The 144,179-nt window shown below is 40.8% G+C and overlaps 1 protein-coding gene across 1 annotated transcript; it reads left to right on the forward strand.

Moving 5' to 3' along the window:
• Positions 1-4,111: 4,111 nt before the first annotated feature.
• Positions 4,112-102,932, forward strand: KIAA1549L (KIAA1549 like; the record flags this gene model as incomplete). The annotated part of the gene is made up of 21 exons (XM_079537844.1): positions 4,112-4,262; positions 44,013-44,360; positions 47,155-47,769; positions 49,133-49,245; positions 50,720-50,939; positions 51,575-51,708; positions 52,082-52,244; positions 55,049-55,108; positions 56,654-56,805; positions 58,190-58,361; positions 60,975-61,138; positions 66,345-66,535; positions 69,397-69,533; positions 79,809-79,987; positions 81,650-81,867; positions 85,440-85,569; positions 90,053-90,400; positions 95,507-95,604; positions 96,634-96,779; positions 99,644-99,795; positions 102,651-102,932. 21 exons carry the CDS (start codon positions 4,112-4,114, stop codon positions 102,930-102,932), a joined length of 4,173 nt encoding a protein of 1,390 aa, XP_079393970.1.
• Positions 102,933-144,179: the final 41,247 nt, after the last annotated feature.

A 144,179-nucleotide genomic window follows, 5' to 3' on the forward strand; every position in this document is an offset into this window, starting at 1 on the left:
CAAGTAATAAATTGTATCATTTATCTTGAATGTATCATAGATAAGCTGCTATATAATGATTGCCACTTCAGATAGCTGTGAAATTAGGTGATTAACTAGTTCTTTCTTAGCCTTCTAATTTCTGTACAAGTCTAATTACATGAAATAGGAGCCGGGTTTTGGGTTGTTCTTTTTTTTTTTTTTTTTTTTAATTCTTTTTTTCATGTTTGAAGTGTCGTAACTACTATACTGTAAATGAGGAAAGATGATTGCATATGTTTTTTTGGGGTGTGTTATTTGCATCAGTATTTTATCTCCATTAACTTTGAGCTCATCACTGCATATAAATGGATGTATTGATGTAACTTAATTTTTTTTTTATGTTTTCATATTGGCATTGTGTAGACACTTAAGAAGCTGCATCTTGCAGGCTTGACTTAACTTTTTTTTAAAACAAAATCTGGAATACAATCCTTGCGATGTTGACTGGAATAAGAGTGCAAAGCATTTGAGTTTAACTCTGTCAATAAGCTAATAACTGGTAAACTTTTTCTTTACTCCACTAACACAAGCAGTGTTTTATTTAACGAATGTCTGAATGAAATAAATGTGCCTACATTTGATTTATTTTTTAAGTAATAACTAAAATACAACAGTATTAGATCATAAAAAATAAAATACCAGCAGTACATTTTTAATCACACTGAAAATTAAGAAACCTAACTTTTCCCAAAAGTTTCAGTGTTTTTAGTAATCAACTCTATGCATTTTGTACAAGTATAAATGTATATATAAAGTACTCATTAGAAACTAGGAGCATCCTGATTAATTTGAAATCTCACCAACCTATCTGTGGAGCCTAAATACACCGAGTCGAGAGCATGCTCTGATTGGATCCCCACCTTGCCACTTCCAACCTGTGCTACACGGTCCAGCAGATTGCTTTTTGTTAGCTCCCTCACGTTGGGAATTGACACTTTTCTGGTGCTTACTCCATTGCAGGCAATGGACACACCACCAATCACCAATGCAAACGGAGTCGATGAATTTTGTATTGTGATAACAAAAAAAAAAAGAAAATAATAATAAAAAATACCGCATTGTTTTTTTCCGGGGCCATGGGGATGTCATTGGTCTGATGTACTTACTGTGCTTTCTTTTTAACGTGCTTAAGGTCTGAAGCTACTGTGCTTGTTAAATTGACACCATTACCTGTATGTCAACAGCACCCTGCCCTGCGCAGAGCTGCTGCGAACGATGCCCCACGTCAGGTCTGCTGCTCTTTCTACATACTGTAGCTTTAGGGATGTCTGCCTTTCAGTGGGCGGCGTAATTGGGATTCTGCCCCAGCTCAAATTCAGCCTGGTGGGTGACTTTTCCCCAGTTCCTGCAGTGCATCCCAAGAGCGTGGATCCTTGTGTCCAGGGCCCACCTGCAGGAAAAAAGCGTTAGGCAGAGGGCCGGTTCCTGGAGGAAAACAAAAGTCATCCTCTGAGAAGCGTTTGCACGTCTTACTGTTTTATTGCCTTTTTTAAATAAAACACTGCATGACTACAGAACTGCATATCTGCATATTACTTTAATTTGCAAGATTTTGTATGAATTTCTTGTGTTCGGTTTTTAACTTCAGGGTGTTTTATTGGTCAAATATGCTACTGTATTAACTTTTTTTTTTTTTTTTTTTGGGTTTTAATTTTTAAACTTTCTGTTTATACTGCTAATTAACTTGGTTTGTGTTAAGCAAAAGTTAAATCACGCTGCAAGCTGTAGGAAGACTTGTTCTAGAATTACCCAGTGATAAAGACTTGATTAATGAGTTTGAACTGTTACTGTTTAACAATTTGTAGACTCGTGGCTTTCTTTTTCTCCTTTTCCTTTTGTTCTTTTTTTGTTTGTTTGTTTGCTTTGGATTTCTATGCTACACTAGTTCGCCATGTAGCAATTGCACTGTGCAATATTACAATATGAGGACTGGGAAAATTTTTTATGGATGTAATGTCTCTTACAGTTTGCGATAGTAATTCTTTCTAGTTCTCAGTGATTTAAATGTGACCAAGCCTTCTGTACTTTGTCACAAAAAGCGGGTTTTCCAGGTGACTATTTTGGTGAGTGTCAAAATAAGAATTTATGGTGTATTACTGTCGAGATTCACTTTGAATTAAAATATATATTGCAGCAAATGCGTTTTGGTGACTTTGATTTCCTTGTTGTGTTACGTCAGGGCTGTGGGCTGAGGCAAAGGCAATGGAAATTCACGTGTGGGGCTCCAGCTCTTAAATTCCAGTATAATCATTCAGCCAAGCTTCTCCATTTCTGAACGCTGCAGGGCTGGCATCAGCCAGGGGTACCATGCTTGCCACGGAGCGTGCCCCTGGGTGTTGCTGTCAGTCATCTTCTGTACATGCCCTTTCTCCAGTGCCAAGTGGTCAGACCATCTGATAAAGCTCCTTCCTGCAACGCTGCTCCTTGGAACGACAGCTCTGCCCAAATAGTAGATGCGTGCTTTGCTTTGAAAGCTGCTCTCTTCTCATTCCTTGTGTTCAGGTGTGCATACTGTATAATTTTAAATACACACTGATGCTGGTTTTGTACCTTGCATTTCCCACAGAAAGTGAGGCCGTAGTCGTGGTGTATTTTTCATTCTTTGTTGTGGAAATAGCAAACAAGGCAGGGCTGCTTGTGAAATCCTTCCTGTTCTTGGTTTAACAGTAGTGTCCAGCTGTCCCTGTGGGGTGGAGGAACAGGGCTGTGGAAGGCAATTAGGAATAAGTAATCTTCCTCTCAACTGAGGATAACTCAACCACCACTGGTTCGAAGTGTGGAGAGCATTTTTCCTGTCACTAACTGCACAGAACAAATCCATACTGGTCTTGCAATAGCATTCATTCAGTGAAAATCTTTTTAGAGCCAATGAAAGTTGTCACACACTGCAGAAGTGTAGTGGGACAAGCTGGCTGAGGACGATGCTTTGTTTTATCAGTGAATTAGCTTTGGTTTTCAACTGGAGAGATGGTCAGTGTGTGGGAAGCAACAGAGGAGCTACTGTTCCCTATCACTCACAAAGCAGTAAGGCCTGTGTTGATGATGATGGCAAATCTGCATTAACCAGTGCAGCTCAGACATACAGCAATTTCCACTCCTGCAATGAATTAAGGCAGCACTGGGCAAAGTATGGACATGGTACTAGGCAGAGCTTGTGCTTCCCTACTGGCTGAATGTCTCACACACATTCTGCGTGGTTCAGAGCTCTGGGGATGCTGGAGAAACAGCGAGTGACACTGTGGGCTGCATGGGCAGCATGAGAGGAGTTAGATCCTGCACAGTACGTCGAGGTAAGGCTGGGTGGGGACCCACGTTCTCCCTGCCATTGGCAAGATGTGTTTTATCTCTCAGTAGCTCTGACTGATGGTTCTAAAAGCCTCAGTCTCGGAAACAGCATAGACTGTTCTTCAGTAGAGAGTAATGAGGCTGGGTTTTATTTGTCATTTCAGCTAGAATCGTTCACGTCAACCTACAGCTCAAAGAACGTGGAGTTCTTGGCCAACGAGGGGAGATCGTCACCGGCACAGGGATTTATCCACGGGGATTTTGTTACGGCAAAAGCTAGAAAGGATGTGAAGGAACGGGTTTTAGATGGGAGACGAGGCGAGGGGAGAGCTGCGGCCGCCAGGGGGCACCGAGGCGCCGGGCCGCCCGCTCTGCTCTCAGCCGTGGAACTGCCATCTTTTCTTTGTGATAATCGCTAGCGCTCATCACGTGCAAAGAGCGAGCGGAACGGCACAAACGGGCCGGATGGGCGCCGGGCACGGCGGGGAGGGCGGGCAGCCTTTCCTCGCGCCGGGCTCTCGAGCCGCAGCCCGTGATGCCGGTGTCCCGTGTCACCGTGTCGCGGTGCCGGGGTGTCCCGGCGGCGCCGCCCCACCGCGCGCTGCCCGCCCCTCGCGTTCGGCGGCGCCGTGCAGCGCCGTGTGGACGAAGCTCCTCGCCGCCCGCCCGCGGCCGGAGGGCTCGCGCCGCTGAGGGCAGCGCATCCTGCGGCGTTGGCCGCCGGCACCATGCGGAGCTCCCCGCTCCTCCTCCTCCTCCTCCTCCTCCCGGCGCAGCCCTTGCTCTAGAGCCCGGTGCGGCGGGGATGCTGCGGCGGGCGGCGGGCGGCGGGGCTCACCCCGCGGGGCCCCGCTCCGCTCCCGGCTCCCCGCGCCGGGCCCCGGCCGCCGTGCTGCTGCCTCCGCTGCTGCTGGTCGCCATCGTCGCGCTCGCACCCGGCGCCCGCGCGGAGCGGGGTAAGGAGCCGAGGCCGGGCGGGGGATGCCGGGCTGGCCGTCGCCGCGGGACCGTCGGGCTGAGGGGCGCGGGAGGGTTTGTGTGTGTGTGTATAATGTGTGTGTATAATGTGTGTGTATAATGTGTGTGTATGCGTGCCCATGTGTGTCCGTGTGTCCCCGTACCCCCGCTGACCTCCGTGCAGGCGCGGTTCCCTCGGGCACCGGCTGTGTGCGCCCGCAGGCGCCGAGCGCGGTGCTGGGCTGGGCTGGGCTGGAGCGTAGGAAGAGGCTGAGCCCGACCCGCGGCCGCGTTTAGGGAGAGAAATAGGAGCGTGGTCCGCGCTCGGAGGCTGTTAGCGTGGGGATGTGCGGCGGTGCCGGTTCTGCAGCCGGACCGAGGCGTTTCGTCTTTTACTGTGCTCGACAATTCGGTCTGCGTTTCGTATGAACTCTTTCTCCACGTCTGAATTACGAAACGTCCCCTGCTCAGAGCAGCCGATCCCTCATGGCTGCATTTTAAAGCCCAGCTATCGCTGGCAATGGGGCGCGATGCCTCCCCGCGCCTCGCCGGAGGAGCCGACACGAGAGTCGTGCCGTTGTTCCTTTGCCGTCTGCGTGCCCCGTGTGTAACACAATGCTGAGCCCTGTGCCGGTATCCATCGGTGGGAGATCCGAAGCTGTTTGAAAATATCACTGTGGGCATCGCATTGCCTGCAGCTTGGGAAGAAAAGGTGGGAAGCTAACGCTGGCAGTGATCACAGCCCACAGCGACAGCATGCATAACAGGCAGAGTGAGAAATCCCACCACCGGTGGCACTGCGTGGGGACTGTGGATGGTCGAGCAGCTGTGCTGAGGTGCTTGATCCAATGCAGTGAACGGGTTTTTGGGAGCCGCAGCTGAGATTGCATGCAGTGCACTGTTAGTCCTATCCAGCATTTATTGGTAACTGTTGTGGCGCATAATTTGGGCTCCAATCAGCGTGACGAGCTCTGTCCTCCAGAGAGGCAGAGCACATCGGTGCTGTCTCCTGTTGAAACTAGGGGCAAAGTGTATGGCTAGGATTCATCCAAGAACACTAATTTTGTCTAAGGTTGGCTTCTGTATGTTTGTGTAGGCCAGGCTCCGTGTCATTCTGGATTTCTGTTAAGAAAATGTGCTTGTACTGATTTCTGTGACTGTTACTGTGATGTAAATGGCTCCTGCAGCAGGTCTACTGGCGTGAGGTCTGAGTGGTGTTAAGTGGTGCCTTAAGCAATGGGAAAAACATTTGTCCCACAGTGTTTTTAAGACAGCTTTTTCCATGAGAGTATCCCTATATATGGGAAAATGACCTATGTGCAGCATGTGGCATCACTGTGAGCGAGGACAAAGCGGAGAACTCAGGGCATGTGGGGTGAAGCCTCACCTGCTGCCAGTGCTTCAGGAGGCAGATCACAGGTTGCACAGCTGTGGTAGCAATGCTTCCCTCAGCCTCGGGGAAAATCCAACACAAGGGAAGAGATCTCCCTGCCAGGAGCTCCCAGCAGGACGAGGTGTGGGGCTCTGCAGGTTGGCTTTCGCATATCTGTGACTCTGAGCCAGACCTCAGTGCTTTCACCATCAAATGTGGAGCGGCTGGATTTCCAGCTGTTGGTGAAAAGCATGATTTTTAATTTCAGAAATTTTTCACACTTCTTGACCTGAAGACTTACAGGGCTTCATTTTCCTCCATGCTTTTTGTTTGTTTGTTTGGCCTCTACAAATGATAAACTTGTCAGAGAAACCTCTCCTTCTTCTTGTGTGTCTGCTGAACACCAGCACAGTGAGATCTCATCTTAATTAACAGCAATTCCAAACCCAGTGACGCTGCCTCCAGCACAGCTCTCGCAGCTGGAGCTTTGGCTGAACAACTTGGAGAGCGCTTTGTGCCAAGTGCTAAATTGCCACTGCCAGCTCCTGTGGCCCATGGGGTCTCAGTGGATGGCAGTGACCTGAGCACACCGCCTGAACTGTGCTACAGGTGCTGCAGAAGTGAGGGCCAGGAGTGGATTTGGGCACAGGTTGGTCCCTGGATGTGCTTCTGTGTGGGGGAAAGAGAAGAGGGTGTATATAGAGGTAGGATTCTGTTACCCAGCACTGTGAGCCCAGGATTTGATGAAATCTGTAATTTCAGTTTGTTTTTTTAGTGTTCTGTCTGATTAGCTCAACAAGAGTAAAATACATGTGGACACTCTGTCGAAGAATGTGCAGATGAACAATGAGAAGTTCAATTTCTGACTCTTTATTCAAGATAATATGGGGATCAACAGCGTGGGTGGAAAGAATTTGGCCTCCAGCAGCACACAGAAGATGCTTCTTGTGGGTTTTATGGGTACACTGGATTTTGGCTGACCAGTCAGGAGTTACCTTGCTCCCACTACTTCCTTGGATCTGAGTTATTCTCCACGTTAGTTTACAAAAATAACCCTGGCTTTAGCACTCGCTTGGATACAAGATGCTTCAAATTCATGTGTGCTGAAACAACTGTGACAAAACTGTTCTTGTTAGATCACAGGAAGCAACCTGGATCTTTGATGAGGTTGTTGTCCCATGTTTTGTCTGTATAGAATGCTCACTGCTTGCTGTGGGGCGACGGTTAGTGAAGAACCTCTCAATCTTGTTGTGAACCACAGCCAGTCATCCAGAATCCCTGGTCTTCACTGCGCTGCTCTCTGAAATCTCAAACACCAGCTCCAGATCAGGTTGATGAACAAGGGGCAGGGGAGTGTGAGCAATTTTCTGTTTGTGACATTTTCTTAGTCATGTGGGAACGGTTGTTTCTGCTGAAATAAATACTGATGATATTTGCATATGAATTTAGGCTTCAACTTCCAAACGTATCAACATTTCATTAAAAATAATGAGCATTCCAGTGTTTATTTACTGTTTTAACTCCCTTCTGCAGAGTCTGAGGAAGGAGCTACTGTGCTTGCTGAACTAATATGCACTTTATGTGTAACCCAGAGGGCGGTGAATCCAAAGGGACACTGCCTTCCTACTGGCAAGCTGGGATGCCGCTGATAGGCTTTGGACACAGGTCCACCCAATGGAGATATCCAGTTATAGGAAATCAGTATCTTCTGTACATCTCACACAAGTGGTTTGTTGCTAAAGTGGCTACAGTGTTTGTGGGACAGGTGGTCTTTATGTCAGAGATTGCCATTCTAGTGCTAATGGTAAGGGTCAGGTTCATGAAGAACAGAAAAATATCACTAAAAATCCCATTCTGGGAGAGGGAGGAAGGAATTGAAAATGAAAGAGCATTCAAAGATGGAAAACACAAAAATTCAGACTTAAAAGGCAGTGTATTAATTTCCACATTTTCTCCCACCTTTGTTGCTGTACGCCAGAGACTTCCTACAATACCTCTTTGCTCATTTCATTGCCTGTTAGCAATAGAGCAGCACTGCTCTTGTAGGGGGAATGACACAGTTGATTCACAGCCTGAACCTGTGATTGAGCACCTGAGGCGAGCACCGAGTCAGCCCTGGGAGCACAGGTGAAGGCAGTTCAGCTGTGTGATCAGAAGGGGTGGAGCCTGGCTGCACCTTTCAGACCCCGTTTAAGGGCTCACTGCCACTAAGGAAGGATTTCTCTCTGGAGATCTCTTCTGTTGGACTTTTTCCTGCGAGCCTAGCACACAGGTAAGCTTTTTCCATTCATTTTCAATTATCTCTTTCTAATGTGATAACCTTTCCAGTTGTATGCTGTCTAAAGACCAGCCTAACTTCTCTGTATATTTGTCAGTTATACATCTGTATACTCATTGATTATGTGCAGTCTTAGGTGATTTTTCCTCTACTTTTTCCTATGGATTCTTCATATTTAAGCAATGTAGACTTTCTTGCCATACAGTGCAGCATTTGGGTATTACCTTCAGGTTTGGTGCATCAGTGGGTGAAATAGCAGTAGGTCGACTCCCGAAATAGCTCCTATTTTTCCTGCATATCTATGTGTTTTCTTTATAATGGCTGAAGGACTTAGAGTTTGTGATTCTGGCTGCTGTCTGGGATGCTCTGTTGTCATGACACACATCGCATGCGTTGTCATCCCATGCGCTCACACAATGGGGTGGTGACAAAAAATTCCTGTAGGAAGCCAATACAGATGAAGATCCATCTGTAGATCAGTTCATTAAAAAGCAGCAGGGCTATTTTGCATCACTGCAGTGATGCAGTGCGCTGTTTTCATTGCAGTGTCTTCTACATGCATATAAATAAAATGTCTTCAATTAATTTGTAAATGAGAAGTATGGATTTTGGAAACTCAAGCTTGTATATTCACCATATTGGGTAACACAACTGTAGTGTTTTTATAAATCTGTGTGATCTCACAGATGTTAAGATACAGATTATGTAAGTATGCAAGTCAGAGGAGAGGTGAAACATTTAAGTGCATGGAAATTAAAATGTCAAGAGACATGTGCCTAAGAAATGGCAAGCAAAGATTGTTGCATTAGTTTTCACTGATAGCTATGAAACAATGAAATAACTGAGGCTGATAAAATATGCTGGCAACCAACGTAGAGATGGCAAGAAAAGTGCTGGGAAACTGAAGTTGATCCTTGGGAACAGAATGCTACCAAACAGCTGTTTTGTGCTTTGAATGGTATAAAAATGGCTGAGATCGTGTTGTGTTGTTTGCAGCCAAAGTTCCGAGAAGCTGATAGAAAAGAAACCATTTTAGGCTTGCCTAGTTCCTTCTTGCTACAGCTTGCTTTTGATCAGATGAGCAGCTTAGGCTGATGAAGGTACTTGTGCTGCAAGCCTGATATTTGTAAGGGTCATGGCTGGTGAAGAAAGAGAATGCATTTTTACAGTTCCCTACCACAGTTGTGTCTTCAGTGAGTGGTCTTCAGGCACTGATCAGAATTTTGATCGGGTGCTTTTGTGGATCTACAGTTATAAAGGAAAGTGTTACTGTCTATCCTTACTTCTTATTTTCTGTGGCTATTGAAAAAAGCTCTTGGACTCCTGTTGCATAATTAATATGAAAATATCAAGTGCTTTTTTTTATTAGCACGTCACCTACCAATTGCTCAGAGACAGCTTTATACACCACTGAGAACCCCTATACAGAAATCCAGTTGGCCAGCTTGGGTTGTTCCTGAACACATACAGCATTTGCTCTGTCCTCTCACATGGACAAGAGTAGTGAAAGTTGGAGGTGGGCAGCGATCAGCCGTAACGAGGGACGTGGAACATGGGGAAAACTATTCATAACAGATTTGTGGGTAATGAGGGCAGAAAGCAGTCACTGACAGCCTTGGATTTGTTTCCTGCATATGGTGGAACTTAAGGTTTCTTATTTTTCAGTGACTGACAGCTCAGGGCAGCTTTTAATAATCTTTAGAGGACTATGCAATCCTAATTAACTTTTTCAGGGGCTGGTTAGTTCACCACAATTATCAGTGAAGGATATTGCTATCATGCTGGCAAATTTTTATCTTATTTCTATGGTGAATATGTCCAACTTCATTTGTTGGCCATCTTATCCACCAGATTGAAGAGCTCTGAAGTATCTTTGTCATGCTTAAGTACTCGCATGCTGGGATCAAGCCATGCCTTTCACTTCAAGTTCCCACATGGCTCAGTGGAAGGCATATTTCCCACGTCTTTCATCGTTCCCACAAGCCCTTCTTGAAGTGTTGCTATCTGACATCCCTGTGGATCTGCAGCCCCCAGAGCTGGACTGGAATTCCTCATCCAGCTGGTGCCAGGTGTAACACAGTGAAACAAGGCTGCTCCTGTGCCCATTGATCTGATTATTCCCGTCTGCTTGCAAGACATTGTTCTTAGAGAAGTCTACACTGCAGACTGTGGTGCCATCAAGAGAAGCAAGGGCCTGAAGCTGCAGTGCTTTTCCTACTTGTGGAAGCAGCAGTTTGCAAGTCACTATTCCCCTTCATAGGCGCTTATGCCATGAAATTGATCTGTATTTCCATAGATGTATCTGATATGTGGCTGTATCTGCCTGCCTGCTTCGTTACTCATCTCTTTCCCAGAATGTCATCTTTCATCAGAGAGAGTTTTTCCTTCCTCCAGATTACAGATAAAAATGTTGAAGGCTGAGAATTGATCCCCATGGGAGTCCATTAGAAGCGCTCCTGCTCAGTTTAATCGTTTTAAATCTATTGCATATGCACCATGTTAATTTTTTTTTTTTATTAATAAAAATTTGATATACAAAGTCAAACGTCTTATTGAAATCTCAGGCTATTAGATCAAACTTGCAGTCCGATTTGGAGTGATTTGTCATCTGTAAAAATGTGTTCCTGGACATTAATTATTCCATCCTTTTCTTTTCTTCTTTGTTAATCAAATCCTTTTCCCACTAATTCAGTCCATCAGCTAGCAGTAGTATCAAAATATCCACTGGATGGTACTCATTTGCCCTATTTAAATGTTACAATCTGATAGAACAAATATCAATACCAGTCTTTGTTTGCTTTGTCTCCTAGCATGAGAAATAATGGGCATTCAGCAGCGGGGAAAAAAAAGCCTAATTCAGGTGCTAACAGGCAGGGAGAGGTGTGTGAGGGTCCTTGAACATCATCTCTTGAGGAGGGGGAGATGAAGAGGGAGGCTCTGTCCAGAGCAAGTGCTAATGGCCTCCTTGCCACAGAGGTGCTGCAGGAGCTGCTCTGCTCTTCCTGGGGAGGCCTTTGTGAAAATCCTGTCTGTAACCCATGGAGAGGACAGCTTTCATGCTGCTCAACAGGCACGGCATGAAACAGCGGGAGGTAGAGACAGAAGCAACCATTTTGCATGGAGAGCAATTGGGGCTGAGCCTTGAGACCAATCTATCAACCCAAGTACTGAAAGCTGTGCCTACGAGTGAGTTTCATTGATTAGAGTGAGGGAGGAGGGGACTGGGGATTATGTGAGCAGGTGAGGACTAACTGGGTGGAGTAGTCTTTCTGGTTACAAGGCTGTCTAGTATCTTTGTAGATATTTCAGATAATGGGATGCTAGGTGAATGCTGTTAAGACTTGATACCTTGAGTGCACTTGAAGGAGAGTATTACAGATGTGTTACAGCTAGACTGCAGAGAGAAACATGTCAGGCTTTCAGCATGCTTAGTGAAACTGCATGATGATGGTGTTCTGCCTGGGGAAATGTCAGCTCATCGAGACACGCTGTGAGTTGGGACCCCTGCAATCAGTTCCCAGTGCTGCCAAATGGTTTATTATCATTATGTTTAAAATAACATACCTGTTATCTTAGAGTTATGCATGGTTCTGCATGGCCAGCCACCTTATGTTCCTGGGAGCATGCGGCGTGTTCATGGCAGAGGAGGTGAAGCTGAAGCACAGACAGCATTAAATAATCTGGGATTCTGAAAGCTGTCTGGACACTTCTTGCAGGAGTGTAACTGAGAGTTGGAGATCTGCTGGTTAAAAGCTCTGGTCAGTTGGGGCTAACGCTGCCATTTATGTTCATGAGGATAGAATTTTTGAATGACTTCTTTTGGCTCTCTTCTTTTTGCAGCGTAGGGCTCAGTGTCCTACGTAGGAGACTGTGTGTGGAATGTGTCTGTGCTTCCCTCTTTTTTGTCCTCTAAAAGCCCCTGAATGAGCTGCTGCAATTAATGAAACTCTGAATGCTCAAAGGGAAGTGCACATGATGCTTATCTGAAATTAGACTATGGTCCTCCAACACTGCAGATCTCTGGTCCCCATTAGATGGGCTGTCTGTGTCGTGTGTGTTTGGTTGAAAAGCCAATAGCTCATTTTAAAAATCGGTGATAAACTAAAAGATAATGGTAACAGGACCGAGATATTAATGTATAGAATATTCAAATCTATCAGATACATTAATACATCCAATATTGAAAATATAATGCAGATAATTAGGGTTACCCCAGAGAGATAATCTTACAGGAAGATATTCTGGGAATGCAGCTTGTTTTCAACAGTGTTCAGTGTAGCTGCTTTAATGTAGTGTATTGTGCAAAGCCTGAGTAGGATAAATTTCTGTAGCTATTTAACAAGCATACAAAAGAAAATCTAAAATTTGTCTTTGTAGGCAATCACTGCTAAATCTCTGCTATCTACTTGTTGATAAATCTCCTGTGTGCACATCTGTGAGATCTGTGGCTTGGACAGGTACACAGGTACACTCTTTGCTGGGTGAAGAACTGGCTGGGTGGCCAGGCCCAGAGAGTGGTGATGAGTGGAGTTAAATCCAGCTGGAGACAGGTCACGAGTGGTGACCAGGGGGCTGGTATTGGAGTCCATCCTGCTTAAAGTTGTTACTATTGATTTGGATGTAGGAATCGAGCGCACCTTCGGTAAGTTTTCAGACACCAAGCTGGGGTTGTGTCGATCTCCCCGAGGGCAGGAAGGCCCTACGGAGGGACCTGGGTAGGCTGGATCAATGGGCTGGATTGAGTGGGATGAAGTTCAAGCAAGACCAAGTGCTGCGTTCTGCACTTTGGCCACAACAACTCCAGGCAGCACTACAGGCTTGGGGCAGAGTGACTAGCAAGGTGCATGGAGAAGGACCTGGGGGCACTGGTCAACACTTGATGGAACGTGAGCCAGCAGTGTGCCCAGGTGGCCAAGAAGGCCAACAGCATCCTGGCTTGTATCAGAAATAGTACAGGCTGCCCAGAGAGGTGGTGCAGTCAGAGTCCCTAGAGATGTTTAATGAAAGGGCAGGTGTAGTACTTAGGGGCACTGTTTGGTAGGCAATATTAGTGGTAGGGGGATTTGATGATCTTAGACATCGTTTCCAACCTCAGTGATTCTGTGATCTGATCTGCCAGCTATGTCTGAAGCACTGGCTATTGCTCCTGTGGAATTCCCACTGAGTTCATAGGCACAGGTGGGAGAGGTATCTCTAGAAGCGGGATGAGTGTCACTTGAACTATGCTCACAGCCAAGGAGATGGGCTGAACTGTTGTGCAGGGTTGAAGAAACATGTACAGGATGACACTGGTGCTCTCCTGAAGTGCATGCATATGCAAATTTAGGTGCACAACAAATTGTACTGTTTTCCATTGTACGTTAAAAATCATTGTGACAGGCATGTTTGGGCTTACTGGTTAAGCTGGCCCTGCTGAGGAAAAAGCATTCTTCAAGGGAAGAGGTGGTAAAGTTGCTTAATGTTTGAAAGTGCTTTGATGATTTGCTCATGGATCCCCCCCATGCATAGGAATGCTCTCTTGGAGGAATCCAGGAAGGTCCACGAGCTTCTGGGAGGAACAGCAGACAGTCTGCTGACTTCAGTGAGTAGTCCATCATTATTTTGTAGCTATTCTATCAGTATTTTGGATCTAAATCAGCTTAAGCAAAACTTGCGAGGTAACAAGTTACAGCACATCACGCTCTCAAAATTTGATGAAGAGTGGGTGTACAACCAATGCTGAGTTTATTGAAATACTATATTAATTGAAATATTCCACCTTTTTATTTATTTACTGTGAAATAGTTATCACGTGTTAATTCTCTCCCTGTAAGTCCAGGGAGAGGGAGGGCACTCGCCTACCTGGCTGTGATCTATGGCATTTCCTATGTGTTTTTTTTTTTTTCTTGCTGACCTTAAAGATTCTGTGATATCAGTCATCTTGGCTACCATTAGTCATCTTGGCTCAGGCTAAATGGTGTTTTAAAGCTCACCAAGGCACATTTCAGGGGAATGTTGAGAGGTCAGCCAAAGCCTCAATCTGTTGGTGTAAGCCTTCTGCCTGTCACTGAAGGATGCCAATGCTTCATTATGCCTCAGGTCAGATATTAGGAGGAATTTCTTGTCAGAAGGAGTGGTGAGGCACTGGGACAGCCTGCCCAGGAATGTGGTTGGATTCTCCTGTCCCTGGAGGTGTTAAGAACTGTGGAGATGTGGCACCTGTTGACACATGCTTAGTGGGCAAGATAGGGATGGGTTGCGGTGGGACTTGGTGATCTTGGAGGTCTTTTCCAAGCGAAATGATTCAATAGTTCTTAGTTCAATGTTGGTGTGAAACAAATTTTTTTCATCTTTGTTTTGTATTAACTTTGGTCATCTTAGTTACTGAGTGAAGTCATTGGGGCTGGGAGTTTCCCACCAGGTTTGTCGTTGAACGCAAGCACCCCTGCAAGACCCAGAGCCACTGCTCCTTTCTTGGCACTGAGAGCCCCCATTTAGGCTTTGTGCTTTTATGGCTGCTCAGTCAGAGGCACGCTACACATCTCAAAGCTCTCCCAGTTAAGGTGTTTACCTAACTGCTTTTAGTATATATATATTTTTTTGTTCTCTTCTTTTTTTTTCAGGCCAGCTCAGTCATACACTTTCCTGAGCATTTAATTTGATTTCTGCATAAATTCTGTATCAGGGAGTAATGAGAATAGACAAAGAAAGGATAAGCAGGGCTTAAGTTATAAAAACAGAACTGCCACGTGAATTTATTGCCCGGGGTTCTGTGGGACCCAGTCATCAGCTGTAACTTCTTTTAATAGCGTGTTCTGACTTTAATGCGATCAGAACAAATGTGGCATTTTGTTCCTGAGTTACTGTGGGATCTCAGCCTCGTGGTTGGCACAGATCACACTTGAAGTCGGCTGGAGCTCTGAGCGCAAAGCATGGCATGCACAAACCGCTGGGGATGTACGGCAGAGCCTTCCTGCCCTGTTTCTCTGAGCTCTTCCTACTTCAAACAGCAATCCTGTCAGCACGTGGTTTTGTTTATATGAGCACTTATTTATGTGCAATCATCCTCCTCTATCTTGTGTGCATTGTCCTGCTGAGTCCTTATGTGCAGATCTCGCTCTTGTTTCAACTGCTGCCACAGTGATGAACTGTTCAGCTGTCTACCACTATGCTCTTGATGTTCAGTTAAAAAGGGGGGGGGGGGGGGGAACCACCAAAAAACCCCACGGTGCACACGTAAGACAGAATTTGTGTTTTCTCTAAACAAGTTATCTTGTAGAGCTGTCAAATGCTCAACGTCATTCTAAAACTAGCAACTCGGGCTGGTTGTTACATATAGCACTGAGGGTAATTTGATGAAATTAATGGAAGGAAACAACTGTAAGAGTTTGCCACAGAGCTGTGGCAGATATTTGAATGACGTGCCTGGTGCAGCGAGCTCATATCCAAGTGGAAAACCTTATGCAGTGTAGCAGTACTCATGACAGCTACTGCATCTTAAATGAGTTCATTTCTAAATACAGCTCAGAAGTCTCTTACTGACTTTTTGCAGTGTTGATTTTTCTCATCTTCAGTGCAGTTGCTGTGTTGTTAGCATCGTTTATGGTATGAGCTGTTTACAGTAAAGCCTCTAGGTGTGCCTTGGTTGTGCTACTATTTTTAATGTTTCTCTTTCATTATGGGATCTGACTCTGAAACGTGTGTCAATCTCAGGTGTAAATGCCTGGTTCCTGTGCTTGCTCTGTGTTCTCTGGAGCTGCTGGGCAGCTCAGTTCCCATGACAGCCCAAGGCTGGTGCCAGTGGCAGCTGCAGTGCCAGTAGTAGAGGGTTCCTGTGTTAGGAGCAGGATCAAGTTATTTTATCTTGTCTGGGCTTCCTACCAAACATGCTGTGTCTTTGGTGCTACAGATGAAATAAGCGTGCTGTAATGGTATTTAATTCACTTGCTGTTAATTTATTGAAAACTGTTGAAGAAGATGGAAGTAGGTTCGAACATTGCTGGACAGGACAAGCCTGTATACTCCTGTTTTATTGGATTGCTGGCAGCAGCTCTGCACTTTGCTCTCAATGCTTCAACAGTACATCGTGGTTTACTGTTGTCTTTGCATGTTTAGCAGGACTCCCTGTTATAGAAGTAAAATAGGTGAAGTATTATTGAGCTATTATGTTGATAATTAAGTATTGAGGTGACTGGACTTCAAGTTGCAAGCATAATCAGTACAATTTACAGCTCACAGTAAAGTGCACTAATTATAGCCAAAGCATTGAATTTTTAATAGTTGCATGGAAAACTTTTCTCTCATTTCATAGAATTATCAGGCAGCATGTCAAACTGTGAAGTCATTGTGAAATCATTTTCACTAGATATATCTTAGACTTCAATTTCTTGTCTCCTAGAAAACTGTATCATATGTAATGTGAAATTAGTATTTTATTTTATATACTATATATGGGAGTAAATAAGAATTGCTCTGTAGTTAGTTTAACATAGTCTTATGTTGTTTGTAAGTTGTTTATTATGTGTATTCCCTGTGAAATTTATACTGGCCTGACCAGTAGGGCAATACACTGTAAAATGTTGTTTGTTCATTACTGCTGTACTATTAATTTTTATCCTGCTGTGGTTCACCCACCCCTTAGTGGTCAAATGTTTGGACAGAACAAATGTCATATTTGACTGGGACAAATGGGCTGGCAGTCTGTGCTTGGACAGCTACACTCTTTGCTGTGTAATAAAAAAAGAAAAAACAGCTGGGTAGGGGGCTTGGGCCCAGGGGGTGGTGGTTGAATGGAGTTAAATCCAGCTGGCAACTGGTCATGAGTAATTCTCCCCGGGTATTGATATTTGAGTACGTCCTGTTTGATATTATTATTGATGATTTGGATGTGGGAATCGAGCGCACCTTCAGTAAGTTTTCAGACACCAAGCTGGGGTTGTGTCGATCTCCCCGAGGGCAGGAAGGCCCTACAGAGGAACCTGGGCAGGCTGGATTGAGTGGGATGAAGCTCAAGCAAGACTGAGTGCTGCGTTCTGCACTTTGGTCTCAACAACTCCAGGCAGCGCTACAGGCTTTGGGCAGAGTGGCTAGCAAGGTGCGTGGAGGAGAAGGATCTGGGGGCACTGGTCAACACTTGATGGAACATGAGCCAGCAGTGTGCCCAGGTGGCCAAGAAGGCCAACAGCATCCTGGCTTGTATCAGAAATAGTGCTGGCCAACAGGAGCAGGGAATTGATCATCCCCTCTACTCCACCCTGAGTTGTGGCTGTACCTTGTGTGCTGTGTTCAGTATTGGACCCCTCACTACAAGAAGGACATTGAGGTCCTGAAACATGTCCAGAGAAGGGCAGTGAAGCTGGTGAGGGGTCTGGAGCACAAGTCTTAAAGGGAACAGTGGCTGAAGGTACTGGGATTGTTTAGTCTGGAGAAGAGGAGGCTGACTCTCTACAACTGCATAAAAGGAGGTTGTGGTGAGGAGGGGATTGGCATCCTCTGAAAAACAGCCATAGGACAAGAGAGATTGGCCTCAAATTGTACCAGGGGAGGTTCAGGTTGGATATTAGGATTTTTTTTTTCAGAGTTGGTGGTGGTGTTTTGGAAGAGGTTGTCCAAGGAGATGGTGGAGTCACTGTCCCTGAAGGTTTTCAATTAAAGGACAGGTGTAGTAGTTAGGAGCATGGTTTAGTGGGCAAAGTGGCGGTAGATGAGCAGTTGGACTAGATGATCTTAGGGGTCTTTTACAACCTTAATGATTCTATGATTCGTTACCTTAATGCAAAAGGTTGAGACTTGAGAACCTCTTGTTGGTGGAATTTGGTGTTGCTGTTGTTTTGTTGCTGTAAAAATGGAATAACTGTACTGAAATAACACTGAAGCTGCGAAAAGGATGTGGAAGTCTGGAAGGAGGTGGACTATGCTTGCCTTTCAACCACAGTCCTGTCTGTAATGCTGTAATGTATACATTGAAGAATAATCTTCAGTTTCATGGTCTCTTTTTTGAATGTTTTTTAAGCTGTTGAAGGCTTTTACTTATTTTGATAAGACTGGATCAAGAACTAGGAATGCAGCAGGGCTATGAAATGAAGGAACTTGTTATCTGAGATGCTGCTGCCTCAGTTCTTGGAGAATTTGAAAGATGTTTTCTGCTTTGGGCAATGAATTGCAGAAAGGGAAAGGCCCCTTGGGACAGCTGAGATAGGCTTTGTGCTTTTGAATGCAAAGGGTCAGTGCAAGAGCTCCTTCATGATACTAATGCAAATAATTTAAACCAAATTTGGGGATTCCTCTCTTCCAAGTGTCTAGTTTGAGAAATCTAATATCTAATTTTCAGTATTTATTAAGGGTTTTGCCAACAGTGCTGAATTCTAACAGATCTCGAGTGAGTGAGCTGTGATTGCGTGTTTTTTTGTTTTGTTTTGTTTTTTTTTCTCAGATTTGTAATGAGTAGATTTGGCTGCATTTGTATAAGGATAGTAAAAGACATTTTGACAGTAAGACAGCTCCATTTCTGTATTTCACACCCCTACTCCAAAGCATCTGCATGCTTAGATTTTTTCAAAGAAAGAGCTGCAGTAATTTCTGAGAGGACAAAAAAGAAAATTCCTTCCTAATGTCATTAAAATTAAAAAAAAAAAAGGGGAAAAAAAAAGTTGTATTGAAATGTTGCATCTCAGTATCTCCAAATTTGATTCATAAGAATGATGGATTTATAAAAACTTCTCTTAAATATTCCAGTTCAGCAGCCATACAAGGAAGTGAAAATAGGGCATTGTGGATGGAATTGAGTAACCTCAGCTCCAGGAGTCACCACAAGCAATGCCCATGTTGTGCCATCTCCTTGACATTGGCTGTGTCTACAACAAAACTGATGACAAGATCTTAGTCTTGGGTTGGTTATGATTTATAATGCTTTATAAGAAGGGCTCTGGAGCATTTGCTCCCTTTTTAGAAGGGAATGTAAGCTGCCAAGGATGATAACTGTCAGGATATGATGTGGCAAAAAGATTTAAATATTGAAATGTTAATAAATATTTACAGCTTCTCCCCCAGAGTTCTTTAGCATTGTTAAAATGAACAACGCTAATTACAGAATATTTGTTGAGGCTGATGACTCAGCCACTGGTACAGTAAGCAGAGGAGCAGGAGCACTGTCCTTCCATGCTTGGAAATGCATCTCCTCTCGTTTGCAGTGTAAGTGACTTGAGCAGACACCATAAATGCAGCTGTGATTTTTGGTTGCCCCAACCAGTCGAGCTTCCTGATGCCTCAGAAGCTCATCAGCCGTTTATGAAAGTCTGTTAATGTGCAACAGAAAATAAGTACTTAACTTTATGCCTGTTTAGAAAAAGCCTACTTCATAGTTAACAATCCTGCAATGGCAATTTGCTGTGCTCAGGTTGGGGTTCTGTTGGGTTCAGTATTGAAACCAAAAATTGAATATTTCCTGCACCACTTGCAGCAGTAACACTAATGCTGATCGAGGGATCTGTTCCAGTGCAGAATGTGCTGAGGAGAAGTGTGGAATTTGCAGACATTATAAGGTAACTACTACAGTTAATTTTGAGGTTTAGGTTGAGTATTAAATGAACCTGGTTTCTTGACCTGGATTTCTGTGACAGTGAACCCCAGGAGAATTCCGCCATGACATTTTAGGAGGATGGAGTAATTAGACTTGTTTTAAAAACCCCTACAGCTCAGCAGAGCACTCTGCATATTCCTACAGGGTCATCCAAAAGTTTTGAGAGCAGATGATTTTCTGTAGAGAAGATCTGTAGAAAAGTGTGTCTCTTGCATTGTAACTCCTACATGTAGGATGGCACAGTTGATACTCCATTTGTGCATCACTTTGGAATGCCTTTCAAGACCCATTAAAAGCCCCTAATCTGAAAATGAGGAGTAATGGCATTATGCGGTTGCCTGGAAGAGAGCAGTAGTGAAGGAACAGCTTCACAAAGGGAATTCATAGGCAGCAGGACAGGTGGAAGAAGTAGTTGCATTAGTACACAGAAGCTTTTGTCCAAGACGGTGTCTTCTGCAGAAGGTTACATCTGCCAGCAAAAAGGAACAGAACTAAAGACTTTTCAGAAACATATGGAGCTCATACTCATGTTTAGTCCCATGGCAGGAGCCAGTTTGTGTGCTGCCCAAACGAATGCTTCATGCCTTCTCCCGTAGAGACATCAGCCACCATTGGCACTGCTCTAAAGCAAAAACCAAGGCCAGCATTCTTTTTGAGGAATGGAGATTTCCAAATACTACTTTTTTTTTTTTTTTTTTCTTTTCCTCCAAAGCATTTGGGCAGAGATGTAGGAATTTCCAGGAAGATATCTGGAAAGTAAAAAACAAGTTTTCCACAAACTGAGCTCAGCTGTGGGAATTAGGTTTTATAGATGTGGAAGCTTTTTTGTTTTTCTTAACAGCATTGTAAACTGTATTTTGCATTTAGATGTCTCTGTTGTACTTGAGAAATCAGGGTCCTCTTGCAGAGAGAAAGACCAAAGTCTAAATTGTTTCATTTAACTCTGCAGGCATCCTAATTAAGCAGGTCAGCTCATTTCAGACTTCAATTTATAACAACACACCTAAAAGGCTTTGCAGAATTGGAGGTCACCTGCATAACGTGATGACAGAGCATATGAAACATAATCTCAGAATCAATACAAAAGGCAGCAACTCCTCCTTAGCACTTTGTGAAATTATTAGCAATATTATTTTTAACATCTGCTATGGTATGCTCCATTCCCAGAAGACAATGTTCAAGTTCTAAGTCAGAGAATGTAAGAGTCTGCTGGCATGTTGATGATCTCTGTGCTTTTGAAATCCTCAGATGAGGAGGCTGCACACAAATCACTGTGATGAGGCCAGTCCCCCAGCTGACCTGGCAGCCCACTCTGCCACTCAAAGCTGTTGTTCTTGCACTGCCTGTGCCTGCAAATTACCTCAAATATGCAGCTGTTAGAAAATGAGTTTGTGCTAACCAGGGTGGTAATCTCTCTGAAACTGTGTGTAACAGGGTTCTCTCTGACTCTGCAGTCTGAAAGAATGCTTTGAGGCTGAACTGCGTCTGCAGTGTTGGTGAGATAGGGCACAGCCACTGGCAGGCGGATTTCATAATATTGCACATCTTGATCAGATGGTCTCTGTGCAGGATTGAAGCCTCTGGCAATCTTTGTGAGGTGAGATATATGAGAGAAAAGAAGTTTTGCTTGTAAATTACTCCAGAGGGATATTCACTTTTCTTCACTTGTGCAATACAGTAAGGAATAGTCACAATCTCCAGCATGTTAGCCCACTCTCTAGCCAGCAGTTCCATAGTGTGCCCCTCCTGTGGTGACTTTTGCTGGGAGGCATGGACAGCAGCCTGTGTCCAAATAAAGAGCTGCATCTCTGCAAAGCTTTATTCTGTTTCCATGACTCCTTTAGGACAGATTACTCCTTGAGGCCAAACAACTTGAGGCCAGCTGTCTTCTTCAGTGTAGAAGTTGGCATCTGCACTTTTAGTACTGAAATAGAGTGGGTAATGCAGGAATAGGTGTAGCGTTAGTGCACCAGGTTGGGCAGCCAGCTACAGCACCATTACTGATGGAGACTCTAAAGCCTCTCTGGGCAAACTGAGACCATCCTGACAATCAAAAAGCTTTTTCTTATGTTTAAGTGGAACTCCCTGTCTTTTGTTTATGCCCATTGCTTCTCAATCCTGCCTGTCCCTGCTCCGTTTTCTTCACTCACCAGGTGATTACACACACCAGAAACATTTCAGGTCTTCATGCTGAACAGCCCCAGCTCTCAGCCTCTCCTCACGTGACACATGCTCCAGGCCCTTTGTCACTCCATATGACCTTTACTAGACTCACTCCAGTGTGTCCCATGTCTCTTTTGTATTGAGGATCCCAGGATTGTACGCCAGACACAAAGAATGCCCAAAGAAAGATAGCTTTGTATGGAACAGCTCCAAAAATAATGAATGGGTCCATTCCAACTCGTCCCTTCAGCACTGCTCCTAGTGCTTTAAATCATAGAATCAAGTGCTTTCCATCTTTGCTGGTACTTGGAAGCACAGTTGGTCTTGCAGCTTCAGTCTCCCCATTTGTATACATGTCAGAATTATTCCACGCTATCTTAGCTCTGCTCCATTGAAGGGCAGTGGCCCACTTGGTCAAAACCTGTTATTTACTGATAGAATCCACTTGACCTGATTGAAGGCCTACGTTGTTATTGGCATTTTACCTGGTTGGCTTCTCTCTTTTTCTTCTGCTCTTGCCCTTAGGATGTTAGGTGATACCAAGGGTTTTGCACACTGCAGATATGTCTGCTCCAAGGGCACTGAAGTGATCTCCTAATGGTATCATCCAGTTTTGACTTTCTTCAACAGGCAAGAGCTCTTTGACAGTTAGACAGTGGAGAAAATGTGAGGTGTTGCTGACCATCCGTGCGCAATTCTGGAGCTTGATCAGGATGGCTTTGAGTTGCATCAAGGATTTCTCCAGCTGGACTTCCTTTGAAAGGACAGCGTAACAATGTGGACTCCATTAGTACTTCAGGTTCATCAAGAATTTTCACTGTGTGCATTTGAGAAGCTTGAAGTTCCCATTTGAAACAAAATACAGCTATCTGTTAGTGAGAGATGATGGTATTAGCACTGGGCAGAACCGAGTGTGCTGCAGTCAGGTACAGTGCAAAAATCTTGACATGGTCTTGTCACTTTCTATCTCTTGCAAACACATGCCTTCCCTGCTGTAGTCCTGCAGTGAATTTGACCTTACACTGTATTAGTCAACCTGCTGACTGTATAAGTATCTCTAAATCTCCAGGTTGAGACCATGACTGTAGCTTTACTTTCTTCCATATTTCCTCTCAATATGCCAATAGCAACTTCAGTGCTTCCATTTCACTTAACGCTAGAGTTGGCTGAGTCACACCTGTCACTTTTAATTTACTTGTTCCAAAGCTGTGTGCTCTTAGATGAACTGCTAGCGGCAGAAAAAATTGACACAGTTGCTGGAAGAACACTGAAACTTTCAATGCACAAAATAATCTCTGAAATGACTGATTGAATTTCTTAACTGTTCCAGTCAATCCGGTGTTATGTTTTTGCCACGTAATTTACTTTCCTGCAACATGTGCTGATTTTTTTCAGGTATTATTTCCAGGATCTGTTGGTAGAAATCTCCTGGTTAATTCCAGAATTTTCAGATTTCATTCAATTCTGTTTATAACTTCAGCTCTGTCCTTTGCTTCCACTCCTTAGGGACAGAGAAATGAGATCTGCATATTTTTCATCTCCCACTTTAGCAAAGTTTAAGTGGGGGAAAACAATAATCCTTAAAAGGAACTGACTTTAAAACACAACAAAAAAAACTGATTCCTTAAAAGGAGCAGCATATTCTTCATTTTGTATTATCCCAACTGCGACTGATCAGAAGCAGCAAATAATGAAATGTGGTGTAGCAGAAATGCCAAGTTATGGCTTGAAGCAGTGATGGAGCACCTGGAGGGAAGGCAGGGCCAACCCAGGGGAGCTCAGGTGTGTGCAATGCACTGAGTAACTAGAAAGGGTGGAGCCAGGATCTGCCAGACCTCATTTAAGCACTGGCAGTGGAGATATTGCTGGAGATTCCTGTGTACCTGAGGCCTTCTGAAAGTAAGCAGCTTCTTTCCTTTTTCTGTGCCCATAGCTGTTGCATTTTAAAAAATTCTCCCTTCCTGTAACATAGGACCTTGCTGCTCTGCTATCATTGCTGTGCTTTCCACTGTGTTACATTACACATGGAAAATGAGAAGAAATTCAGGTTAGAAGGCGATTTCTGCCCTTCCTGCAGTAACGTGGTGATTTAGGATGCCTCTATTTAGGCAGTATTTTCATGACAAAAATTGCCTGTATGGATACTAAGCAGTCCACTCAACCTGGTGATTGTGTTTCTGAAGGACTAGTTGATTTGTTTGTGTAATTTCTTCTAACCTATGTAATCTTGTTTGCTTCAGATGCTGTTATAGAGATTTTGTACTCAAGACTTTGTTGAGGTCTAGTTTCCAGGCTTTCATCATAGTCACGTTTTCAAGCTTTCTTGGAGCTTGAGAAATCCTTGATTGTATTCACCTGTGCTTCCTAAGTGATGTAAAACCTTTCTTATAGATGCGAGTTGTTGAGTCACTTCTTGTAGAAGCAAACACAGCACAGATCAAACTTTCTTCTTCAGTGTGTGCAAAAAGGGCTAATTGATTTGCTGCTTTTTTTTCTTCAAGTGTCCTGTGCCCTATAGACAGATTCAGTACTAGCTACCATCAGAGCGTTGTAGGGGACTTGGCAGATGCTCCTGGAAAGTGCTTACTGATGAAGGAAATATGAATGCTATCATTTGACGTGTTAATTTCACATTTTATTATAAATAAACTGCAAGAAAATCTGAGGCACCTCAGTGAGGAATGGTACAATATGCTACAATAAGTGCTGAAAGTATCAGCAGCACTGATAACTGTGAGGCTGTCCATTCAAAACACTTGCTGAGTCCTAAGCTTTGTGTAGGAAAAAATATTACTGTGTCCTAATCACTGCTTTTGGGGAATTAATTTTACTGAAACTCATTTTCTATGTTCTGATACTTTGTGAAGTGTACTGAGAGAAACAGTGCCCTTCGTGGTGTCTAAGCCAGGCGGTCCTCTGGCAGGCACAGCCCACGAAAGGAGTCCTGCTAACATCCACAGGCACAAAAGGAGCAGGGACGGTATGGAGGGAGAAAAGGATACATTTGATGAGAGTGGAAAAGAAGCTGAAGGAACTGGTGTCAGAAGGGTGGGACGTGAGAGAAGCATGGCCCTGCTGATACATTTGTGAAGAGTGGCCTGACAAGTTCACTCCTGTGGGCAGCTCTTCCTTCCACCAGTTTGTGGTGAGAAAGGGATGCTGCTATAGCACTGTAGAGGGTGTCAACCAATACCTTTCTGCATTTGTCACTTGCAATAGAATTTTTGTTTATGTGCTTTTGTAACTTACCAGGTAAATTTTTTCTAAGATGATGTATGCTAGCCTCCTTCTTGTTTTCTTAAGAAGGCAAGTAAGAGCATTTCCTCTTCTACTTGTCCCTGTTTATTCAAGAATTTCATTGAACTTCTGCAAGTGTTAAATTAATTCACATGAGACCTGATCACTTACACATCCTGCTAGTGGGGCACAAAAGCACGGGGTGATTAAAATGCCTTCCAGAGGAGCATGTAGTGAATTATTGTCAAAAGCCAAGCCCTGGAGTCCTGAATTCATTTTGGGTTTGCAGATGTACCCCACATTATCCCATCAAGTGACCCTGAATATACAGAACCCACAAACTGCAGGTATCTCTTACCTCTGATTTGACTATTGCATTCTTAATTGAAGGCTATTTGCTGTGCATAGGGAAGGCACATCAGTATTTTGATTTATGAGTCCCAGGTTTGCAGGAGCTGGTGTAACAGTGCAGCAAGGGCGTACGTGCAGAGGACACTGCAGTACAGAAGTGTTCTGTGACTGATGCAGGTAAGTTCTTAGAAACATATTTAAGAAAACACCTTTCTAAGCAGTACATAACTGCAAGACATACGTTTTTAGCAGGCAGCGTTCAGGTGAGTATCTGCATGCTCTGTCTAAATGCAAATCAAGTTTCAGCCCTGAAACCCCCCATCTTTACAGACTTGTTTTTGGAGGAGATGTTTCTTCACATTCTGATATAGCTGGTTGCTGATTTATTTATGTAATGAATATTTTAATAGTTACATTTTATATATGGTACGTCTATACATTTGGTGAAAAGACCAACTTTTCTCTGAGATAGCTTTGGAAAAGTATTGTGGTGTAGCTTGTCTTTCTCACCTGTTCTGTGCCAGCTGCCTTTTTTCAAATTGTGTTCATCTCAATTCATGAAGAGTGATGTCAGAGCTCTGTAGTTCTTTCTCAGCTTGGTCATCTGAGTTTAAAACCTTCCTCATATTTCACTGTTGTCCAGCCATTAGAACTGGTTTTAGGGCTGTACTGTCACACTGCATACATGCAGCATTACTTCAACTTGTACTTCAGAGAGGGGAAACACATTGTATAGAATGTGTGGCTGCATGATCTTCACTTCTTTGGTCCCACCCTGTCAGTTCTTTTCTTATACCCTTCCTGCTGGTGCACGCTGCCTACATCCCACGTGTCTCCTCCTGCCCTGCCTCTTGTACCCACTTACCCCCTCCTCCAGCCCACAAAATCTCCTTTCTGCAGTCTCTGTCTGCTTTCTGTGAAAGCTTTGGTTTTCCTTTCTGTGAGTAACAAGGGACCAAAATTACACAGGGCACATTGCTGCTGTTCCTTAAATACTGCAGTCAGCATTTATTCTGAGGGGATCTTAGGGCCTTTTTTTCTAAGCATTTAAATCTATACCAAAGAGAAATCACCTGTTCTCTTAAATGAGGATATTTTCCAAGCAAGATGATCACAGGTAACAAAATTGTTAAAATGCTGACTAATTGCAAGGGAACTTTATTCATTTGCTCCTGTTAAGAGTGTGTAGTTCTCTAAGAGTGGCCAGATCTTTCCTTACTGTGTGTGATGGTTAATTTATAACAGACAAAAATTCCTCTAGAGAAGCACAGCTCTCTCTGTAACAGGCCAGAAATACAGATAATCAACTGTGCATTCAAACTGCTTGTATTAATTCAGAGCATTTTTTAAAATGTCATTTGTCTTATTTCCTTCTGCAGAGGAATCTTCCATTAGCCATGTGGATTTCTGCTAAATGAGACGGTTGTGGCATTCAATGGCAACAAAGGAAAATTCTAATTCTAATGAGTTTTAATGACTTGTTTCAGCTATTTTTAACTCCTCGCAATCAATAGTTGACTTTTTTTCTAATTCAGCATAAATGATTATATCTCCCCATCCAGCACCAGGGGAAACTTATGAAGATTGTTTCCCATATTAACAGTTTTAAGACTTTTTTTTAGAAAGGAAAAGAGCAAAGATGAGGATTATTTACAATAGAATTTTGCCTTCTTGAAGTTTATAGATGCAGTCTGAAGAGGCTATACCTCTTATCTGTACAGTTTTGGATAAGTTATAATGATATTAAGTTATGAAGTGATAATTGTACATCTCAAAGCTAAATGCATGGATACAGTTGCTCAGAATAGAGTAAAAACATGGTGGTGGTGTTTTTTTTTTTTTTTTTTGCTTAGGGAATAGATGAGATAACTCAGTTCTGTTAGAGACAGTGTTCTTGGTGATAAAGCTCCAAACAAAACCTCATCACTAATACATACCAACTTTTGCAGATTTATGAAATATAAGGGCTGCTCCAAAAGTGATGTCTCCTATTTTATGGCATTGACCATGATGTCAGAGGTGGATTTTGGTGGTATGGCAGTAGAGGTGGAATCTTCCTGCCAGTAAACTGTGTTGTTGCTGTGTGACAGATGGCAGCAGAGGGGCACTCTGACATAATGGCATGTGACATGGAAGTGTGGATGAAGCAAAGGTGTGGAACTGAGTTCATCCGTGTGGAACAAATGGCACTCACTGTCGCTCATTGTCACTTGCTGAACGCTTATGGAGACCAACCAGTGGATGTGAGCACAGTGAGGGATGAGTGGTGCATTTCAGCAGGGCCAACAGCAACATCAAATGGTGAACCGTGTTCCAGATGGCTGCCTAGATTTTGATGAGCATAGCTCTCATTCATAGCTGGTGGCTGTGACTGTTGGGAAAAAAAGTGTTCTGCAGTTGAAAATTTGCTCTACCAAATGGTGTTCTTTTACTCTCTGTAACTGTTGTAGTTTCCACGGAGGAAAGTAGGAAGCATTACTTCCAGAGCACCTTGTTATTGGGTATGAAGAGGACAATTTAAAAAAAAAAAAATTCAACAGGCATCTTATTTCCTGATTTGTCTCCAATGCCCCAGCCGAATAAGGCAAGGAGTTGAAGGCAGGGGTGGTGTGTTACAGAATCACAGAATCACCCGGGTTGGAAGGGACCTCAAGGATCATGTAGTTCCAACCCCCCTGCCTAGCAGGGCCACCAAACATACACATTTAGATCAGGTTGCCCAGGACCCCGTCCAACCTGGCCTTGAACACGTCCAAGGACGGGGCATCCACAACCTCCCTGGGCAGCCCGTTCCAGGGCCTGACCACTCTCCTTGTAAAGAACTTCCCCCTAACGTCCAACCTAAATCTTCCCTCCTTCAAGTGTGTTGGTGTGTAATTAAAGCCTGTTGTAGAGGAGCACTTCTTAATTTCAGAATACTTGAGTAATAATATCAGGTTTCAGTTTTGCTTAAATGTGCCATTCAGCACTATTGTGCAGGGTTCCTGTGTTATGTCAATGAAAATAATTGAAAGAGAGAATAGGCGGATGAGTTTCTCGAACCCAGAACTCTGAGCAAAGACTTCTGGCTTTGGTGTTGATTGTCCTGACTTTCTGTGAGTCCTTTGGCAAGTGGCCACACCAGCTGCGCCTCAGCTTCCGTGAGGCCAATGTCTTTGAATATTGAATAACAGGATTTCTGTAATGGTAGCCTACATCTGAATATGACGTTTATGAAATGATCAACTTATCCAGTAGAGGATACTCTAGTCTTTAAGTGCTGGTTTATTTAATTATTGAATTTGCCATTTCTTGATTTTTCTTTGTGAAAGGGTATGTTAAGATAAAAAGAATACTTATGTGGAGCCATTTCTATCAGGGTATTGGAGTTTTGCTTTATGTGACCTTTACTTTAATCAAAGTATGTGATTGTTTGATTTATGCATTTCCCTAACAGAAGGCCATGCTCTCGATGAGCTGCTTGTTGTGTGGTCCAGAGCTTTGCTCAGGTGGCAGCCTCTTTGCTAGGGCTGACTGTTGTGTGCAGAAACGCTCAGAGGCAGCATCTTTTCAAGTTAAACTGGCTTTTGCATCAGCCTGTGAAAGTGTCAGGCAATTAAATGTGTGATAATCGAGGGAAATCTGTAAAGTCTGTTTTGTTTTGCCCTAATTGCTAATCCATTTATAAAACTGTTATCGCTTCATCCTTCTCCGTTTGTTCTCCGGTGCTGCACTGTCAGCCTTAACTCATGCTGATCTTCCTGATGGTGCAGCCATTCAAGTTAGCGAACAGTCATACTGTTAACAAAGATGGTGTACTGCACAATCTGTGTTTGCATGTCCGGTGGGGGTAAAAAGAAGTTCTTTATAACGATCCAGAAGTTGCTGTAGGTAAAGCATGTACTTGAAGGCTTCCACTTCTTTGGCATTTCTTTGCTGTATAGGTTTTACATTGGAGGAACTGTCAAGTGACCTCAAGCAAAATGGTGTTACAGAAGTGCTGAGGAATTTTGTGTGATGGGTGTTAACTATGAAAACTGTACGGCGCAGGGATTGTGTTTTCATAATGCTCCATTGTAGAGAGATGGCTGACGTGCACAGAGTGCAAGCCGGGGCATTGCCCATGGCAAGGCAGAAGCTCACCTCAGTTCACCTGAGGGGTGGGAGGGGGTGTGCAGCTGAAGTCAGCTTTGATTTTTAAAACAAAATCATCTTAAAGTCAATCCAGCCTTGGTTTGGTGGAGAAATGCAGCAAGCATTTATCAGCCTCACAGATTTTGAATTTCTTTGCCTTCTTCAGAAAATCTTTGTTCTTCTCTCTCCAACCATTACATAGAAGTATGAGATGCAGCTGCTGAGGGATGAGGCTCTGTTGGAGCTTTTGGAGCTGGTTGGAGCCCTTAAAAGAGCTGGTGAGATCTGCAGCACCCATGTGGCCCTTCTGTATGGAGAGCAATTGGAGTAGGTATAAAACAGGGTTTATATACTTAATTAAGCTTTCAGTGTATCATCTCCATACCAGTGCATTTACGGCCATGACAGAGAGCATCAAGTTGTCTCCCTGAAATATGGATTCAGATTTCTCATTATTTGTTCCAATAAATAATATTGTTTCCAGTGAAAACTATAGCTGGCACTGTAGTTTAAAAACAAACAAACAAAAAAAAAAAACAAACAACAAACAAAAACAAACAAGTGCCATGCTGCAGAGTTGCTCTGATGCAGCAGAAGGCAGACAGGATGACGTTGTGATGCTTGCAGCTCAGATGGTATAAATGCCTCACATCAGTTCTGTGGATTTGTCCTTGAACTTCTGCAGCTTTTAAGAACAGAAGAGTAAAATATTGTCAACATACATCTGTGCTTCACAGAGAATTGTGTTTCTGTCTTCACATGTGGACAGTAATCAGTGTCCAAAATGGAAGTATTTCTCTCTATTCTGAAGTATTTGCTACTATCTTATATTGTCTTGGCAATATAAATGGCAGGTGGTGTTTGAATCCCAATAATTTGCTAAGTGATAATGAGAAAACAACTCTACCTCTGCCTGATGAATCAGCATGTTACTATACTTGGTGAACTGGAAAGGAAGAAATCAAATTTTAATAATTTTATTTCTTTATTTTCTTTTTTATTGGATTCATAGCAACTGTATATGTAAGAGATATGTATTATATTTTCTTTTGAAGTAAGAATCAAAGAAATTATACTTTCTTTACAAAAAGTGTGTGGTAAGCCTATGTTTTGTCACTTATACATGGTGATGCATCGTATTCCCCATCTGACAGGTTGGGGTCCTGTTGTGCTGGACGCTTCACTAACAGAGATTGTTATTGCTCTGATAAACACACGACTCCAAAGAATGGGTTTGGGTTTTAAGCAAGTAAACAGATGATGGGAGAATATAAAAAGAAATGTTACTTGACCTTCTAAGTGCCTGGAGGGGCAGGGCTATTAATCAGGAGCAGAGGTGCTGTGATCTGCAGATGCTGCTGTCAAGGTTACAGTACCTCTGCCCAAGGATGCCCCCTCTTTGGGGCTGTTGCAGTAATGATCTGGAAAGAAGTGTGTCACCACGGTTACCTGGTATCAGATTCCTTACTTCTGTCCCCAGGAGAAAATACCTGTGTTTAGGAAATGCTAAATTTCCTGTTAGACTTGAGACAGCAGACTGCATAGTCCAGATCTGGAATAAAGGTAAGTTTTATGAGTGTGATGTGATTTTTTTTTTTTTTCTTTTTTTTTTTTTTTTTCCCTTCTATTTTACTTCAGGCTCCAGACTGATTAATGCCTACTGGGAGTGAGATCCATAGATTTTGGCCAATCTGGCAGGTCCCTGAAGGGCTCACACTGGTACTTTAGGAACATATGTAGCATTTCAGGCTGGAAAAATATCTGTCCTGGAGGAGAAATCGGTTTTGTAGCATGAACTACCAGGAGAAAAATGGTCATTGCAGCGTGATGCGGATGCTGTGAGGAGGAAGCTGTTATTTTGTGCAGGAGCCAGATTGCTTAGCTAGAGATGGAAGAAAGGAAAAGCACAGTGCTGTGCTCCAGAGCTATGCAAATCGCCTGGCTGTGATTTCACTCCCGGCACAGTATTGGTTTTCACACTAATCAAAATCTGCACTGGAGAACAGATGGGTAAGAACAGACCAAAGGAAAACAGCATCAATTCTGTTAAACTCTGGGCAAATTTAAAGAGAGCCAATTGCTAGAGGGATGCTCTTCTGTGTGAAAAAGCATCTGTGCTCTTTCGAGGGGGGGAGGTTTAGAGAGCTAGTGATACGTGCATGCATGCCTCTTGCCTTGTCCTGGTTTTATTTTTTTTCTCTCTCCTGGTTCTGGGTGAAATAATTATCTTCTTCAATTAGAGAAGTATGTGCTGGAGTAGACCTGCAGGGAAATTATCACACTTGTCCTGCTGCACAGTCAGCAGTTTTGCCCACTACTGCTTAATCCAGCTTGAGGTCTGCTGCAGTCACAGAATTCAAGCGAAAGAGTGGGGCTGATGCAATATGGAATGTGCTCTGCAATCTGAATGAAGCACATCCTGTTTGTGTTCCAGGTGTAGCTCTTTTGTCTTGAATGAAATCCTGAAAGGTATTTCTTTGTCTGGAATTTGAAGAAAGCAGGAAAATGTTTATTCCCCATCTTCAGTGCCGTGATATTTTAATACACAGCCACTGGGGATGAGTGCTGTGACATGAGCTTTGGATGATCTCTCTGTAAAATCTTGCCTCTCTGCACCAGGCAAAGGTTGCTCTCAGTCTCACTGGAAAAGCTGTGACTTTGTTCTGTGGTTGTCATAAGAAAATACTACTTTTCTCTCAGCCTTGCCCTTCTTGGAGAATAAACAGCTTTATTTATGCTGTGTGAATGCATCTGTTCAGATAGCTTGCCTTTTTATAACAAATAGTATCTGAACTGAATATCCAAGCCAGAGAGATTAGATGTGGAAATATGTAATGGGTCTTCTGTGCATCTGTGTAGGTGTAATCAAAGGTTGGGCTACTTCATGTTGTGTTGAATGAGGCCAGGCATGGTGATGCTCTGTTCATTAGACTGGCTCATTTCAGTGTGTTTGGAAGGATTATGCTCAAACCCTTTACATTTAATGACAAATTAGGGAGTTTACCTATCAGTGTGTTAACCCTCTCTTGCCCCATTAATGATATTTAGTATTTTTTTTTTTTTAATTAATTATCATGTTTAGCATCTGTCACTGTAGTTTAAACTTGAGGAACAGTTTGGTTGTGAATGCCAAGTGTTGCAAATGCAGGGCATTTGGGGAGTCTGGCTGCAGTTATGTCTGGTGCATGGCATGTTTATTCCGTGGCTGGGACTTGTGTTCCATGTTCTTGATACTGCAGGTGGAATCCTGCAGGAGTGACAATCCTATATTTGACCTTTTCAGTAAATACTATTTGCAGCAAAATACAGTTGTCTGCTCAGACGCTGGTGAGACTGCTGGCTTGCAAAATGTGATGTATTTTTCTATTTGTAAAGGCAATTAAGAAACCAGAGTGGTTTAGAAAAGCAATAGGTGGTCTTGTATTTACTCTGGTCATACCAGGAAAAAAGCATTTTGCTTCAGGTTGACTCAAAACAGAGGTGCTGAGTAAATTAATCAGCCTTCATGAGAGTGTTTCAAATTAACGTGAAAGAAGATATGTAACTGAACATTCATATTATTACCTTCACATTGTGGGATTTGTAAGGATATCTAAAGAAAAACTATGTGAAACTGCATGAACATCATCCCTGTGCTTCCTGAATCAATGAGTCAGATTTGAAGAACATCAAGATCAGCTTGAGTGAGTTGAGGTAATCTAAAACAATTTTTTGTGTGTGTTGATTTCAGATATTGAAGGAGAAGTCAGCTGTCCCCAGAGTGTGGTGGCACCTTCTTTGGGAGTTGGGTTGCTCTTTTTCTGAAGTATTAGTGGGCTTCAGCCCCCTCAGTAGTAACTGGGATTTGGCTTTTTGAGGCTGACAGGAGGGGAAAAAAACCACTCTCAAGGCCGCCAGAATCCTCAGATAAATCCTTGGCTCTGAGGGTAATGGGTTAATGCATTTGCGTACTTCAGAAACTGGAGGACAAGATAACAAATAAATCCTTAATGTTATGCATGCACTTAAAATTTTAAATTGCTATTTAGTGACCTTGTTGTAGAGAGGCAATCTCAGAGGAATATGATGGTCTTCCTTCTGGGCTCCTCCTCTGTTTGTATTTTTATTTTCATCAAAATTAATTTGTGTTCAACAACAAATACACTTTAGGCCAGATAGCTGAAATGCACTCATTTGGGGTCATGATTTTGGAGTGCAAATCCCACATTGGGTTATGTTTGTCGAAATGGCTTATCTTTCAGGTCCTGGCTGACCCCAGGCTGCTGTGTCATTGGTGGGTGTAGCTGAGGGTAAAGAGCTCTGAAAATCAGGTCGCTCCTGTTCCTGTGGCTGAATCTGGAAGTTACTCCACCGAGTAAATGTTGCCCTAAATAAATAAACCATAATATTGCTGGCGTGGAGGCTTTGGGCAGCTTTAGTTTAACATATCATACCGTGTTGTCATTCTGTTCTCCATGCTGGTTCCTACATGTGTTAGAAATTTGGAACAAATGCTGATGGAGCACAGAATTCACTCATAGAATCACAGAATAGCCATGGTTGGAAGTGATCTCAAGGATCACGAGTCTCCAGCCCGTCTGCCACATGCAGGGCCACCAATCTCCACGTTTCATACCAGCCCAGGCTGCTCACGGCCCCATCCAACCTGGCCTTGAACACCTCCAGGGATGGATGGGGCATCCACAGCCTCTTTGGGCAGCTGTTCCAGCACCTCACCACTCTCATGCTTTTGTCTAACCTTTTTCTTCCCACAGAGGGGATATGGAAAATACTGCACAGGACAGCTGTATGCATCTGTGCTCAGCATGTCCTTCTTAAGTGAGGGTGTTCATAAGCCAGGTCTGCTCCCTTGTCTGCTCCCCTTGCAGCCTGTGATCCTTGTGATGCAGCTGGCAGAGCTGGAGCTTGCTCCTGTAGGGAAGAGTCTTGGCTAAGGTGGGTTTGGTGGGGACAGGCTGCCTGTTGGACCCAGCCACCCCAGCAGGTGCTGCCTCTGAAAGCTTTGGCCTTAGCTGCAGCTTGTTTTGGAGGCATGGCTCCAAGGATGGTGGGAGATGCTTCTGAGACAGAACGTGGTAAAGTGGGGTATTTGGCGTGCCACAGGAGAGCAGCATTTGAGCAAGTGACTTAAACTTTGTAGTTCTTAAAAATAAGTGGTGTTTAGGGCAAGCATTCAGTGTTATAATTAGAAACTTTTTGATAGTGCTTTATGACTCATGTAGATGTTGAACGGTTGGACTGGATGATCTTTTAGGTCTTTTCCAACCTTGGTGATTCTATGATTCTATGAAGGTGGTGTTGTACTTCAGTTGTCCTCAGCAATTTGGGGGGTGTGTGTATAATACGTTCCAATACCCATCCTCTCAGCTGGCACAAAATTATCTGTCATGATAACCCAGGTATGCAGGGCTGGCTAAGCAGGCCTGAATGTCTGCTGCCAAGGCAGCACATCCGGAGCAGCAGTGGGAAGCTGGGTTAACTGAACAGCAGATCACTACTCCGGGGTTGTTGGTTGCAGAACAGATTCCTCCCTTGCCTTTGCTTCTTAGGGAGTGGTATTACCTTCAGGGTACTGTCAAAATGGCACGCATTTTTTAATGTTGGTTGGTTGTTTTTTCCGTTACATCTTGTAAATAGAGAGCAATGCTGTTCTTGGCTTTAGCGCAAAACTTATGTGAGAATTTGTGTTTGTTTTGAGACCCCATTTTCTTGGAAGGAGGCTGGTGAAGACTGAAGGCTGATGTGTAAGGAAAAGTGCAGCTAAGTTGCTAGCAACTTTTTGTCTGAATCCCCAGCAAATGCAAGTTGGTGTGGAGGTTGAATCAGCACAGCAGAGAACACATTACCTCTTAGGAAAGACTGGGTGTACTAATATTTGTAAGTCTTAGAGCTCTCTTCCACACTGAAGGGACCCACTGGACAGTATCAGTAGCCTCCCAAGTGTTGTTTTCACTTAGCTGGTTATGACATATTCCTCAAAGAAATGCGTTTCTCTAGGCAGTCTGTGTGAGATCAAGTGTGGTGTGACAGCATGACTAATGTGCATCTACAATTAAATAAAGTTCCTGGAGATTTCTTTTTTTCATGTGGCAGTGCCAAGAGATTTGCAAAGTCTGTGATGTTGACAGTTGCAATAATTACACTGCATCCATTATGCTGCTTTTTCTTGGTACAGTAGATTTCCTGAGCTGGGCTGAGCAGGAGTGCAGTGCCTCTCATTTTAACCTGTTGGTTGCAACCTGCTCAATGCTGTGTCTACACATTGCGTTTTCATTTGTTGCATACCAAGATTAAGTCATGGATTTATTTTTTTATTTTTTTATTTTTTTCAAACCAAGATTAGCTCATAAATACATCTAGTGGTATCCTTGTTCCTCTTTCCTTCACTTTTACACCTGATCTGACTGGGTGGTTTGTTGTGTCACCCCTAATGTCTTTAGACTTTTCTCTTTATATTCTAGGTTCTGTAAAATTTCAAGAGATTTCTGTCCAGTTCCTGGAAATTGGCCTCTATCATGGGCTGTTTAAAACCAGAGGGTCTCAAATTGAAGTTTGAAAATGTTGAACCTCCAGGTCCTACCACTGGCTGTCTGCTCTGAGATATAGGGCATTGCTGAAATGGGCACCAATCTGAGTCGCCCCTGCCTTTCTGCTCTTGCAGCTGTGCAGAGTAGGTTTGAAATGTTGTCAGGTCAGAAGGATAAGTATTTATGCATAAAGTAATCGAATTGACAGCTTGGATCAACTCATTTTCCCCTCACCTGCTGTGCAAAACCTTACTAGGATGACAAGAAAATAGTGCTTTCATTGCAGAACACAACTAATCACGCACAGGGAGGCAGGGTTTGAACATGTGCTAGCACAGACTCCCTTGTTAATTTGCTGCTGTTCTATAACTTTTTTCTTATTACTGGGGTAGGAGTATAGTATTAGTTTGTTCTCAAGTGCAAAGCTTAGCTTGAGGCTAAAAAAAAAAAAAATAATCATCTTTCATAACAGTGCAGCCTCATTGCAATATTTGGAAATTGAGATTCTGTGATTGATGCTATGATGTTATGTAACGTGCCACATTCTGTTGTCAAAACTTATTTTTGTTACTGTCAACACTTTAATATGTCTAGACAGAGGTATAAATAATTGCTGCAATAAGAGGAGCTTTCAGATAAGAAATATAATGCCTGTTGCTTTGCAGAAAGGAAATGTAACAGAGGCATATTTATCACTTTGAAATCACAAATCCTGCAATGATATTTGATTCGCGCAGAAAAGTTATCATCCAGATTTTTAATTGGAATACTAGATATGTCCTTTGTACTATTTTGAATCTCACCTGTTAATGGAAGGAGTTGTCAGTGAGGAATGAAATGAATTATTTGTCTTTTATTTAAGATTCAAATCAGTAAAACCATGGAAATGAGATTAATGTGGAAGTCAACAGCATGAGTCTTTAGACTGTACCCAGAATTTATAATCTAATTTGTGCCCTCTCTTGCAAGTAAAGCATTTGCCTTCATGTCAAGGGAACTCCAAGTGGCACCTGCCTGCAGCCAGGGACCGCTCTGGGGTCTCGGTGTGGGGCTGGAGGTGTGCTCCCACCATCTGCAGGGACTGTGCTGACTGTGCTGTAAAGGCAGCTGGGCCAGGCAGACACTGCCCTGTATGGAGCAGTGTTACTGAAAAAACTTCTTAAATGCTTGTGTTTGACAGATTGAATGTAGCAGTAATGCTCCTAAAATCCTCCTTAACCTGACAGCTTTAGAACGTGGGTATTCCGTTATACTTACATAAATGGAGAATGTTTGCACAGTGCGTGCACAAAAGAAAAGCCTTAGTAGTGCTTTCTCTCTTTGTCGCGTGTCTTTCAAGATTAACTGAGCAGTTGGAAAGGAATTAGGGTCTAGATTGGTTAGAGGCTGTTTTTGGGAGTAGCTTCCAGAAATTTTTACAGTAATAAAATCTTAGGAGATTTTAGCAAAAGGGCATTGATCAAATGGAAAGAAGCATCATGACTTTACACAAAGTGGGTCACGGAGCCAGACTCTTTCTGGTCTGAGCAAGGTTAGAAATTAGAAAGATGGATTTAAGCTGTGGACCCAAGGTGGAAATGTTTTTAGTTGTTTACCTGCCAGGCCCACTTTCACAGCCTTGTAAGGTCTGGTGCCCCTGTTCAGTGCAGAGGAGTGGGATTAGATGACATTTAAAGATCCCTTCCAACTCAAATGATTCTCTGTTCTTTATCTCTCCAGAGCAGCAGCAGGCAGCCAACCAAACCAAAACATGGAGAGGAGAAAATATATTTTATTTGGCTTTTTCAGAAAGAACGTTTTAATTATTTTCTATCATGATCCCTACGCACTTCTGTGTTCTTGTTCAATTGGGGGTTTGAATTAGGAAGCCTGCTAACTTGGGCAGCACTGTTCAAACACCATATAGAAGCAGCAGCATCTGCTCTTTCTAATAATGCTCTTTGTTCCAGGCAGTGCATCTTATTTTTTAAGAAACCAGCTGCTCATTTTTGGAACGGTTAACTATTTGCTGATTTTACAATTAAAAATGACTTCAGCTATTACTGAAAACCTATTGTGACTGTAGCAGTGATGCTCCTTTTTTTTTTTTTTTTTAAATGATTTTTTAGGATTGCTGCCAGCGTGCTCATTTCACAGCAAAGCTGCTGTTGCCTAATTAGTGACAGAAAATGCCAATGCTTTCATCTGAGGGAGAAGAATCAACTTTTTAATACCACATCACTGATTAAAACCAACCTTGTTGACGTTTAGGCAGTTGATTTGAGGCAGTGGTCAAAAGCAGAGCTGCAGCGTGTGAGTGCAGATACCTGTTGTAGCCCTGTGCTTTAGGACAGGTTTATTTAGGTCTAGTTAGATTGCTTTCCCAGCATTGCTCTTCAGCTTGCTACTGCTTTTACAATGCAAATGCTTGCTCTTTAGGGCTGACCTTACCATACAGACTGTGCTGTTGTTCAGGGAGCAGGAATATTCATTTGAATGAATGTGTGTTGCTGAAGCCTCGAGCAGGGCTGTGATCTGAGGGGTTTATCCAGCATTCTCAAGTTCCCTACCAATGCTACCATTTATTTTTCTGATGTAAAAGCAAATTTAATGCATTTGCATTCATGCAACTTTTCTTTTAGATTTGAATTCGTGCTGTGCAGTTAGCCTGGGCTTGACGTTATTTAACCTTCTTACCACCACTGACTGGATACCCCCTTTATGTGTTTATCTCATTTAGTCTGTTAGCATGGATGGCTGATTTTTATTTTTGACAGTAATGGTGTCATGCCAGGTAGTGTTTGCAGTGATTTCCAAGGGATGAGAGTGTGGAGGTGCTGACATATTGCTATAAACCTGAGCTATCGGTGCTTCCTTGCAGCAAAAAGCAGCAGCTCCTGGAAATAAAGGCAAATGAGCTGTGCAAAGCCCAGTGATTGTCATAAAAAATGGAAATAATCTTAGATATATACGTAGTGCTTTCTAGTGCAAGCACTCATTTTCTGTAAGGCAAGCATGTGGCTTAAAAATTAATAACCTCATTGATTGCATAGTTCATTAGAATATAATTTTTAATGGTAAAGTGTATTGTATTCTGCATTGAACAGCTGCTGTGGGTCACAGCAAAGCAACTGGTTGATGTGTTGGTCAGAACAGTTCAGGGTCTGCCCAGTGTGACCAAGGGAAGCTTTCTGACAGCTTCCTGCAGTCTGGAAGTTTCCTTCCCAGAAAAAATTTGCCTCTTATGGATAAGAGAAGCCCTTGCTGCATTTGTAAAAGGATAGGAATTGAAAGACAATATTGAATAGAAATTAAATATGACTTTTTGTTGTAAAGGATTGTGTATAACTTGATAATTTCTGAAAAGTCTGAGGAGGAGGAACAGATGGAAAGGATACATATAGGGCTGTCTGTCCTTTAAGAGGAGAAGGTGGGGATGGGTGGGAAATCCAAAGCCTTAGAAAGCAGCTGTCTGAACTGTTCCTTGCTTTCAAGCCAGCTCAGGAAAAGATTTTTTTTTCTAATCTAAGGAAAGAAACATACAGCTTACGTGGGCTATTTCTTCTCACGAGCTTGTATTTGTAGCCTCACTCATTCACGTAAAGGGGATTTTTCTCCAAAGAAACAAGTGTCACAGTTTGGCTCAGTGTTTGGCTATTAGATTATTTGTGGTAGTGGTTCTGATTTAACCCCCGTGTCTTCTGGGGCCAAGTAATTGATTTTTGCTTTCTTGGATTCAGAAATTGCACTGAATAGCAATATGGCTGAACACTGGTTATTTAGTATAAACTTTGAGCAGAGAGTAGAATTTGAAGCTTGACTGCTTGGTTGTTTGTTCCACTGTGAATAAGTAGTATAACCTGCTTTGGCAGGGGGGTTGGACTCGATGATCTCAGGAGGTCCCTTCCAACCCCTACAGTTCTGTGATTCTGTGATTCTGTGAATATTCTGCTGCGTTTTTTTTGTGAGGAGGAAGGTGTGATTTACCCTCCTTCAAAAGCTGGATGATCTTTACGCTTTGCTGAGAGTGAGTGGAAGTATTACTTAGTCCAAAGATCACTATGGTGGCAGTAGGGCCATTTATTTCCTGCCCTGCACTTCCTCATCCTTCATTACTGTCAAAGGCCGCGGGCAGCGTGAGCAGCTTGAGAGGAGCAGAAGACATTGTGGATACCTCTTTGCTTGTATTGATCCTCTATTTGCAGCATCTTAAATGCTCTTTCCTTAGAGAGCATTAGCTGCTCTGAGTTATGAAGTTACTGCAACTCCTGAGCTCTGAAATGGAAGAAATCAGTTGAAGTTGACCTGTTTTTGTGTCTTGAGGACCTGGCATCATGCACTTGGGTTGTACACTGCTGCATGTGGTCCAGAGGGTTCTGCTCTAAGCACTGGTTACAGCTTCACTTCTGATGTGCAAAAGAAGATTCCCTTGGAGGTGTGTCTGGTTTGGTGATGGAAAGCTTTTTGGCTGAATGGAGCATTCATAATTACCCAACCAGCCTGTCAAAGTGTATCGTATTATGTAATTTGGTGTACATTTCAACCATTTGAAAGCACTGTTGGTCTTTGAAAAAGGTCTGGAGGTGATTTTTTTTTTTTTTTTTTTTTTTTTTTTTTTTTCCTTTGCTTTGTTAAAAGAATGAAGTAGAGGGCTTTTAGCAGGGGTTCCTTTTGTATGTTTGGTTTTCTGTTGTATTTGATTTCTGAGGCAGGGTAAAGCTGTCCAAGCTTTGTTAAAGGCATACTTGCATAGTTGCTCCTCTTCACTGCTTCTAATGAGAGCAGTACCACTGGTGACTTGGAGCTACCAGTGGAATACAGTCTGCTTTTCCTGCACTCGGCTGTTTCTCTCCCAAGGGCTTGGAGCAGATCAGATTTGCTGCCTTGTTCATGAAATCGTTTATTATGCTGATGTTAGTGGTGTCTCTTAAACTTCCCCGAATAAATGCCTTTTCTTTCCAGAAGGTTGCATAAATGTGTATTTATGAATAAATAGAGAAGTAGTCTGGTGGGTGGCAGAATTGTTTCCTCGCCTACAGGGAGGTGCAGTTTAAGTACAGACAATTTATTGTCTCATCCTACTGTCTGTCCCTGTCCCTGCTGCTGGACAGGGCTGAAGGATGGCAGCAGAGCTGGCTGTCACAGCGGAGATGCGTTTTGCCCCTTGGCGAGGCTGGCACTTGGTACAAGTCGTGTCCGTCTGTCAGCTCCTGAGGCAAAATGGTGACAGCTGTGAAGTATTTGCAGGCTGGGCTCTGCCCTTCCAAGCACCAACCAACTTGTGCTTGGGCTGTGCGAGCAGGGAGGGCAGAAGTGCATTTTCAATGTAGTCTGTAGGTAAAAGGCAGCTGAGATGACTGAATAGTTTGTGTCCGAAGATTTGTTGTTTACTGTGAAGTCTAAAGTGTTGGGTTGTTTTTGGTTTTTTTTTTGTTTTCCTATATGGAGAACAGTGTGCAGCAAGGTGTCTCGTGAGCAGAAATTGGGTGATAATGGAGTTATCCAAAGGAGTGTAACTTCATTGCCTGTTTTTGCTGTCTCACATTAGTTTGCATGCATCATCTTCACTTTTGGACAGGCACATGGTGCCTATGTTAATGACCTTCCTCACTGCTGTCCCTGTTATTTTAGCAAAGGGGGCCTAAAGGGGGAATGTTGATCTTTTTTCCATCTCCGTGCTTTTTCTGGCCCCTGTTATTCTTTTAGGTATGTCCTAAGGGGCTTAGAGGTCATACTGCTGTGATGGTCTCTAAGCTGGATCAGTGTTTAACTTCCTGCTGTGGCATGTTATAGGAGCTTCTCATTGTTGTAAACGGAAATATCACTAATCAATGATAACTGTAATAAGGTTATTGCCAAATAGGCTTTGTTGGAGGCAGTGGTTAGTAGCCTGAAATGAAAGAGACAGAGCTAATCCTGAGATGTGAGAAGCAGCTGCTAGAATTGTGTATGCGATGGCTCAGTGTACAGAGCATGTGAAATCGTGTTACCATTGCAGCTTTCCTGTTGGTTTGTTTTCCCCTCATGAAGTGCTTTCAGTTGTTGGTAGATACGAAAGGGCAATACCATCCCTTCCCCACCTTTTCTCCATGACAGTCTTGGTTTATGCATTATTTGCTAAGAGTTTGTTGTTGATATCACCCTCTGATTCTGAAGATACGTGTATATATATCAGATTAAGCTGTGTAATGAGAAGATAATTTTAGCTTCTGAATGTCCTGTTGATCATGACCAAGATACTGAATGTGTGATAGTTTGGATAAAATATTGATTGTAATTTTCTATGAAGGCAGAATCAAGTGAAGTTTGTAGGAGGAAGAAGCCAGCATTTTATTTCACTGCAGAATGTTAAATATTTTTTAAATGTCCAGTTAATCAAAATCTTTAGTTCATTTCTGGGCATGAACAGAAAAACTGCCAGGTGGTATGGGGATGGAAGAAACAAGAACGGAAGGACTGGAATCAAATGGTGGTTGCAGGGCATTTCTATTTGGAGCTTTATTTTCTTTGCTATTTAAGCTTTCCTTTCTTCCTTGTCAAAGCATGATAACATCAGTTTAACGCTTTTTCACGTTTATGGTGTCTCTCTGCTCATAATCATTCTCATTAAACCAAAGTGTGAGGAATGATGCAGGCGCTGTTGGGGTTGATGCTGACAGACTTTGCTGTTTCAGAAAGTACAAAAACATTGACTCATTTAACTGCCCTGTAGTAAATGAGTGGTAGATAATCCTCTGTGAAGGCTTTGCATTTGATTTCAGTGCGGCCTTTCAGTTTCAGAGGTGAAACAAGACCGCTTGGTATGTAACAGATCTGGTAATGCTGACTAAATTGGCTGAGGTGACTTCACAGAGATTCAAACTGCAGCTTGCCTGGAGCTTGATTTTTTGAAAAGCACATGATTTAGTTTTTAATTTCAAACGTCAGTAGGAATCCATTTTATCCACTTGCTCATGCAGATGACGGGTGGTGTAGCACAAGGAAGAAACTCACCTTTGACTAGATGACAGTGACCTGTTTTCCTCCTGTATGGTGCTCTGCTGTTGGCTCCAATTTGTACAGGGCTATGCCCTCTGATTCTGTTGGCTTTGATGCCTGGGTTCGTTGGTTGCTGGAACTGAAGTCAAGCCTGTTTCATAACCTCGTGTTTCAAGGTCTGTCCCCATTTAGTCTTCATGTCATTGTGCTGGAGTTATCCATATAGGTATGGAGGAGGTTGGCACCCTGTGTCCATGTGCTGCAGCTGCAGGCCAGGGACTGGCTTTGCATCGTGCATCTGCTCCACTGTGTGAGTGGACATAGCTTGGTGAAAGAGTAAGTGCCAGCACTGAGTTTTGATCGATTATCTTGTCTGGGGGAGAAGGAGAGAAGTAGTACTGAGATTTTACTTGATTGAATCTTAATCTTTAAATTAGTAAGACTGTGAGATTTCCTAAGCTACAATTTTAGAAGAACTGTTATCATTTTGAGAAAACAAAGACTAGGAACATTATGGCGTCAAATGTAGAACAAATTGATGTTTGAAATGATGTGTTGTACATCTGCACATATTTTAAAAAAAGAACTTAATTTCCTAATGTTGTTCTGGATCTTACCCCCCTTTCCTCGTGTTCATCTGTGTTCTATTTTCTTCCTTTTGCATCTATAATTACATGCATTATTAGAACTGGCAAGATGAGCACCTCCAGATGCATCCTACAGGAATCCAGCCAATGCTGACTCTATTCCCACATTAGATGACATGCTAAGTCAGTGAAGCTTGATTGTCAAAATCCATTCCCTTTCTACTGTGCTTCTAAACCCATCTTCTCACGTAATGTTTTGACACAGGGTGGCTAATATTAAGCTCAAAAAATATCCCAGACTTAAGGAGGTTTCTTTTAGTTTGTTGAACTAAAATACTGTTAAAAGCAGTATTTTGAAATAGTGCTATTCTAGTACTATGGAAAGCTTGTCTTAATCTTCTGTCAGATGAAACAACTCGGTGGGTTTATAGTCTGTCACTTTGAACCTTTCACTTTTTTTATCATTCTTCAGATGCTTGTTCTCTAAAGACAAGAATCAGTGCACTTAGTAAACATAATGCATTTTGTACTGTTATTTCTTGCAACCAGATAACAGCAACTTTTCCTTTTGCAGAACTGCATATCCATTTTATTCATTATTTTACAGGTATCAGGCAACAGCTTGTCAACATTGCTCCTTCTACGGAATCTTTTCCTAACTGGAGAACTATACTATCACCAACATGGCCTTCCACAGAAACTAAGACTTCCTCTGTTGCTGATATTTCTATGGGACAGACTTTGGAGAATGCAAATTTGCTTCAGATGATAAAAACAACACTGACTGGCACACATACAAGAACTTTGGATCAAACAAACCTGTCTCCCACCCTTTATCAAGGCAGTGGAAGTAGTGCATCCCAAGAACCTGCTGAAGTTTCTGCTGAGTCACCCCTGAGGTTGTCATCTCAAGATCCAGATGAAACAGCTGGGGAATCAGGTTTGCCTCAACTCGGTATGTTTGCCACATTATCCACTATACCATCAGTGACACATTTGAGTACAGCTGTGCCATTTCAGCTAACACCATTAGAAACACCTTCCATTTCAAAAGAAAGCACATCAGGACCAGACATGCTTGCTGCTGTTCCATCTCCATTATTTTCTTCATTGGCAAAACAGTCACCTCATACCATAAATTTTTCTAAATCAGCTGTACTGGCCTTCAGAGTTCCTCTGTCTGCAGAGCCTGAAAGTTCCTTCAGCACAGATTCGACCAACTCTCAGGTTAGTGAAAGCAGAAATAGTCCTTTAAGTGTGGTCAGTGATGTAAGTTCCAGTATGGTGAATCAAAGAAAGGGTCCTGAGTTTTTGACGGGCACCATGTCTTTCAATCTCTCTGGATCAACAGTGCATCCCACCAATATAGTGGGAAAAGAGTTTCCTTCAGGAAGAACCTCCTTTTTATCAGAATACTCTAATACTCCTGTGTCAAAAATATTACATCAGTTTTCTATGCCAGTAACTTCCAGAAGCATGTTATGGTTTCTGAATGAAAGTATGCATAATGTAGCTTCTACTGGAGTGAAACCCAACAGTCAGTCATTTAAGCCTCTGATTGGCAGAAATGATGATGTTACTCCTCTGTCTCCACCAGTTTTTCAGAATAAAGCAGAGGTTCCAGCGTTATTCTTCCATCCTGTGGGTACTCCACATAAAATGCCTCAGATGAGTCCTCATCAGTCTTCCACAGCACTTAGTAATTGCACTACAGGCTCTATCACTGCACCTTTCATGTCATCAGCTTCCCAGAGCCTGGCTGAGGTCTCCAGCTCAACAGAGAGCACGTCTTCCCTTTTGTTGCCAAAATCATTTATTCCAGATGCAAAGCACGCTCACAATGCAGTGCTGCCAGTACCAGCATTTAGAAGTGAAACAGATTTTCTTTTTAGAAATGCAACACACTCCTCTTCAGCAAGCACAATGCCTCCTTTGCTAACTGAGACAAATGAGCTTACCTCTGCTAAGACAGCACACGCAAACAGTCTAAGCACAGCAACAGCCAACCAAGGGTATTTTGCAAATCCCTTCGGCTGTTTTCTTGCCGCACTCAGTGGTATTTCTGAACTGGGCTTTGACAGAAGACCTCACTAATGGAGCTCATGAAGCAAATGGCACGCTGTTGCCTACTGCTTCATCACAAACCGTCCCATATTCTGATGGCTCTCCTGTGGTGAGAACAACTCAACAGTTTTTGACAAGATGGGTGACAGCAAAAATATCCACAGACTCTAACCCTGATTTTGTTCTGCCTTATGGCTCTCAGCTTTCCAAAGTTTCTCCAGATATCCATGTCAGCAAATTCTCTGGAGAGTTAAAGCTATCAGGAACTGCTTTGGAAACGGGAATGGCTGCTCCTGGTCTTGCTGCTATTACAGGACTTTCAAATCCTGAGCTTGCTGTCACAAGTACATCTGCTACTACAGCTATCTCTGGAACTGTACATCTTCTATCTGTTGATGCAGATGAAGACAGAAGTATGGGAGTACCCACTGTTGTAACCCCACATGGAGACTATTCACCACCAAGAACCTTGACTCAGCCTCGTTTTACCTCGGGTTGGACTTCACGTTCAGTTGATGCAGAGCAGTTAGTCTCTGTGCCTCCAGCACGGACTACCCTGCCATCCTTTGTTTCCATGACAACAGTGAGTGACAGCCACGGCTCAGGTTTCTCTGGGATTTCAAGTGCAGCCTCTGAAAGCAATATAGCTCCAGTCAGCCCTCCCAAACTCGCAGTTTCACCTTCTGTGTGGACTAACACAGTGTCTTTGTCCTCAGCTGACACTAGCATTTCTCTGGTAAAAAATTCAGTAAAAGCGGCAGTAAGAGAAGTTCCTCTGAGTACTTCTACGTCAGCAACTGAGTATCATTCGCTGTATTCAGTAGCTTCAGGTCTGCAAAAGAAAATGAGAACAAATAATCAGCTGCTTTTCTTTGCCCCTTCAGCAAAGCACACACACACAGTTACTGGTCACGATGCTTTGCACTTACCTGTCACTGGAGCAAAGCTAGACAGTTTTCCAGAACTTGTTATAGATGTGTTTGCACTGAAAACATCTCCTGTCCTACATCCATCCCTTACTACCATAATTCCTGCCAGCTTGCAGAAGAATGGAAACACAGCTGAAAACGTGACTAATTTCTTCACCACTGGGGACATTGATATCAGTGCACAGTATGAAGCACTGCTCCGTTTGCACGTGCCTCATGTTGATGATACAGGTGTTTTTCCCAGCTCTCTAGAATCGCAAACAACTGGTGCTGGAAAGATGACTTTACTGGCAAAAACCTTTAACACAACAGCAGTGTTGGCTTTTCAGCTCCCTGACAACTCATCTCTTTCAGCCAGCTATGAAATTGGTGCTGCCCGCAGCACGCTGCCAACCAAGCCTCCTGTTCCTGTAACCAAGCCTTTTAGCTCAGCTCACTCACATAGTTCTGTTACAGAAGAAGATATTGGTTCTGGAAATCTGGAGTTTATTGATAGCAGGTTAGAGTCCTCTGGTTATTTGGTTGTGGCTGATAAAAATCCAGCTATATTAAGTGTGGAGGAGTTGGGCACAAGTGCTATGAGGCAGAGTCTAGATTCCACTAGTATATCTAATAATGCCACTACGGGTGTGCCTTTGCAAACCCCTTCCATCAGTGCTCTGCAGTCAGTCATCATAACTTCTGTCCATCCATTACCAACACAACTAACTTCTGCTTTTTTTTCAACAACCAACTTTACCCGTTCTGTCATTACAGTGTTATCTGGAGTGTCTTCTGGTGCAATACCTACGGTAGGAACTTCAGAAGCAAAACCACTAACAAGAAAATCATCTCCAGCTTCACCAGTGCCAGCTTCTTCCTTCTTGTCGCTAGGCACTGAAAACACACCTTTGCCATCTGTGATGGCTTTAAACACTCCGGTACTGACACTAACAAAAAATAACACTGCCACAAAATTAACCTCAGTTCTAAGTTCAGTAGGAGCACATACAGATCTTCCTTTTGCAACAAGAAACACAGCTGCCTCACCTGTGGACATGACAGCTATGTTTATAACTCCTAAAAGCAGCAGTGTCGTGGCTTCCACGCCTGCACCCACAGCACACGTACCAAGGCAGATAAAAACAACAGTCACTGACAGCCAGAAATTCCCAAGCTCAGAAATCACCAAAACATCAACCCCATATCCACTGACAATTACAGCAGCTTTGACATCTATTACAGCATCAGCGAAAGCAACTAGGCTTCCCCCTACTCGAGTGGAAAACACTTCTGCTCCTTCAGAAACAACAGCAGCATCAGCTTTCGCTAACATGACCGCAGCTCCTCCTCTGGATTGCCGGCTCTCCTGGAACCTTATGGTTAAAACGGGTATGTGGGGCTGCTGAATTTGCTGAAAGGCTCTCTGTTGTTTGCGAGGGCCACCGGGTGGCGAAGGCAAAATGTACTCAAGTGTCAAAGAATGTGGGGGAGTGGTGATTAGCTGAGGGACTGGGCTACTGCATTAGTGAAACCGACAGATAACGGGTGTGGTGGTTAGGAACGGCACTGACTTTTTTTGTCGCTCAGATTTGACAAAGAATGTTTTAAATGAAGCAAGGCTGGGTGTGCTGAGGTTCAGCAGTCAGTGCAGTGGTCTGGCAGAGTCACATAGGTGGAGGCACAGCCACGTTGTGATGGTTTGGTTTCTCCGTGGCAAAGGGGTCTGTGTTACTGAAACAGATACTATAGTAACCTCAGTCTTTTGTCCTCTTTGCCTATAAAAACTGGATTAAGTATTCATACGAATACCTAATTCTATCATTAAAGATTCACTTGAAAATAACTTCTAGTATTTAAAGTTGTACAATTCAAAATAAGAGGATTTTGAGCTCACTGCATGAACAGAACACCATCTTATAGCTCTAAGAGCAATCTTTCACAGACTGCTATTCCATAATTTTAACAGCCCTATAATAAATAGGTCCGGAGAGAACCCTTGCCCAGGCTTCCTATGAACTCCTTATGGTAGCACAGGGCAGCACCAGCAAATGTGCGTATTTGGAAGACGCAACCAAAGAATTGTAAAAGGATTTATGAGCATATATAATCCTAGGTGATACTGGGGGACAATGAAATAACTGGATTTAGTAGCTGCTAAATATTTATACCTCTAGCATAATGAATGGAATAATTATTTCTAAAGATAGAAGTAGCTTGTATACAGTATGACTGGAAATACGTCAGTGCAGCTATAGAACTCTGCAAATTATAAGAGAAAAAGCTACTGAAAATGTTAGTAAACAAAGTGTACAGACAGTTGGTAAATTGCAAGCAGTAGTAACAGTGAAGTAACTTGTTTTTTGTTTAGCTCTGGTTGTGAAGGAATGAAGTGGTCATCCTTTACGGGAGCCTCCCTGTGTAGCAGCAGCCCTGTCCTCTGGGAAGGCTGCAGGCAGTCAGACATCATCGTAGCTCACTCAAAGGCAGCACTGCAAAGTCTTGTTGCTAAAGGAATCACAAGGGTTTGACTGTGCTCTGGAGCAGTGGGTTATTGTCACAGGAACAGTGGTGACCTTGGGGGCATTGCTGAGCCCCAACTGTTCTGGACTAAGCTCCAGTCTTGGAGCTGCTGCAAATTATAGATTCCTTCTTCTGCAATCTCCACCACCCTGTCCCAACACGAAAGAACTGAAAAAGGAGGCAATAGTATATTAAAGCCTCAAACTAACATGAAGTTTTTGCCATTTTGCAGTTCTGTTTCTGAACACGAGGAGGATGATGATCAGCAAATCCTTCAAGGAGAGTGTGACAAAAGGGCTTAACCAGGCGCTGAGACAAGCTTTCAACCAAAATGTCAGCACTCAGGTAAGCATGCCTGACTTGGCTGCATGAAGATACAAATAATAAACATTTGTAACTAAGTGGCTCTTGTGTTAGTGGCTGCAGCCTTACTATAAGCTTCAGGTTTGGGCATACTTACTCCCATTTAGATGCCTTCTTTTTGCTGAGTAGCACCTGGTGACTTTTTTTTGTCCTGTTGGCACTTATCTTATTGCATCTCATTTCTAATATGTGATTACAAACAGATTCAGATTACAGACAACACAAAACAAATTTGTGTTGCCTGTAGGCTTTATGCATCTGGGTGATTTGGCTGTCAAAGACAAATAGCAGGTATCTTTGTGGAGTGGTAGACAGTAAAAGGAAGTTAGTGGGCTAGATAGTGTGAGGTTTCCAGTGTTGGTTGATGGGACTCTGTTCTTCCCTCCTGGCTGCTTTCTCACTCATACCTAATACATCAATATCTCCGGATTAGTTCTGACATGTGGGCAGTTGTGTGTACTTGGTGTTGGATCTCAGAGCGCAATGTTGTCTTAACCGTGGCATTGCCTTTTTTGATGCAAATTCAAATCAGACTGATTAAAAGTTCTGCCTGGCTGCAGCTCTATGTTTAAGTGGTGGCTCTGAATGCACAATGTCTCTTAAAGAGGACCGTTGAGCTTTTCTTATGGAAAGCAGGCATAGATGACTCCTGCTCTGGGATCTAAAAACACAAGGACCGTTCAAAAATCTTTGTCATTTTATTTGAAAAAAATGAAGAGAAATGCAATTTTCTTTTAGATGTCTTCTGGAAAACTGCAACTAACAGGAGTTTCTTTCTAGCAGTTTAGGAATGACTCTGGTTAGCAGTCAGGCAAGTGCTCCTGTTCTCAGCCTTGATCAATTGCAAAAGCAGAGCTAGTAAATGGGATGTCATTGCTGTCAGTCCATTCTCACTGAAAACTGAGTGTCTGACAAGTTCAATTCCACAGAATGAAAATCCTGAGCAAGGAGAGAGCAAATAAATGAGGGAGGCATGTTCATCACTTTCCAGCTAAACTGCGTGAAATTCTGCAGCTGAGTATTAGAGAAGGTTGCTGGGGTACCTTTCTGTAGAACACACATTCCCACTCCTTTTAGGCACCTTGTGCTGAGCCTGAAGCTGTTATATGAGGTATGCTTGTCAAGGAAGGGGGAAGAAGTAGTTTTGCTCAAAATGGAGAGCATATCCTTTTTCCTATATGTGAATGAAGCCTTGACCTATATTGGAGATACGTGAGTTGTCATGGCAATGCAATACTCCTTCAAAGGAGAAGACGTGTTGCATGGGCTGGAACTAAAGCTTCCCGAGCAGTTCTGTGAATCCCATGGCAGATGTGGTGCTGGTCCTGTACAGACAAGAGCCCTGCAAGTGAGCCATACTCATAATGAGATGTCTCATCAAATAGTGGTTGTATTTGCAATCAAAATTTAAACTTCTAAATAATAATAATAATAATAGTTTCCCTGTGTTCTTTAGGTGGAAATCCTGGAGCAATCAAGTAACATCACAGTTGGTTACTATGTTACACGAGGGAGACTGGTTTTTATACCAGCTGCTGTAATTGAAAGACTAATTGCCTATGGTATTAGCAATGCCACAGCAGACTTAAAGCAACACGTTCTGAGTCTTCAGTCCATTGTGGCCCTGGCAATGCCATGGAAGCCACTTCCTGCGTACCACTTCCAGCTGAAGACAGGTGAGTGATGGCCGGCTTAGGTTGACAGTCGTGTGTTTTGTTAGAGGTCCCGTGCAGAGGGGTGATGTTTGTCTGTCCCTGTGCTGTCTTGCTTCCTCCCCGGTCTCCAGTGCTACACCACAACAAGAAACAGCAAGACAGCCTGTGCTTTGATTTCACCTACATGGTGACAATGCCTCCAGTGCCAGCAGGACTGCTGTTAGTTTAGGAGGAGTGCTGCCTTCCGAAATCACTGCCTCAGCTCTGTAAAACAGCAATTTCAATTATTAGGAGACTTCTTATATGTTCTTATGTATTTATGCACACATACATTAAATATATATTCCTAGCACAAACAGAATGAGAATTGATATTAGAACTTATTGTATCTTGCAAAAGCCAATGGCTTGCAAGATTTTAGAGTGTAACTTCTGTATCAGTACAGCTTTCACTTACTGCCCAGCTTTGAGTAAATATGCAGTGTGCTAGTCTTACCATTTTATGCATCAGTACCATGCTTAAATGATATAAAATCATCTTATGTGGCACTATTCACCTGCTTAACTTGTATGCTGACCATGTTGCAGTTGGGCATCACAGAGGCTATGCAACTAAGCATATTTGGTCTTCACAGAAATGCACTGTTACTTTTCCAGAGCTGCAATTTGTAAGTCAAACAGATAATATACAGTCATGCAGATTTGTTCAGACGATGGAGCAAAGGTTACAGAGAGCATTTCAAGATGCTGAAAGAAAGGTCTGGAACACCAGCAACAACCTAACAGTTCAGGTACAGCATTGCCCGCTTTGCCAGTGCTTGTTGCTGAAGTTTCTGGGTTATTATTTGTTATGCATGTACTTGTATTTCAATAGAATATATTTCAACTTAATGTCTTTGTCAGTCAGTGTGGCAGTAAGTTTATGCCTTCCTCTGAAATGAGATAGTTTTGTTTATCAGAAGTAAACTTATAAATACAAGATTTATAGAAAGACTGCTGTTTTGAAATTCAAATGGAGATGAAGGATAAGGTATTTTTCCAGCTTTATATTTTTCTGAATATTCAGGCGCCCTTTCTGCCTGCTCCAGTGATTCTTTGCTGTATTTTTTTATTTTTTACTGAACTGGAACAAGACTACTCATTATTTCTTCACCTCTTTTTCAGATTTTGAATACCTCCAAAGTCTCTCAAACTGTCACTCTGTTTTATGTAGTCAACAATCGAAGCGCAACTTTAAATGGCACGATTTCCAGCAACCTTCTTAATCAGCTGTCAGCTGAGCTGGTGGGTTTCTATCTAACCTACCCACCTCTCACCATTGCAGAGTGTAAGTATGTGCTTCTCAGCACACACCTGTAGGATCAACCACTACCAAGCTTTCCTATTGCAAAATACCTTCAGCTTGAAGCTTGCAGATCATACGTTATTTTGATGATAACTTTCTGTTGTTTTAAACTTAAGTTTAAGAAAAAGAATGAAGTGGGTGGGAAGTTAAAAGTTGTGGGTTTTTTTTTTTTTTTTTTTTTTTTTGGAAGGGAGGGAAATCAGTATCTACTTCAGTTGTGTATAGAAGAAAAGAAAAAAGCCTATGCTGAGTTCCAGTAAAGTTAAATAGCATATAAAATAAAAATCTCCTAAGTTTGCTATTTCAGAGTAACACAGTCCAACATGTAAAGCTTATCCTCAGCATAGCCCTTTGCTATGTGGAAGACTGAGCCCTCAGTTCTTCGTCCGGGTGCATGACTCAGTAGCATGCCACCACATTTGTTTAGTGGGTGAGCTCTACCAACATACCTCTTTTCTGAAAGTCATTGGATATCTGCTGAGCTTCTTACCTAGTTTATGATGTTGTGTCAATAATTCACTTGCATTTTCCCAGTGTGAAGAATCAGAGGTACAGAGTTAGATGAAGTTGTATCATACAGCCTGCATGGTATATATGATCTCTGACTTTGCTAATTTCTCTAGAAAGAATAATATGGGACATCTCATAACGTGGATTTTTGTTTAATCTGTTTTGTAAATGCAGTCTGTGTAATTAAGCTTGCTGTAGTGACAGGTTATCCATGTACTGGAAAATATTGGTGCTCACTGGAAGTGAGAGTAAATAAACCTAATAGGTACATTTGTGCATGGTAGTGGTGCTTGGTTAAGTAAGGGCATGTTTCAGCTGATCTCAGCATTGGGTAAAGTGCCTTCATGCGATACTTAATAAATCTGATCTGCTGTGCTCAAATACCCCTAAAGTTCTGGTTAGGCTTCTGGTAGCCATCAAAGTCATTGATAATGCTGTAACATTGCCGGAGTAGTTTGTAATTTTTCATTTTGCAAGCACTAGCCAAACATGTATTTAGCATCAGAATACTCAACTGAATAGATTGGTAGCTTCAAATAAAATTAATAAGGTCCTTGTTTATTTTATGATTCTGGGAAGAACTAGAACCAGATTACTGAAAAACAAGCACTGGGGAAAGGTGCAAGTTACCTTTTTGGCAAATATATCTTCCTAACAAAGTGCCCAACCGTAATCATTTCATGCAGCTTTTCATCAGGTGCTTGCCCAACGAACAAGTATGTGGTGTATGTGATCCCTCTACAGAGTGAAGAGGGTGGGAATTGCAGCTAACTGGTCATGCAAATGTTTGAAAAAGGAACGTACGTTAATCCTAAGACATTACTTATCCACATCAGATATTTGCAACCAGATGGCTAGGTGAAAACGCCCAGTGATAAGTTCCGCTGTACCAACAGATGTAGTTTCAATTTAAATCAGACTTTCCACTACTTGGTGCTTCTTGCAAAAGGCAGTGCAGGCATATGCTTGATAGTCAGCAGCTGTAGAAGACATTTGTCATGTCTCTGCCAGTCCTTGGATGTGATGAACTGACCCAACTGAGTCTTTAGCAAGTGCTCCTTTAACAAGTAATGGCTTATATTTCATTCTGGAGTACTTGGTTTTATTCCTTGCACAGGAGGGATACAGCAAATGCGTGCTCTTAATGTGTGCATAGAATTTATGGCTTCAGACTGATGGCACGCGTTGTGAAAATGTTTGCATTGACAAGTGTGTTATGCTTATTCGTGTGGCAGTGCAGTGGTTTCAGTTTATCAGACAAATGTTGCTGTCACGTTCAGAGCACGCTGTTTCCACCCGGACTCTGCAGCTCTTCCAGAGCCCTTGCGGTCTGTCGTGGAAATGGGCAGCTCAGGACATACAATGACATTTCTTCTTAGAAGCAGTTACTGTTCATGATCAGATATTGTACAGTGTTTACTATTTCAAACCACTGTGGAGTTTAAAAATCAAGGTAACTTATTGGCAGCGTATCAACGTGGGAAGCGGAGATATCTTCTGAAATAAACTCCCAGTAATAATGCTTTCCACCTTGCATAAATCTATTGAGATAAAGCTGGTGCACATAAAGAATTAGCAGTGTGTTGAGCTTCACAGCCTAGTGCGCTTTTGAGATGCAAAACATAACAAAAAGCACCAAAATAGCAAACATCAGTTTCTCACAGCTGTAAGCACATATGGTAGTAATATCTTAAATGCTGCAGTGTGTTGTGGTTTCAGTGTGCCTATAGCCCACTCTAAGCCATTTTCACAGTTCTGTTAATCGTGTTTGTAGTTCATGTGGAACTTTATTCTGGTTAATGGAAGCTGACGTTCGTGTGTTTTAATTAATAATATTTTATATTTAAATTGTGGTTTGACTTAAGGATTGAATCACAGAATGTTCTCTTACATTCCTGGAGGATTACTCATGTAGAGAAAGTGGCAGAGATGTATATAGCATAGAGATATACTTATCATATATCATCTTTAATAATAGGTAATCCTTGGTTTTACCCACAGGAAGTTCACTAGCAAATACTCTGGCAGCAGAAGATATATTCTGTGTTGTGCAGCAGCACCTTTACAGTTCACATTTCGTGTCCTTTTTCAGATGGAAGAGAAACTGTAATCCTGGAATTTATGTCTCTAGATCTTCTTCCTCAGTTGAGCAGTCATGTAACTATCTTTATGGAAAAGATCAGTGTTAGTTTTCGATGTCTGGCTGTGTTGTTCAGGGACATAAAATGTGTGAGATGTTGAAATATTATGAAATAATTTTGACTTTTGTTTTAAAGCTTTGGAATATCCCAACCTTGATGTCTCAGAGTCAACTAGAGACTACTGGGTGATCACAGGTACTTTTTAATCTCCTTCTGTCTTCCACGTGTTTGGGAGAATAACTTTTAGTACTCAGTTGTAGTAACACATCTACAGTGTCTTTTATATACAGTGATTTTGTATAGAAATAAGTGCCTGCCCACTGAACACTCCTGTTGCATTCAACTGGACAAATGTATCCGAAGTTACTCTTGGACACAACTGTGATTTGTCATCTTGGGCAGAGACCTTCCTCGTGTTCAGCACTTGCTTCAGAATTTTCGCCATTTTGGGTTTAAGTGTTTATAAGAGCAGCTGTTTTCAGAATTAAAACACGGTGGTTTTTTTTTTTTCCTGCAACTTGGATTTAAATCTGAAATCAAAAGAGAATTGCAGACGAAATCCAGGAAGAAAAAAGAGGTGGTCTGTTAAGCCAAGGGAAGCGTGCTAGAATCTGCTGACCTAGCCTGGGACCTTTTGCATTTTTTCACCTGAAATTTTAAATGCATAACATACTGTTAATAGAAAAAAAAAAAAGGTCGTTTCACTGGTATCAAGTTCCCCTTCAGATATATTTTGACTTAAGAAGTGCTGAGTGAGCAAGAGAGAGAGAGACCCTTTTTCCCAGATAACTTTGAGTCAGTAGATCCAGCAGCCTGCTTATCAGTGTGCCTGTAGCTGGAATTGTTTAATACTCAGGGGAGTGAAGGAAAAGGTGCCTGACATGAAATGGCATAAATTCTGTAATCTCCTTCCAAAATCCAGTGTGACTTGGTGCCTGTTACGTCTACTCGTAATTTTCAGGTTAAAAATGAATTTATGCAGAGATGATCATCCTCTGAAGTGCAGCACCCCCACTGATGATCCATTTTTTGCCTTTGTGCACTTACAGTGGTGGAATACTGTTGGTACTACAATGGAAATAATGTCTTCAAAAAAAAAAAGCTCCTCATGATGATCCCAGATGAATTTTTAAATAACACTGAAAAATCATACATATTTATGAACTAAATGAGCATGCTGTATCACTTGTTTGAACTCTGTGTATTTAGTTTAGTGTGCATTTTATTTTATTTTATATTCATTAGCATTTAGGAAATGTCTATTCAATGATAAATGCTCCCAAATATAAATATTTTTAAACAATCGTGTAGAGCTCCAGCTTCAGATTTCAAAACTGCTGGGTGGAAAAAGCCTTGCTGTTCGCCTAACAGGAGCATCTGGCTGTTCCTTTGGTAAGCATAAAGCCAGACAGCTCCCAAACTTTTTCACTGACCTTTGTGTTGGAGATTATGGATTAGGTGTTTCTCTGAGCCATTTTGGTAAATGAACGGCTTGGACTTTTTTAGAAGGTTTAATTTTCTGAAGCATGGTTGGCATTATCTTAGAACAGTGCAGCGAGTGAGACAAAGCGCATCGTATGTCAGCAGAGAATCCCTGAGAGGACAGAACTCTTGTGAACGCTGCCCAGTTATTTTTCTTCTCAGCGAGTCGGTACATCCCTGTCAAACAGGTCTGCGTGTTGTTTAATCTATCTGTGTAAGATGTGCTGATGTGTGATTTTTTTTTCCCCATTCCTGCAGTTATACAAGGGGTTGATATTGCGTTACTGGGGCTGAACAATCAGAGCTTTGCGAGATTAATGGAGCAGCGCTTGGCCCCACTGTTCATGATGTCCCATCAGCAAGGAAGACGCTTTAAACGTGCCACCACTGTGGGCAGCTACACTGTGCAGGTGATGAGTCCAACGTCAGTTGCACCTAAACGTGCTTCATGAAGAGCTTTGTCTGGATGCATGCTGCCTCAACGTGTGGGGGAAGCTCCTGTCTCTTTCCATGAGCACCAAAGGAGCACATGCAATACGCGGGCATTAATAATGGGTTCCTTTTGCTGAGGTCGTCCGTGTTTTCATGCCTCTCATCTCCTAAAAGCTAGCTAATCAGTGCTAATAAATATTTTGTCTTTGGCTGCTGTGAAGACTGATACAATACATGTATTTTAGCATAAAGTCTCCTTCTCAACATAAGGAGTAGTTCTGATTTTTGTTTTCAAGTGTGGAAAAAAGGTGTTTCTTAGTTCTTCTATCATTGGGATAACTCAGTAAGAGTAGAACTTGGCCTTTTTATTGAAAATATGCGTGAGGCAGTTCTTCTACAAGGTTAGTCATCAAATCGTATGTCCACAGATCACATTATCAAGTAGACACCTGAGCCCTGAGTAATTTATTAGTCATCTTTCTACTATGTGGCAATATTTACCATTCTTTTGTTTGAAAAGTTCTTATTTTGCTCTCTCACTAGTTCGGCCAAATGATGCTAGTTGTGAGGGATTCAAAGGGAAATTCTTTTGTGAAATCCATGACAAGATTTTGCTCTTTCCTTTAGCTATGTGTTGTTTTTTCAAGAATTGCTTGTTGAGAGACATAAAAACAAATGACCACTTTTTTTTTTTCCGTATGTTTTTTCACTGACAATCTGAAAAAGGAGTATGTTTTTACAGACTGAACGTGTGAACTTCTGCAATGTTTTCCATGAAAATATGATGTATAGTAGTTTATTACGTAATAGAGAAGCATCACAAAATTCCTTTCTGCTCTTGTCATTCGAGGTGTTTAGCACTTCCTCTGCTCTCAGGAGAAGAAAAGGTTCAATTTTAAAATTCTGCTGGTGTTTTCCTGAGTAAAACTGAGAAAGCCCAGTTCTTATTGTTAGCTCAGGATTAAAAATAGTGAATGTGGCAGTAAAATGTGAGGGAAATTTTTAGCTGCAATGTGTTAGCAAAGTGTGGTTTTCAACATTGGGGCAGACTTTAAGAATTCCCTCTTTATGGAGGACTGTACTGTCCAAGCATTTGAACCTCTCCTTTTTACTGTATGCCTTTTCTTTGCATTAGGATTACGCTTAAGGATTTTCATGAAGGCAGTCAGTGCTCACTAATCCTAATAGACTGTAGCGTAGAGGGGATACCCTGCTCCTCTTGTAATATTTGCCTTCAGCTTATGCTTATATCAGGTCTGACAGTCTGCATGCACTGCCTTCAGATTACTTCTTGCTGGCTTTGCAATGCTATGATACAAATGGGGTTTATTTCTTTCTCTCATTTTCTTATTTTTCTGAAAGATGGTAAAAATCCAACGAATTCCAGGACCCAAGGAGCCAGCTGAACTGACATACTATACTTTGTACAATGGGAAACCTTTGTTGGGCACCGCAGCTGCCAAAATTTTGAGTACTGTTGACTCCCAGCGGATGGCCCTGACACTGGGTTATGTGATTCAAGTTCAAGCTGATCGTAAGACTCCTTTTCAAGTTTCTCTCTATTTTTTTTTTTTTTTCTTTTTAACAAGAATTTACTGTGTGAATTGATGCCTTCAGCTAATTGAATTTCTCCAATTGTCTGAGGTGTTGGTCCATGTGGAATTACTCTTATAGAGTGGGTTTCTCTGCTCGATCTCCTAACTGGCTAAACAGCAGATAAAATGGGACTTTCTGGGGCCATTACTTCAGCCATCTCTCTGCCTGAAGGAGCAGTGATACTGAAATAATTACACGTAATGGGGATAGGAAAAGAAGGAGCCACTATTATAAGTAATTGATGTATCATCCATAAACATATGATTGAGTTAGAAGGCTGAAGTATGGTGTCATTTCCAGGGAATGAACTATATACTGTACCTAATCCTGGATTTGATCATCCTCTGTTATTGACTTTTATGGGACTAAAATTGCAGATTTCCATTCCTGCCTCCATAAAGCCTAGTATTTAAAATCTAAACTATTTTGTTTGCAATGAGAATGTTTAGCAGCTTTGTTTTTGCTATAGCAGCTGTAGAGAATGTACAGCAGCTATGACTCTGTGGAGTTTTGTTACTTTTATGGATATTTAGGTAATTATGTAGCAGCTGCCACAGATCATTTAACTTTGTACTTGTGTGATCTGATAAGGCAGCCTCATTCATCTATAGATTTTCAGAGAAGTTAAATGTGCGTACAGTATTGTAAAGAAAATGTACAGAAGTAAAAATGATGACCTTGGGTAACTGAGATTCCCAAACCAGGATGCTTAAAATGTAGGAGGTAGAACTATCTTCATACTCTATTAAGGAATCAGTTTATCTCTTTTTAGACACAGTGCTCACAGTCAGCCTTTGTGTTCCAAAGAAAATATTTCATGTGTGTTTTGTTTCTACTCATAATTTCTGTTACAGCAGATGGAAAGGTTCTGTACCAAAATGCAATAACAGAAGATATCTACCCCAAGGAGCTCATAGTCTGGGCTAGACAGATGAATAATAACAAAAAAAAAGAGAGGAGTTCCTGTTTCATAGATGAGGGGCTGAGTTATAGCAAAATGAAAGCTTGCTCCAAAATCCTGTTGAATTTGCATAAGCAACAGATTGACTTATTGATGGTAACGTTGAAGACAGTAACCGAATTCAGGATTTAAAACCAGGACTCCTAAATGTTCTATTTGTCACAATGTCATTGTTTCTTCTGCATCCTCCACAAATCATAGTTGTACTTCAATAATTTTCTGCTCACAGAACAGCTCTCTGCTTAACATTATTATTTTCTGATAAAATTCAGATTCTCCTTCCTTCCTTCCCCACAGCCTTTTCATTCCCAAAATGTGTGTTCAGACTCATTAATTTAGAGTTACGCAAGCTCATTGAGAAGGGAACCTTGAAAGGTTACTTAATCATGGGGTTCAGCTTGTTTTTTTTTGCAGTCTGTAGGCATACTGTTACTATCAGGTACATAATGGTGCTATTCCTGCTCAGCCCAGCAAACTACATTGGCTTTGCAAGAGGGTGCAGAAATGCAAGGAAAATGGGCTCAGCCTTCAAACACACTTTCAGCTGGCTTTCATAACTGCTGCAGAGCCAGAGCATTATGGTGTGCATTCAGTCTGATCCTGAAATACGCTGTGTGCCTCTGACAGCTAATAAGCTCAATGACATTTGAAAGCATTAGTCCCCAAGGAAGTAGAAAAGGCTATTTTACATCGATATGCTCACAATTGCCTATCCATGCCAGCCAACAGTGGCACGGGAAAATAAATAGAGAAAGCATGTGGAAGTCCACAAAATACATTTCACTGGAGGAAAATGCAGAATCATAAGGAGATTATCTGGTGTTTTTCAAGGAAGAAATGTAATGGTAACGGGTTTATGTAACAGGAGGTTCTCTTACGTGAGTCCGAGTTGGAGCATGCATACTAAAATACTTTATTCTGGTGAAATGGAATCTAAAAGCATTTAAATGCCACTCCATTTCTGAAATGTATCCTTTTCCTCGTGTCATTATTAATATAGCTGCAAATAGTTTTTTCCATCCTTACCAATTCTCCTTCAGAAATGATGGATTAATTTTGATCTTAACTATGACAAAATATTCCTAGAGCACAAGAGAAGCATTTTGTTATTGCCCTGCTGGTGTCAGTAATGACTCTTAGCGTGCTTAGCTTTGCTGTCTTTGAAAAAGCTGAGCTGATTTACTCTGGTACAGCCATTAAGATTGTGCTACCAGGCATGAGCTCTGTGCATTACATTCAGCACATACTATCTTTCTATAAATTGGTTGTGTTTTGAAAAGTAGAGGATGCATTACTTAAATCTCTTCTTTAAAAAAAAATAATTTATTCTGTAAATGAATATTTGAGTGATATCTAATGTCTTCTAGCATGGCTTGGGAGCTAATGGCAGCTTTTGCTGCCACGTATGCGAATTGAACAGTGTTGCTGATTCTTTTATTTTTGCTCAAGAAATATAAAGGCGTAAATAGGTACTAGCAATCCTTTTACACTAATCGGTATGTGGAGGCAGCTGAAGGCGCTTTTGGAAGCAATTTGCATCTTTAATTTACACAGTGAAACTTACCGGTGTTGGTTTTCAATTTTCTGTAGCTGTGGTGAAGAACCCACCGAACAACCTGTGGATCATTGCAGCGGTGCTGGCTCCCATTGCGGTGGTTACAGTCATCATCATTATCATTACAGCAGTTCTGTGCAGAAAAAACAAGAATGACTTCAAACCAGATACCATGATGAACCTGCCTCAAAGAGCTAAAGTGAGTGATCTGCAAATCCAAGACGTCTCCTTGCTTTCTGAAGTTTTTACTCTGTTTCTCTGCTGGGTGTAATTGATGGATCCTTTGGTTTCTTGAAGCAACAGACAGGAGGATTACTGTGATTTCTGCTTTGCTGAGAATTGTAGGTTGGAGGGAGAGCTGAAGGAAGGCGTGATGCATATGACAGGTCCTTTCTCTTCGTCTTAGCACAGCTGCAGATGGGTACAGCTGGTGTCAGCTGTATCAAAAATGATGCATAAAATACATTTTCGTTTCATTCCCAATATGCCTATCTATTTATTTGATATTACCAAAGTAGCATTAAGACTAGATCTGGAAAACTGAAACAAGTAATATTCAAACACACACGAAAAATTAATATCACTGCAATATCGCATGAAGTCCCGCTCAAATGTCTAAAATACGGACGATGATTGATTGGGGCTCCTGTGAATATTATGCACAACTTAATTCCTATATGTAATCTCAGGTCCCAGCTGGAGTACAAGAGAGACTAATTTGTACATTGTTTTGAACTGTTATCGTTATGGGATACGTTACAGCTGAGTGAAGTTACTATTTACGAAGAAGATTGCTGGTTGGAGTTGCGACAGAAAAAGAACTTATTGTAATATTCCACAGTTATCATTCCAAAAAGAAAAAGAGTTTGCAATTTTGACTTTTCTTCAGGAAAACTGATTTAATAAGGCTATGATGTAGGTGATCGAGTGGAAACCTATTCCCTTGGTCTGTGTTTACTGACCAGCAGTCAGTGTGGTCAAAAAGGAGTTGGATCTGCAGAACAAAACAATTGGTGCTGAGCTGCCAGCATCCACCCAACACTCATTTCAAATGATTTTATTGCACATTTGCTCACGTTTGCGACTTCAGTGCAGTGCCTGCTTCTAGAGTGCATTTCCTATTTTTCTTTCATCTTAAAGAAGGTTCGTGAGCCCTGAAATTGTGGTATGATGTGAATCAAAGTATGGTCAGTGAAGGTAACTTGGAGATTTACTTCAAAGGTGCACTCCTGATCCGAACTACAGTGCTAGTATAGAAGCTTCTTCAGTTTGTTTTTGGTACATTTTGACAATCAAGGAAATAAATATAATTTAGTTTGTTAATAGAAAGCTAATTTGAAAAAATGAAAGCTAAATTGATGTGTTCAAAAGCTAAAAACCTAAAAGCTAAAAAGATGGTTCCTTCATAAAGGTTCAGCCAGATCTAGCCTGGAGTATACGCTGCTGTATTGACCATTAAGTATAAATCCAGCAATAGGTTGGAAAAGCACTGCTTTTGTCTTTCCTAATTACAGCATCTTCACTTAAAATGGGACTAGGGAATGTGTTTTAGGAAGATAATGTTATAAGATCATTTTGCAAAGAACGGTTTTGTTTTTATTGTTTATTCCAGCATTAGTGAGCTCAGGAATAACAATAACTGCCTGAACTATAACTGCTGCATTCCCTGCAGTTTGGCAATACAAGTAGCTGTCTACATCACATTTTAAATGAATATGTAGGAATAAATTCTTTACTGTGAGGGTGGTGAGACACTGGAACAGGTTGCTGAGAGAGGATGTGGATGCTCCCTGCCTGGAGGCACTGAAGACCAGGCTGGATGGGGCTGTGAGCAACCTAGAGGGAAGGGTCTAGAGGGAAGGGTCCTTGCCTACAGCAGAAGGTTGGAACTACGTGACCTTAAAGGTCCCTTCCAACCCAAACCATTCAATGATTCTATGGGATATTTCATTGCTTAGAAAAGTACCTGAGACTGCTTGATTAATGCTGCATCTGAGCTGCAAGTGTGGTCGCAGCAGAGTGATTTTTAATTTAAGGAACAGCTTTAATATATTGCTTGTGCAACCCTGAGGTTTGCTTCTATATCACTAGAATGTTTTTGATACCTTTTGGATATGAGGAGAATGTCACGGGATGCTTACAGCCTTGGGTTTCAGCTGCTGTTTTTGAGCGGTGCTCCCTTGTACCAGGGGAGCTGGCAGAGCAGAGCAGCCTGTTCATCACTGCAGTCCTCCTGCTGCTGCAAGCAGAGGGATGCTGCAGTTCTTCACTGAGCAGAGCTGCCTGCCACAGCCCTTGGGGACTCACTCGTCCCATGTCAGCGGGTAGGATGCCTGAGCACAGCACGGAGGGGAAATGAAACGCCCAGCTTAAATATCCTTCTGCAGAGTGGGGTACGATGTAACAGCAGGATTGCTGCCTCTGCCTGGTAATTTAGGAATGACTTTGTTGTTCTCACAGGCTGACAGCTAAATAAGTAGGGTTTTAAAAATGACCTTTCTTGTACCGTGTATTTTATAGTGTCTTATGAATTGTGTTGTTGCCATTCTGAATTGGCTGAGGAGCCAGTGACATCAGGTCTAAGTTGCAGAGAAGTAGCAGTGTAACCTTTTTCTTCCCCAGTTTTTCATTTTTCACAGCTTTCCAGTTGTAAAATTAAAAAAAAAAAAAGTAAAATAGGTAAAATTCTAAATTGAATTTATCTTAATGTTCTTGAAATGCTGCTTTTGTTTTGAGATGCTTGTTTTTACTTTGAGGTTTTGGGCAGATGCTAGCTTTTACCTCTCTTGCTTCTGAATTCACAGCATGTTTTTTTTTTTTTTTTTTTTTTTTTTTAAGACTGTAATCTGAAATCATTCCTTTCTTTTAGTGCATGACAGTATAAGCTTGAATGTAAACAGAGATAAGATCTGCAGTCTACGACCCACCAGCAAAAACAAATAGTGTAGGCCATGAGAAAACAGCCACTATCAATTTGGTAAAGGGCATGGAAAAAAGAAACCAGAGACACTGCCTGTGTTTGTGGATATACATGCAGAAGGAGGGGATAACCATCCTTTCTTTTCTTTGTTCCTTTTTTTTGTTCTTTATTTAAATATCAGTGTCTTTCATAATCATTACAAGGAAAAATGTCCCAGTAACATTTTTCCACATACGTTTTACCCTTTCCCAGGCAATGCAATTTAATCATCTAATCACGTCTTCTAAATCGATATTCAAATCCCCCTCGGTCGGTCTCTCTGAGTTCTGTGGCCATATTGGACACCTATCCTTGCTGTGCTTTAGCACTGCCTGATCGTGATTCAGTCTTGCCAGTTCCCTTCAGGGGTGGTAAAGCCATCTGTTCCTGTGGACTTTCTCAGAGCAGGGTTCCAAGATCAAATTTTATTTAACGCAATATGTCTGCTGTTGAGGATGGCTTTTTCAGCTCTTCCTTAATGCAGTTTGTTACAAGACATGGTGGTGAGTAGAATTTAGATTAAATAATCTTTACTTTGTTCCTTTGGCACATACAAGCTGGGACTCTGTAGGATCCTGTAAAAACACTGGTATTCTGTCTCTTCTGTTGTTTGTTTTTAAGTAAGATATGAATTATAGGTTGTATCTTCTATTCTTTGACCAGTGTGGAGAAATACCTGATTTAATCATACTTTCTTTTTTCATGCCTATTTTTGCAGAAGAACTGGGGTAGTTTTGGCTGATTAATACAGATACTACGGCTGAAAAGCATTTTATTGATTGAAAGTATTACTGTCTGGGATGGGGTGCAGTAGTTCACCCTAATTGTCTTTGCACAGCTACTACTTCCTTTTCTCGTTCTTTTCTTCCCTTGGTAGCTAGTGGCTGCTTTTATGGTCCCTTGCCTTCAGAAGAGGGCAAGCAGAAGGCTGTCAGGGATGGTAGCATCATGACTGCCATGGGGTAGTGATGGTGAATTGGCTTCCCTCTGATAAACTGCAAGATCTATCGTGCCAGTGCATGGAGACGTCTGCTCCCCAGACCAGAGTTAACCCAATTAGTATCTCCTTCATACACTGGAGCTGTTTATCAGATTAATTCTGAAGTGTTTGAACACATTAGAAATCATGAGCCTTGGTTTAAGCAGACGACACAGAAAGCAGGAGACTCATCCCATAAAAACTTTTTTTTTTTAAGGACACAACTTTTCATTCTCAGACTGAAATTGCCTGTGAAATTTATATGTATTTTTAGAGATAGCCCAGATTCAGGAAGAGACAACAAGGGAAATTTTTTTTTTTTTTTTAAGAGCTCATTCTTTTTCTGTGCACAAATCAGCAGATTTTTTTTATCAGCCTGACTTTCTTCTGGAGTGAAAATGCTCAGTGGCAGCTGGACAGGATCCTGAGAGGGACCACTTGGTTTTAAATGTGTAATTTTGATGTGTTCTCCAAAGTAAGCTTGAGGGTTAAAATCAGCCTTACCTATCTTTGGAATTGTTTTTTGATGGTTTTTTAGCATTCTGCAAATAGTCTTTGTACTTCGGAAAGAATGCACATTTATGGGACAAATTAACTCAGTTAAATGCAGCAAGAACATTTTACATGTTACATATTTGTCCCAGAATTGGCCAGGAATATCTGAGTGGTTCTTGTCTTCCCAATAGGAATACATTTTTGAAAGTGAAGTTTTGCTTGAATTATTTAATTTCTCTGTTGGGAAAATCCACCTTTCAGTGGCTGCTTTGCCCTGAATGCATTGTCATTTCTGCTTTTTGCTTGCAGAGGCAGCAGGGAAAGCACAGCCATGGCTTCAGGCTGGGCACACAGCACTTGGCTGCCGGGGCTGCAAGCCTCTTGCAAATGCCACTTTCCAAGAGAGACAAGTAAAATCAATGAGAACCTTCCCAGTAGGCAACTTGAAAGCCGAAGGGAATGTGATTTCATTATTCTGAGAAGAATAAATTGGGGGGCGGGGGAGGTGGAATTTTGCCCATGAAACTTTCATTTGTGTTTTTTTTTTTTTTTTTTTTTTGCTTTGTTTTCATCTGGAATAAATTACTTCTGCCTCCTTTGGAAACAAGAGATTTTTTTTTTCATGGAAGAAGTTTTGCTTTCTGTATGGCCTTGCTTTTCTCCCTTTTCATGTTTTCCGTTTTTTTATATTCACTTTTGCATTGTCTGACAAAGGAATTTCTGAGGGTGTTCAGACAGGGGAAGAAAGGTTAGCCAAGTTCGATACTAATCATGTTTGAAGATGTGTAATGGCGATCTTATCAGAAAAATTGTGTTGTTGGACATTTGTATTGCAATCTACACATTTTTACCTCTAGCTTATTTAATTAAAGAAGTGAAGGAGTAGTGGAAAATCGTATATTCAAGTGGAAATTTTGTTTTTAACATATGACACACTCTGGAAATTTTTTTTTCTCCCACTTGTTTTCGCAGCCAGTACAAGGCTTTGACTATGCCAAGCAACATCTAGGTCAGCAGGGGGCCGAAGATGAAGTTTTACCAGTAACTCAGGAGACTGTTGTACTTCCACTACCAGTCAGAGATGCTCCTGCCTCCCAGGAGAGAGAAATCACTCAGGATGGGAGCACCATTAAAACAGCCCAGTCCAACGAAACAAGGAAAAGGTATGGAGTTGTGCATTTTTGAAGGTTGAATGGGGTATGTGTTGCATGGCTTAGGGAAAATTGAAGGGTTTGGTACCCACGCACCATGTGTGGCAGATGATTCCTCCATGATATATACTTGGCATAACATTAGTCTGTACTGGCTGTGTAAGTTTGCTGCAAAATGAAAGGTAAGCCAAAGTGAAGAGTCTTCACAGATTGTACATGAGTAGAAGAGTTAAATGAGAAGTGCTTGTCTTGTGCTTGCTGGCCTTGTGCAAGAGGAAAACCTAAAATAAACACTGACTCTGGAGGATGAACACCAGTCATTCTTCAAATAGAGCAAAAGACGAGATTTCTGTGACTGTAAATTGCTTTAGCACTGCTGGCAGACTGCATCAGTTGGAGAGCAAATACTGAGCATCCACGGATTTACATCATCAAAGCAGGATCTCTGGATTCAGAGTATCTGTAGCAGGACTGAACTTTGGAGTGTGTAAGAACAGACTAGGTGACATCAGTTTCTAAAGTTTCTCAGGTTTACAGTCTTTTCAAAGTAAGTCTTCAGGGTTGAATGCACGTTAGAAGCTCTCCCTCCAGGAACCCAACTAGTCCTTGCTCTACTCCACTGTGTGGTCAATGGTACCTCTGCCTGAACTTTGAAGCCTTCCTTTATGGTGGAATCCTCAAGAATCTGTTCTTCGCTGCCTTTCCCAGTAGGAACTTTTATGTAAGGTCTACCCTGTATCATCCCCAGTGAAACTGAATGAAAGATCACCATTATACTGGCTGCTGTGCTATCACAGATAAACCTTTGCAGAAAATTTTCTTCAAAATGTTTGTTCAACTTCTCCAGAGCCATTCTGACACAGGTAAACCTGCCCTATTGCTTAATAGTCTTAAAAAAAAAAGTGATTAAGAACCTTAACTCAGTCCTTGGAATGGGTATAGAAATCCCCCCCTCTACTTAATCTGCCCGTTTTTTAAGCAAATGTGGATAAGCAATCTTGACTCAGGAATTCACTAGGAAAGTTGCTCTCTTTAAAGAAGCGTACAAAAACCTGTGATGCTTCTGTGTGCCCTTCTTAGCAATGGTTCTTCAGAGTTACTGTTACCTCCTTCTGAGTGATTACTTGAGTAAGTGAGAACATGTAGAATGGCAATCTCTTTTCATTCTTGAATTGTGTCTGGGGATGGAACTTAATGATTTCTTAAGATGAAGAAATATTTCTTGACCTTTATGTATTTGCTCTTTCATCCTGGTTACTTTGCAGTCTGGAAAGGTCAATTTAAATCAAACTGCCGTGAAGTGGCTGGTAACTGATCAGAATATCTTCTCATGTTATCACGAAGGAAGCTTCACAGATAATAAGTACAATGATTGCTTTAAAAAGATAAATATTTACCTTAGTGGGAGCAGAAATAATTGTGCAAGCTATCTATACTTGTTTCTTTTCCTCGTTCCCAAGTAGATCAGCTTTTCTTCAGCTATTGATCTGTCCCTGGAATAATTTATATACTGGAACTCTTCATTAGCAGGGGCAGGGAGATATACAGGGGAGAAATTCTTTTCAAGAATGTTTATTCTCAGTAGAACTTCAAGAAAATCCTCAGGCTGAGCTGATGTAGAGTGTGTGCTAAATTCTCCTGAAGTCCTGGAGCTGGGGAGAGCTGGTGTCAAACGTCTTTCTGCTCAGGCTGTCCTCAAAAGAGAGTCCCCAGGAATTAGTTCCTCATACTTGTCCCATCCCATTCTGATTACAGTAAATGCTCTTACATGGATAGGGCAGTCAGAAAAAGAGGTAAATGAATGTTTCATACTGGCAGTATAGCATGGCAGTAATGGGTTGATCTTCATGGTATCTTTGTTTTGGTACCTTTTTCTGGGTATAAAGCTATTTTGACAGCAGTAGAATTGTTTGGATTTCTCTCTCTAAATGTAAGTCCTTGTGACTAGTTTTTTCCTTAGATGCAACCTGTTTAAATTCTCCTTTTACCAGCCGTGATGATCTGAAGTGTTTAACTGTAGGTGGGTGCGTATGTAACTATGCAGGTCTCATAGATGGCAAGTTTCACCTCTAGGAACAGTTTGACACCATGCATCAATTTGGAATAGCACCAAAGATGATATTTTCTACCTTGGCCTATGTTTCTTGAGTTGTGCATTAAGACTGAGTCATCCGCCCACCCCCAAAAGAAGAGTACTTCAGCTGAGAGCTTGATCCCAAGCATCCAGAGCAGAGGTACACTGTGTGTTCTCTGGGTTGCTCTTTGCTGAGAGCCAGCACTGATGGGGGCTGCTGTGCCCTCCCTCCTCAGCCTGTCTGGGGCAGTTTTAGTGCAAGGAGATGCCTGCAAACAAAAGAACATTTTCTTTGGAGTTTCAGCAGATAATGGAGCTGGTTAAACTGTGCACAGTGCAAAGAGGTAAAAAGGAGATAAGGGAATTAGAGGATTTTGCATTGTGGCTGAGAAAATAGTTGTGTGCTGATGCAAGCGAAGTAATGAAGAAATTATTTTAGCTGCATTTATAACAGCAAGAGTCTTGTTTGTTTTAGCTGTATAAAGACACAGAATTAATGACAAGGATTTCTGTCCTCTGCAATGCCACTTCTGTCATTGTGAGGGTTGTGCATGAGAGGAGCCTGCTTTTGGTGTGGCTTAAGATGCCTATCAGCCCTGAACTAATTGAGGAGCAGTGCTCTCCTGCCATCAGTCTGTTCCTGTTTTTCCTGCGTTTGTGCATGCTATTTATATTCAACACCGTTTTGGTACAAAATCAGACCTGAAAACTCAGCGGTGCAAACTGTGTAGATGAAATAACCTTGAAACGAGGTTTGTGAAAAACTTACAGCCTCTCTTGTTGCTATGGTTACTTGCAGTCGGTCCCCGAGCCAGAACGGCTCCATCATCAGCAACGAGTCGGGAAAGCCCAGCTCCAGCCGGAGCTCCCCGCAGAAAGTCGTGGCACCGCAGAAAGTGACAAAAGACGAAGGCAGGAAAAGAAACGGTGAGAAGTGTTTGCTGGTGAGAGCTGCTTGCAGCCGCCCGTCGTGGTGCCCACTGCTGTGCTGGATGTGACACAGCCATCCTCCTGTGCCTTTAGCTGTCCTTCAGGTGTTTTCTTTTGGCAGCTGTTTTGCTGCTGACAGTTATTTCTTGCTCTCACACGCAGCAGTGTGCTGCTTACTTTACGCGTGGGCCGCTGCAAGTTTTGATTGTTTATTTTTCCATTTGTTTTTAAACCAGCAAGCTGCTGTACACACAATGATGCCTAGTAGTTGGGTTTACAGCTTTTTTTTTTCCTGTATAGGCTGTTTGTTTCCATTACTGCTCTGATAACAATTAATTAAATAGGTAAAAATAAATTAGGTAAGTCTGAGATGTTCAGAGCTTTACCTTCCCATCTCTAATCCTTCACATCATGGATTTTTGTTACTAGCACTTAATGACAGCGTTTCCTGATGCTCTTAGAACACTGTGCTGGATGTTTTTTGCGAGTCCTTGGTTGGCAGTGGTGATTTGTGACTTGATGTATCGGGAACATTGGCTGTGAGCTGGGTCCAATCCCCCCTTTCTTCCTTGCTTTTCTTTTGTCAATCTCTCTGTTTATTTTTTTCTGAGTTACAACTTTACTTCTATAGCTATATTCTCCATGTGAATAGAAAACACTGTGTTTGAACCAATTGATCACTTCCCCTTAAAGGGAAGGAATTAAATTGGATTTGGCCTCATTAGGTTCTGTCAGTAACAGGAATTTGTAATTCTTCTTTGTTAGAAATATTTGTGTCGAAGTGAGGACTCAGATAAAGCATAAATCTTAGTATAGGTCTTCTTTCTCCAGTAAGTCACCTGAGCAGCTTCTGTGGAGTGTTCTAATGGCAGTCCTGGTGTGACATTATGCCATCATTGCATCTTCATCATACAAAAGTGCCATGCAAAGAAGTACTCTGCTGCCTTAGCAGAAGTGCAGTGCACTATAGTGACAGATACACAGCACCAGGGATGGCCTTTGTTCTGTACAGCAAAATCATACTGCTTTTTGTGAGTGACCTCGTTTCTTTCTATTCGTGTATCACAGAGCACTGCATCTTTGGGGAACGATATAATTGGTGTAAATATAGTATTCTCTTTTTCAATCAGCTTCACTGAGATTCATGCAGGCTTACACACAAGGAAGTTGTTCATTTTCCTTTGTTAATGTGTCTTTCTTGCAGTGCTTTTTCATAATAGACATGTGACTCTATTCCAGTCCTGTAACAACAGGTATTCTTACTGATCTATCTAAAAGAGAATTGTTCCTTCATAATCAAGATAAAAAATTTAATTGCCTTAACTTTTAAAGACCATAAATCTGTAGGTTTTTTGATTTTATTTTTTAAAATTTTTTTTTTACTATTTCAAATTTGTCTTTTTTACAAGACAATGACATTTATGGTTTCCTGAGTTAAAAGCTGTAATTTTTACTATTTTTTTTCTAGCTTCCAGGAAGCTAATATTAAAAAAAAAAAGATCAGTAATGTTTACAATTGTTGGCAAAATAATTTAGTTCGTGGTATTCTTTGTTTTGCTTTGTTAGATTTAAAGTCTTCCAAGAAAATTGTTAAGAGTATCCAGTTTGTTGTTCAAAAACTGACTAACACCTAACATCCTGGGCTGTACTGCATTTCTATCTAGAACATACACTTCTTTTTAAAGAAACCTTTCCACGTATACATGGCAATCCTGACCCTTTGTTTCAAATCTCAATTTCATTTTAGCTTCAAATTTATTGGGTAACAATAACTATGTACTTTTCAATTTCTGCTGGGAAACTAGTAACTGCTTTCTTTCCTTGATTATTTTACCTTCTCTCTTTTGGAAAAAAAAAAAAAAAAGATATGAAAAAGATGTGAACTCTGATGTGTGGTTTTTTTTTTTTTTTTTTTTTTTAATGTGGTTAAGGTCTTCCTTGTTTGGAGCAGCAAAAGAGATGAATGATTTCTAGCACCATAGGGAAACCTCCATACTCCATTTATTCTGGGGATCCTTGCCACTTGTTCCTACCGCATCTGCATGCTGGCAGTGAGATCTGGAACTTCAATGGCAAATGAAAGAGAAGGATTTGCCTGTTTAAAAAGTAGTAGTGCAACGTATATACAAGATGGGAGAAATATAAGCTCTTGCCATCTAGTTATTCTGGCTTTGAAGGAACCTGTGCATGAAATACCTTGTGTGCAGAGCTGTCCTTCTGCTAGAGACCGCAGCTACTTCTGGAGGGACTTCATTTCTGTGGCCCTAGGATGGGTCACCTGGTGGTTTCCAGGAGAAAGTATGGAGGGGGATCAACATGGTTTCCTGGGAAAGAGATGGGAACTTTCTAGCTGGAAGCATAACTGTTTAAGAGAGTTCCCCAAAACAAGAAGGAAGATTAGGTCATGGAAAAGGAAATAGCCTTACCAGAATTACAGAACCAGCCTCACGTTTATTCTCATATGCATGTGCAGATGTTTCTGACTTTTGAGTTGTGTCACACCAAATGCCTCTTGAAGTAGAAATGGAAAGAAAAAAAAAAAAAATCAAGGCACCTTTACTTTTTGTCACTGAGTCATGCTTTATTCCCCAGTGCTATGATTTCAAATGCTGTTGTCATCTCTGGCTTTTTGTTCTTTTTGGAAGGAAATATCTACATCTGGTGCAATTAGCATCAGTAGAATATTTTGGCTGTTTTTCCTTCCAGTTTAAGAAGCTGTTTTTGTCTTAGCTGTTTGTCTAAACCTGCTCTAGCCTGATTGTAGGCTGCCACCTCTAATACACATGTCAGCAAGAGAAGCTGCATATTTTCTTCTTTGAAAAGCAGAATCTTAAAACTGGAATGAATCCCTTGATGGTCACATGTTTGATGTGGGGACTCCATGTTGGAATGGCTCATTAGTTGCCATAGTTACAGACCAATTTTAGATTCTATTTCTTGCTGACATTTAGTTGCATGGAAAAATGACAGCACTGGATGTTACCTCAGTACATGAACTCTGTATGGTTTGTATCAAAATTGACTCCAAATGCCGTGTGTCGGGGCTGAGAGGGAAGAATGTAAAATCCCACAGTAGGCTGACAGGCTTGGCTTAAGCACCTGGTGGTCTGGAGGATGAGGAGAACTCTTTGGCTGAGCCTTGGTTCTGAAGAAAACCAGAACAAATTACCTCTTTATATTACAATAGTGATACATTTTGGTAAGATAATTACTTTTTCTATGTTTTTATTACAAATTAATGTTTTAACAGAAAGTTTTCTGTCTGGAAGGTAATGAGTTGGGCTTCCTTTGTCTTTGGACAGTTAGACTGAAATCCTGTTTTAAGCAATGCTCAATTGCACATGATCGAGGACTGTGAAGTGAATGAATTGGTCAACAGTATTACTGTCAGTTTCTGCCGTTTTCTGAGGCACATTCAAAAGAGAGCATGGAAGAGAACAACAGAACGTCAGCACTTTCAGCTGCTGTTTTACCAGGGCCCAATGTTCAGCAAATGGCTGAATCCACATATGCTTGAAGAATTACAGCAGCCTATAGTAAAATCTTTCCTTTCTCTAGTTCCTCACGAAATAAATCCAGCAGAAGTTACACAGGCCATTTTTTTTTTCTAGAGACTTTGAGTGCTTCACCTTGCAACCTTGCTTTTGGCATCTTTTGGTGGGTGTGAATCCTTGTTTGTTTTGGGGGGGGTGGGAGGGGAAGAATGGAAAGTATGTTAAGGAGATGGAAGGATATTTTTTTCCTGCAGTTCTTGATGAAACACATGGCTCTGTACCTCTTGAGTTGAGAAGTCTTGTAGCTGAGTCCAGGTTTGTACTAGAAACTCGTCAGCTTAAAAAGGCACAGATGACATGAATATTTCACAAGGAGTCAAACTTCCTTGTGTAAGATACCTTCCGTTCCTGACCCTAGGAATGCTACCTGGAACAATTCTCATCTTCCAAGCAATTTGGATGCTGTTTTTAAAAATAGGTCTAACTTTTCAGAAGTAGTTCAGTCAAAGACCTCACTCCTTTTTAAGATACCAGAAGCTTTTCATGTGACTACATAATTTTCTCTGTCCAGGCAGAAGCTCTTTATATTTTTAATTTTTCCAGCTAGTCTTTGTAGTTCACCTGATTAAGATCTCTGAAAATCAGGTGTCCGTAAGAACAAAGTCTTAGGAGGAAAGCTTGGCTGTATTATTAACTTAGCTAAAATCAAAGTGTTTTTTGCATGTAACCACACCGAGCTATGATACACTGCTTCCTTTATTCTACAGAAGTGTGGGCCACATTTTTCACGCTGTCTGATGCGGCTCAGTGATACAGCCAGCCTTTCAGAATTTCTGAAGTGTCTGCAGTGACTCAAATTGAAATGAAATATGTTAACAAGCAATTGAGTCCAGTAGCAGTGATGTAGCAGTGTGCTTTGACAGACTGCTACAGGGGTACCTTTTGAGGAACTGACATATTCTGGGAAACATCCTGTACTGGGTGGGATACAATATCAGGATGGAAAGGGTTTCATCTTGCCAGTTTTTGATCCTTTAATGTTGGCTTTCTAATGTAATGTCACCAGAGAGCTTGGTTACTCTAGAGGGTCACGGCTGATTGGGATGTATCTATCTCCTTTGGAGGTTCTTGTCTTTCTATTTTCAGAATGACAGCAGCCAAGGCAACTGCACTAGAGCATATGCACTGGTTTGAAGTGAAATGATTCCCTTTCGCAATGTCTCTGCCTCTGAAAGGCTGACAAATCAGAGTGCTTGGAAGAATTTGGCTTGCCGATAGAAGAATCTGTTCTTTTCATCCTTTGTTGCCTTATCTTGAGGCATCTGCTTCATTTACATAAATGTTTTTGGGGCCTTTACCTGACTCTTCATCCCCTCTCAGTAAACGCCTAGACTTCTCTGGAATCATTTCTTGACATTCAATCATGGGAGGAGGTAAGAATTAACAAACTTCACTTGTACAGCTGAAATTCTTCATTTTGGCAACGGATATTGTTCTCCCTGAGCCTCTAGAAAGTTTCATGCATTGATTCTTGTTGAAACTCCCCATAGATTTTTGGGTTCTGTGGCATATTTCCCCATATTTTTTCCATTCCTTTTGCTGGCTTTTGTTTGTTTCAATTACAGAGCATGCTATGACCCTGGTAGCACCCTACCAGTCACACAAACCCTTTGTTTCTTCAGATGTAGCCAATACTATTTTCTGCTGCTTTCTGTGCTTGTTTTTTAGGGGGCAAGAAAAATAGCCTTCCTGTGCTGCTAATGAATGTGCCTGTTGTAACAGACCTCTGAATGAACTGGGACAGGCAGGTGGCTGTGCAATTAAACATTTCTTAAATTAAGTTTGCCTTCCCTATGGATGAACTTTATTTTGCCACTTAATTGAATCTGACAGCATTTTTTCATCCAAGGAACGATGTTAAGAGTGTGTAGGTGCTCATGCCATCAGATTCAGTGGCAGTCTGAACGGTTATGCTCTTTTACTAAAAGCCAGCACTGAAGAAAGCAAATCCATGGCTTTGTTGTCCATGTGGAAGATTATTTCTGCAGAGCTTTAAAGCTCGTAGAGCATCACTTTATTGAAGAATAGTCCTCTGATGTAAGTGCGCATGCCTTCCCTATCTGACTTATTTCTACTGTCATCAACGTTGTCAATTAAATAATTGTTTTAGTTATTAAGCATGCTTATGATGGTGCTATAGAAATGCCAGCCAAGTAATGAGTCTGGATTCTGTACAAACATTGTGAAATACACACCGTGGAAGAATTTGAAGTTGAAATAAATGGGACAAATTTGTTTGGAGGTGGAAATCCTTGTTGCTGATTATAGGTCAAAATAGATTCATAGAAGCTCAACAATGCAAGCAGGAAATAGAAGAGTAGACATCTGTGGGACTGCAATACCTAAAACACATGGCCTGGTGTTTAGAAGACTTTTCACATCAGAAAATTAACATCTAGGAGAAATTATTGAGCTTTCTTTATTATTCTTAGTCTACAAGGGGTGGGTTTGTTTGTTTGTTTTTCCTCAGAAAGTTTAATATTTATGGTGTTTATGAAAGGCTTAGAATCGTACTGTCTGACTGCTGGGAAAATGTTGGAAATGAGGTGTATGTGTGTGCAAAAGTGTACTCTGTTATACTGCAATGTCTTGTAGAGAAGAATTTCAGTCATGAATAGGTTCGGGGGGGGGGTTGGACACGATGATCTCTGGAGGTCCCTTCCAACCCCTACAATTCTGTGATTCTGTGATTCAGGACTAGTTTAGGAAACGTGTCATATAAACTCCTCCAGCAACAAACACTGCTTTACTGCTAAAATCTTTGGTTTCTATCATTCTGGAGACAGTCAGTTGACATGGAGAATGATTTTAAAAATTTCTAACTTTTTTCCCAAATAGTGAGATCTACTCTAAAATGAAAATTTCCCTGCTACTAATGTAATTTTCATGAAGTAGCCAGGGTTTCTGCTTGAAATGCTCAAATGCAGACTTTTTCCTAATGAGGTAGCTTTTCAGATCTGTGACATCATTTTCTCTGTCAAATTTAAGGTCTTCATTGAATATACTCCATCTGTTTTCTTATTGTTTTAAGCCCTTCCATTACTCAGAATTGATTGCATGTTGTACACATGGTCACGTTTGCTTTCTCCAAAGTAAATTTTAAGGCTTCTCTGAAAGACCTAAGAAAAGGCAGAGCATTCTGCCTGCTTGTGCAGATGTTTCCCAGCTGCTGGTTTTCCATGTTTCTTCTCTGAGGATGCCATTCTTTTTTCTGGGGATTTCAGAATCTGTGAAATTTTGGCTTCTGAGAAAGACAGGCAGTGCATCTTTTGAGTATTTTGCTCTAAGTTTACCAAGTCCACAGGTAATGACTTTGGGAAGGGAAGGAAAGAGAGTCTAGAGGGAGAGAAAGGCAAGACAAGAAGTCTTGTGGATCCTTAGTGTGGGAATCTTAGTCTGACGCAGGCCATTTCTTTTTTTCTTATATAAGTTAATAAAAACATTAACAGCAGAATATCCTGCATGCTGATTTTTTCAAACATGCAGAGCTAGCCTCTCAGATGCTCCTCCACCACTGGAGTGCCAGTGGTACAAGTGGGTAGCACCACCTGCTGGCATTGCCTTCTGAAAGCTGTGTAGAATTGCCCTGAAAGGTAAGACTAGAATGCCTTAAGCAGCATTTATCTAGCAAACCTTGTATACTAACAGCCTAGTGGTGTGTAGATAAACTTCCAGTCATGGCCAAAAACCCAGGGCCACAGTGATCCTCACTGCAATTCCTCAACATGACTAAATGATTGCTTTGGATAAATCTTAATGTACTTCAGTCAAAGAAAGATAGAGTAATTCAGTCTCAATGAATCACGTGGCATGAAATATCTAGCACAAGATGTTTCAAAGAAGGTACATTACTATTAAGTAGGTGATTAAATAGGTGGGTTTTTTCCACTTCCACTGAACTTTTGAGTCTTGCAATATATGCATGCACACAGTACAAGCAAGAGTTGGAGGAGCAGTGAAGCCTCATAAATGCTTGTGTGCATCTGTTTAAGAAAAGAAATCGAAAGCATTGCTTTAATTACGTATTGCTAATTATAATAAGCAAGTTTGCTAATTATAATAAGCAAGGGAGCAAGAACACCTGGGTGGTTTCCTAAAATTTCCTGTGATCATCCAGCTCACCTAGCTGAAGCATTGAGAGGGCTGGAATTACCCTGGCAGGAGTGCACATCAGGAGCAAACGCTGAAGGACTTCCACTTCTCTGTGAGCTTCCTTTTTGATTCGTTGAAGTTAGGGGTGGCTGTGGTTTGGTCCTGTCAAACTTGCTGTGAATTCTCTCTGAAGGAGACAGATAGGAGCAAGTATTGAAATTCCCAGTGCGTTTGCTTATGGTTCACTGCCAATCTGAACTGCAGCAACACGCTGATAACTGCGGATCTTGGGCTCTTTATTGCTCTTCAGTGAAAAAAGGGCAATTGAAAAAATACTTTTATATTGTAAATACCATTTAATGAACAAATGCTAAGCTAAGGTGGAATTCCAATTCCACTTCCAATTTCTAGTTCCACTTGATTATTATTTCCTTGCAAATGACGCTATGCTAGATGCAGGAGCTGTACTCAGAAATGAGAAGGCTGACACTTGTGCCTTCTGCGTTCATTCACCACATCAGAAAGGGCTGCCATATGTTATTAAGGATTCTCTACCTTAATTTTTTTTTTTTTTTTAATGTATCTTAGAACTGGAGGAGCTCTGATTAGGTAAACATGCAGGCTTCTGATCCTGAAATGAGGTCTGAAGAGGCAACCCATGAATTGGTAGCTAGCCATGCTCTGTGCTCTGTGGGTGCCTGATCACAGCTGGTGCTTGGCAAGCTGAGTCCTTGTGAAACATTGGGGTGCAACCAGCTGCACTTCTTGGTGCTTTCTGTGTGAAGTAAGATATGCAGAAAATGTTTGAAGAGAGTCAGATTTCATAAGTTGATGCTTAACCACCTTTTTTGCTATGCCTGGTTCAGGCAAACACAGAGGCAGTAGCAAAGGAGAAGTGATTACACAACTTCTTGGTACGTGAACCACAGGTGGGATGCTATCCAAGCTCACCTGAATTGTTGGGAGAAACCACCTTCGTTCATGCAGAATATAATTAAGATAGCCATCACCTCTCTTAGGCCCTGATGCCAATGAGGTAGCTCATTAGGGTAGCATGGAAGCTTTTGTAGTGAATTACAGGGGGGAAAAAAAAAAACAAAACAGAACTGCATCAGGCAGCTTCTGTGATAACTGAGCGTATTCGAAATACCCAGAGGGAAGAATGTGTGCTTTCCTTTTATAATCATTGTGATGTAAATGCTTTCCTATTGAGGTGCTGTCTGTGATAGGCACTTAGCTCTTTGTTCATCAGATTTTGCTTCTATGAGATCCTGACAGCATGGCCGTCAGTGGGAGCCTGGCTATTTAATTCCAGTGAGTCAGGCTTGTGGTGTGCTCACTTCTGCAAGCATTCAGACTCGGACTTTGAACAACCCTGGGATGGACGGGGGAATTGAGGCAGGCTAAAGACTCTCTATCTTATTTGAACAGTTCTGTGAAGCTAGAAGGACAGTATTTAATGATACAGTGATGTCACCCATATAGTTCTCAAAAGATTAAGTAGTGTCAGCTCCAGTCTATGCCGAATGCACAGAAGGATAATAAGCTTACTCACTGGGTTCATATTTTATTACCACTGTCAAATTTTTTTTTTTTTTCCAACAAAAATCATTGACTGTCTTAACTGCTGAGCTTATACAAGTCCATTGTAATTTTTGCAGTGATTAAATATTAAAACAGAGTGTAATTTCAGAGGAAATAAATTTAGAGCAGACCACTTTGTTCTTTAGCAGAGGATCTCTGCTCCTGTCACTTAGGATATGGAGCAAACATTCTTCCCTTCAATAGCACAATTATTCAAAAATGTTTGCAAGAATCCCTTTGTAGAATTTGTGCTAGTGTTTTAGAGTCAATCTTGTATTCCAAAAGGAAGATGAAGTTAGGTTTAAGATTCAACAGCTGACAAAGTAGCGCAGCTTTACAAATGAAATTTGGAGTTGAAGGAGCCTGACTGTATGTGAAAGTTACCTAAAAATAAAGGTGTTTCACTGTGGCATTTAAGTTTAAAGATTCCCAAATCTCCTATCTCTCAAGAACTTCTGATGCCTTACCTTTACAGCCATTGCAGGTACTTCTTTGTGAAGTGAAAAAGAGTACTTGGATGCTCTTAGTTTCTTAAGCATGTCTTAACATGCAACATTTGTGTTTTCGTTTTAACAGATGTTATTTTTTAAATTAATAGCTTTCGCTAAAGTCAGTAGATTTTGAGAACATCATGTCTTTACACTGTAAGACACTGAAAAATGTCTGCTTAGATCAGGAATAGCTACAGACCCTTAGCACATGGCAGCTTCTGTGATGTGGGTGTAACATCTTTTCCATGTGAAATGTAAGAAAAGGTACTTTTGAGTTTAGTTGCCTTTTTCATAGCATTTTCTTTGCTATTTTTCTTGTTTTCTTTTCAGCTTATTAGTGCATATTGGAAATCAACTTTTGGGGGGGAATGCTATATTATTCTTGGAATGCTGAATGCCATCTATAATCTAATGGGATTTTTTTTTCAGTGTGAAAGTCTCCTAGACCTGCTCTTGAAGTGTTCTAAGCATATTATTAATCCTAAGCATGCACTCATTGAATTTTACCTTTAAAATGCAGTAAAAGTATCTCTTTATGCTGAATGTTTGATGTGCTTTAGTACCCATCAGTGATGAAGAGGAAGGAGGCATTCTCTTTGATAACATTGCCAAATCTGCCATTGACCCCTTTGACACCTCTTCTGGATCTGTACAGCTAATTGCTATCAAACCTGTGGCACTACCTGCTGTTCATGCTGCATCAGATAGAAGTCAGGAATCTGCCATCATTAATGGAGAGGTAAGGACCATCTGATAATGTCTGCAGCTATTTCCTTGGCTCTATCCAGAGGTGGCATCATCTTAAGCCTATTTGGAGTTGGGGATTAGTAGGAACTTTTCTCTCTGATTCTGTATAAAGCTGCAGGTACCACTGTGGGCTCTGAGGTCAAAGAATTTAAATCTGTTTCCTTATTGCATATGTGAATGTATGTGACCTTGGAAGAGGCAACTTTCTATGTTCTTAACTTCTTAATATCCTTCCGTTTTATCATATTCATTTTAAGAGAACAAGTAATAAGAGCAGAGAGATCAAGATCTTTCTCTGTGTGAATTTTGTAGGTAAACCTGGAGACTGTAGATCATCTGGATCCCAATCTACCCTTTCTATACTGAGCAGTACTTCTCATTCAAAGTGAGAAGGCATAGAGCAGGACCATGGCTTTGCTCAGTCTGCATTCCAGCCTGTGCACAGAGGGTACAGCTGTTTCCTGGGAACAAGGTGGAATGGCAAAGATTGAGATGCTGACTAAAAACCATGCTTTGACTCCTATACTTGTGTATTGAGATTATGTAGGTCTTTTTTTTTTTTTTTTTTTTGAGAAATACATTCACAAAGAATTGAGGTTCATATGGGAGGGTTTAGAATTAGATGATCTTAAAGGTCTCTTCCAACCTAAACTATTCTATGATTCTACATAGAATTCTTAAAGAGGATGTACAAGCCTGAGAGGTTTCTTGTTTGCAAACTTGCACTGCAACAGCTATTCAGAGATCAGCCTGAATCTCTCTGCTGCTGTTCTGTGTGCTGCCACCAGAAACGCAGTAACAGACAGTGTCATGGCTTTCCCATGTGGGCCTGGATTAAGCAGTGTGTCACGGTCCATTTCATGCTTGTATTTTAAGCCCTGATGTGCCACATAGTTTCTAAACGCAGGGAAAGGCTTATCTAGAATTCATCGTTTATATAAGCCAACAGAATGATGTTCCTAGTTCTATGCAGTTTTCTGTACATACGTATTTTGGAAATTGTGAGAGGAATGTAGAATTGCCTCTGAAATGAGCAAATCCCAAGCAAATTACTACCTTTCCCCTAACCAACAATGTGAAGCAGGAGATTATTATGATTTTTTTTTTTAATACTTAGAAGTGTCCATAGGAACGTGACATGCACCAGGTCAGACAAAATACCCAGTTTATTTTAGGTTTTTATTTCTGATAGGGTCCCAGAACAAATTTCTGAGATAACCGTACATGAGCCTATGATGACATCTCACCAAAATACTTCCCCAGCCATCAGCAATGAATTATTTGTGGTTTTCTTTAGCTAGAGGTGATGGCTCAGTACTTCCTGGACCCTGCAGTGATTTTCATTAGTGACTTCTCCCCAGTGTCCCCAGAAGCAACTGACTAACATAATCAGTGTTTTTCTTCGGTGGGTGTATCTGAGTCACTGTTTAGATGGTACATAGATTTTTAGGCTAAAATTATTTAACCATCTGCCAAGCCATAAAAAATGCAGCAACTCTGTTCACTTGCAGTTCCTCGCTGCTTACAGATGGCACGGTGTGGTACAGAAAGCACTCTGTAAAATGACACATGAAGCGCATCAAACACGCTCTAAGAGTACTGTTTGGAAGCAGTCAGCCCAGCACCGTCCTCAAAACATCTTTTTGCCTTTTAGGTGAACAAGGCTTTGAAGCAGAAGTCCGATATAGAGCATTACCGCAACAAGCTGCGTTTGAAAGCCAAGAGGAAGGGGTACTATGATTTCCCACAGGTTGACAACAGCAAGGGGTTGACAGACAGAAAAAGGATGTATGAGAAAAACCAGAAAGAAATTGACCACATTTTGGATCCCGATCCAGATGTATCATCTCCGTTTGCTGAGCCTAAGAACAGGTGAGACTTTTTATATGCAGTTCTTCCTCTGGGACGGAACTTGCTGTCCAGGGGTTTTGAGGAATTGGAAGGTCTGTTCTTAAGCAGGCAAATGTTTGCTGATTGATCCCTCCCACTTCATGAAGAAAATCGACATAGCCTGTGATTATTTGTGAAGGCACGTAATCTGATAAAAATGGCATGTGATTAAAAAGAAGTAAATTGGAAGGCAAAGAAAATATGGGAAGGGACTGTTCCAAGTTTTTCTGTCATTTTCCAAGTAAATAAAAAAAAAAAAAGCAGTATAATTTTTATTTGTAAATACGGAGAGTAGACTTAAGCCAGAAAGTTAGCATGTGAATTATTTTCCGAAGTTCAGTGATGTTATTATTTTGGTACTATCTTTATCAGAATGTAGCTATTGCAGTAGGCATAGGGGATTGCAGCCTCTACAATGCCTGCATATTCAGTAAATCCTGCAGGAATATCCACAAGAATGTGCATGTGCCTTCCTGTGTCCTAAACAGAGAGAGTCAATTCAGGTGAATTACCTGTAACATGAAACTAGCAGGTTATGTAACAATACTGTGGTTTGGTTAATGCTTCGTTGTCTTTTGAAAGTAACATAGCAACATTATTTGTCTCCTTGCTTTAAAAATGAGAGGGTGAGGTAAGTGCCAACTCTGCCTGAGTAGGTGGATGGACCTGCTCTGCTGCTGGATGCTCCTTGATACACAAGTTGACACATTCAGAGGAGGAGATGACACCAGTCCTAGCCAGTGTAGCCCAAGAGAGGGATGGCGTAGTATTCAGTTTCCTCCTCCTTAGGGGTGATGAAGATGCAAGAGGGGAAGACTTACTAAAGAGTGTGTGTGCCATTACACCTCTTATCACAAAGGCTCTGATTCTTGCTGTGAATGGGGACTAGCAGTAGTTGATCTACAAGAGGAAATTAAAGTACATTTGCTCTGGAAATGGTACTTTTGCCTTGAGGTATGGTCTTGCATCTCCTGGAAAGTTCAGTCCCAAGTTTTCCTGTGGAAAAACAGTGTTTTCAGATGAAAAAGACTGTAATGATAATTATAAAAGCAGTTTTGATCCAGAATGTGAGCAACAACTGCAATCAGGTGTACTTTTTTAGGCCTAGAGTCAAATGGCAGCCCTCGATGGACTGGTGACAGTGTTGCACGGTCCAATAGAGAATAAAGGTGGTGGCTTAACTGGTGGCTTAACAAGGTGTTTTACATCCTTGCTGGAAGGCCTCAGGCATGAATTTCTTGTGCTGTTTTCTAGTGAGTAGGGAATGAGCTGCTTCAAAAGCAATGGAAAGTTAACACACTGAACCCTTAGCATGCAGGAGTCCCGCTCTGTCTGCGGTCTGTCATGAGATGCAAATGAAAAAAATAAGAATTCTGATATGGCTGTGGTGCACATATAGTGAAGGACTTAGGCATTGCTTTGGATGTTTATGCTGTGGCACGTGGGAAATGATTAAACTACTGCACATGAAGCTTTAATGCTAACCGTCTGCTCTTTGTTAAATATACAAATGCTTGCTTGCTTGTGTGCCAATGTGCTGAAAGGTTCACAAATGCTTTTTTTTCCCTGTGTGCTTTCTAATTTGCTGTGTAGATCTGTCATAGTCTATTTGAGATTGTAATTACTGGCATCATAGAAACTGCTCGAAGGCAGGTGCACTACTGTAGAGAAATGATTCCCTTCTGTGGCTGAACCATAAGATTTACTTGTTGAATATATAGTCTGTATCCGTATGTAGTGAGAAATAGGAACCACTTACGGCGCATTTCTCTATAAAGATGCTAAGCATTTTGAGAACTTTACAGATGTTGCAGATGTTTAAGAACTTCTTGCCAGCAGATGTGTTCTGAAGTCTGTATTAAAACTGGATGTGCTAACACACACGTTGCAGCATTTTTGCCTTCAGTTTGCAAGTAAAAGAATGATGACTAAAACAACATCCTTCTAGAGGAAAACCTTGAATAAAACTTCAAGGTAAATGTGGCCTAAGTTACTGCTGAATGAATCAACACAGTTGTGTTTCCGTAATGAAATAAAAACTCTTTTAAAGTGATCAAGGTTAGGGTGAAATCAAAATACTGGATTCACAGTGTTTCCTGCTTTGTATAATTGTTTGGATGGCTATTGTTACAGCACATAAGCATCTATTTTAAAATGTTTTCTTTTAAATCATTAAGAAGTTAGTCAAAGATCTCAAAATTTCTAGGGAAAAGTCTGTTTTCCTTTTTTTTTTCCTCTTTTGTGTGTATTCCACTGGCTTAAATAATGTTATTCCAACATTTCCAAAATATAGTGGATAAGACAGGTGCAGCTGATTGCATTATTCAAGATCACTTTTGCAATTTGGTTTTGTTTGAAATGCTGTTGAAAAGTGATTTACAACAAATCGCCATTTAATAGTTTGATTTGTTCAAGAACAAACATTTTTTGTGCTCTTGGTTCTTTTGAGTTTTCTGCACATTAAAATTAATGTTATAAAATGTTTCAGTTGTGCTCCCAGGAGGCATTCGCTAACCCATTTGAATGCCAGTTGTTAGTGTTCATACCTCCTTTCTCATTAGTAAAGCTTTCACAAATGAGCTAATCGGCAGTCTCCAGGCAGTTTTTTTAAAGATGTTTCTGATTATACCTCCTATTCTGAGTTTTTCCTTAATAGTTTGTAATCAGGTCAAGAATCTGCATATGTTAGAGAGTTGTGTACCTGAAACCCTTATAAGATATCACAACTGCTTCAACCAAGTATTAATGGGCCTGCTATAAACCTTGTACAGAATTTGAGATCTTCAATGCAGGAACATAAAAATTGCCAGATCTGATTTACTTAGTTTAATAAGAAATGTAAAGCTTGGTTGCTGTTGAGTTCGGTTTCTTTTTTTGGCCTATGCTTTATCCATCCTGATTTGTGTAAACGTCGGTCTCTCTGGGTCTTTTGTAACTCTTTCTGCCTGTTGACCTTAACCTCAAGGCTTTTACCTCCAAGATGCCCCAGAGAATTTCTAAGAGCTGGTCACTAAAATCTCTGTAAATGTAGCAGTTCTTAATTTTTCTTTGTAAATCTATCCCGGTTTCATTATAAGAAATATTGATGTGGCATCTTGCAAGCAGTTCCCTCCCACTCCTGTCTGTTTTCTCATACACTTTGCTGGATGTTTGTTTCAATGGAACATTGTTCCACTTCTTTCTCACTGCTCACAATTTGTCACCAAAATCTCTGTACCCCCATCTGAGTGTGTGAAAGGTGTTACATTTTTTAGGAACAGCACCTACTTTATTTTTTACATGTAAGTCATACCAGCTAACACTGAAAGGGTTCTGATATCTTCTAGGGACGTATTTCATTTGATAAACTCCGCCATATGGTGCCTGTATCTTAATTTTACTTTCTTTACTAGCAAACAAAATTTCCAATCTCTTTAAAATACAGTTGATTCCTGGGAGTTCCATATACCTTCTATAAAAAGTGACATTTTCTTTATGATCTTTATGATGACAAAATAATTTTTGTTTGTTTATATTCTGTTAATTTTACTGTTTTGTTGTCTGATGTCTTATAGGCAACAGATGAAGAACTCAATATACAGAAGCCGGCAGTCTTTGAACAGTCCTAGCCCAGGAGAAACTGAGATGGATCTTCTAGTGACTCGAGAAAGACCTAGGCGTGGAATTCGTAACAGTGGATATGATGTAAGTGTATCAGGTGTATCCTGTGAAATTGGCTCAGCCAAGACTTAGTTCATTCCTGAAAATGGAAAACTGTTGATAAGCTCCAAGCCAGAGTGTCCTCGGGTGCTTGACCTTGCAGGACGTTGTGTGCACTCAGCATCCTGAAAGAGGCTCAGGATATTCTGAGCACAGACTGCTGAACGTACTTTATACTTTACATCATTTTGTTGTCTGAAATGGAAACAAAATGTTCTCGGAACATTATTACAAAAATACTGATTTTTGAATTTAGCTAGTTCTTTCAAGTATGCAACTGCTTGCAGGACACCAATATCTTTTCAATGTAATTAAAATCCTATTTTTTCTTTACCCCTTATGCTGCTCTCTTGATTCAGAAGAATGGACAACCAACTTCTAGGAATTGCACTGAAGTCCAGATGTCAGTGGTTTGTGGAAAACCCCTAGGAAATAGCCACATTCTTGTTCTCCTCTTACTATCTCAGAACTGGGAGAATTTTGAATATTTAAATGTTAAAACCAGGCAGAGTAGATTCTGCACTGGTTTGTGGTCCAAGGAACTCACACAGCCAGCATAAGTTTAGGGTAGTTGTTTTGTGCAAGGTGAACATACACTGGGTCTAAGTTGACACAGCATGCACCCAAACTGAAGATGAAAAAAAACCCATACTCCTAAGGTAAAGTAGAGTTTTTCAGTCCATTACGTATACAAAAAGCTGTAGCACAGCCATCCCTGAAGATCGATTCCTGTAGAAGATCTAAGCATTTCTGGAAAATGAGAAAGTTAATCTGGTGATTGTTCATCCAACTTGGCTAATTGTTAACTGTCAGCTGGCAGGGATGTATTTTTAGCAAGGTGAATGAATTTATCAAGGTCAAGGAATGTGATCAGGAAAGTTTATTTTACAGAATTAAGTGGGGCAGATAGTGATTTTGGAAGTCAGCTTTTGAATTTTTGAAAATCGTTTCCTGCGTGTTGACACTTCCCATCAGATTGTATGAGTCAGGCTGTGCCGTGTAATTGGAATGACTGCCTCACTGCTTTCTGAGGCATAAGAATATATTGCACTAACCTGCAAAAAAAAAAAAGAAAATGAAAGAAATGAGAACCACCCTGTTGCACTTAAAACAGCCTACATTTTGCAAAAAAAAAAAAGTTTTTGTGTTTACCCTGCTTATGTGCTAACTTTCTTAATAGTTCATCATCAAGCTGGACTTTCCTCTGTATTCTGAAAATCAGATGTTTCAAGAGCCTGAAATTTTTTTACTGTACTAAAACATAGTTTCTCATAGGTAAAATCTTTCTGAAATGAATGTTAAAAGCACTCTAGCAGCACACATGGCCCCCTGCCAGTAGTGCAAAATGAGCATGTCATAATATGTATCCAAAGATGTTAGAAATACACTTGGATATGTTGTGTAAATTGCATAGAAAAGATTTTCAAGTAAAATTTTTAAAAGCCCTGCAAGTGGTATAATGAGCTCGTGCAGGCTCATGATCTCCTCAGCATAGTTACAGTCTCTGACAACAGCATATCTCACACAAGATTTCCTTGCTTTTCTTTTTGCACTGTGGCAGAGGGAGTTGTCCCTGGTGTAGTGTTGTTTTTTTTTTTTTTTAACTGATAAGTTACATAAAATTCTCTTTGACTGATGCGCTGCAGATTCACTGCAGTGCACCTCTTCGAACAGTGGAAGTATTTTTGTCTGAAAGCAGAAAAATGCCATGGGAAAATGGAACAGGATGTTGAAATCTAGTTCTCCAGCCTCTGCTTGCAGCGTGGGCTGATCTCCCTCCCTCCTTTTTGAGCTACCTTGGTGCTTTGCCAAGCTTTTGACAGGCTTGCTCTCCCAGGCACAAGCTGGCGCTTAAATCTGCGTTAATGCATGGAATCCATGTTGATCCCATCGTGGTGCTTCAAAACACCACTGTAAGTCTGAGCTCTGGAGATGGGTGTAAGTACTTCAGACGTTTAGAGCTGAGGTATTGGCCCAGAGGAATTATTTTATTGGATTAGTTTCTTCAGCTGTTAGGGCTATGTGGCGGTCTACTGAGGAAAAGGTGTTAAAAAGCTCAGTAATGTTATAATGTGTTTATGAATTAGGGCTGCTTTGTATGCTGGACCTCGTGTCCTTTCTTTTTTACCTAATAACATCTTGTACAGTGTTTTGACATCTGCTTTGCTGTTTTAAAGGATCCATTCTTTTAACCTTCTCCTTCTACTACATGATTTAACATCAGTTTCACCAACTTAGCATGAACGTTGTGTTTGATAAGCCATTCCAAATGAGGAAATTCATGAAGCAGATACCCTGCGTTACCTTCAAGTCATGAGATTTTTGAAGAATAACAAATTGCTTTTTATTTTTTGAGCTGTTACCAGCCTGCCTAGGATACGTGGTGTTTTAGCTTCCCAGCCATGACAAATGGTGGTGGTTGCGTGTGGGGTTTTTGTTTGGTTTTTAAATAAAATAGGTTGTTTCCCTAGAATCTTGAAGAAAGATTGAGAATGGTTAGATCAACATGCACGACAAAATCACAACGGTTTTTGGGTGATCTGCCCAATTTTGCCCTGCTCTGTAAATAGGAAAATAAGAGCTCGAAAATCTCTCACTCCATGCTAATGTTTTATTTGATTTTTTTATTTAATATTTTGTAAATAGTTTCCCTCAGATAGAGATGTCTATTATTTCAGTCACAGTTGTCTAAAATATTTTATTCCCAGTAATAATAATAATCAGAATATAAGGTCAGTAATCACCTACCTGTCTGTACAGAATGTGTAGCTTTTTATGCACACTGTTTGATATTCTCAGTATTCTCAGTGTTTAGTTTTATAGCACCTTTTTATCAATGGGTTATTGTTGAAGGATACCTATCTTCTAATTTTAACAAATCCAACCAGGGTTTGGGGATGGTCACCTTCACCTAAAACGCAAAGGAAACTTGAACATGTTTATTACTTCTGAGATCTTCAAAGACAATTATGAGTAGAGCAAATGCTGTAATGAAAGAGTCTAGAACCTTTGAGCTGCTAATGAGCTTTATGCTAGGGCAGAAAAAAAAAAAGGCAATTTTTTTGTGTAAAGGGAAGAAAATGACCTCATTATAAAAACCTAAGAATATGAAAAAGAATGTACTCATCTAACTTTATTGATACAGTTACAGTAATGCAACTCCTCAAAAAGCTTTGAATTGGTGTTCACATGAAGAAGTTCATGATACAGTGATTTCATGGTACTGTTGCAGCAGCAGAATCCTGCTAGAAATGGATAAAATCCACCTCTGTACAGGGCTTGCTTTTCCTTCTTGGTGTGATTCTAGTATTACATAATAAATGTGCCTGAATGGCTTTTAAATATGTCTAATGTCAATGTTAACGTATAGTGGTGTCTATCTACAGTACTTACATCTTTCAATTGATAAAAGAGAAAATAGCACAGGCAGTGATATGAGGAAACAGGCAGTGATATGAGGAAACAGGCAGTGATATGAGGAAATAGAAATGAATTTTAAAACTTGAGCAAAAGTGTCACTGGTCTCCTCCCAAATTTTAGTGCCAGTTTTAAGTTGATAAGTCAAAGCTGGCTTAATGTCGACAATGACTAAAAATCTGTTATTCATATGATTTATTTTAGACATTATATTCTTCTACTGGACAGAATCAAGGAGAGTTGTAGTGGCTTCACTAAGGGGTTGTAGCAGAAAGCCTGATTTATTTCAACACTGGGTACCAATAGGTCTCTTGTGGGATTCCTTTCACTGATATTTTTATGGTTATAATGAAACAGAAGAAGCATGGCTATTAATCATCCAGTTAGACAGTATGATTCCAGAGGCTTTTCTTTGGTTGCAGTTATTATCCTAGAAGGGACCCTGGGAGTATCTCAATAGAGGGGCCGAGGCACTGGGGGGTGCCCAGTCTGGAAGAGAGGAGTCCAGGAGGCTCCTTGCTCTCTGCAGCTCCCTGAGGAGGGGAAGCACAGGGAGAGGTTAGGAAATTTCAGGGGAACTCCTAAACCTTAGATCTTCTGCAACCTTAATGTATGTGAGTAAACAGAAGAACCTCAGTCCCTGTAGCTGAAACAAGCAGTCCCTTGTATGCAGTCCTTCATAGTAATGGTGCCATTTAGGGATCTGTACTCCTGGTACAGTTGTATCCCATTGATACTAACAACTAAGAAAAGAATTTAAACATTAATTCTCATTGTTTTTAAGTGAATCCTTAACAATTTAATATGCTACAAGAGCGTCTCTGATAGTTTTTGCTGCAAACAATGAAGGATGTGAAAGAGTCTTTGAATCCCTGGCTATTATCCTTGCCTGCATGATGTAATTTCTTTCAAATTCTTGTCATGTGTCTATACTGTAACAAGTCTTGACGTTGCATACGTTAAATCAGTGTTCGAGAATGCTTTGTGTGAAGCGGCAGAAATGCTGTCTTGTAAAGCTTTTATGTGTACATACTTTTACTCCATCCAACAGACTGAGCCTGAAATTATAGAAGAAACAAATGTTGACCGTGTCACTGAGCCTCGGAACTACACCAGGTCCCGTCAGGCCAAAGGCCACTCAGAGACCTCAACTTTAAGCTCTCAGCCCTCCATTGATGAGGTTCGACAACAGATGCATATGCTCTTGGAAGAGGCTTTCAGCCTGGCCTCTGCAGGTCACGGAGGACAGAGCAGGCAGGAGGCCTACAGCTCCGCACCACACTTGCCCTATTCAGAGGTGGTGACCAGCGCTCCTGGTACCATGACCCGACCTAGAGCGGGTGTGCAGTGGGTGCCCACATACAGACCAGAAATGTATCAGTACAGTCTACCAAGACCAGTAAGTGAACTTCTCTTCAGTACGCTTTAATACCATAAAGATATTTCTATTCTAAGAACTTTTTTTTTTCCTTTTTAAGATGGAGTCCCATTTTCATGCTTAAAAACTGAGCATAAAGCCATGTTTACAGTAAATAAGTTTGTGTAGTGGGGCATGTTTCTCTGTCTTTACACATGCCCATATCTCGCATGAAGACTCTTAAAATCTGTTTTAGCAGCAAGGTGACCTTATTTATGTTTTGCTTGAAAGAATAGGCTGCACTAAGCTCCAGACTGTTCAACGGATAAAGAACTGGTCTGCATGTCTCCTGTTGATTGAATGCATATTTGGAAGCAATGTGTTTTTTTTTTTTTAAAAACATCTGGGCATGAAACATCCAACGCTTCTGCACAAATTCCACCAGTGAGAAACATCAGCCCAAGCCAGGGAACCAAGCGCAATGCAAAATCTGCATGACCTGAAATGTGGGCTGATATTGGCAGCCTTACAGTTATATCTATTGGTGTGGGACTAAGAGATGGCTCAGTGCCACAGGTTTCTCGGCTGACCTTATGTAGGTCATTCTTGATGCTTTACTTGCTCGCCTCAATTTGCAACTAACAATTTCTTATCTCACAGAAATAATAAAATATTTTGTAGATATATAGACAGCAATAGCAGTAGTGCTGTGGGCATCCTTGGTAGGTCAAGCTACCTCTGAATTCCAAGGTACTGTTACTCTGAAACTGTATCTATCCATCTCAGTGGGGGGGGGGGGGGGGGGGGTGAAGCTGCATTAAATTTACATTGTTCATTTCAATGCATTTTAGGGGTCAGAAATGATTTGTTTTGTTTTGAAATAATGCATTTCAAATTGAGTCTCCTAAAATGCCTAGAAAAAGAGAATAAAGCAGAAAAAGTGTCCTCTCTTTAAAATAACTGTAACTGTGACTTTTTCTCATGACAGTAAAAAGTACATTAGAGGATGCTGCTTCTGAACTATTCTAAACATAAGTGAAAGTCAGTGGCACTGCCTGCGGAGGCTCACGCTGGTGCTATTTTAAATCATGCTAAGGGATATTTTTGGCCCTTTGAAACTACCGCAGTGAACTTCATATATGGCATATAATGGGATTTTATGGCTAGAATTCGATTAGAAGCTCAAGAGACAGTTAATAGCTATCCAAATTACTTTGACACTTGAGAAAGACTTTTTGAAAGGAAATGAAAATCATTATATGGAGTGAGATTTAAGAAAATGTAATTGCCATACTTTTTTGGTGATTGCTTCACTATTTTCAAACTCAATCATCTACTTGTTTTCTGGGCTTTAAAGCACTTGGTTATCTTTCTGGGGGCTTGAAGATAATGTTAAGCACTTCCCTGAAGACACTTACATTTTAACTGGTTGCCGTGGGGTAGGATAGTTGCAGGCTAATGGTGCTTGGATAGAGGTTGTTAGTTCATAGTTTTTTGCCAGTCTGTTTTGAGATGGAAGTCCTACTTTAACTGAAATGTTTACTCGTTTGTTCTCAATTGGGGAAGGAGGATTTCAATTAGAAAAACCCACTTGCAGTGTACGTGCAGAGTGATGTGTGCAGGAAAAATATGCAAGAATTGCTGCTCTCAATGTTTTAGTACCTGTTTGTCTGCCCGTGATACCTCTGTTGGGTAATCCTGACAGATGCTGAAAAGGGAGGCACCAGGTAGTTGATCAGGCCAGAGTACAGCAGGGCTGGCCGTGGAGCAGCTGTAAAGTGGCTGGTGTACCGAAGGTGTCTGTTATGACTGGAAATTTGGATTTAAGATTTTCCTTGTTAGATGGAACAAATGCAGACATTGGCTTTATTTGTGGGTTTCTAAGTACAATGTAAGCATGAGGATCTTCAGCCCATCACTATTTTCTGAGACGTGGGCCTTCATGGCCTATACATTACATTCAACCTTTTAGGAGCTCACACAGTCTTTCCAGTAATTTGAGTGCACTTAAGCCAGCATTTATTGCAGAGATGTTTCATAGATGATACAAGTGCTGAATAAGATTTCTAACACTTGTATTCTCTACTTTTATACAGCATAAATAATAAGACTGAAGCATATGTCATATGTCTCCTGGACCCAAATTCTTACAGCTTTCTTGCTCGGCTGTAGTTATTACTCCACTGGTTTGCTTTTAAGATTCTCAGTGTTTTAGCCAAAAAAAGACTCACTGACGTTTCTCTCTGGAAGGGTGGTGTGAGGTCTGCAGTCTGATACTTGTGCTATCTGAATTTGAAATGTGATTAATTTAACAGGAATTGTTGTCGACTCCATATTACACAAGATCTCATTTTTGGACAAAACAGGGTTTGGAATCTTTTCAGAATGCTCCTATATAAAAGGTTTTTTTGTTTGTTTGTTTGTTTTTTTTTGGAAAAGCAAAACTATTGCTGTTCAAATTTGCAAAAACAGCAAAAATCTTCAGCACCTTCATTTGGAAGAACAAAATTAGGCAAATTTCTTGTGAAATCAACATCTTCATATACGCTGGCTTGTTTTTGCTTTTTTAATGTTTTTTTTGTTTGTATGTGAGTGCTTCTTTTGTAAGTTAGTTTGCTTGGCTTTCTAGCAGCATACAAGTTTCAGTGAAGTTGCTTTGTTTCTGTAATCATGTCAGTCTAGTACCAAAGGGCTCATCTAAACCTCCAACAGACATGCCTCTGTAGTCTCTAAACATTCTTATTCTATTTGTGTTGCATGTAGGAAAAAACTAATACTGCAGCATAACATCTTACAGAGAGTCTAGAAAGCTGAGAGTTCCTTGTCATAACTATTTTGGAGGAAGCTGAGCACAGCAGAGAACTGACTGCTCTCCACCAGAGTGGACAGTCCCTTGGTGAGGCACAGCAAATCTTTGGATAGGATTTTTCACTTTAACAGGATTCCCTTTGCCCAGCCGTTAGCGACACGGTGCCACTCGTTCAAAATTGTTCATCTCCTATTTAAGCAGCAAAATAAGTGCTTGGATTTTCTACTTCATGTTTTATTCCTCTCCACGTTTTCAGTGCGAGTTGCAGGAAGTTTGTGAGGCATTCATTGTGGTATCTTAAAAAGCTTCATTTGATGTCCACATTTCAAAGCATGTGCATTAGTACACAAGAGAAAACCCGTATCTGCCTCTGCTCCTTTCCATCAGCCCTGTTGTACTCAGTAGCATTTGGAGTCACCAGCCACTCTGAAACATATGCTGTACCTTTAAGATAGGGAAAAAATAGTTTCATGCTTAGTACAAATGTGTGCTGAGGGCAAGATGTAGGATGAAAGGGTTATGGAGCCAGAAGGAAGTGTTCAGTTCAGCATTGCTAGCTTTTCGGGTACAGAAGAAGCATTGCAGACCATTTCAAGTCCAGTGTTATTAGAAATGTAAATTAAACTTTGATGCAAATAGCATTTTGTTTGTTCTGTACGTTTATTTCGTTAAAAATCAAAATCAGTATTTCCCACCCCTGGCTAGGAAATGTGCTATTGCATTTTCAGTTTTTCCCACCTAGAGATGGAAATACTTCAAATAATGTTGTAGCGTGGTGAAAGTGAATATTTAGACACATCATAGGTGGTGTGAAAGGAAAACCGATTTTCAAAGACATGCCTTTGAGGGGCCCTACCCTGCTTTAAAAGAGACCAGGATGAGAGGTGAGAGAGAGATGCTTCGTTTGTATTGCTTTTCCCTTAGCTATGCTGGCATTAAAAGTCAGCTTTTTGTTAGGTTATCTTTTCCAGTTTTGCAGCAGAGAAAAAGCATAATGGAACACTGTCTAAAAGTGTGATATGTAAAGGTGATTGCTGTATGATAATGGTTTTGGAAATTTAGTGTGGGATTTATATTGCCAAATTCAAACCTAGATGTAGGTGTTAAGTCTGAGTTAATAGTGTAAATCCTGTGGGCTCTTTCAGCAGGCAGGAGGAGGGTGACTCATCGTGGTAACATGTTTTTAGCTTTCTCTGCTGTTTGCTGAGGCAGAGTCTCTGACTGAAGCAGAATCATCTCGTGTAGTTCAAAGCCTCACTGTTGGACTTTGGATGCTAGTTTTTGTCAGAATGCATATCTCTTGGTACTGCACAGCCTCCCCCAAGTTTGCTCTCTTTCTGATCTCTGTTTCTCTGAAGTGTTGTCAGTAAAAGCATAATGAAGAACAAATAAAGCATAACAGGTAGAATACAGGTGTCAATACTGTAGAGACTGATTTACCCCCCCCCCCTACCTTTAAGCATATTTAGCCAAATTGTGACCTCTAATTTACAGCATACCAAAGAATTTAGAAGGGGCGTTTTGTCCTACAGGCCACAGCACACAATTACTGGTCCTTCACGTGCATTAGTGATGAAAGCCAGAATAGCTATGAGCAAGATGCTCCATTTTGTGAGTTGGTGAGCTGATTGCATGCTCCTCTGAACTTTGTTTCAAAACAATTTGAATTGTTATTGCTTTAGAAAAATACAGAGCTTGGGGTTTTTGTGAAGAGTTTTCTTTTAATCTCTCCGGGGCTGAAAAAAGTTGGAAAATGCATTGCTTGTGGGCAGTTCCATTTCACCAGGCAGAAAAAACTCTGAGAATGTTTTATGAATCCTTAAAATGTTTTACTTTTGGAAAATGCCCCATCCTTGGAGACTTTCAAGACCAGGCTGTGAGCAATCTGATCCAGCTGTGGTGTCCATGTTCATTGCAGGGGAGTTGGACTAGATGGCCTTTAAGGGTCCCTTCCAACTCTAAGGGTTCTGTGATGCTATGAAGTGAAAATTCAGAGATCTTTTTCCTTTGAATCCAAATTGTCTGTGGAATCTCACATAATTGTGGCAGATCTACTTTCCCAGCAAGGTGAAAAGTGTCACAAAGGTAGAGTTTAATAAGTTCTGTTTTAATTAGACTGCCTTGCCTTTGTGAACTCATTTGTTCATGTTTTCTTCCATATCCTAAAATCACCCAAGCTTTGTAAATTCTCTAATAAAATTCCATTACTAGTGGTGCCACAGAATAATAGCCTCTAGTTGGCCAGCACTTGAAACGAGTATTTCATTTCTGAGGTTATTTACTTTTTAATTTGAACGTGGATCTCTTGGTGTTTCAGATAATATTTCTTTCTCCTACAGGCTTATAGATTTTCTCAGCTTCCTGAGATGGTGATGGGATCTCCTCCTCCTCCTGTCCCTCCTAGAACTGGTCCTGTGGCTGTTGCCTCTCTCAGGAGGTAGATAGCTTTTACTTTGTTCTCAATATGAACTCTAAAAACCACAGTTTTTTGTAAGAACTGAGACAAACCCTCAAGTAGCACTTGTGAGCCATCCAGTTAATAAAGAAACACTCATGGAATTAGAAACATGCTATTTTTATTTTCATTTTAACATCAAGAGGAAAGAAATAACAGCAAATTTTCTCTTCTATTAGCTCATCTTTTTCAATAAAATTAGGAAATCCTTGCCTCCAAATCACACAGTACATAATGAAATATTGTGTAGCAGATGTGCAGCAGATAGCTTGCACCCTGCTGTTCTCTGTTCTAACAACCTGCAATGTGATACTGATAAGTTATCAGTATCCTGGGTCTGGGGGGCTTCCACCTAGCTTTCAGATATCTAACACCTTGCTTTACAAAGCCAAGTATGAGTAAAATGCCTGATTCTTAGCTCAGTGTATACTGCCTCTTCCTTCATAAAAAGCATTTCAAGATATTTTCACACTTCTGTGGTGCAAGAGCTGATTTAGCCTACAGTGCTGTGCTGCTGTACACTGTAGAGTTCCAACTGTAATTCAAAGGCACTGCAAGCCTACTGAGAAATGCTGTAGAGTACTAAGAAGAAAGGAAACTTCTGAGTGTCTGCTAGCTGCATCCAAATATTCAGAGTACAGGTTCTCTTCTGGCATATTGTTTTATAAACCACTATGTTATAGTGCTATAAATCAATATAAATCAGTAAAGCTATAAATCAACTGGGACGCGTTGTTTCATGAGATGCTACAACTTCCCATGTGCAGTTTAGACTACTTTGTGACACCCTATCATCCTGTGTTTTCTATAATCTTGTATTGATGAGCTATGGTATAGCTCTGGTTCTTGTACTGCGTATCATAGGCATTTGTTTGAAAATCCAGTAAAACTGGGTAGCTTAATCTTAGCAGGCTCGTCATACTGTAGCTCATAGATGCAAATATAGCTGTCCTGTCCAATAGTTGGGATGTTAAATGTTTCTTTCTTTTTTTTTCCATTTCTAATGCTCAGGTCTACATCAGATATTGGCAGCAAAGTGAGAATACCAGAGTCCAGTGGGGTGGATCAGGCCCAGCATCACGATCCTGCATCTTATGCACCTGGTTCAAGAGCTCCAATGCCTGTAGGCCCGCTTGATCAATCGACTTTTCACTCAGGTGAGAAATAGACCTGCAGACCTAACTTGCAACTTCGAGAACCGTGTGATTTGTTTTGCATGTAAATGAGCTGATGAGAAATAGTAAGAACACACGATTATTTGGAGAAAGAAGGAATTGGGTATTTCTCCAGGTACAAATGAAGGGGATATATAAATGACTGCCTCTTTGCAAATGCAGAAGCAGCTACATTGTAAAGTATTGCTCATCCTGCAAAAGGAAAGGGAGACGGTCATTTCTGAAGGTAAAAGACCCCACCAGGTGGTCTTTGTTCTAGTATGTCATTCTGCTGGCTTACCTATCAGGACTCTGAGCCACCAAGGTCCAGTAGAAGAGTTCATCTGCACCAAAAATCTGGTGCAAATTGTAAGGGAGATTGTCTAGCTGATACAGAGGCTATTGGTTGTCAAGAGCACAAGTTATACTATTGATGGGGCTCAATGGCAAGAGGCAGCTTTCTGGCAGACCTCTGAACACACAGCAATTGTCATGTGTCTAAATAAATACAGCCTTGCATAGAGAGGCTGTCACCAGCAAATGTCAGAGAAGACTGGAAGCAACTTCTCACTGGCAAAATGTTTTCTTGAAGACCTGTAGAAAAAAGCTTTCAAGATTAGAAAAATTTTACACTGTCATTTCAGTTTTGTAAATGGCAGATTCATTAGACGTGACTGCTAATCTGCAAATAATTTCTTTCTTATCTTTCTCAGAAGTAATTGAGAGTTATCTGCATTGTATTCAAAATCTGCTGAGAATAATGCTGTGAAAATGCATATCTGCCACCAATTAATTAAATACAGTAGGTTTGAAGGATCCACTGTGCACACATTCTTATCACAGTACCTTCCTCAACGTGAGTCTAAAAGGAGCAGATGCCACCCTTTCATATAAAAGTGTTTTGAACTATAAAGCATGCCACGCTGCCAAGAACTCTACTGTCGTGACTGCAGCAACGTTCTGTGTGATATAGCTTTCTGTCATTTCTAGTGATGCAGGGGTTTTATTGCTGTATGTTACAAATAGGTATGGTGTGCTACCACTGAAGAGTGCATTTCAGAAGAGACAAAATGACTTTAGTGTACACTGTGGAGTTGGCCAGATTTATTCTAGGATTAACTGGAGGAAAGGTTCGTGTGGGAGAGAGTCTTTAAATGGCTCTAATGCAGGGAAAGATAGAGTTGTGAGAAATCTGCAAGTGTAACAGATGAGGATTTCTAATGTTCTAATTGGAAAATAAATTTTTATCAGATCAATAGGTGGAAAGGCTATACTGCAGATGCTGATTGGGCATGAAATGACCAAGCGTTGCCCTCATGCAGCCCATCAACATCAGCTTTAAAATAATGATTTTGCAGTAAGAGTTGGGGTAAGACAGTACTTCAGCTTCTTGAGTGTTCAATTTGTATAACTGCTCATTTTGCTGTGGTTAAATTAAGAGCTTTTTTGGTGAAGAGAAGCTGTGCGTCATCTGTAGGAGCAGCACTTTTTTCTCAGTACAGGTCTGAAGAATACTTTGGACAAGTTAGCCTTGCTTATCACTCCTCAGTGAAGATGCTCAGTTGTCTTTTTATTGTGTTTTTTGCATTTACTGGCTTTTCTGCTCTCGCATCAATGATTTATTTTTGTTATACTCTGTGAAACTTAAAACTAAAATACATGGCTGTGTATTACTGAGTACTCAAAATATCCCATCCACGTGCTTTGTTTGCTACGTGGTAAAGACAGTAGAGAGCTTTCTTCCCCTCTGGGTTTAGGAATGAGGCTGCAGCGTACCAGTGATGCAAATGCTGGTGTTTGTATCTCTATCTAAAGAGACACTGGTGGAAAGAAGCGTTACCAGGCAAGCAAATTGTACTTTACTCTAAATTTGGCAAATGGGTGGAATTATGATGGCTTCTCTCTAGAAACAGTGGAAGTATGTGAGGAAATGGTGGACTTCTAGACTGCCTAGTTACATACTGTGTGTAATCTCAGTAATGGCAGAATGAAGTACCTTCTGTTGTGAAGGACTTAATGAGCAGTTATAACCATACCCAGAGATCTGGTTGAACCTTGTCTTGGGAAAGCTGTTTTCTCCTACTTAACATCAAGTAAGATCATGGCATTCTAACAGACAACTTCCTGGACATCCCTATGCGTATCTCTTGAAGAAGACACAGGAAAACAGATTTTATGTCAGCAGGTTTCCTTGGAAATATTTATATAAGTGGTAGCTGCATAATTCGTTGCAGTCATAGGCTGTTGGTGGGAAATGTGTTGAGCAGGCAGAGCCTTGGTGGTTGTTTTTTTTTCTTTGTTTTTTTTAATGGAAGCATAGAAATTTTATGATGGAGTTGTTGAGATTACAGCCTTTTAAAGGTATCACTCAGTTTTGTAGGTCTTGTGTCTAGAGACATTAGGATAGTGTAAATATAAATTTAAACTGAATGCTTTGTAGCCTGCTGTTGAAAAGAAAGATGCAATCCTCTGAAACCCATGGTAACAGCAGCTAAAAATTGAATACAAGGAAACAAACATAAAAGGAAAATGAACCCTTTTTTCTGGAATGATTTGAAGTTTTAGGGGGAGTCGTTATTACAAGGGTCCAAGTCCTTAGGAGTAAGTCTTCATAGCTTTATCTAACGGTTGTGCATCACTATGTGGACAACTGCCAATCTTGTTTTCTCCAGTATTTTCTGCAGTTATAAAGATGTGTAGTCGGCTACTTGGAGTCTTGCATCCAACCAATGGTGATCATGTTCTCACTGGGGGGGGGGGAAAAAAAAAAAGAAAAAACCTTGAACATCTACTTCATAAGTAACATCTTCTAATTTTTAACTTAAAAGATAGGTTGCTAATTGTATATGATGTCATTTTTTCAATAGGTAATACAGTACCAGCAGTGTTTGCCATACCAGCAGCAAACCGACCTGGCTTCACAGGCTATTTTATCCCAACACCACCCACAGCATATAGGAACCAAGCCTGGATGCCCTATGCTGGGGAAAATGAATTACCAGGGCAGTGGGCAGACTCAGTAAGTATCCTAACTTTTCTAACGATGTGCGTTTCTACACAAAAGATGTCTTGAGTGATGCTAAGCATCAGCAAAGAATCTGAGCAGGGTGATTACTTCCTGAATGGGAATAATCTCTAGCAGTGAGGATCTTTGTGAGAGGGTACAGATATTTGTCTGTCCATACAGTGGACTGTAAGCATCATTCAGTAAGTTAGAGGCTGGCACCCATTCAAAGATGGTGTGACAGATACAATTTTCTTTCCCCAAGACAGAGGTTAAATATTTGGTAGGCAGTGAGTGATGCTGTTGTCTCATGAAGTGGCCTTAAGCTGTTTGAAAGCTGGGGAACATCTTTCCATCCTGAAGACTTCTCTCAAGACAGCCTCACTCCCAGATACTAGCTCCCAACTCTGCCACAGCCCTGCTGTGCAGCATTTCTGCTGGGAGTGACAGATCTTAAACTAAATAATTAATTGCACAATTCTACCCTTGGACAGATCCAATTGTTAGTCTGAAGTATACTCGCATTTCAAAGAAATGAAACTGAGATCCTAAAATGAATTGCAGTAGTTCATCATGTCTGAAACAAATTCTATCACTTAGGGGCTTTTTTTTTTTTTTTAAGACACTTAACTTCAATGCTACTAAGGAAAAAAAAATGCAGGATTGACTCTTCTGCTTGAGCTTAATTCTAATGTTTATGCAGAACCAATTCAGCTAAACTGGGAGATGGATTCTATTTCTTTGTGCAGATAATCAACAGAATATTTTAGTGAACTGCACTTGGAGACAAATAGTTGCCTTGAAACAACTAAGCAAGAGACAATAAGGTCATATAGATGTTCCTGAGGACAGCTCTTTTGTGCCAGATCTTCATGACTGCTGTTGATGTATAAGAGGAAAAGAATTCAATTTGATTCTCAGATGCAAGTCTGAATTTGTAGTCTGAACTGTCAAGAAAAAGGATATTCATATACAAACTGTATCTGATGGTGTGCTCCCGATAGCTGAAGGCTTGTGAAGTCATACAGATTCCCTTTCCAGAATGAAAGCACAGAAAATCTTTGTTAAAAATGTATTTTTGTTTGTAACCCTACTGACATTTAGTAGATTCAAGAGACCTACTTGTATCTGAACTTCAAGTAGAACTTCTTCATTAAGAAGAAAAAAAAAACCAACAAAAAATAGGAAAAGTACTTTGTTGCTTGTATATTCTTTTTCCCTTTTGCATCTCAGCTTCAGTCCCATGAAGTAAGTAAGAATCAGGTATCACCTGTCAAAAGTCAAGCCTGAGAACAAACCAGACTAAACTGGAAAACAAGGCTCTGACCCCCAGTTTCCTTCCTTTAGAAGGAGAAAGAGATGAGAAGAGCACATAGTGCCAGTGGGCCTTCCTTTCTGCTGTGTGCACAAAGGGATGGAGAGGGAGGTGAGAAGCTGTCTGAAAATTAACTGTGACATTATAGAATTCAAAGGAAATGAATTTTCCTTTCAACTTCACTTATCTGTCACAGAGGTTTAAACGACTTCTTGTTATCCAGACTTTTAGCCCTTCTGTGATATAACAGAAGGAAGGAAAGAAATGTAAAAAACAAAACAAAAACAAAACAACAAGCACTTCAGTTCCTTTAGGAAGAGCAGAGACTTAAAAATGAGGTGCTGTACTTCACATGCATTTCCACTAACTGGGTTGTAAATTAAACACCAAGGTGGCAGGTGAAATGGGAGTTGCCCTGTAAGCTTAATTTCCTTAAACGCTGCTTTTCAATTTAAAGGTAAGTATTGAAGCACTAAGCCTTGTGAGAGAAGGGAAATGCATTTATTTTCCAAATTGATAGATGCTGCTTAGTGAAAGTAGGAACCTGGTGGCCTCTAGTGGTATGTTCATGTGTTGTGCTGCCAAAATGTTTGTCTTCTGGATAATCTATGGAGAAAACTAAAGAGGCAACTGCATTTGTCACTTTTATACCATGCCTGTTCCCTGTGTCTGTCATCACACCACACTGAATGTGTGAGACACATGCCAGGCAGCCTGTATTACGTATTTATGCAAGGTTTTAGTGCATTTGAAAAGCTAAAAACATGTATTCTTCCCAATTAGAGTGATATAAATTAGTCAATTAACTTTTCAGTGCTTAAATGCAGTGGTAGTTTATTGGTTACCTTATGGTAAATGTGGTATTATCAGCCATCCTGTTCAAAATAAACATCACTGGACTTCTCTTCCTTTTCATTGGAGTGGATTATGGTAATAAGTTGGTGGATTTTTCCTCAAGGAGAAATTATCTTGTCCTAGTAATATGTTACGGGTTGCCTTCTGTCACAGCATAAAACCTTTTAACATGGAGGGCTGTAGCTATCTATTTTCTAGACTTTTGCAAAATATAAATGAATGCTATTTTTATTTGCTGCATTAAAAAAAATGAGAAGTTTACTGTGAATTGAAAACTGGTATCGTGGATTTGTGAAGGAAAATTAGTAGTCATGAGGACTAAACAGCCCCCCTTATTGCTGCAGGTCAGAAGATTCCTCTGTACTGGGTTTTCAGAGTCCTGAAGTACAGCAGAGCTGGCTACTTAAGAGAGGACGCTTTCAGAAAAGCCTCCTCCTTGGTTTTTTTACAGTGATAATAAATGTAGTCGTTCAGTGCTGCCACACTGAGTTGAGTACCTGTCTTACTGATGTGTGTGCTTAAATGGCACATGCAAAGATGCACATTTGTCAGCTGACACTTCAGGATGTAGAGTTTACATTCCCGTTATAGGTTCCTATCTGTCCATCTTATTCTACCCCGTGGAGGTTTATGTTACCTGCCAGGCAGCACTAAGGATAAATTGTTCTGTATAATTTGGTGTAATTACGATGCTCTACAGGTTCCGCTCCCTGGATACATCGAGGCTTATCCAAGGCCCCGCTACCAACACAATTCTCCTTCACGACTGCCTCGCCAATACAGCCAATCAGCAAGCATGCATCCCAGCTTGGAACAAGCTCCTTTGCCCTCTGCCACAGCTTCTCAACAGAGCCTGACAGAAAACGACCCATCCGATGCTCCTCTCACCAACATTTCTACAGCTGCCTTAGTAAAGGCAATAAGAGAAGAAGTTGCTAAACTGGCTAAGAAGCAAACAGATATGTTTGAGTTCCAGGTTTAATGTCTTTTGTGCACAGCATTTGTATCATGTAACTTGAAGCAACCAAGAAAGTGACCTCTTTAATTCTCACTTATAAACCTGCAGTGAATTGTGCAAAGTGATGGCATTTTTCTCCATCTGAAAAGTCAACACTATGAAATGACTTAGAGTAGAGCAGCAGGACCCTGAAGATATGTATTCTCCTTGCCAGCTGAGGAAATGCTGCCAGGTAACTCTTTGAAATGGATAATATTGATCACATGCGAGTGTTTGTCACTTGGCACTCATACTGTGACCCATCACTGCTAGAGATGCTGCTGTACATGTCAGTGCCATGCAATGTTTCAGTTGCAGGCCCAAATGCAGAGCTGCTGAAGAAAATGTCTTCTACATGTCAAAACCTTATTTCTTTGATTAAAGAAGAAAACGGATGGAAAGTAGCAAGCTAAAGGCTGTGGTAGGCATGGCAGACACATTAATTTTTTGTTGTGGGACATTGTGCAAGGAATGTTGATTGAATTTATCTGCGTCACTGCAGCCTTTTCATTCTAGAGACTGTAACCAAACCAAAAGAATCTGAGATGAGTAAGTAATACTAATAAATGTCCTGTGAATAGCCCCAATTCTTTTCATCCTATTTACAGTATAAAGAAGTGAAAGAAGAGAAGACTGTGAGGAGACTAACGATATTTTGATAGTTAATGGTTACCTTGTCCATGAATGCCACTGATGAGTTATGGAGGAGATTTTTTCTATGTGAGAGAGCACAATCTGTGAAGAGCTAACAAAGGAAACTGGTGCTAGAAGTTTCCAGGAGAAATGAAAAAAGGTTATTTGTGTTTGCTCTATATTCAGGCTTTTCACTCTGAATGCATGTGAAGCTGGTAAACATGAGACCTTTGAGCAAGCCTTTCCAACCTGGAATAGTGAATACACCTGCTTGTACAAGACAACCTCTGTTTGACACAGTGCTTTTTTCCTCTTTCTCAAATAATGCTATCTACTGAATTGCTACCTGAAGCCACAGTTGATCTTGATCAGTCTGGAACAGTGCATACAACATGTAGGAAGTTCTGAATGTAGAGGACCTGATTATTATATTAACATGTAAATAAGAATACGGTTAAATGGATTAACAAAAACACTGGCGTGCTTTGAAACAAGAGGGCATTTCTGGAAATGATGCTGACTGTACATTGCTCAAGATAAAAATAACTAATAGTTAAACTACATTACTGTATGAATCCAATCTCGAAAGAAAATCAGACCAGTTGAGTAGGACAGTAGTTTGTCTTTTGCAGTTGTACAGAATAGTTGGAGATGATGAACAATTGTTTTCAGTTCCTTTGGCCGCTAGCTTCGGGAACTGAAGTTGTTGCAAAATACGTTGTATTGGGCATGTCTGATGTCAACTGGAGTTAAAGGTAATGTCCTTCATTTCAGTAAGTTATTTAGTTATTCTCAACTGCCTATGTTATTTTGTTTGATCATTTCATTTTCTTGAATTTCTTTGGTCTTTACCAAGGTGAGAAAGAGAGCTTAGTTTAGCTTTTTGGCCATCAGTAAAATGAGAGGTATGAGACTAGAGCAGGGGATAGAGGAAGAAACTGATGAAGCACAAACTTTTAATACAGCACTATTTTTTCCCCCCCAAATGATTATATAATAAACCCTATTAGAGATCATGATATATAGTTATCCTAGAATATACTGACATCTGCTCTGAGACCTCCGAGGTATTGCAGAATCTTTAGGAATGCTAGCTGATCTTTAAACTATTGTGAAATTTCATTTTTATGATTTAAAAATCAAATATAAATAAAATGTATTTTTGTAATCTCAATGTATATACTTGCTGTATGTTTATACAAGTGACTGGTCTGCAATAGTTGGAAAATTTCCATAAACCAAGCGCAAAAAAAAAAACCCAAGAAAACAAAAAAACAGAAACAGATAAATAATTTTAACGATCAATATTAACATGCAGCATCTGGAATACACAGATACACATTTGGGTGACTTGGACACTGAGCAACCAAAGAAACTGGATCTTTTGTGTAAATACAAGTTTGCTAAAGACAGGCTACCATCTCATTTACCTGTCAGCTAATTAATACTGATCTAATCCGTGTAATACAAGACATCCAAATGTCTTTTTGTGTTAATAGCTGCCTAAAAATGTTGTGTTTAAAAGTAATCTTAAAAATAAAGGGCCAAACTCAGCATGCCATAAAGTGGTGAGTTCTGTTTGGCTTCAGTGGGAACTCAGCTCTCTGAGAGCAAGGCTGAGCTTTTCTGTTAGCTTTTGTTCAAATGTGCAAATTTCACTAGAATCACCTGAGCGCTCCTGTGCTTATTTTTCATTTGCTGTAACAGAAGTGCAGACATAATTTAAGAGCAGCTTACAGTTATTTAGCCTGAGCTGGTTCATAACCAGATTAAGCTGCCTTGGTAAGGGAAATCTGCGTTAAATTGTGTCAGCCGCTTTGGGCATCAGCTTTATTAACTTACATTTTGAGTGATTATTCTAGTTATTCCAGTGAAATTTTGTATGTAGATAGGCCCTTCTATGCAATGGGAGTGAAATTCCCTGTGAAATAAATTTCTGTGTCTTTGACTCGAGTTTTGCAGGGTTATCTTAAAGCTGCAAGTGTGGAAGCAGCAGCAGCCCTGCAGACTGGGAAAGCTCATGATGCCACGTATCCCCAAAAGAGTCAGAGGAGGTAGGATGTACCAGATCTAAACAGCATCTTTGGGACACTTAGCTCTGTTTGTAAATCTGTACCCATTCTTCGACTTCACTGATTTAGTAATTCCATCAAAAAGTGTGTTAGTGTAAAGCCTAGCATCTATCTGCCATACTGAAACTGAAAAAGTTTGGAAAATGCATGCATGGTACAGGGTGTGAATGCCCACATGCAAACAAAATGAACAAAATAGAAAACCCTAACACCGGAAGAACCTCTTAAACAGCTTTCTAGAAAGACAAAGTATTCCCGTAAAGTTAAACCAAGTACTCTTCATACAACTGAGGAAGACCTGTTAGACTTCCAAAATTAACTTTGTTTGGTATTGTACTGATGATGTGCAGTCTACTGAATATCCCCTGAATCATCCCTCTGAAACCATTGTGGTGCACTTTATTCACAAAGGTGTTTTACATTCTTCGTTCATAATGGCTTTTTATCTTATTTGTAATATGTTTCTGTATTTTTTTTGACGTACAAAGTAAGATTATACCAAGACAGTAAGGACATTCCTGTGTAAGAAAAACACGCTGTAATATTTATACTGTCTGAGCACAAAGCAATGATAAAGTGAAAATATAGTGTACAAATAATTTGTAAAATAATAAACATTTTGTATGGCCACAATTAGAGTATAGTTTTTCAGTATTGATTTAAAAAAGAAAGTATACCTGTTTAATGCTATGATCTCATCAGACTGTATTCCTGTCATGTTCACTTTTCTACTAAGTGCCCCAATTTTCTTTGAAATGTTGCCAGATGTTAAGGTGAAAATATTGTTTTCTGTGTACAGACATGTTGATGTTCAAACCAATAGTTGTATCCAGATTTGTAAATCATTACTAGAAACATCTGCAAGTAAAACGCACATAGAATTATTTCTCAGTAGGTGTGTAATGGCCACTCTCTGTAAGTGCATATATCGTGTGTAGTGTTTTGTTGGCATGAGTAGAAGAGTCACTTTAAGGGGATAAGAGGGCATTCTTTGGCAGTCGTTTTTGAAGAAAAGTATACTTTTGTGAGGAGGTCAAACACACTGCAGAAATATGAACAACTTTTGTATCTGATAATATTCTGTAGATGGAAGTGCATGTAAATCCTGTATAGAAATGGGGAAATTGTCATAAGTGATCTTTATTTTTTTATCCACACTGACTTTTAATAAGGGGAGGCATGGAGGAAAGCGAATGTGAGGAAGATTAAATGCAAAGCAGGTGGAGAAAGCAGCATTGAAGTCAGTAGTAGAACTGAAGTGAGGCCTCTGTCTCCTTTAAGGGGTGGTACATAAAAACTAATTGCAATTTTTGTCACAATTCAAGATGTCTGTAAAGGATGAATTACTTTTGAACGTATATTTTTCAGGCCTGCATTGTAAATATGACAACTCAGTGCTTGCTTCTAGGAGTCTGAGGGAACTTAAGAGCAATGATATTTTTTGGAGCTGGCACAAGGAGTTGCTTCATTTAGCTGACCTTGCACATCCTGCCCGTGTGTGTGCAGCTCTGAGTGTGGTGGAACAAGGTTACTGTTAATCAGTGATGGTCTTGATCGTGTTTTTCATGTACATAAGCATATCTCAGTGGCTTTCCATTTCTCACTGAAGTGCAATTGGATAAAAAGAACAAGCGTGAGACAGTATGAAGAACATTAACAGGTAATTAACAGTTCTAATAGCCTGTGAACGAGACCAAAGGCTTCTTTTGGTGCTTGATAAGTCACACCTACTGGAAAATGATTCTTTAAAGCAGCTTTCCTTGGAAAGGTTTATTGCTTTCAGTGCTAATGACCAATAAGTATAAATTAAAACTCATTCTATCACAAAAGAGTGTGTCAGTCATGGCTTCCACTCCTTTGCACAAGCCATGTGCTTATTCTGTGTAGCCCCACCTGAATAAGTGGCGAAATTCACGACTGCTTTCCAGCTACTTGGAGTAAGCTCTCATAATGAAACACCAAATTGTTGGTCATCTTACATAGATTTTAGTACACCATTCGGGTAGATGTTCAGACAATGTGTTAGCGTACTGATAGTATCAGTCTTTTTTCTTCTATAAGGGCTTTGCAAAACAGGAAAGCTTGGTCTGCTGAGATAGGATGGCACACTTGTCACAGTGGGTGCAGGGAAACAGCAGCCTTCTTCTCAGTATGCTATTAATGTATCTCATGGATCAGCTATTTCCTCTCTCCCCTCAACTTCACTTCTGAAAGAATGCAAACACACAGCTTTTTTGACTAAATAATGCGTAATTTTTAAAATAAGTACATGGGGGTAGGTGCATCTGCCTAGTTCTGTGATGTCTCCATGTGCACTGCTGATCTACTGAGCATTTTAGTTAAATCAATGCAAGTTGGAAAAGCAACAAATCAGCTCGAGCTTCTCTGCTATGTTATTTACAAGCATAGTGTAGATTTTGAAACAGGGCTATATGGATTCAGTATGTCAAATGATTACTTAAGCTTTCTGTGCTAGACTTTCTTTTCATGGGTTAATTCTTTTGGCAGTAACTCCAGGACTGTCTAAGATCTTATTTTTTTGCTTATCAAAATACTTCATAGTTATTTTTTTTCCATTTTAAAAGTGTAGGAATGCAAAATGAGGATGAACACTCATTGAGAATGCTTTTATGAACTGTTGCCATTGTCTTGTAAATAAATAATGCAAAAGTTTACTTGTGGAAATGATATTTATCTGGGTCAGTAAATGAACTGGGTTCTGATTTGCTCTTTAGAAGGAAGTTTCAAGATGGCCAAGATGTAAAGGCGTGCCTGCAGTGTCTTCATTGAGAATAATTGTATTGAACACTGATTGTTATTTCATCAGAAGTATTGGTCGCATTCTGTGTGCTGTGTCAAAAATGTTTGGCAGTGCCCTGTGGATGGAAAGCAGTCAGAAAACTGCACACGTGGGGATTCCTGTTATCCAAGAAAATCTTGGTCAGGGCTGCATAAGACACGTGGGAGTCAGAACAGGGATTCTGGTGGGGCTCTGAGGTGGATAAGAAATATATTTTAAGTTGCTAGGTGGCCAAATGGCCAGCAGATGTATTGAGAATAATTACAAATACCATGAAGAGATATTTCGCTGATTTCATTCTTTTGCATTTGATAAAAAAATAATTCTTTTAAGAAGTGCCTGAACTTTTGAATTTCCAAGCTTGATGGTATTAATTCGAATAACTTGAAAATGTATTGTAATCTGTAAATAGTGTTGTAACACTGCAAGTACACATACGAGGCAATAATGGGGCCCAAGAATTGTAAACAATAGAGAAAGTTAATTCCACTCAGCTTGATATTTATGGAGGAGGTGATTTTATTTTTCCAGAGTTTATCCTTCAGTTGTGGTGCAGTGCATTTCTATGCTCTGTAAAGCAGTGTCTCAACATGGTGTAACACACTGGTGTTTACCTGGTGTTTACCTGGCAAGGAGTACTGACTCTTTGCAGGCTCCAGTGTCACCTGGAATGACAAAAGAATGCCTGCATATGTGATTAACTTCTTAACCTACCAAAACAGAAATGTGTGGGTTCTTCACTCTGGATTCTTACAGCGATTCAGTGGCTTTTAGATCATGTTCACCAGTGCATACTTTGAGATGTGATGCAGCAGAATACAGCAGCCTATGCCAGGCATTTAGTAGCATCTAAGATGCAAGTGACTGTAGTGAGGGACAGATACTAAACCACCTGTTTCAGTAGTGAATGGACGCCAAGTATTTAGGGACTGATAACTATGGGGGAGCAAAGACTCTGAAATTAACTGCTTGGAATCAATTTTATGTATTTTGCTAGCTTTTAATTTCTTTATTTGTTAAGGCAGTAGAAAAATAGAAATGTTAAGAGTGTATTCTATTTCAGAATTATGAATGAGATACGAATGGAAGGAAAATTGAAGTTTATTCTTTGCCTTTTCCTTTATCTACTGATTTCAACACTGCTAACAGTTAAAAAAAAAAAAAAAAAAACAAAACAAAAACAAAAACCCAACAACAACAACAAAAAACCACTTTACTCCAGATTAATTAATTTTAATATTACTCCCTATGGTGGGGAGGCCAACAAAGCTTTTGTATGGGTATTGAGTTCTTCAAATTGCACTCAAGGTCAAATTAGATAGAGAAAATGAAATGGAGCTCATCTTACCAAGGCATGGATGTTGGTTTAGGACTGAGCAATCCAGCAGTAAGAGCTCCTTGGAGGAGCTGTTCTGAGGAGTTCTTTGGGTCTAGTTAAGGCAGTGTGCACAGCACAGATATTCCTGCCCTATTTGACTCTCCATTTTTATTCAGCAGTTTTTTTTCCTCTGCATCTGTGTATTTTGAATTTTGCTTTTGTGTTACTGTTCTCAGACAGCTGCACTCTTTGGCTTGTTGAGGTGCAGCAGGGGTGACAGAAGTATTGACTAATGTACGTAATGCCATTTTTAATTACCTGTGACGCTGCGTGGCTTTGTCCTGTTTACCACTGTGTGATGCTGACAGTGTCATTATGGTGACATGAATATTGGTAGTCTTCCATTGAAGTTACTGAAAAAACATTTGCTTCGAGGAGAGTGGGATTGATCCAATATTCTCACAGTGGTTTAACCATTTTAAGTATCTTGCAATTGTGTGAAGACAGGGTAGTAGCTGGTTATGGATAACTGGAAATTAGGAACTTGGACTTCAGTTGTCATTTTTTCAGTTTTGGCTTGGTCCTGGGCAAAGCACGTAATCTGGCTGTGCCTCAGCATTGCTATCTTTAAAACATGGTGAAGGTGCTGCCCCTCCTCACCCTGCTGGTGAGGGGCTCATCTAACTGATAATGTTAGGAATGGTGGAACCCCGGAGCGGAAGCTGACACGTCAGTATGAACCATTGTTTATTATTTCATGCAGCTTGGTAATTGGTCAGGACTGTAGGTTATCCAATCCTTTGGCAGCATTAAAATATAGGTGAATTTACAAGGGAATAAAAACCTCTTGATACTATTTCAGCATGCTGTAGGAAGACTTTCTAACAACAGCTTCTACTTTTTTTTTTTTTTTACAGAGGTGCTATATCAAATACATAAATTGTCACTCCCCATGCAGCACATCTCACATTGATGACATGAACTTCTCTTGCGTCTTTGAGTTACAGAAAGGACCGGCTCTGCATTATTACAAGTATCCACGTTATCTTTGTTACTCACAGCTTGATTCAACTAAACTGTAATGGCTGCATCTGAGAATAACTAAAATATTTAAGTGTGTTTCAGCTGGACATGCTTATATTAGGTTGTTTCTAAAGTCAGAGTTGCAGAAGTGAGAGTGATTTGGAAAGCCATGTCTAAAGACTAAACTGAAAAAGAAGAAAAATAATCACTTAATATTTTATATTATGCAATTGGAAAGGAGATCTCCAAGAGCTGGTTCCTTTTGCAATTACAAAAGTTGTCTGTACCCGAATTTGAATTTTACATATCACTAAGGAGGAGACAATTCAGATGTTCTGGGTCATTACCAACTGGCTTTGTTTGTACTCTTAAGTGTAGGGCGATTCCAGAAATGAAGTTTATCTCTGTGTAGCGTAGTTTTTTTTCATGTTAGTTGCAATAGCTTAGTTGAAGTTGTACATGTTAATCCTTGGCAACTTTGCACATTAAATAAAAGATGTCTTAAAATCTATGTTGCTACTTAGTGATTCTTCCTGCTGTGTCCTGTTCTGTAGATCAGCTGCCTTTAAGCATGAGCACGCCTTTTGGTTGGACCAGCCAGACTTCTGGGCCTGTGTAGAGATACCATCAGTTGTGCTCTCAGGGGTGAATCTGGCAAAGGACAGGGAGGGAATTTAAAAATCTCCAGAGGATAAAATAGTGAATTGCAGCAGTGGTGCTCCCTCTGAAGAGATGTATTTGCTGCCTTCCAGAGGTGAGCAGAAGAGTAATCTGCAAACACAGTGATTTTGAGGACATCTTGTAATCCTGTGTTTCCTTTGTAAATTTTTGTCCTTGCTTTCATTTCCTGTTTGTCGTCGTCTTTTTATTATTCAGTTTCTGTTGTTTTCGTAAGTATATATTCAGGCCTAAGTTTAATTTGCTATCAGCCTGAAGCGAAACGAGAAAAGAAAATACAGGTATGTGTGTTGGATGGTTCGTGTGATTTGTGGCGCAAGAAATTTGAAATAAAAAGTTCATTTTCTACAAGGAAGACATCTTCCCTTTCCTCTCCCTTGTTGTGGTTTCAGAATCAAGAAGAGGTAGGAAAGGATCTTCCCAACATAGAAGTAAGTGAAGATTCTAACATATATCACTGCTATGGTTCTGGACAGATGGTGTAGTTAGGATACTGTTATATATATATATCTAAGTTGTCACTGAGTGCTTAAATTGGCTCAAGGGGTTGTTCTGTGTTTTCTCAAGATAGACCAAAATCTCAGCCTATTTTGCAAATATATTTTAACTGACTTGTGTTGTTAATCATTCAATGTTTCCTTAGAAAGGCCAAGTGCTCCGCTCATTGGCTGCTAGAAGCTCTTCCTGATGAGCGCCTCCAATTAACTTACATTCATTATGTAGGTGTCAGTAACCCAAGCAATCCAGAGAGGCCGGAATTTCTAGAATTAAGTGCTGCTCTTGATGTCCCTGCCTTCTGTATGTTAGCACTGAATATTCAGGGCATGCGATTCTGCCAGGCAGCATTCAGTACTGAAAACAGGGAAGTTATTTTATGACAGCTTAGTGCTTTTGATTTCCTCTGTAATCTGTCCCAGAAATAATTAAGGCAGCTTTGCTTCAAGATTAATTTACATTCTAATGATCCACTGTAATAATCCAGAGTCTCTATTTGGAGAATAGACACTATTCTATTCTACACTCTAAAATAAAGGAACAGCTTGAAACTTGATGGGCCCAACTGCTCGATGTAAAATACTTTATTTTAAAGCTGAAATGCATTCTTGCCTTCCAATGGCTTTCTATCTAATGTTTGCCATCATAAAGCAGCCGAGGTTTCCTAGTGAAAGACCTGAGAGCACGTGACTGTCATTGCAGCTGTAGGCACTGTGCTCTCGGCAAGATAACTGGTACTGCTCAGCCGTCAGGTTGGCTGAGAAGATGCTTTCTGAGAAGCTTTCTTTGTTAAGAACTGGAAGTGAAATGGAGCAACCTACTTATATTTTGAGACTTTTGCCCATGCATCCAAATCATAGCCAAATGTTTATTTCCTGCATGCGACAGGAAAAGACTTGAACTGTGTCAGAATCTAAATGTTAGGTTTAAACTTTCCTGAACAGTCTAAGATAACAGAAACAGATGAAAAATAGATGATATATGCTTTGAGAATAAAAGGTGTGCAGTAAGAACACTAATATTCTAATATTTACTTTAATATTCAAATATTCTAATATTTAGTTTAAATATGATTATTTTTATAAAGGAAACAATCAGTTTTGAGATGTGCTGATTTGAAAGGAAAAACAAACAGTGCCTACAGAGATGAGAGCAAATTGCTGGATGTAACAAGGTTAGGTGAAAATAGAAGAAAAAGGTGAAGTGTTCACAGCCAAGCGGCAATCAGTGTATGCTTCATTACTTACAACTGGTTGTTTGCTCAGGGTATTTGTAGAACTTATTACTCTCTAAATTCGTGCACACAAATCCATTAAATATTTCCAGCTAAAGATACTGTCAGTGATTTAATTCCAGGCAGAAATGTTGTATAGAATTTCCTATTATTTTTCTCCAAGTTATTTTTTAAGAGCTGCTTTGTGAAGAGAAGGCCAAACTGGCCTTCCAGAGAAGACAGCCACCATGCTTTGATGACCTTGGGACGCTGAGAAGCTTTGATAAAAGGACTTTGACCAAGGTACCCTGAGAACACACTGCTGGGGCTGAAGCTGGCCAAGGTAAAGCCTTCTGCCTTGTTTTGGCATGTCAAACAAATGATTTTCCCTAGAGAGATGCCCCCTAGATTTTCAAGGTATTGGTACCTATCTGGTTCTTCAGGCACCCAAGATCTGCCTTTTATGTATTTACTGACTCAGCCTCTCAGATCTGACTGGAAAGAGATAAATATCTGTGGTTGTGCTGTTTCTGTGAAATGTGAGAATTTCTCCACCCCACAATTATCAAACACAGGGAGCAGGCTACAGAAATGCTGAGAAAAGCTTGCCCTTGAGGTTGCCTGTGGGTCTTTTGAGGGTGTGATGTCCTGAGATGTAAAAAAAAAAAAACCGAAAAAAAAAAAACCAGCCAAAAAACATACCAGCTGCCTTCTGTGGGCTCCACCTCTGTTAACTATGTGCTGACCAGACCCAAGCAATTAGGGTGAAAGCCATCAGCTAATTAGCCCACTTTAGTAGTTAATTGCAGTGTTGCTGTCTCAAGTGAAACAAGTTACAAAACGCTGACTGGTGGGCAGAGATATTTAGTCAGAAGCACAGAGTTAATTAGGCTCTAAAGAACTAAGTCGCAATTAAAAGGTGCCAGGGTGGGCCTAAAGAATAGCTTGAAAACAGATGGAGGACAGAGAGAGCAAACCATTTGTATTATAACTGGAGAAATTCTCTGTTAACTTCTCTGATTTAACTCTGTTAAATTCTCTTGTAAAGCTGCAAGTGCACCTCAGGCTGTGGGCCCTTGAGGGCACCCGGAGGCACCTGGCCAAGCTCCTTAGCTCCACTTTCTGTCCCAGAGGCCTGAGAGGCTCTGGCTCCCCTCAGCCTGGGCCATGTTGCAGCTATGCCTGTGGCAGAGCATCCAGGTCGTACTGCAGACAGGCAGGGCAGTGCTCCAAGGATCCCTGCTCCATCCAGCGCAGCTTCAGGTGCAGTCCCTATTTGGAATGAAGACCCATGGGTCTGCTAACTATTGCTTTGCTTCGTTAAAAAGCATGTTAATTAGCAGGTGAACTGTGAATTGCCATACTGGTGGAGACCTCAGGAGGACGATGGCAATTGTGGAGGGTAAGATTCGATTTAAGATTTCCCAGCTTCTCTGATAAAGGTTATTATAGCATGGTGATTGACAAATGGTAGTTATGAACTGGAATTATTTATTTTTTAAACGTGAAGCCGCTGTAGTGTAGATCAAAATCTGTCTGGAAAGAGCAAGAGGAAAGAAACAAAATCAAAGCAGCGGTAGGAAATAAGATTTTGATATCAGATTGTGCTAAAATGCTACTCAGCTGATCAACTTTAATACAATTTAAAGCATAGATTAAGATGTAGTTATTTGCAAATAACAAATAGCAAAGCTTTTGACATGGTCTCTCACAGTATCCTTCTGCAGAAACTGGCTGCCCGTGGCCTGGACAGGTATACACTTCTTTGGGTAAGGAACTGGCTGGAGGGCCGTGCTCAACGGGTGGTGGTCAATGGAGTGAAGTCCAGCTGGAGACCTGTTACAAGTGGTGTCCCGCAGGAGTCGGTGCTGGGGCCCATCCTGTTCAATATCTTCATTGATGACTTAGATGAAGGGATTGAGTGTACCCTGAGTAAGTTTGCAGATGACACCAAGTTGGGAGGTGGTGTTGATCTGCCTGAGGGCACGGAGGCCCTGCAGAGGGATCTAGATAAGCTGGATCGCTGGGCCGAGGTGAGTGGGATGAGGTTTAACAAGGCCAAGTGTCGGGTCCTGCACTTTGGCCACAACAACCCCATGCAGCGTTACAGGCTTGGGGATGAGTGGTTGGATGATTGTGAAGAGGAAAGGGACCTGGGGGTGTTGGTTGATGCTCGGCTGAACATGAGCCGACAGTGTGCCCAGGTGGCCAAGAGGGCCAACGGCATCCTGGCCTGCATTAGAAACAGTGTGGCCAGCAGGAGCAGGGAGGTGATCATCGCCCTCTACTCAGCACTGGTGAGGCCGCACCTGGAGTACTGTGTTCAGTTTTGGGCCCCTCACTACAAGAAAGACATTGAGGCCCTGGAACGTGTGCAGAGAAGGGCAACAAAGCTGGTGAGGGGTCTGGAGCACAAGTCTTATGAGGAGTGGCTGAGGGAGCTGGGATTGTTCAGTGTGGAGAAGAGGAGGCTCAGGGGAGACCTCATTGCACTCTACAACTTCCTGAAGGGAGGCTGTGGTGCAAAAGGGTCTGGCCTCTTCTCCCAGGCAAATAGTAGGACCCGAGGAAACGGCCAGAAGTTATACCAGAGGAGGTTTAGGTTGGATATTAGGAGAAACTTTTTCTCTCAAAGGGTGGTCAGGCACTGGAATGGCTGCCCAGGGAGGTGGTGGAGTCGCCGTCCCTGGTAGTGTTCAAGAGGCGCCTGGATGAGGAGCTACGAGAGATGGTTTAGTGCTTGTGGTACTGATAGGAATGGGAGGGTGGTTGGACTAGATGACTTGCAGGTCGTTTCCAACCTTGTGATTCTGTGATTCTATTTTTCTTAAAAAAAAAAAAAAAAAAAAAAAAAGCTGCTTGTCAAAATATGACTGCTTCCAGAGTGGTAGCAATTCACTCTTATTTCATACTGCCACCTACTGCACTTGAATTAGAGCAAGAAAAAGCAATTGATATCTTATCTACCAAAAACTGTATTGGTCTAAAGAGCTTGTCTACTTCTTAATAGTGTTATTTTTGATACCATGCAGTATCAAATGTTCTCCAGATCTGTAGTTAATTATTGCTCTCTCAACCTGTTCGTCTCTCTTTCCAAACACAAGGTAGTTGTCACTCCTAAAGCTGCCCTTGGCTTTATCCTGTGTGCTATTAGTCCTAAAATAATAAACTAACTGAAAATCGAATGTTTTACAACTGTTCTGTTAGAAATCAACCTGTCATGTCTACAGTTCGGTGCTACACTTAAGAAATTATTGTTTGCAACAGATTTTTGTGCTATCACAAAAGTTTCCTAAAGCTCCATTAGAGGCAGAGGGCTTCTAATTGTATTTATGTGGCTCTCAGCTGCACTTAAGTACTTAAAATTAAGGGTGAAACAAAGCTGCTCTGGGTTAGAATTACTACTTCTCTGCTCCTTGTATCTTGAACCTCATCACTGAACTTCTGGGAATCCTGACATCATCACTGTTAATTTCTGAGTGTTTTCGAGGTAAGCGTTATGCACGCCGTTTGCTTACAGTCTTTAGAAGGCTGTTGAAACACATGTCAGTGTTATCAATATCTCCTACCAGAGAAACGACAAAAATTGCTAACAAGAGAATATAACAAATTTTAATTTAATAAAGGAATACTATGGAAGATCCATTAAAATACTCCATAGTACGGAATGTCCAGATGACACAACTCCATCACACTGGGGGCTTCAGCTTCTGTTTCTTCACTGCTTTCAAGCATTCTATCTTTTCTTCTCTCAGTGCCTTCAAAAGTTTATCTAAACAGGAATGAAAAACAATTGGTCACCGTTTATTTAAAAAAAAAAAAAAAAAAGTAATTTGTTAGGCAAGTTAGTAACTTTCTGTAGCATTTCTTGTTTAGCAAATATCTGAAATCCTGAAGTTTCTCAAATGTGCTGAAAATAACAAGTATTGAACTGTATTGCTATGACTGGGGGGGGGGAAGGGGAGGAGGGGGAAATCCCACCATGATTTTAGCGTTCTAAAAAGCAGTGTATGCAAACTACACATCACAACTTGGGATTTTCCTTCCAGTGTGTGCTCCATGATTCTCTCTGTGGCCCTGGGGAGACGATGTCCTTCCCGCAGCCCTCCCACACCACTGTGAGCTGCTCCACCCGGTAGGTTTGGAAATCAAAATGCCAAACTCATTTAATTTTTTTTTTTTTTTTTTTTTTTCCCTAAGCCTTTGACCACCTGCGGCCATTACTGGCCGTTTCTTTACACCTGTGATGCTTTGCAGCTGCAGGGCCTCGCTGCTGGAGGTTGGTACCTCTCGGACCGACCAACTCCCTTTACGTTGATTGCTTTGGCTCTCTTTGCTAAGCCCTGGGCTGCTTTGCAGGACTAAGCCTCACGCACACTGCTGCGCGTCGAAGTCTTCGCCGATGAGGGCGAGCAGCTCCAGCTCCTTCACGCGGATGCCCAGCTCGCAGATCTCGTCCTCCAGCCGCGACGCCTCGTCGGACGGCTTCGCCGCTCTCTCCTCGGCCGCCGGGGAGCGGAAGAAGCGCAGCGGTTCGTAGTCGATGGGCGCCAGCCCATCCCGCGAGCGGGAAACCCCGGAGGGAGACGGGGACTGCCCCGGCCAGCACGCAGCCGCCAAGGTCTTCCACGGGCCGCCGTCGGGCTCGGAGCGGTCGTGGAAATGAGGGAAGTAGCGCGGCCGCTGCGGAGGCTGCCCGCTCATGGCGCTGCCCGCTCGCCGGTGGCGCTTGTCCCGGATAACGGCCGCGCTCGAGGCCGCCCGTGCCTCGACCTTCCCCGCGGCTGCACGCGGTAAGAGCGCAACGCGCTCCGGCGCAACGATACGAAGGCCGGCCGTGCGCCTCTTGCCATTCCCGGTGGATCGAGGAGGAGAGCCGGAGGAGCTACAGGGAGCGACGTGCAGACGCAGCAGCTGTAAGTGCCGCCTCTGGGGGGAATGTGCTGGAAAAGTCAATGAGCTGCCCCCATCTGGGGCTCAGAGTGCTTTTAGGTGTGCGCAGCGCTTTGCTTGCAGCGAGTGTGCAAGGAGCTCTGCTCTGGAAGCTACCAGGAGCTTCCACTTACCCGCCCGTATGTAGCTTTCTGTTTATCCGTGTATGCAAAACAATCAAACACCGCAAGGGACGCGTTGCTGTTACATCTTAATTTGATCCTGGCTTCATACTGGTCAGACGTCTGCCTTCAATTTTGGCACTAAAACGTTGTTTAATTTAGTGTAAAAAAAAAAAAAAAAAAAAAAAAAAAAAAAAAGTAAATTGAGATCCTTTAGTCTTGGGTTCTGGAAATGAGAACATCACGTAGACAGGAATCTTACGTAGCTAAACTGACCGTAGGCGTTATGAAGGTGAGAGCTGTGAGAAGGAGTTTGTATGGACTCTCGTATGCCAGCAATTGCAGTACAGTTAGTTGTGCTGTCAGACTTGATCCAGTAGAGGGAGGAATATGCACGCTCTTGGTAACGTGCTGTAATTTGGTAAATTTAGCACATCTTTCAGAACGTGTTGATATTTGAAGTCTGACAAGTGACGTGCTTATACATACACGTTCATTTTGGAGAAGTAGGTCTCTTGTTTATGTACCCAGCAAAGACAGCAGCTGACAGTATTCCAGCCAACCCTACTCTACAGTAATTGAAACTGGCTTGGGAGCATCATTTGAAATCCTTTTCTGTAGAGAGAAGTTAAGGATAGTCAGATAAAGTTGCAGAGTGTGAGGGCCACTAAAATGTGCTAGCAACAGCAGGTGGTGCAGTTTGCAGTCTCAATGAGAATATTAACGTTTCAAACAAAGGCAGGAATGGCAAACTGTGCTGTAAACTGCTTGCGTCACCATACGATCTGTGTGATCTGAGCAGGCGTTTTGTGTGTGCCTTCATTTGTGCTAGACTGATGAAACAGCACTGAGGAGGCTGCCTTCATTTGGCTGCTGTAGTTAGAATTTGTTGCCAATGCACAGATTAAATACTGATACTCAGAAGCGTCCAGTGTACGTGTGTGTGAATGTGTGTACGCTGGAAGGATGTGTCAAAGCTACAGCTTTTCCATTTCTACAGTGGATTTTGTACCATGTTTAAAGAAAGCATTTCTGCCACTGTGAGACAACATGAAAAATTGCACGTCAAAAAGTTAGATTTCATATCTGATGTGCTATTTTAAAGCATAGGCTGATACATCACAGATCTTCTGCTCCATTTGAACTAGTCTTGGTCTTTCAGCGTGGATGTTGTACCATCTCGTGTTGATGACAGTTTCCAGTAATTTGCGATCAACCTGTTTGTTTTTTCCTGAACTCTGTTGTGTTCTTCCTTCTGCATTAACCAACCTCAGTTTTCCACATGCTTGTGTCTATACTGTTACTGCATTCAGTTATCTTTCTATACAGTATCTTTAGTGTGCTGTCTCTTAATGATTCTGCTCATCACTTTGTCTTCCCTCAGTCGGTCCAGAATACCACTGATGAAATTGTTTTCCTTTCTCATAGTTTCTGGTACATTTATCCCATGATTATATTCCCCCCTCATCTGCATCAGACCTTTTTCTTTCAAGGCTTTCCGCAATCTAAGTATGTTCTTTGTAGATATGATGTTGCCGTTCCTTTCTGGTTTAATAATGTACTTTATACTATCAGTATTCCCAGCCCTTATTTCCCATCATTCAGATTCTCCATCAGAAATTACTGGCTTTTCAGCTATTCTTTCTCCTTTCTAAGAGAGAACCTAAAAATCCACGCGGGAGCTGCTGTGATGCACTTCAGAGCCACGTATTTGCAAGCAGTGAGCTGTGACTCTCCTGCTCCCCTTGCTCTTATCTCTTCCCTGTGGATGTTGTCTGTCACATTCATGCCATTTGTCATGCTGCTTCCCAATGAGAAGAAGAGGTGTCCCACACCTTGAACTATTGTACTGCATCTAATTTGTCACTTGTTCCTCTTTCTTTATGTCTACAATCTCTTCCAGAAGACCTTCTTTTCTGTGTTTGACAAGCTGTCAGATCCAATCCTGATCAGGAATGTGGGCTTCTACTACAGTCATTTGAATAAATTAGTCTATATTACTTGCCATTAATAAAATATAATGATATTTGCTGGCTTCCTATTGTTTTCAGCCTGCAATCTGTAGGACTCATTAGTGGAACTGTTTTCAGAAGCATGCCACTCCCTTCCCTGCTGAATGCTCCTGGTCTGCTGGATGTATTTCATTACAGCACAAACCAACGTGCAGAGGGCTGTTTATAGAGTCTCAAAGCACTGTGCCAGCAAACTTAAAATGAACAGTGAGCAATTAATCAACAATTACATGACTTGAAAGAAGTGCTAATTGGAAAAGTTTTTAAGGAATGAGTTTACAATTAGAAATAGAAAATAAGACAGAGACTTGATGCCTGAAATAGCATTTTGGACTGATGAGCAGAAATGCAAGAAGTATAAGAGAAAGAAGGAAAAGAAAAGCCGTATAAGAAACAAATTTTTAATTTTCTCCTCAGGTAGCTCTGTGTCAGTCTTTAGGATCTGAAGAACGTTCTCACTTTTGGATTGAAAGCGTATAAGTCAGTATAGTTTTCATTGTTAGGCATGTTGGGGATGTGTTCTGTTACAGGTTTTGTTTTAGTGACCATGACTGTCTGTATCTTTCTTCTGACTTACGTGCTACTGTGTTCAAAACACATGCTTTATTCCAAGGACACAAAAACAAATAAGAAAGAAGTTGCCTGAAGGACTTAAGGTTGCTTAAAGGCGTTCAAGTCTGATAACTGAGAAGCTGGGAAGCTTTGTATATTTTATATTTTTTTCTTTGCAATTATATATATATATATATATATATATATATATATATATATATATGTATATGTATATATGTATATATATATATATATATATATTTTTTTCCTTTTCACTAATATACCAAGAATTGGAGTTCAGTGGATTCAGAAGTGGTGTAGGTGATACACTGTTACAAGATGTAGAGTTGTGAAGGCGCAGATATTGAATAAATACTATTTAAGACTTATCTGTCTGCAGGCTCACTGAAAAAGATCTATTGAAGGTGCTTGTTCTCATGCATTCTACCTTGGATGTATGTAGGGTGCCGGAGAAGAAATGAGATTACTTTGGTATGAAAGAGTAGCATCTGCTTGTTAATTCAGTAGATGGTTCCTTGGTGATGTGTGTTTGCCTTTAAATACTAATTGGCACTTTCCAAACACAAGTCTTTGTCAAACCTGCTTCTTGTTACCAAGTATATCCCTAGGGTGGCTTTCTTTTTTGAAGTTGTATTTTTAACAGTCTCTTCTCAGGAAATCCTTGTCTAAGGTACTTGGCGATCAAAAGGAAGTTACTGGATTTAATTTTTGCTTATTAGCAGCAATCGTGCTGTAATTCTTAAGTGCTGGCAGTAATCTTTGGATTTTTAAAGATTCTTTTTATTTCAACAGCAAGATAAAGTGTGGATATATATATATCCATGAATAACTATGTCCCACTGCCTGTGTTGTTGATGAAGGCATTGAAGAGTGCCAGACACAAGTTGGACTCCAGGGGGCCACCACTCGTGTCCGGCCTCCACCTGAGCATAGAGCTGTCGACAGCAACTTTCTGGCTACAACAATCTAACCAACTCCTTATCCCGTGATTCCACTGGTCTTCAAATCCATTTCTCTCCAATTTAGAGATAAGGATGTGGTGCCAGGCCATGTCAAAGGCCTTGCAGGAGTCCAGGTATACATCAGTTGCCCTTCCATTGTCCACCAGTGCTGCAGACCCACTGCAGGTGTGCACAAAATATGCTCTGGTTCATACTGACAAAAACAGGATCTGAGCTGGTGAAATCCTCGGTTGCATACTAAGTGTGTGTAGACCACAGAAATTTCCAGACAAGCTCAAGAGAAACCTTAAACTGTTTTTCATCCAAAAAAAAAAAAAAAAAAAAAAGCCATTACCAAGGCAGTGTGTAATTTCTTGCTGTGAGCTGCGACACCTTGGATCTTTGGGAAATGTTGTCATTCTTAAGTGCTAGAAGAAGTATTTGGTGGATTTTTTTTAAAGTTTTTGTTAATTCTATAGCAAGATAATGTATGGATTGCTGTCATGAAATAGAAAAGATAGGAAGAGGATCTCTATGTTATTTGAATGTATTTTCAGTGTATTGGGCGTTAATTATCATAAGTCAGTGCATTTTTAAATGATGATTTGGCATGTAGATCACATCATTTATTTGGGAGATTTTATGCAAAATCTCTCAAATTCATATGGATTTCACTTTTAATACACCTATGCTCGTAACTTAGCTCAAAGAAGCACTAACAGAAAAAGCCTTTGTATGGGTCTGTAAGATCTCTGTCAGTTGAAATTGGGGGCTATGGATTGTGCTAGAAACCTGTTATGTCTTTAAGGATTAGTCTTCACTGCAGTGCATTTTCAGAACAGTGAAAATATTATTATATATAATGTGGTTTTTGTTCATATTTGCCAAAAGTTCCAGTGAAAAATAGGCTTCAGTTATCCTTGGGATCAGGTTTGCTGCAGTTTGGAGATGTGGATGGTTTCTAATTATAGCAGCCTTGGGATGTGAATGGTCTCTGACTTGCTAATAATTTTCTTCAGAGCTGCAGCCCATCCTATCAAGGCGTGTGAAAACATATCAGTGAGTACAATTTGCTCTACTTACATTAACTGCTTAGAATAATGGAGTCTGGCTCCCACCAAACATAAAGTACAATGATTGCAATGAAACTTTGTTATAATGGAACATTGAGTTTCATTAAGAGGCGTTTTCATCATACAGCTTGGCTGATTCAGAGCAGAGATGTCATTCAAGTATTCGAGCCCAATATGCCTTTGCTCATGTTGCTAGCACCGTGTGTTGATGGATAGAAATTGTGGTGTAGGTAACATTTTCTTTGAAGCTATTTTAGGCTGACTTTTTAGCCTACAAACAAGATCTATATTTCATTAACAGGAATAGCAACTGGCATATTGACTTTTTAGAATAAAGAAGACTGAATTAGGAAGGAAGACTAGGAAGACTCTTTCAGTTATGTACACTGAAGGGATTTTTCAAAAAAATGTTTTTTAGATGAAATTAGTGAAATGATTTGAAATGTTTAAAGATTCTGAGGAGAAACGATTGGGGATATTTTTTCCTTTGCTTTTATTGTTGATTAATATACGTTTACCTTAAAGTGTTTATATTCTTTCTAGAGCTTCTTTTTACATAGGCAGGTCCTGTTATTGTCTCTTTCTCACTGCTTCTCAAAAATGTAATTCTTTCCCTATCTCTCCAATTCCTTCTACTGTTCACATACCCTAATGCAATGAAAGACGATCTTTCAATTCTGGGGTGCCACTGTTGATTTCTTACTTTAAAGACTGAATTTTACCAGGAATGCAGAAAGGGCAGCCAACTTAAACACACACTTCAGAGGAAGAGGCAAACACAGTGAAGAAATTAATGCTATGGCCACCAGCTCAGAAAAATAACAAAGAAGGCAGTCCTGTGAAAGTGACTTGTATGGAAATAACTGGAGAAGGGAACAGGGAGGGAGAAGCATAGAAATAAGGGAGCATAGAAATAAGGAAGCACAGAGTGTGTTTTTATTTACATATTTATGTTAAGAAGGTGCTTTCCCAAGACCCAGAGATAAATGTGGGGAAGAGCAGTGTGACTGTCACTCACAGGCACCTTCCCCTGTGTTGCTGCAGCGGGTATTTCCTGAGCAGGGCTGAAAGAAATGGCTTTGTGGATGGCAAACTTTAAAATTAGATGGAATAAAGTGCGAGCCAGCTGCATCGTCAATCCTGCACTAGCAACGGCTAATTCTGTGCTTCTCTGTTTCTTTGAAACATCCTCTACCACACAGTCATAAATGTTATGACACCTGTGGCTCATTTTTCCCTTGTACTCTTGATAAAGTTCAAAATAATGCTGAAGCAAACCAGTGCAACGAGGCTGTTGGCTGAGTATCCTTTGAAGACATTGGTGAGGGAGGATTTTTCCCTTATAACCCATACGAAAGTTGTCCAAAAATAACGTTTGGCCCATTATAGTGAACTAGCTCCAGCACCGCGATGTTGGCTGCGGCCTTGTCTCTCTGGTGACTGAATTTCCTCTGGCTTCAGTGCAGTTGCTGAAGCTGCTGTTTTGCAATGTATCATCAAAGCTCGATCCTCTACTGTTAACTGAGATATATTAATTAGTTATTTTATGGCATTCTGTCCTCAACTCAGGAATATTAGAGGATGAATAGCTGTAGAACACCTTGCATATTCAAACATCAAGAGAGATTTACCTCTGATAAACAAATGCTGCTTGTATTAAGCTGCATCCCAATGAAAACGCTTGTGAAGCACTGTGATGTAGCGAATCATATCCAACATAAACAGATGACATGTGTCGTAAATGAAACAGGATGCATCTGGAAAACGGTGTAATGAAAGTAAATGTATGATTTCAGCAGATTGGGATATTCCTAATTAGCCCCGAATAGCTCATTTTCACGGTTAAGTATACATCCGTGTAATTAAAGGCCTAGTGCCTCGTGATAGTCGTGATGAGTGCTCTTTCCTCTTATTGCCAGCAGATGTCTCTCTTGAATGCTGCAAAGCAAGGCGACAGATGAGCTCAGCTCTGATGTAAGGTCCTGGCCTGGGTCGCACAGCCGTGAAGTGCCTCATTCTGGCTGGTTCCCACTTAACTGAATTTCTCCTCTGTGCGGCAGCACGGCTTTGCGCACAGAAGGCTGGAAATGTATTGTGTTAATGGCACCCAAGAATGCATGTGCACAAGTGCCATCAAAATGTGCTTCAGTTCCATCAAAGATAAGAATGGAATGACTGCAGGAATGACAACTTGAAAAATATCTTGTTTGACTTCATCAGTGAGGACTATTACAAAAAATTGAGGGCCTAGGTAAGGTTTGACTAATCAAACAAAAAAGATCTGAAGTGTAGAAAACTTTGTTGGTTTGGTTGGTTTGGTATAATAATGAATTACTCAAGTGCTACTTTAGACCCTACTCCCTAATTCATATTCTGAGCGGAAGCAAGGAAGTAGTCAGGATAGGGGTAGCAAATAATATAATCTCTTGTGTTTTACCTTACTAATGCTGAAGGAAGATTATCAATGAGAATGTGGAATTTGCTGTAAGGAACAGGCTGGCTGCCAGAGGTTGGGGGCAGGGAACTGGATAGGGGTGAGATGCTGAACGAATGGAAGCAAGGCCAAAGAGGGTTGCTAGAGGGACAGGTCACAATGTAAGGTGGTTGAAATACCAGCTGCTGTGTTGGATGGCAGAAACTTCAGTGTGCTACAAAGGAGTGGATGTGTACTAGAAGGCCGAAGAGAGAGAAATCGCTGTTTGGGGAAGCAGACATTGATGAAGTGCTTTCTCCTTAGCACAGCATGGTGCACTAGCTGGATCCATAGGAAAGGGCTCACAAGAAGGGTAGAAAACTACAGAAATGGGAGTACTGACTACTGAAAATGGGATGGGGGGGGGAAACGTTCTGGTTTTGTTCTTGATGTAAATGGAGATGTTGTGTCTGTGAAAGCACATGTGGCATTAGGGCCTTGAAAATAATTGTCACTGAAATACAGACACGTTTTACACACAGCTCTCAATCATGATTGAGAGGAGAGGCTGTGAGGGCAGAGATTAATTGTCCAACGGGAGAGCCAAATTATTTTTCTCCTCTGAATACTCCTCAGGTACCACATAAGTGCAGCAGTAGAGTGGCAGATCTAGTCTGCTACCTCAAGCTAATATTTTGTGTAGCAAAATATTTTTTTTCTAATTCAGTCAGAAACGAAGTCTGATAAAAGCCCTGAAGAAACATGCTGGTTTTAGTCTTTTTAATACAAACCCTTTAGGAAACTGTGGCGCATCTCCAAAAGGACAGATACTTCAGAAATGCACTGCTAGAGATGAATTCTCTTATTGTGTTTTGTGTTACTTCTCAAGTTCTTTCAGCTTATGATATGAAAAGCTATTTCTCTTTCACTGTGGGAGTGTTTCTATGGGAAATACGTATCTGATAACAACGGATTCCACATAGGGTTGCTTCAGGGATACGTGTAGTTTCTGAGGGCACGGTTTCTATTGTAAGGAGAACTTAAGTTCTCCTTTTTTAATGAACCATGCAGAGGAAGAACAAAGAAGGCCTTGATAACTTTGTAATGAAGAAAACGAAAAAGTCTTATTTTCAAACCTGCAAGCACAATTGTGTGAGTTCAGAATTCTAGATATGCAGAGAGAAGAAAAATAACCTGGATGGCAAATTATCTTAGAAAATATATGGAAAATGGTTGTCCATTTTCCTAGCTGGCTTAGCAAATTAACTTTTCCTTATGATTTTTAACCTTTTAAGAGAGGTGGTTTAGGGCTGCTGTCCTGCCACATCCTCCTGCTCCATGTATTCCTGGAAAGAGTGGAGCATCTCTCTAGATTAACATAAATGATTTACTTGAAAGCTCTATTTCTGCACAGCTGGTCAGACCTTACTTCTCTTGTATGTGTATAAGGAATACTGCACAAAATGCTGTGTATAAGGAATACTGCACAAAATGCTGACTGTGGGTGTTGGTGATAAGTAATTGCTGATAAGGAATTTGGTTAAATTGCTGATCACTACATTAATGTTAATTTACTGCATTAACACACTTTACTGGGAAGGGATTGGGAAGTGCTACAGGGAGAATCTTTCCTTGCTTTCTCTGTGTGCTGTGGAAATCCAGGTCACTTGACTTTATCAGCAGTTTGTTCCTGCAATGAAGGGAAGAGCATAAGGACTCTGGCTATATCATCCCTGTTGTGCTGGCATCCCCACGTTCATTCTGGTCTTCCTCCTCTGAACAGAAATGCAGTTTGACCTTTGTTCACTACTGATGTGGATTTTAAGATACCGGAAGTCATGTCTGGGCTTTGAAATGTCAATACATTTATGACTGCTAACAGGACTGCAGTTTGCAAAATTTGAGAAAACATGAGTCAAATAATGCTCAGGATCTCTGGTGGTTGCTGGTAACTGGGAAAAGCAGCTTTTTTTTTTTTTTTTTTTTTTTGCTGTTTGGGGAAGGAATATTTGCTGCCACTGTTTCATGATGTCCAAACTGTTCCCAAAATGCTATTATGACCCTTAGTAAATATCTTATGCTCAAACATGTAAAAAGAGAGCTACTCATAGTTTTGACTATTTTGATGTGAAGATAACTATTTCATAATGAAAAAGTTGTGCATTCTTGATGGATGGGTGTTTGAATTCAAGTGTCATAAAATAACAAGGGAGACAGTGGAAATATTTAATCATGTGGAATTGACAGGATCTTGGTAAGAGCACCAGTCCTCTGTGATTTTCTTGGTGTACTCCAGCAGACCTGTGTTAACTACCTCAATGACAGTACGTGTTTGCATCTCACTGGTCTTACCTCCATGCTGAACAACCAGGAAAGAGGTGGCTGCACTTAAAGTGGATGCCACACGTTGCCAGGTCTGGTTTTGGTTCAGCTGGAGCATGATCAGGAGGAAGCATGGTGCTTTGGTGCTGGCAGGCTGCATTTGCCTGTTATTTATTATATGTCTGCATTACCCCATTTCAGTGGAAATATTACAATCAGTTTGAAAAGCTCCAATTTGAAAAGTAACTCAGTGCACTGCTTGAGCTCCACTGGGTTGGCCATGCCTTCTCAACAGGTGCTCAATCACTGATACATGCTGTGACTTAGCATTTCCACTGCATCACTTGTAGGCTAAAATACTGAGAACTCCTAGAATGTTTCCTTAAGGTGACTATGAAAATTGATTTGGTAATTGAAAATTGGTAGAAAAAAACATGCTTGCTAGTGGTGCTCGAACATACAATTAATACAATGCTTAAAATGTGTAGCTATTAGAAAGATCAAAGCAAACAAGATTGTTATTTTAATAGTTATAATTAGGTATTCTATAGGGAAGAATATTTTTAAGATGTTTCTTCTCATACAGAAAGGCATGGCAGTGGTAATGAGATCTTTTCAGGAAAAAAATATCCCAGTAGTTATTTCTGTGTTTTTTCCTTCTGGAAATATCCAGACCATAGCAAAAGTCATGCATATGTTTGAAAGCATTAGAGAGAAGCTGAAGAAGCAGGGGGAGCTGTGTGATTTGAAGTTATGTGGACAGGAAACAGCCCTGTCTGCTTCATCTGTTCCTTCAGGCAAGGGTTGGATTAGCAAGTGCTGCCCCAGATAAGGAAGGAATAATCTTGCCTTTTCAAAACATCACTATGACATGATGGAAATAGCTTTGAAATACAAGAATTGTGCTTCAAATCTTGAGCTTTTTGTTCCACTTAAAGTCCTCCACAACATCGAGAGATAAATGGGCCATGTTGTTGCTTCTGGTCCAGTTTTGCCAGAGTTAACCTTCATCACAACAAAATTCTACTTCCGTGCTTGGGAATACTGTGCTGAGAGATGACTTTAAATCTGCAGAGACAAGCAAGACAAGGGTTTGTCTCTTTGTTCCTTCACGTGCACTGCTGTCAGTTTGAATCGATTATGCTGACTCTCAGGTTGTTCCTAGATGCAGTTTAAGCAGTTGCTCTGTTTTGGGTATTATTAATGTGAGGAGCCATTTGTCTCTTTTTGCTGCAATTAGGATCAAGTCAGGCATTTGAATTCTGCAGCGCACTTGTGGAGGAAGCCTAATATTCCTCTGCTTTGATATGACATGCATGTATTTTATTTGAAAATCCGCTGTTAAAATGTGTTAAATTTTCAAAACCAGAGCCAATACCCAAACTTCTCACAATCCAGCTATCTTGGCTTCTTGCCTGGCTAGAGCTGGAGTCTATCGTCGTTTCACAGTACATCAAATACTAAATCAGAATTTAACCTAGTTGGAATTTACAGGAATCAAAAGCAGAGAATGTGATGGCATCAGCTGCTGCTTCCTGTCTGGAAAACATGGCATTTAAATCTGCAGCGACTAATGAACAAATCTGAAGACCTGTTTTCTGGTCCGTGCTGTACATCTTCTCTTCTACTTTGCTACTACATTTATACACCCTGTTGTTTCAGCTCGATGTCAGTAATTTATGTCTCAAAATACAGAATACAGCCATTGTCTTCTAGGTTCCTCTTATGCTTGAGTGTGCCTTGTTTCTTCCTGCTGAGAACTGAGCCCTAATTGACATCTCGAGGGGGTGATTCCCTCCTGTGCTGTGGCCCACAGATGCCCTTTGTGTGCTGTCCCAGCCATGGCCTCAAGGTCACAGCCCTCACGTGTTTGGTAGCAGGTCCTTTGCTAATACTGGGGCTGAAATTCTGCCCCAGAGTTGGGAATGGCCTGCAGCACGAATTACGGATGCACTAGGACCTGTGACCACCTCTTTTGTATGTTTTGAAGATGAACGTGGCTTCAAGAAAGACACTGCCTTTATTAACCATTTCAGGATGTAGCTGCTCAGCCGTTGAGGTCAGTCTCCTGCTTTCAGCCTGCTTTACAGTGCAATTCATGCCCCACTCTGCGGGTGTCCCCAGTTCACAGTGGAAGACTGGTGAGCACAGAGAGTAACCTTGTATGATCTCCCTGCAGTTTGGTTTCTATTCAGCAATGCTATTCTGTTGTCTCCTTGCCAAAGCTGATCTCTGGGGTACTTTCAGATGCCAAGGAAGCTCCGAAATAATTGTCTCCTGCTCAGCTCAGGGAGGTTTATTAGCTCAGCTGGAGTACACGAGGTTACACACCTGCTTGATTTTCCATTCCAAATTTCCACATGTATGACAGTAATGTCAGAATAGTACGTCACTGAGTTGAAAACATCCTGCATGTATTTTTTAAGAAATAACCACACAGCCTGGCAGATGAATTGGCTTCCTACTGGGAAGTCCAGTGCTTCTGCAACAGCCCATGTGCAACTAGACATACCCAATGTGGTAGAGTTGCTTCTCTTCCCAACCAGGCATAGCCAGAAGGTCTAAACCTATGATTTATGTAACATGATTGGATGCAGTTTTACAACAAAAGCTTGAAAATCAGATTGGAAGGTCTGTTTCTGTGTACTTCAGACAAGACTTTTTCTTCTAGCTCAATGAAAGGCTCGTGAGCCATCGTGGTTACCTTTAGTCTTGGTTTGAGACTAGAGCCAGGGTTTTGCATGATCACAGGCTTTTTAACCAGTATTTCCTGTTATAACTCATCCTCCAGTTTTGAGAACTACTGTATTTTTTTCTCTGGCCTTCTTGAATATCTTTCCTTAAATTATTTCAGATTATTCTCTTGCACTGGAAGAGGTGTCCTGAATTTTATGTATTAATTTATAAGAAACCTCCCACTGAGAGTGTTTCCTGCAGAACCAGAACTCTTTAATACAAGGGAGACTAAAAACTTCAAATGAAGCTCTGATGAAAGGAGAGCTATAAAATAAGGATATGGTTTAAAAAAAAAAAAAAAAGAAAAAAGAAAAAAGAGATGACTTATTTCCCTTGTCTTCTGCTATCAAAATGGTCAATGCTTGATTTCCAAAATAGAGAGTTTGCAGTCTCTAGTACTTTATAAGAACTGCAGGTCCCCAAAGATCAATAATAAACATTTATAGTCAATGCTGACGGTTTCATTTTTAGAAGAAACTCTTTTGAGTATAGGGAATGAATCTCTGCTGTTTAATTTAGTATTTATTGTGTGACTGCTTGTCTCCGTTTGCTTTGGTGATACTGAGAACAGAGAGGTTTACTGTTATTCTGGTCTTCCACTCTGCTTCTTGATGCTTTTAATAAAACCAAACAGGGAAGGTAGGCACCAGGCTGCACTAGAGATGTATTGGTTGTTACAGTCAGGTGTACTGTCATTTGTCTAAACTCAACATCTGGTCAAGAAGGGGACATACCCTCAGAATGCTTTTGTTCTGAAATAGTGGGAATACTAATAAATTTTAACTGTGAACCTTTCTTTGTGGAGGTTTACCAAACAGGTGTGTTTTTTCTTTCAGTGCTCACAGTAGCTGCTAGTATGTAGACATTTACTGCATTGAAGTGCTTGCCATTTTAGACCATATAACTTTTCCTAGTGCATTCTGTGTTTGTTTTGTGGACTAGTGGCTATGATGCAGTTTAACTATGCTGTGATGGTGGAAGTCCGACACAGTGATATACAGGTTTCTGCAAGAGGCAGTGTGTGCTACTGAACCAACTACTGCTCTGCCAGTCGGGTCCACTTCAGGCATTGCCACTGATATATGAGACAAATCACCTTGCATGTTTCCTTTTCTATTTGCAAATCTAAATCTTAAGATTGGTAGTTCTTGTAGTCTGTGTTTGTGCCTTGTGAAATGGTTAGAAATGGTTATTTGTTGAAGCACAGCTTTGATAGAGTGGATTTATGTGGTAGTGATGATGCAGCTCTAGACCTACAGTGGGTAGGACTTCAATTTATATGCATTCTTTCTGTTTAATATGGATACTGAATGATTAATTTTTAAAACAGGTCTCTGCTGAAATCTAAAAAAATAAAAATAAAAAAATGAAGCAACAATTTCATTTGGTGCCAAAATAGTTAGTTAAACTAATGATTAGTGTTTCCATGATTTCATCCATTCAAAAACGTTTTAAAGACTGAATGGATTAATGCTCTTTGTGGGCACGTACTGCATTCAAGTGCTACATTTAAATCTGGAGATTGGAACCCATATTGTTTGCATACCCTAAAGGATATTTAGTAAATATTTAGTAAATGCTGTCCTGCAAACAAATCACCCAGGGTTTAATAGTAGCCTATGGAGACTTTCAGTTTTAGTCTATCCTCTTCACTGACATCACGGTGAATAATGCTTCAGCAATGTTCAAAATAGAAGGAAGAGCTGAAAATGGTTTTCTTTTTATTTGTCTATATGAGATGAATTGTGAGTCAGCCTTGCTGCCTTATGATCATAGGCAGTGACGTAATCAGTAATTATTGCATCTGTTCTAGGAAGTGCCACCTGGAAAACTAAAAGATTGGATTTGTATTGTTCTATTTCTTAGCCTTCTTGGTCAATTTTGAAGCACAGTCATAAAGCTGTACCAAAAATGGGATGAAGTGTCTTGTTCCATTTGCTTTTCTGGACGCAGGATTTGAACCTTGGCTTTGTAAATGTTATAAGTGTCATTTATTTAAAAAATAACATATGAACTTTGTTTAGCTTGTGCTATCAACTTTTATTTCTGCTGCTTCATTTGTAATTCATATCTTTGTGTTAAGAATAGAGTATAATAAGAGATCCCAAAAGGCAACAGCAGTGAACAGTCAAACAATTAATGAGCAGTTAGTGACAGAAGCGATGCAGAAAGTGAAATAATCATCCTAAGTATCTAGGAAAAGATCAGAGAACTCTCTCATCCTTTCATGGTGATATTTATAGACTTCGCCTCTGACTTAGTACACACAGTACAGTTTTATTCCCTCCTTTTTTTTTTCCCAGTTCATCTGAAAAACCATTTTTTTCCAGGAGGGAACAAACTTCAAGTAAAACATGACTTTGTACTTGACCCTTTCTCTACAGAGGATTAACAGGTTTGGTATATTCCTAGTATTCTCCCTGGGCAATGAGCCCAGGTCACATATATCTGTGTTTTGAATGAGCTTTTGAATCTCCTGGACAGAAAGGACTCTGACATTTTAGAAATGACAGAAGCCAAGACAGTGCCTTAAAAAACTCCTCTTGTCCTAGTCAGACTTAACAATGTCTACTTTCTATTTGCAATTAGTCTGTGATAAGAGTATGAATGTGCCTTGAACACTGTAGCAAAACCAAAAATGTCCTGCATTGAAAATGGTGTTTGTTAGCTTTATTGAGTGCTGGTTTAGAAACTTTCATTCTGACTTCCCAATTCCTGAATTTTAGTTATGATGATTGAAGGAGATGATGAAGAAATGTAGGTGCAACAATACTTTCACCTGACTGCATGAATTCTCCTTTCCCCCCCTCCCCGCTATTTAAATATTTCCTGTTGCTATTTCATAGCTGCACTTTAGTATGAATTAGGTCAAAAGAAGAGATATTTGGGGCTGATAGTATCTTTTGTTAATATCATGATATAAGTGGTATATTTAAGTTATGCATTAGAAATACCATGGGTTTTGTAATTGGACTGTTAAATAACAACAACAAAAAGGGAGTATTTTAATAGGTTCTTATCCACTATATTCCCTCTTTTATGAAACTTAAGCATTGGTCCATTGTAGCTGCAGTGCTGTTTGAAGTCCCTCAGAATGAAAGCCCTGCCTCCCCGTCCCCCTCATTTGGTGCCATTTACAAGGTTGCAGGGGGCACAGTCCATCCCATCAACCACATGGAGGTCTGAAAGCCTCTCTCCTGTCTCAGCATGGGTAAAGCTCTTTTCTAGCAGCATCTAGACATTACCTCCAAATTAAAATTAATTTAAAAAGAATCTTTCGCATGGTTACGCACGAGCACTTTTTATTTCATCACTTTCAGTTCTAATTTTAAAGGTGGGAGACAGCCCCCAGACTGCAGATTTAGACTGGAGCTGGAGTTCAGCATTTACTTGTGGCCATCTGCTGTGTTAAAGCTGGCCATCTTCTGAAAGAGCTGAACTGACAAAGCATAACCTGTTACAGCTGAAAAGAAGAGTTTGAAAAAGGTGAAGGGTGGTTTTGTAGAAGGACACTGCACCTTCACCATGCTAGCAGCATGGCTGGCCCTGTCCAAAGGCGGTGTACCCATGCCTATGAAGTGCAAAACATCAGCGCTCTCAGTTCTTGTCCTTTGCTCTAACCACTGACCATGGTAAAATAAATTAAAGGCTTGACTTAAGTCTACCAAAGCAAAGAAAATACACAACTGTTATATATAAGATGCCTGATCCTCCCTCCCTCTCTCCCTTTTTCTCAAGCATTGTGGATTCGTGGGAAATATATTAGAGAGGGAGGGGGGAATCATGGGCATTGTCAAGGCTGCTATCTGCACACAATGGGGAGAATTACAAATAAGTTGCTGTCTTAACTCTGCTAGTTTAAGCCGAAGCCACAGGGATATTATTTTCGATGCTCTGCACAGTGGATTATAACTTCAGCTCCCATTACCTTTAATGGGATCTTTGCTTGCAATCTGCCACTACTACTGCAATGAAAATCTGTCCCTTAATGCTATTTTACTATTGCAGGGTTTGGTGTTTAATTATATTATATAAGAATTTGTTGCAGCATCTACATAATTCCTTTAGGAGTGCCCTTGAAATGCTTATGAATTTTTATAAACACAAGCTGTGTGTTGCACTTTGTCTCTCACTGCTTTTGCAAACTATTCTGCCTTAGCACGGTGTCATTTTTTTCTTGCTGGATGAGCACGGTCTTGTACAGTGTGGCCATTTTGAATGGCACAAGGATGCTAATGTGTGCAGGTCCAAACTTCTTGCTATTTCCATAAGGTCTTGTAAGAAAACATTCAAGTGTTGTAGCCTGTCCGCACCGAAGTCAGATAGATAAATGTCTCTTAAAAGACTTGTAGATAAAAGGTGCAGCTTTACTCGTGGAATGTACTTCAGTTGCTCAAAATCACTGACGTAGTAAAATGGACATGCTGCTGCATACAGAAGTGTATTCAGGCTTTGACGTGACGTGGCTTACTTTTTGCTCCTTTTTATCAAGTGTAGAAGTACAATTAACTGACCTGCAAAAGGATGAAGCTGAGATACCTAAAGCATTACCGGGTCTGACTTGCAGAGCTCTGGCCTTGCAGCCTATCAGGCTATCTACAGCCTGGCTAAACTAATTTCTCAGAAGGATCAAGAATGAACATGATGGCTGCTGCTCTGTTTTCCTCCTGCAACTTTATTTTTCTTCTTCTGTCCCTTCCTGCATACACATATATTTATTTGTGTGTATAAATATAGAGAGAGATTTGTGTGTTCAGAGAGAAAGGAAGATTTATTATGCTCATTTTAATTTGCTTTGGAGGCACTGCTTACTGGGGACACAGTATGTACTGAACAGAGCGTACTAATTAAGTACCAGAAGGCAGACAAACCCATTTACTTGAGACTTCACCACAGACGCAGTAATTGTTTACACACGACTTTGTGTTTTCTTCAGTTTTGAACCATCTACGCCATATATCCTGTCTGCCAGCAAGCTGATCAGCACTGCCCTCCCACCTTGTCAATGTCAGGAAGCATGCCTACTTCTTCTGGGCAAGGAATTAGTCTTCTAGCTACGTTTTGCTATTTTTTATTTTTATTTTTTGTGATGACTTCCGAGCTGAGTTAATGGTTTGCATAGGACGCTATGGGTTATGCTGCATGTTCAAGTTCCTTCATGCTGTGGGTGCCAGTATGAAGTTCTCTCTGTGCTACTCTTAAGGAATAATTTGGGCACTGATTAAAGGAGCTCTTGTTCAGATGTGTAATTCTGCTGAGAGAAGAGTTGTGGGCACTTCCCTCCAGAGCTGTGTTCTGTGAAGCAGGGCAGGCTGGGCTCCATTTCAGCTTTGGTCCTTGGGACTGCTAGAAGGGCCTGCATTGAGCTGATACATGGGGTGAGAGACAGGATGCTGGCCTTTCTCACTGGCTGTACACAGAGCACCATTGCGACTCCTTGCTTAAACTGGAAGCTCTGTGTCTACTTTTTATCCTCTGTCACCCACTGGCAGCACCGCTGCTGAAGAAGTGTGTGTAATATGCAGAGCTTCTTTAGTAGTCTTGCATAAAACATATGGAGAATAATATTTTTGACTAACGTGGGAATAGTCCAATATATAGGATCTGGGGTAAACCACACTGACTCTCTTATTCTCTGAATTACTTGCTTAGCTGTTTCAGATCTCTGTCTTCATGTTTTAAAGAGCTATTGAAATAGAGCAGAGAAGAAAGGACCCCTACACGCAGTGCTTCTGACAAGCAGAAAGGAGGAAGTTTCTCCTGAACGTATCTGATTTTTTTGTGTGATTTCTATGGCAGTTGAACAGGAAGAACAGATTTTGAGAGGATGACTGTACAATTTCACTTAATTATTCCATCCTTATTCCTCTCTAATTGCAGTGTTTTAAATAGAAGCATTTATAATTAGTGATGAGGTGCTAACTCAACAGCATTACCTGAAGTGAACTGGGACATTGACCATTTGATGTGTTTCTCATTAGGGACCTAACTGTGTTGCGTAGTGCCAAGTGATTAGTTTATATACAAAACAAACCAAAAAACAGAATTTTGCAAATATCTGTCCTAAGACTGCAATGTAGTTGTATTATTATAATTGAGGATGAGATGATAACCCTGGATTTTTGGGGAAGTCCAGAAAGAACCCAGAACTTTACTTGCTTTGGAGCATTAAAAATAATTATATTTCTCTGTGGTTCTGTGTATTTATGTGTGATGAAAAACACTGTATGTCCACATTTAAACATTCAGTTTTAGATCTGTTTTAAAATAGTTATGCGGCATTGATAAATCCCTACCTTCAGGGAGTTTATACTTTTCTTGCTAGTACTCCTTTCCAATAGTTTCTATTCTTTGAATATTAACCTTAAATTGCAAATTAAAGATATTTCAGGAATTGGCAAGAATTCTAAATTTTAATTTATTGAGTTTGACATGATTTGAATAGATCATGGGCCCTAATAATTTCAGAGAACATGAATTATTAAAGCAAATCTTAAATGTAAGGAAATGCTAGCCAGTGAAGCTCAGAAGGGTAAGCTAATTTATAAATATCAAAGCCTAAATTAAGAATTTTTAATTATTTTCCAGATGAACGAAGAACAAATTTCTGGTCTTACTGCAGCCAAAATGATTAGGTAGCATGAATTACTGAGGACATCCATTAAAATGATGATTTGTAATCCAGCTCTAGAGTTATTGAAGTCTGGGGAACCAAAGGGTAAGATCCTTACTTTCACTAAGTGAGGCTATCCATTTCTCATACCACCATGTTCTAGAATAAAAGTAGTTACATTAAATCACTATATAATAAAAACAGATAAATTTAGCTGTCAGTGAGGAATAACATTAATAATTAAAAAAAAATATTCCTTAAAAGTGAGGAAAGAAAACTGAAGTAAGCACTTAGCCAGCAGAATACAGTTTCTGGATGGCAGCTCCTGGCATTCCTCTTCAGTGCTGAAAAAAAACTCATTTGAAGATCTGCAAGAAGGTATTTCATGAAATAAGCAGAATGCAAAGAGTCCAGCTGTGAAAAACAAAGTAATAGGTAAGGGTAGGTATTTCCTGATGATTAAGGAATTGAAAGGTGTAGTAAGTAACTTAGTAGCCATTTTCCAACTTGAATGTACCCGATACTGGAGTTCCACTGTGATTAATTTTAGAACAAAATAACAATGTCATTAATTCAATCTGAATTTGATTTTTAATCTTTGAAATAGCTTCTTTTCTCCCTAATTTTTCCAATTAAGACACTTAAAGGAAGAAAAAGAAACGCAGCGTTAGGAATGATCTATTTCACTGTAAGGAGCCTGGACAAATAACTCGCATAAAACCAACGTAAATAATGGCTTAATGAATCAGCCTATTATGTGCAAGCTTAATAGTTCTACATCCTTTCTCATAAGGCATTGGAGATTGATAACAATGCGTGGTAATTACAAATTAATCATCAAGAACTGCTTTGTGCAAGAGCATTTCAAAAGATGTTCGGTCATTCATCCGGATTAAAGGAGTTCTCTACTGAAGACCTGTTAGTCTGGGGATAATGGTCTTGATTTTCCTCTCTATCTGTAGGCAGCAAAATCTAAACTTGGAGAATCTCTATTGTCGAAGTGGCATTAGAATTTGAAAATTTCTCTTGCATAGATTTTCTTCAATTTTAATAGCCTACAGTTATTCAACAACTACTTTCTTGGTTTTAGAAAGCTATGCTCTCTTGATTCTCTGCAATTTGTTATGTGGAATTAAAGTAGAATGGTTTAATTTTCAGTATGTAGGTGGGAGACTTACATTGTCTCCTTTGGGATTTCAGCTCCCAGTGTGGTTTTAATTACGTGGATAACTGAGGTAGTTGTGATTGACATACAGAGCAGTTGCACTAGACTGGCGCGTTCGTCAGATTTGTTGTATCCTGTTGAAGTTCTATCGATGAGACCTGTGTGACTGGATTGCTGACTGGCTTTCTGCATTGGCTCTGCCAGAGCTGGATCTGGCTGGAGAAGGTCACTTCAGGAGATGTTGTGTTCACAGGACAATAACGCGATCAGGCATGTGTCTGATGACTGAAGAGAAAGGAACTGAAAGTGAGGGAAATAAGAGTTTCATAGACAACTACTGCATTCAGGCAAAGATTCCTTTGGCTTACTCCATTTGGACGCAGATCCCTCTGGTTTGGAATTAGCTGAATTCAAAGACTGGGAATAACCTTGTTGTTTCTAAACTGAGTTGTTTGGTCCATCTGATGAGATACTTAGAAATTAAAGTGGAAAGTAGGGACAGACTTTCAGGCTGTAGAAAATGCAAGGCAGTGCTATTCTTGCTTTTGGATTTCCATGTTGAGAGATGCCTTGTTTTCTAGTTGAGGTACAGGGATGTTTGGGCAGACCACCTGTGGGGCTGTGTAGGAGTTCTGCCTAGCAAGCCACGTTCCCCAGTGCAGATGGGGTAAACACTATTAATTTTCAGGGATAGTGATAAATTATGTCTTTTGCCAGTGCAGAGACTGTTGAAAACACTGAGTTGTCTTCTCTATAAAAAGGAAGGTAGTAGTGCTGCGGTGCTCACTTGGCAGCACACACGTGCTGTCCTGCCGCAGCAAAGAGCAGCCTGAGCTCACGTGCCCCCAGATCCTTGTTGACTGTTTATCAGAAATTGCTTCACGAGTGTCAAGCAAAACAGATGATTTGAGAAGCTTGTGCATTGTGTGATAAATAGACCAGTGTTTCAGAATTTGTAGAAATGATATCGCTAAGAAAAATAATACTCGTATTCATTTTATAGCACTGTAAATGTAATTTAAAAATGTACTGTCTATAAATGAAAACTTCATTAACTGTGAGTACATCCAGGATGCGGAAGGTACTCACGTCGTCTTTTTATTTGCTAATGTCATCTTTGAAAAGCGGCTGCTGTAAAGAGTGTTGAAAATTGCATTTTCAACAGTGTTTATTAACATTGCTAAGTTGAGCTGCTCTTTGTTTTTGTTCTCTCCCTGGATTTACTATGTGAGTACTTGTATTTGGTGGCACAAAATAAGAATTTAGGAGCAACACGTTTGCTCCTTATTTATAACAATTTAAATTTTGGACAGTGTTAAGTGAAAGGTTTTGTTTCTTTAGCGGGCAGGAATGCAGATTTCAACTAGACTTGGAAAGTCAATTTGCATTTTATTCAGTGAATAACATCACAAATAATGAAGGTTTGGCAGGTCAGATTCTACCCTGTTTTACTCATCTGCTCAACCCAATTATCATCAGATTTTATGTGATGACAGCTGTAGATAGGCAGATAAGTTTTTGGTCCTGTAATTGACACTTGGTTAACAAATTCTGTTTGTGCAGTAGAGAGTTCCACCACTGTTTCACTGTTTGTGACTCTAGAGAGCTGACAGCAATAACAATTGTCAAAAATGCTATTTTTATTTCATGGATTCCACTGGTCTCGTCGTGCTGGGACTTTGGGTGAGCAGGAGCTTGCAGAGGGAAGACTTTTTTCCTTTCGTTGGTCAGAGAGGTCTGGTTGTCTGTCAGCTCCTGAGGAGTTTTAAGTATCTGCCTAAAATTTCTACCCCTCTGAGTCTCAAGGGTGTTGTGGTCCATCTCTATAAAAGTTATGTATGTACCATCTTTGTACTGCTGGCCTATATTGCAATGCATGGCAACTATATATTGCTTGTAGTGGGAATCTTGTTGGCATCAAACTGGGAGAAGCGTGGAGGGACTGGACATTATTTTAAGCATGTCTCTAGGCTCTGGATTACTTTCTGCCTTTATCTGTTACACTTCTGCAAGAGTAGAAGGTATTTAGCTGAAATTTTGGGGTGGTTAAACAAATAGATTTGTTTTGGTCCATTATGTTGCTTAGGCGTTTAATATTTGAGATCTTAGTGAACATTTACACAAGCAATCTTTGGCTCTTAAAATATGAGCCAAAATTATAAGTTTTCAAAAGTAACAAGGACTGGAATTTTCACTGCTGGCCAGTCTTCCTGTGGGAGACTGGATGCTATAAAAAAAAAAAAGAGAAAAAGTTTGCAAACAGAAACTATCATCACAAACACAATCCATGTGACGGATTTCATTTAGCTTTTGGTATCCAGTATTTGGTATTTGTAAAAAAATGACCTGTGGAGTTTAGGCTCTACGTGGCTCATCAGTTATGTGCATGTTTAGGCTGTGCTGCTGCATCTCTGCTTGTATTCTATCAGGTAAAGTGTCTCAAAACGGCATGGTGTACCACCACATTGTTTTCAGCATACCTGCAGTACCTGCTGCTGAGTCCTCTTGGGCTCTACCAGGAGGGAAACTGCTCAGAGCGGTCTGCAGCATGCACTGCTGGGTCAGAGTGCTGGTGGAAGACCGTCAACGTTTTTGGGCTGGTTTGGCCAGCTTCTGTGACTAATGGAATGGAGGCAACCACCAACCCGTGCCCAAGCAGGGGAATTGGGAAAGGAGGGTAGGGAAAAGGGAAGGAAGATGGGTCTAAAAACAAAACAGTGACAGTGAGCTAAGGGCATCAAGATGGATGCTTTTACACAGTAAGTTTCTAATACAGGCCACCAGTAGATTCTGTTCCCTTGTCTTTTTTGATTAGTTGCATTGCTAAGATGTCAAGTCTTATGTCTCTGATTCAAATGAATGTGTTTCTTGAGCAATGGATGCACTGTTAGTTTTGAAATTGCAGCCGTGTTTTGTAAAAGAACAAATTATGGCACCTGGCTTTATTAAATGTCATCTCTTGAAGTGAAAATATTATCCAGCACCACAGCAGTCCATTACGTTTGCTGAAACTACAGGATAAAATATTCAAATGTAACATAAGAATTGAATTTTTCCTTGTGCTGCTGATGAAGCTGTAAGTGGAGACTGTGGCTTATGCTTAATCACCTTTTTTCCCATTGTGTTCTGCTGATGTGCTGTAGCTATTTTAACCTCTGTGTGGTTTGGAAGGGGATGAATCAGGGATACTCCAGTTTATGCCTGACATTGTCACTTGTGCGTGCACCATTCTGATAGCAGTAGTGACTTGTGCTATATAAACATCTCTTTACAAAATAATACAGGTCATGGTAAGATCCATATGCTATTCTCTGTCTTTAGAGTAGAGTCGGTATGCAAAAAGCGAAGAACAAGAAAGATGCTGCAGCTTCTCACACCAAGTCATAGAATCACAGAATCCTTAGAGTTGGAAGGGACTTTTGAAGGTCATCTAGTCCAACTCCCATGCAATGGACCGGAACATTCACAGCTAGATCAGGCTGCTCAGGGATGGATGGAATAATATTTAGGTAGAGCTATCCTCTGCTGGTCATCCCTGCATTATGAGATGCAGCAGACCAGCTTCTGGGCTGAGAAGTATCAACGTTATGCTGCTGAGTTATCAGTCCTTTGTGGCAAGATCCAGCTCTCAACTAAAATATGATTTGGAATTTTTAAAGATACTCATTTCTTTCATAGAACAATGAGGAAAAAAAAAAGAAATCCCTTATCAATACATGTGAAAATGATCTCACAGGAGACTGGAATAGAAATGCATAAACTAGGAAGTGAGGCTTCAGGAAGAAAAATGATAGGTTGGAGTTCCTTGCCTCATCAAGTTGTTAATTACACAAAAATTTCCACCCCATCAAACAAAAATACCTAACAATTTCAGAAATGTAAAAAGCAGCAATTATTCAGCAAAGTCATCTCCAACTTTTAACTGAAGTCTAATAATTCTTGCAGCTTGCCTGCCGAAGACGCTTTCTCAAAACAAACAAACAAAAAAAACCCCAGACAAACAAACAAACAAAAAAACAACCAACAAAAAAAAAAAAAAAAGAAAAAAGGAAAACTACCAAACAAACAAACAACCACAAACAAAGGATGTTTTAGCATCTATCTTTAGCTTTCTTCTATCAGATCGAGATTTGGCTGGAACAGCTGACTGGGAACAAAGAAAGAAGATTATAAAGGGCTAACAGTAAGAACCTTATTTTCAAGGAAAAAGGAGTTTTATTTTTAGATTTGCTTCACAGCCTGTGAAAGAGACATAGAAAAGGGAAACAATAGATAAAAGAGAAATGGATGGTAATGTTGACAGTAATGTGTGTCTGTATGCAGCCTCAAACCATATGTGGGAGTAATTTGTCTGAACAAGAGTTTTTTGGGGAGGGTCTTGTGTCCGTGTTGTACGTCTCCCATGACCATGTCTATGTCAAGAAATGAAATAGGGCTAGAGAACAAATTTGTGAAGTGGTGTGTGATCAGCCAAAGCATTTTAATGTTTGTTTGCTGTTCTGTAGGGCTTGCATCCATGCCTGTCAATTTAAACAGATGATTTGGGACATTATGTGAAAGTTGAGGAGCATTCCCCCCCCCACAGCAGGGTGACCTGTCTTGGGGATAAAAAGATCATGGTTTTCACTAATGTAAGTCTTCAAGGTATGTTTAGATGTTGCATTGAGGGACATAGTTTAGTGAGAACTATTGCTGATAGGTGGATGGTTGGACTGGATGATCTTGGAGGTCTTTTCCAACCTTAGAGATTTTGTGATTCTGTTGCTGAACTGTGTGTCCTCAAGGGCAGAGGGCAGGCCCATGTAATTCAGGTATAAGCTTTACCTTATGAGGGTCTGCTTGATGTGAGATGTGGGCATTGTAGTTGATCCTGTTACAACTCAATCTAATTTAGTTCTCCAGTTTATTAGGAAATGCAACTGGGGGATTGTCAGGAGTTTTCTGTAGTATAGAGGTTGGATGTGAGGGACGTAGTTTTGTCTCAGGTCAGTAAAACACCTTGACTGATTATCTGTTAACGTTTTTTTCCTTGTGCCAGAACTGGTGGCTATCTCCCTGTTCCTAACCTTTATTCAGGCTCCTCAGGTCACTCTTCCCCAGAACGGCTGAGTGCACTTGCATGTACAATTTAATTCTTCAGAGGAGAAATGTGAGGAAAAAACAAAGTAGACAGTATCAATTTATGAACAATCTTGCTTCTTCTTTAAAAGATAAAACAGGATGAATTCAAATAAAGTTGCAAAACACAGCGAATCCTCCTCTCAAGCTGATCTCCTGGGAGGAACCCACTGCATTAGGATGACTGGCTTTCCTTTTGCCTCATTAAGATTCTTCATTTCCTTCATAATGCTGGCACATTCTGTAGCTAAAGGTCAGGTTTGTTGAGCAGGTCACAATCATTTTCTGCTACAGTGCTATTTTCTTCTCTACTGTGGAAGCTTACAGCATGGTAAAAGCAGGCTGAAAATAGACCATTTCTGTCTTGTGAAAGTGCATTCACATACTTCCATCCCCCCTCAAAACTTTCAGTGCTGTATCTCATCTCTGTCAGTTCATGAGTTGTCCTCTCTGTCTTGGTAGCTTGCTACTGATAATCCCCCTCTGTCCTGACTCCTTTTTTTTTTTTGTATTTTTTTCTTACCATCCTCCTCCTCTTCCAGAATACAAAAACTCTGTCTTCCTGTCCCAGCCATCTCCCCTGGGGGTGATTTGAAGACTGAAAATTGTCATTCTTGGAATGGTCTTCTGTAGGAACTTTTTACTCCAATGTGTTGATTCCAGGTGAAAGAACTTCTTGCCTCAATAAAGGAGTATTTCATATATAAAACAGGGATATGTATTTAATCTGCTTAAGTTGTTGCTATTACCTGTGGCTCCAAGATTACAAGAAGATGATGACTCTGTTCCTTCATTTCCCTGCCCACCTGTGCAGTTTTAGTGGCATTGTAAAGAAGTTCTAAAATGAAACAAAGTAAAATTCATTGGAATACTGACCCACAGAGGACCTTTCATTTCAGTGAATATGTCAACATGATTTCTTTACAGTTGATTTTTTGTATTTCTGACCTTAATTACATGAAAACCTGCAAAAGGCGATA

This window comes from Tetrao urogallus (assembly GCF_951394365.1).
Source record: "Tetrao urogallus genome assembly, chromosome: 6".
Taxonomy (NCBI): Eukaryota; Metazoa; Chordata; class Aves; order Galliformes; family Phasianidae; genus Tetrao; species Tetrao urogallus.